The sequence below is a fragment of the Hyla sarda genome, chromosome 6, assembly GCF_029499605.1.
Source record: "Hyla sarda isolate aHylSar1 chromosome 6, aHylSar1.hap1, whole genome shotgun sequence".
Lineage (NCBI taxonomy): Eukaryota > Metazoa > Chordata > Amphibia > Anura > Hylidae > Hyla > Hyla sarda.
Window position 1 is genome coordinate 273,341,931 of NC_079194.1, and position 144,179 is coordinate 273,486,109.

The following is a 144,179-nucleotide window of genomic DNA, read 5'->3' on the forward strand; positions in this document are numbered from 1 at the left end:
GTAGTCCGATAACTTGGCAACATGAAAATAGTATGAGTGTAGGATGGTTTGGGAAAATATGTAATTTTTTCCGTATGCTGCTACAATTTTATAATCTATAATTTTTGGACCAGGAGGTCTGATAATTTATTGACATGAGAACAGTATGAGTTTAGGATGGTTTGGGAAAATATGTGTAGAAGGACGAATGGATGAAGGGATGGCAGCATATGGAAATTATATTGTTTGCTTTTTTCAAAGCAAATGAGGAGTGTAAAATTGGTAAAAAGGCCAATTTTGGAGATAGACAGGAAAAAGGGGAGGAGGAGGCCTACATTTTGAACCTGAAAACCATCATGGGTTTTTTAGTTCAAAATGTGTAATATTAACTTATGCTGCTACCCTTTTATAATCAATAATTATTGTACCAGGTAGTCCGATAACATGACAATGTGAGAACAGTATGAATTTATAATGGTTTGGGGTGTAGAAAGACGAATTGATGATAGGATTGCAGCATATGGCAACTTTACTGTTTGCTTTTTTTCAAAGCAAAAGAGGAGCATATAATTGTTAAAAAGGAGATGGACAGGCAGGCTGAAGGGGAGGAGGTAGACCTGTATTTGGAGCTTAAAAAGTCATATGGGTTTTTGGGTTAAAAATGTGTCATTTTCCCATATGCCCCTTATATATTCCACAATTTTTGGGTCAGGTAGTCCGATAACCTGGCGACATGAGAACAGTATGAATGTAGGATAGTTTGGGAAAATACTGTAGGTGTAGAAGGACAAATGGATGAAAGGATGGCAGCATATGGAAACTGTACTGTTTGTTTTTTTCAAAGCAAAGGTGGAGTGTAAAATCTGAAAAAAGGCCCATTTTGGAGATGGACAGGAATGCTGAAGGGTAAGAGGATTCCTGCATTTTGAACCTGAAAACCATCATGGGTTTTTTGGTTCAAAATGTGTAATTTTTCCTTATGCTGCTACGCTTTTATATTCCATAACTTTTGGGCCAGGTAGTCCGATAACTTGGCAACATGAGAACAGTATGAGTGTAGGATGGTTTGGGAAATAATACTATAGGTGTAGAAGGACAAATGGATGAAAGGATGGCAGCATATGGAAACTGAACTGTTTGCTCTTTTCAAAGCAAAAGAGGAGTGTAAAATTGGTAAAACGGCCAATTTTAGAGATGGACAGGAAGGCTGAAGGGAGCAGGAGGTGGATTTTTTTTATAAACATATTTGGTATCGCCGCGTGCGTACATGTCCGTACTATCTAAATATAATGTTAATTATCCTGTACGGTGAATGGCGTAAACGTAAAAAATAAAAAAAGTCCAAAAATGCAGCTTTTTTTTGTCACATTTTATAAAAAAATTTTTAATAAAAAATCATCTAAAAGTTATATATATGCAAATGTGGTATCGCTAAAAAGTACAGATGACAGCGCAAAAAATGAGCCCTCATACCGCCCTATATATGGAAAAATTAAAAAGTTATAGGTTGCCAAAATAGTGCGATTTTAGATTACTGATTTTGTACAAAAAGTTTTAGATTTTTTTTAAGCGGTAGAAAAATATAAAAGTATCTAGCCATGGGTATCATTTTAATCATATTGACCCACAGAATAAAGAACACATGTAATTTTTACCGTAAATTGTACAGTGTGATAAACAAAACGCTCCAAAATGTGCAAAATTGTGGTTTTCATTTAAACTTCTTCCCTGAAAATTTTTTTGGGGGGGTTCGCCGTACATTTTATGGTAAAATGAGAGGTTTCATTACAAAGTACAATTGGTCACGCAAAAAACAAGCCCTTATATGGGTCTGCAGATGGAAATATAAAGGAGTTATGGATTTTAGAAGGCGAGGAGGAAAATACGAAAACACAAAAATAAAATTGGCCTGGTCCTTAAGGTTAAAATGGGCTTGGTCCTTAAGGGGTTAAAGGAGTACTTTGGTGCAGACTGCTCCTGCTCCATCCTGCCCGGGCTGCAAAAAAAATGAAAATAAACCATCACTCACCTTCCTGGGTTCCCACGGAGTGCCACTACAGCTGATCGGTCCTCCGGCCCATCTTCTTCATACTTCCGTGTGAACGAAGCGTCACATGGCGCTCAGCCTATTATGGGCCGAGGCAGAACATCGCAGCGGCCGGCGATAGGCTGAGCACCATGTGACGCTTTGTTCACACGGAAGCATGAAGAAGATGGACCGGAGGACCGATCAGCTGTAGTGGTGCTCCGTGGGAACCCAGGAAGGTGAGTGATGGTTTATTTCATTTTTTTGCAGCCCGGGCAGGACGGAGGAGGAGTACTCTGCTCCAGAGTACTCCTTTAAGGGGTTAAGGCCAAAATGAGCTGTCGTTAAGGGGTTAAATGTAAGTCAATTTTTTAATTATTTTCTTTCTTTATTGTATGTGGGTGGGGCATCTGTATGGATATGGCTTACATATGGGTGGGTCCTGTGGGGCCCCATGAGTTGTCAGTCCATCCGTGGCACAGCGCTGCTTTTCTCATTAAATTACCCATACAGTCGGAGGTACTCTTTAGGGGAGATTTATCAAAACATGTCCAGAGTAGTGTTGAGCGGCATAGGCCATATTCGAATTCGCGAATATTCGCGAATATATGGACGAATATTCGTCATATTCGCGAATATTCGCATATTCGTAATGTTCTCTTTTTATTTTCGCATATGCGAATATTCGCGTGTGCGAAAATTAACATATGCGAAAATTTGCATATACAAAAATTTACATAAGTTAAAATTCGCATATGCGAAAAGTATCATATGCAAATCTTCGCATATGCGAAAATTTGCACACCAGTCTCACACAGTAGTATTAGAGCCTTCTTACACCACATAAGCTGGAAGCAGAGAGGGATGATCACTGTGATGTGTACTGTGAAAAGAAAAAAAATAAAGAATATTCGTAATTACGAATATATAGCGCTATATTCGCAAATATGCGATATTCGCTAATAAAATTCGAATTGCGAATATTCGCGAGCAACACTAGTCCAGAGGAAAAGTTGTTGAGTTTCCCACAGCAACCAATCAGATCTTTTATTTTATTTTTTGAAAAGGCCTCTGAAAAAATGAAAGAAGTGATCTGATTGGTTGCTATGGGCAACTCAGCAACTTTTCCTCTGGACAGGTTTTGATAAATCTCCCCCGTAACCACCACCACCACATAATCACTAGTGATCAGCGTCATTGCCCATATTTAAATTCACGATATTTCACGAATATATAGACGAATATTCGTCCTATATTCGCATATGTGAATATTCGAGTATTCGAGGAATAAAACAGTGAGGGGGTGGGCAACATTACTATTGGTTGCTAGGGATGTTGTTCTTAAAGGGGTTATCCAGGAAAAAACTTATATATATATATATATATGTATCTATCTCAACTGGCTCCAGAAAGTTAAACAGATTTGTAAATTACTTCTATTAAAAAATCTTAATCCTTTCAGTACTTATGAGCTTCTGAAGTTAAGGTTGCTCTCTGATGACACGTGTCTCGGGAACCGCCCAGTTTAGAAGAGGTGCTATGGGAATTTGCTGCTAAACTGGGCGGTTCCCGAGACACGTGTCATTAGTTAGCACTTAGACAGAAAAGAACAACCTTAACTTCAGAAGCTCATAAGTATTTTTCCTGGAATACCCCTTTAACCTCTTAAGGATGCAGCCCATTTTCAGCTCTAGGACGCAGCCCTTTTTTGCACATTTGACCACTGTCACTTTAAACATTAATAACTCTGGAATGCTTTTAGTTATCATTCTGATTCCGAGATTTTTTTTTTCGTGACATATTCTACTTTAACATAGTGGTAAATTTTTGTGGTAACTTGCATCCTTTCTTGGTGAAAAATCCCCAAATTTGATGAAAAAATTGAAAATGTTGCATTTTTCTAACTTTGAAGCTCTCAGCTTGTAAGGAAAATGGATATTCAAAATTTTTTTTGTTCACATATACAATATGTCTACTTTATGTTTGCATCATAAAGTTGACATGTTTTTACTTTTGGAAGACATCAGAGGGCTTCAAAGTTCAGAAGCAATTTGACAATTTTTCACAAAATTTTCAAACTCGCTATTTTTCATGGACCAGTTCAGGTTTGAAGTGGATTTGAAGGGTCTTCATATTAGAAATACCCCATAAATTACCCCATTATAAAAACTGCACCCCCCAAAGTATTCAAAATGACATTCAGTAAGTGTTTTAACGCTTTAGGTGTTTCACAGGAAAAGCAGCAAAGTGAAGAAGAAAATTCAAAATCTTCATTTTTTGCACTCGCATGTTCTTGTAGACTCAATTTTTGAATTTTTACAAGGGGTAAAAGGATAAAATGTATACTTGAATTTGTAGCCCAATTTCTCTCGAGTAAGCACATACCTCATATGTCTATGTAAATTGTTCGGCGGGCGCAGTAGAGGGCTCAGAAGCAAAGGAGCGACAAGGGGATTTTGGAGAGTACATTTTTCTGAAATGGTTTTTGGGGGGCATGTTGCATTTATGTATGAAGCCCCTATGGTGCCAAAACAGCAAAAAAAAAAAAAACACATGGCATACCACTTTGGAAACTAGACCCCTTGAGGAACGTAACAAGGAATTAAGTGAGCCTTAATACCCCACAGGGGTTTCACGACTTTTGCATATGTAAAAAAAAAATATATTTTTTCACTAAAATGTGTGTTTCCCCAGAAATTTCACATTTGTGCAAGGGTTAATAGCAGAAAATACCCCCCAAAATGTGTAACCCCATCTCTTCTGAGTATGGAGGTACCCCATAAGTTGACCTGAAGTGCACTACGGGCGAACTACAATGCTCAGAAGAGAAGGAGTCATATTTGGCTTTTTGAGAGCAAATTTTGCTCGGGGGGCATGTCGCATTTAGGAAGCCCCTATGGTGCCAGGACAGCAAAAAAAAAAAAAAAAAACATGGCATACCATTTTGGAAACTAGACCCCTTGAGGAACGTAACAAGGGATAAAGTGAACCTTAATACCCCACAGGTGTTTCACGACTTTTGCATATGTAAAAAAATAAATATTTTTTTTTACCAAAAATGCTTGGTTTAGCAAAAATTTTACATTTTTAAAAAAGGTAATAGCAGAAAATACCCCCAAAAATTTGAAGCCCAATTTCTCCCGATTCAGAAAACAAATACCCCCCAAAATGTGTAACCCCATCTCTTCTGAGTATGGAGGTACCCCATAAGTTGACCTGAAGTGCACTACGGGCGAACTACAATGCTCAGAAGAGAAGGAGTCATATTTGGCTTTTTGAGAGCAAATTTTGCTCTGGGGGCATGCCGCATTTATGAAGCCCCTATGGTGCCAGGACAGCAAAAAAAAAAAACCCACATGGCAAACAATTTTGGAAACTAGACCCCTTGAGGAACGTAACAAGGGATAAAGTGAACCTTAACACCCCCCAGGTGTTTCACGACTTTTGCTTATGTAAAAAAAATAATTTTTTTTACACTAAAATGCTTGTTTTCCCCCCAAATTAAAATTTTTTTACAAGGGATAATAGCAGAAAATTCCCCCCAAAATTTGTAACCCCATCTCTTCTGAGTATGGAAATACCCCATAAGTGGACGTGAAGTGCACTGGGGGCGAACTACAATGCTCAGAAGAGAAGGAGCATCATTGAGCTTTTGGAGAGAGAATTTGGCCATGTGCATTTACAAAGCCCCCCGTGGTGCCAGAACAGTGGACCCCCCACATGTGACCCCATTTTTAAAACTACACCCCTCACGGAATGTAATAAGGGGTGCAGTGAGAGTTTACACCCCACTGGCATTTGACGGATCTTTGGAACAGTGGGCTGTGCAAATTAAAAATTTTATTTGTCAATTTCACAGACCACTGTTTCAAAGATCTGTCAGACACCTGTGGGGTGTAAATGCTCACTATACCCCTTGTTACATTCCGTGAGGGGTGTAGTTTCCAAAATAGGGTCACATGTGGGTATTTCTTGTTTTGCGCTTATGTCAGAACCGCTGTAAAATCAGCCACCCCTGTGCAAATCACCAATTTAGACCTCAAATGTACTTGGTGCACTCTCCCTTCTGAGCCTTGTTGTGCGCCCGCAGAGCACTTTGCGCCCACTATCTCCGTACTCAGGAAAAATTGTGTTACCAATTTTGGGGGGCTTTTTTTCTTTTACCGCTTGTGAAATTTAAAAGTATGGGGCAACACCAGCATGTTAGTGTACAAAAATGTTTTTTTTTACACTAACATGCTGGTGTAGACCCCAACTTTACCTTTTCATAAGGGGTAAAAGGAGTAAAAGCCCCCCAAAATTTGTTAGGCAATTTCTCCCGAGTACGGCGATACCCCATATGTGGCCCTAAACTGTTGCCTTGAAATAAGACAGGGCTCCAAAGTGAGAGAGTGCCATGCGCATTTGAGGCCTAAATTAGGGATTTGCATAGGGGTGGACATAGGGGTATTCTAAGCCAGTGATTCCCAAACAGGGTGCCTTCAGCTGTTGCAAAACTCCCAGCATGCTTGGACAGTCAATGGCTGTCCGGAAATGCTGGGAGTTTTTGTTTTGCAACAGCTGGAGGCTCCGTTTTGGAAACACTGCCGTAGGATACGTTTTTCATTTTTATTGGGGGGGGGGGGGGGGCAGTGTATGTGTGTATATGTAGTGCTTTACTCTTTATTTTGTGTTAGTGTAGTGTAGTGTAGTGTTTTTAGGCCACATTCACACTGGCGGCGGATTACACTGAGTCTCCCGCTAGGAGTTTGAGCTGCGGCGGAAAATTTGCCACAGCTCAAGCTTGAAGCTGGGAACTCACTGTAATCTGCCGCCAGTGTGAATGTAACCTGTACATTCACATGGGAGGGGGGGGGGGGCAAAACTACAACTCCCAGCATGCACTGACAGAACGTGCATGCTGGGAGTTGTAGTTTTGCAACAGCTGGAGGCACACTGGTTGGAAAATACTGAGTTAGGTAATAGAACCTATTACCTAACTCGGTATTTCCCAAACAGTGTGCCTCCAGCTGTTGCAGAACTACAACTCTCAGCATGTACTGATTGCCAAAGGGAATGCTGGAAGATGTAGTTATGCAACAGCTGGAGGCACGCAAGTACAACTCCCAGCATGCTGAGACAGCCTTTTGCTGTTCCTGAATGCTGGGAGTTGAAGTTTTGCAAGATTTAAAGGGATTCAGGCTTGAGATCACTGACAGTAGTCCCTAAACTGTAGCCCTCCAGATGTTGCAAAACTACAAAGCTCAGCATGCTAACTGCTGTCTGGGCATGCTGGGAGTTGTAGTTTTGTAACATCTGGAGGGCTACAGTTTAGAGACTACTGTCAGTGATCTCTAGCCTGAACCCCTCTAAATCTTGCAAAACTACAACTCCCGGCATGCCAACACAGCAAACAGCTGTCAAGGCATGGTGGGAGTTGTAGTTTTGCAACATCTGGAGGGCCACAGTTTAGAGACCACTCTCCAAACTGTCACCCTGCAGATGTTGCTAGGCAACAGACTCCCGTACACGCTGCCGCCATACTCGCCTCCACCGCCGCCATGATCACAGCCGCCGCCATCTGGAGCTCCGCCGCCGGGTAAGTGACCACCGCCGCCGCCACTACTACACGGTTCCCCCCGCTGTGCCCGGACACCGATGGGTGGGCATAGCGGGGGAACCGAACTTTAACCCCCCCCGTCCGCTATTGGTCGGTCGCTCCGCCGATCAATAGCAGGGATAGGAGGGGGTGGCACCCCTGCCACCTCACTCCTATCTCTTCAGGGGGATCGAGGGTGACACTCCCGATCCCCCTTATTGTATCGCGGCGCCGCCGTTAGTGGGCAGGGGGAGTGCGCTCCCCCTGCAAACACCATAGATGCCGTGATCGGAGCTGATCACGGCATCTATGGGGTTAATGCTGCCGGGACCGGCGCGATCGCGGCCCCGGCAGCTGCGGTGGGACTCCGGCTGTGATTGACAGCCGAGTCCCGCCGGCGATCTCCTGCGCTGCCCGCGGCAGAGCAGGAGATCGCTTGGACGTATGCATACGTCCATTTGCGCGAACGTGTAGTTCGCCTGGACGTATGCATACGTCCAATAGCGGGAAGGGGGTTAACCTCTGACAAGTGTATTTGCATCATTCTAATTGGCCCACAAGTGAAAAGAAGGAATATGCAAATATTCACATGTGCAAAAAAAAAAGTCAATATTCATCATTTCGAATATATAGCGAATATATTCGCAAATTCGCGATAAAAATTCGAAATGCGAATATTCGCGCCCAACACTATATATGAATTTTTCAACTCAGACAAGCCGTTTGACTGAGTTGAAAAATTCATAACTTAGTTATGTCCACCCCTCATTTAGGTCCTTTATTTAGATTTTTGTTCAACACTATACATATCATCATTACCATCACACCTATAAAGTTTCATTGGTTTCCAACATCTCCTCCCGGCTGTTATTTTCAGTTCATGACTATATAAAGCTGTAGCGCCCCCCTTTGATGATAGGTAGAGATGAGGTTGCAGTAATGCCCCAATATTTGTGTTATCCTCCATGTATCCCTCCTCATAGAGGAGTCCGTGCTGTGCTCTTCCTATAGTTGTAGTGTTATGAGGCGGCCCGTCCCGTTAGCAGATGACAGACACGGGCGGGTGAGGTATTCCCGGCCTCTCCCCTCCTCACTCACCGCTCTCTACGGGACTTGAACCGATTCCAAATTATAATGCGCTCCCTCCCGCCCCTTGTTGCAGTGCAGTAAGGGGCCGGTCCTGGGCTGGGCCTGCAGCTGTTCCGCTGTCCTCAGCACTGGTACCAGGACAGACAGAGCCGCGGGCAGGGCCGAGCACTCTGAGGAGAAGCGCTTTGTGACAAGGTGAGGGCTGGGTGGGGGGGCGCTGTATGGCGGGGTCGTATAGAGGCCATAGGACTGCAGTACGGGGCCCGGTTATCTGCGGATGCTATGGGGAGTCTACTCAGTTCTGGCGGCCGGGGAGTGGTCGGGACGGGCCGAATGCATTGTAGATGTCTCTCCTCCAGATCAGGGGAAACTTTCCAGAACTGTTGGAAGTGATGGACGCCTTGTACTACCTACCGCACGTGTGCACAGGGGTCTAGGATATGAGATGCTGGAAAATGCAGATGCAATATATGTACAGCAGTGGTCTTCAATCTGTGCACCTCCAGATGTTGCAAAACTACAACTCCCAGCATGCCCGGACAGCCAACGGCTGTCCGGGCATGCTGGGAGTTGTAGTTTTGCAAGAGCTGGCGTTCCACAGTTTGACACTAGGGAGTTTTACATTGGGAAACTGATTTATATTCACACTGAGGAAGAGGAGAGTAGAAAATGGGGATACTAGACGAGCGCTACTGCTAGAATAAAAAGGATGCGGAACGCCAATAAAGCACAGGACAGTTTATTGTGGTTTAGAACAACCGGACAACGCGTTTCGGCACCAGCATGTGCCTTCTTCAGGTCCATAAAATAAATGATTTCGGCGTCCTGAAGCCTATGGTGTGCTGTGGTGGCGTGGCTGTGTGGATCGCGGCGTCCTGGATTTTATGTGAGCACTGGTGGGAGTAACCGGAAATGCGCGATGTGCAACTTCCGGTCTGGCGTGCGGCAGCTGATCGAGCTGCGCGATCAGACTCAGGACTCTGATCGCGCAGCTCAATCAGCTGCCGCACGCCGGACCGGAAGTTGCACATCGCGCACTTCCGGCTACTCCCACCAGTGCTCACATAAAAGCCAGGACGCCGCGATCCACACAGCCACGCCACCACAGCACACCATAGGCTTCAGGACGCTGAAATCATTTATTTTATGGACCTGAAGAAGGCACATGCTGGTGCCGAAACGCGTTGTCCGTTTGTTGTAAACCACAATAAGCTGCCCTGTGCTTTATTGGCGTTCCGCATCCTTTTTATTCTAGCAGTAGCGCTTGTCTAGTATCCCCATTTTCTACTCTCCTCTTCCTGGTTGTAATATTTCCGTACCCCCTCGCGGTCACGGACAGGGGGTCTCGAGCAGCACAACTGCCGTTATTATTTTCCACTTTGCACTCGCCAGGTGAGGTGCTGTCCCTGTTGATAACCTCGGCGGGACATCACACCACCCAGAGTGCAGTGGTTCTTGACAAGTTTACCACGCCCCCATCATCCACGAGAGAGCGCCCCAACCTTTTTTACTGCTCCTTCATATTCACACTGAGGAATTGGCGCAGAATTCCGCGGTGTGGACCCCTAACATTAGTGTCAGTGGGTCTTCCGCGGACCCCTTCACGCTGTGGAATTACAGCGTTGGAGAATGCCGCCGCTGAAATTGATCCGCGCAGAGACTGAGCATGTGTATTCTTTGCGCCGAATTCCGCCGCCAATAGTGAGTGCCGTCAGATGGAAGCTCCGCGAGCAGAGACTCCTTTCGAATTACTCAGTGTGACTATACCGTTATGGTGCCAATACATATAGGGCAGAGTTGACACCACGATTAGAGATGAGCGAACTTACAGTAAATTCGATTCGTCACGAACTTCTCGGCTTGGCAGTTGATGACTTTTCCTGCATAAATTAGTTCAGCTTTCAGGTGCTCCCGTGGGCTGGAAAAGGTGGATACAGTCCTAGGAGACTCTTTCCTAGGAATGTATCCACCTTTTCCAGCCCACCGGAGCACCTGAAGGCTGAACTAATTTACGCAGGAAAAGTCATCAACTGCCGAGCCGAGAAGTTCGTGACGAATCAAATTTACTGTAAGTTCGCTCATCTCTAACCACGATCTATGCCTACAAGGCACCGATACGTCGGGATGCACAGATAGGCACGAGCCCCCCAATTCATTCCAGTGGCTCGAGCGTAGTCAGCTAGTGACTACATTCAAGTAAGTTTCTGAAGGTATCGAAGTTTCGTCTCCGACTGAAAAGTTCTGCAAACCAGGCTAGTGTGGCGCAAATTTCTGTGGCACATGCCGGCAGCTGTGGAGAACGAGATGCCTGCGTGTACCACAGCGGGACCCAGCTGTACCTATCACCTTGAAGGTTCCAAGCGCAGTCTAAAAGTGACCAGTCGTGAGCATGGTCGACCTCGCTTTTGAGTCCTACGGAAAAGCAGTATACGCTCACCATCGTGGCCAACATAGTCACTTTTAGACTACTTTCGGCACGTTCAAATAAACAGGTCCGGCAGGGGTCTTGCTGTGGCATACACTGGCATCCCATTCTCCTGGTCTGCCGAGGTGTACCACAGAAATTTGCATAGAGATTAGAAAAGGAAAAAAGAGGACGTTTAATCCATTGGTGCCCAAGATTTCTGGTCCTGCTAATAGAAACGGTGTTCCAGCTGCCCGCTCTGGATGCGGAGCATGGATGCGCTGCGAGCCTGGACTGTGTGGAGCAGCAGCGGGCAGCTGGAACACAGATTCTATTAGCAGGACCAGAAATCTTGGGCGCCAACAGATAAAACATCCTCTTTTTTTCCTTTTCTAATCTACATTACTGCACCGTGACCTGGAGGTCACGGTGAAGGACGTCTAGGCTGCCGCCCACATCTTTGGACTGCAGGCACACTGAGTTGTTGTGAATAAAGTAGAAACTGATCCAGCACTTGGATAAAAAGTTGCAGCTTTATTTTGGTCCGAATCCGACAAACTTTCCACGGTAAAACGGACACCCTCCCTTGTCATACGGGTTTCAAGCGCATGCGCGCTCTTCCTCAGTGATGTCATGGGTCTGTTGGGCAAGGACTTAAATCGTACCGGCACAGGAGAAAGGTAAATATACCTAATCACACCGCCCTAGGTCTCTGTGCTTGCACCACAAGAACACATGACACAACAGAGACTTAGTATACAAATACAAGTTTTAAAAAGGAGGTTTCTTTTCTAAAAACAACACTGAGCACAACTTTACACGGTAAGGTGCAACTTCACGTGCACACGTTACCCCACCTAATAATACTCCACTAGGAGCGCACCTTGTTTCTTTTTTCCATATTTTCAATAGAAATTTGCGTAGAAAGTAGCTTCAGTCTGAGACAAAACTCGGATCCGCTAGGAAAATGACCCAAACGTAGTCGCCAACTGATTACACTCGGGCCATTGAAATGAATTGGGTCCGTACCTGTCTGAGCATGGATGGATATGTCTGCGTGTCATTTTTACATTGTCCTAATGTATCTGTGCCTCAGGGTCACAAAACATGGTGTGAATAAGTCTTGTGACTGGGTTCACACCGTATTTGGAATATGTACAGACGCTGGGAAAATTCCCAACAGTGGGGGGGGTGGGGGGGGGGGGGGGGAAATGTACTGTTGTTTGCAGAGTGTCCAACATGCTGACTGCATTGTGCGGGTAGTATTATTATTATTATATATATATTTTGTGTAATTCACTATTATAGCTCAGTTTGTTAATAGATTTTGGCTTCTAATACCCTGTGTTTTTGTTTTTTGCTCCTTGCCTTCTAAAATCCTTTTATAACTCTTTTATATTTCCATAAACAGACCCATGTGAGGGCTTGTTTTTTGCGTGACCAATTGTTCTTTTTAATGACATCACTCATTGTACCATAAAATGTACGGCAAACCCCAAAAATAATTTTTTGTGTGAGGAAATTTAAATGAAAACCGCAATTTTGAAAATTTTGGAGGGTTTCGTTTTCACGCTGTACACTTAACTGTGCAAATAACATGTCTTCTTTTTTATGTGGGTCAATACAATTAAAGTGATTGCTATGACAACATACCGTATTTGTCGGCGTATAACATGAATTTTTTATGCTAAAATTTTTAGCCTAAAGTCTATCTGCGTGTTATACACCGATAAGCCGCTGCAGTTCAATGATTTAAAGCGGGCGCTTTAAATCAATGAACTGAAGTGGCTTTTGCAAGTCCAGAGACCTGCCGTCGCTACCCGCTTCTCTGCCCTTGCCTATCCTGGGGTCCAGAGACCACCGCCGCCACTGCCTCATTGCTTCCCCCATCCCCGGTTTTATAATTAGATGTTCCCGGGGTCCACGCTGCTTCTGGCTCCGGCATCTCGGGCGTTGTTGCTATGCGCTGAGCAATGATGAGTGGCGTCTTCAACGCGACGTCACGGTCAGTGGCCCGGCGCACAGTGACAGCTAAGGAAGCCTCCGGAGCCAGAAGCAGCGCGGACCCCGGGAACAGGTAATTATAAAACCGGGGATGGGGGAGGCAATGGGGCAGTGGTGGCGGCAGTCTCTGGATAGCCAGGGGGAGAGAAGCGGCGGCAGCAGGACTCTAGACCCCAGGAAAGGAAGGGGGAGAGAAGCGGGCAGCGACGAACTCCCTCCCCCTGCCTTTCCTGGGGGCTTCTGCGGGGTCAGAAACAGTCTATCAGGGTATACACATGCACACACACTCACCCTCATTTTACCAAGGATATTTGGGTGAAAAACTTTTTTACCCGATAAATACGGTACTTTTCTATTATTGTACTGCTTTAAAAAAATAATTTTTCTTTTTTATTCTCCAGTGGACAATTTATTTAGAAATCTTAATCCTTCCAGTGCTTATCAGCTGCTGTATGCTCCACAGGAAGTTCTTTTTTTTTAAATTTATTTTCTGTCACACCACAGTGCTCTCTGCTGACACCTCTGTCCATGTCAGGAACTGTCTAGAGCAGGAGCAAATCCCCATAACAAACCTCTCCTGCTCCAGACAGTTCCTCACACGGACAGAGGTGTCGGCAGAGAGAGCTGTGGTCAGACAGAAAAGAACTTCCTCTGTAGTATACAGCAGCTGATAAATTTTTATAAATTTTTTTGGGAATGTTATGTGACCTAACAGCAGCAATTTTGGACTTTTTTTTTTTTGTTTACGCCGTTCACTGTACAGGATCATTAACATTATATTTTGATAGTTCAGGCATTTACACAAGCAGCGATACCAAATATGTTTATTTAAAAAAAAAAAATCATGTTTTTTTTTGTGGTAATATTAGAAAAAGGGGTGATTTACATTTTTATTGGGGAGGGGATTTTTCAAAAATAGTTTTTTTCCTTTTTTATTAATTTTTTTTGCAAAACTACAACTACTGCTGTCTGGGCATGTTGGGAGTAGTAGTTTTGCAACAGCTGAGGTCTACAGTTTGGACCTCTACAATACTAGGCAGCTGGTGTATTAGCGTAAGAAAGGGTAGGAAAATACGAAAGAGCAAAATACGGCACGTGTGACCCAACCCTTAGAGTCTATTCACACGTACAGTATTCTGCGCAGATTTGATGCGCAGGATTTCAAGCTGTGTTCAGTCATTCAGTTAACATTGAAAGGTGTGAATACATAGGGGGAGATTTATCAAAACCCGTGCAGAGGCAAAGTTCCCCAGTTGCCCATAGCAACCAATCAGATCGCTTCTTTCATTTTGCATAAGCCTTGTTAAGAAAGTAAGAAGAAAGCTGATTGGTTGCTATGGGCAACTGGGCAACTTTGCCTCTGCACAGGTTGTGATAAATCTCCCCCACAGAGAGCAGAGTTCACACCCTAATCTGTGTCTCCAAGGCACCAATACATCGGGATGCTCAGACAGGCACGGGTCCGGTCATTGCAATAGCACGTTTGCGTATACGTGACTATGTGAGCACTTTTTATTTAATTTTGTTCTGTGATACGGGACCATTAACATATTATTTAAATATGCTAAACCTTCAAACGACTGACAACCAAAAGTGAGCTACAAAATTGTTTACCTGCCTCCTCGCCGTCTGATCAGTAATCCAGAGCTCTAGTCAGCCATGGCAGGCGGGAGCAATGGAGGACCGATAACACTGTGCTATGGCATTGCATTGAAGAGTGTAGGCATTCAGGCTATTCAGTCGGGCTGTTCGGGACCGCCGCGGTGGCACTTTCCCTTCAGACGTGGCGGTCAGCTTTGATCGCCGCGTCTGAAGGGTTAATACAGGGCATCACCGCGATCGGTGATGTCCTGTATTAGCCGCGGGTCTCGGCCGTTGATGGCCGCAGGGACCGCTGTGATAGGGGTGGGTGTATTCGCCGTATAAGACGCACCGACTTTTCCCCCCCAGTTTTGGGGAAGAAAAAGTGCGTCTTCTACGGCGAAAAATACGGTGTATATATATATATATATATATAGTTAATAAAAGGGATTTAACCCCTTCCCTAATAAAAGTTAGAAACACCCCCCCCCCCCATTCCCATAAAAAAATATGTAAACAAAAATAAACATATGTGGTACTGCTGTGTGCGTAAAATGTCCGAGCTATTTTAAATATAAGGTTAGTTGAACCGCACGGTCAATGGCGTATACATTAAAAAAAGTCCAAAACTGTGCATTTTTGATCACTTCATATACCATAAAAAAATGTATAAAAAGAAATCAAAAAGACCCATCAAAATAAATTTTTTAATAAAAGCTACAGATCACGGCACAAAAAATGAGCCCTCATATGGCCCTGTATGTGGAAAACCGTATGGAACTACAGAATAACGATAAGGTGTCATTTTTACCAAAAAGTGCACTGCGTAGATGGAAGCCCCCAAAATGACAAAATGGCGTTTTTTTTTTTCAAATATTTTTTTTAGCAGCAAAAATGGCAGGTGTAAAATTTGGATCCTTGGTCCGGCGCAGTACAGTAGAAGAAAAGTCTCGGACTTTTCTTCTACTGTACTGCGCCGAACCAAGGATCCAATTTTTATACCTGCCATTTTTGCTGCTATCTCTCACCGGTGAACCAGCCTTCAACCGGAGGATCCAGGCTGCATGCAGATCTGTTTATTATGCCCTACATGGTGTTGTGCCCACAGCGCATCACATTCGGGCAATTCTTTTACTTGTGCCTCTTTTTCTCCTCTTTTCTCGTTTAAATATTTTTTTTTGGCTTCGCTATAGATTTTGTTATGAAATGATTGATGTCATTACAAAGTACAATTGGTGAAGCAAATAAACAAGTCCTCATATAGGTCCTCATGTAGATTTTTAGAAGGGGAGGAGGAAAAAACTAAAGTGCAAAAATGAAAATTGGCCCAGTCCTTAAAGGGATACTCCACTGGAAAACAAATGTTTTCAAATCAACTGGCTCTAGAAAGTTAAATTGATTTGTTAATTACTTTTATTAAAAAAATCTTAATCCTTCCAGTACTTATCAGCTGCTGTATGCTTCACAGGAAGTTGTAATTCTTTCTGGAGTCTGACCACAGTTCTCTCTGCTGACATGTCCATGTCAGGAAATGTCCAGAGTACAAGTAAATCTCCATAGCAAACCTCTCCTGCTCTGGACAGCTGCTGATATGGACAGAGATGTCAGCAGAGAGCACTGTGTTCAGACAGAAAAGAAATTCATAAAGAAATACAGTCATGGCCGTAAATGTTGGCACCCCTGAAATTTTTCTAGAAAATGAAGTGTTTCTCACAGAAAAGGATTGCAGTAACACATATTTTACTATACACATTTATTCCCTTTGTGTGTATTGGAACTAAACAAAAAAAGAAAATTGGACATAATGTCACACCAAAATCCAAAAATGGGCTGGACAAACATTGTTGGCACCCTTAACTTAATATTTGGTTGCACACCCTTTCGAAAAAGTAACTGAAATCAGTTGCTTCCTATAACCATCAATAAGCTTCATACACCTCTCAGCCGGAATGTTGGACCCCTCTTCCTTTGCAAACTTCTCCAGGTCTCTCTTATTGGAAGGCGCCTTTTCCCAACAGCAATTTTAAGATCTCTCCACAGGTGTTCAATGGGATTTAGAGCTGGACTCATTGCTGGCCACTTCAGAACCCTTTGTTTCATCCATTTCTGGGTGCTTTTTGATGTATGTTTGGGGTCATTGCCGTGCATGAAGACCCAAGATCTCCGACGCAAAACAGCTTTCTGACACTGGGCTGTACAGTGCGACCCAAAATCCATTGGTAATCCTCAGATTTCATGATGTCTTGCACACATTTAAGGCACCCAGTGCCAGAGGCGGCAAAACAACTCCAAAACATTGAACCTCCACCATATGTCACTGTAGGTACTGTGTTCTTTTCTTTGTAGGCCTCATTCCATTTTCGGTAAACAGTAGAATGATGTGCTTTACCAAAAAACTTTATCTTGGTCTCATCTGTCCACAAGACGTTTTCCCAGAAGGATTTTGGCTTACTCAAGTTCATTTTGGCAAAATGTAATCTTGCTTTTTTATGTCTCTGTGTCAGCAGTGGGGTCCTCCTGGGTCTCCTGCCATAGCGTTTCATTTCAATCAAATGTCGATGGATAGTTTGCGCTAGGCCTGTACGATATATCGCAATGACAATCATATCGCGATATTTGCCAATTGCGATATGTCGATTTGGCCGTTGCTAAAGTGCGATTTATTTACCTGCTCCCCGGCCACTGCGGCTCCGGTGACGGCGGCATGGGGTCCTGTGGTGGCAGCGAGGATTGGCGCAGCAGAAGCACCTCACTGTGCTCCCCTATCTTCATTGGCGGCGAGGATTGGCCCAGCAATCCACGTGACTGCGCTCTCCTCCTGTGATTAGCCGTGTAAATCAGGTGAGGAGGTTAATCCCACCACGGCCGGCCACCATAAATAAATGGCACAGCCATGCAGCAGGTAAATGAAGCGAGCTCAGGAGCTGAGCTCGCTTCATACTAGCTAATGCTGGACATCACCAATCCGAGTGATGTCCAGCATTAACGCTTTAGGCACCATGATCTAAGTTGATCGCGGCGTTTAAAATGCCGAAATGTCCAAAGTGCCGGTATCTCAGTTGAGCAGATCGGGACACCCGCGGTAAAACGTGTGGGGTCCCAATCAGCTGAGAGCAAGGGCAGAGGTTCTCTACGTGCCTCCAGCTCGTCCGATCGGTGCTCTAATAATGCTGGCAGTGTCATCAGCCAGTAGTAATGGAGCGCCGATAACACTGATCAATGCTGTGCTATGGGCTTCTATGGCACAACATTGTTCAGTGTCTTCAATCATAAGATTGCATCTAATAGTCCCCATGGCAGTGTTTTCCAAACAGTGTGCCTCCAGCTGTTGCAAAACTACTACTCCCAACATGCCTGGACAGTCTTTTGGCTGTCTTTGCATGCTGGGAGTTGTAGTTATGCAACAACTGGAGACACACTGTTCGGAAAACACTGCCCTATGGGGACTAATAAAATTGTTAGAATTTTTTTTTTAAAACAAAAAGGTATTAAATGTTTATAAGCCCCTCCCCTAATAAAAGTTTGAATCGCCCCCTTTTTCCCCATTTTGAAATAAATGAATGTAAACAAAAATAAACATAACCATACGTGGTATTGCTGCGTGCATAAATGTCAGAACTATTAAAATATAACTAAATAAAACTGCACGGTCAGTGGCGTAAACGTAATAAAAAAAGGATTGCAAATTTTTGGTCAGTTCATATACAAGAAAAAAATTACATGTATTAAAAAGTGAACAAAAATCAAAACAATAATGGTACCGATGAAAACGACAGATCAAAGCAGAAAAAAATTGCCTCATACAGCCCGGTATATGGAAAAATAAGAGATATAGGGGTCAGAAGAGGACAATTCTAATCATAAGAAGAAAAAAACAAAAACCCTCCCGACAAACCCCCTCTCGGTCCTTAACCTGTTGGAGACGAAGGGCGTACCTGTACGCCCGTGGCAATGGACCGGGATGACTGCTGATATCTATCAGCAGGCATTCCATGGCAATGCCTAGGGGGGTCCTGAGACTCAATCAATTCAGATCGGCGATTTGCGGCAATTCCGGGCTGATCCTCTGATCACCTGATAGCCCGGAAAATAGGGATGATCGGAGCAGTCAGAGACCGCTCCGATCATCCTGAAGCTGTCACCTCCTCCTATCCCCTGCCATTAGTCAATTAGGCAGTTGGGGTCAGGGGGTTAAAGGGGAAATCCCCGCTCTTCCTGGCTCTGGATGTCGGGGCTGAGTGGGGGGTGGGGGGGGGGAGATATGGTGGCGGGTACCAGATATTGCAGAACTACATGCCCAGCATCCCTGACTGTCTGGGCATTCTGGGAGTTGTAGTTTAGCAACAGCTGGAGGCACACGGGTGAGGAACCACTGAGTTAGGAAACAGACTCTAGCTCAGTGATTCTAACCCATGTGCCTCCAGCTGTTGCAAAACTACAACTCCCAGAATGCACTGACAGACCGTACATGCCGGGAGTTGTAATTTTGCAACAGTTGGAGGCACACGGGTTGCAAAACTACAACTCCAAGCATGTACGCTCTGTCAGTGCATTCTGGGAGTTATAGTTTTGCAACAGCTAAAGGTTTGGGGTGCCCCCCATGTGAATGTACAGGGTACATTCACATGGGCGGGGGTTTACAGTGAGTTTCCTTCTACAAGTTTGAGCTGCGGCAAATATTCCGCCGCAACTCAAACTCGCATCGGAAAACTCACTGTGAACCCCCGCCAGTGCGAATGTACCCTAAAAACACTACACTACCACATAATAAAAACTAAAACACAACATATACATATACAACCCCCCCCCCCCCCCCCCCAATAAAAAAGAAAACTGTCTCCTAAACTGAGCCTCCAGATGTTGCAAAACAACAACTCCCAGTATTGCCGGACAGCCATTGACTGTCCTGGCAGGCTGGGAGTTTTGCAACAGCTGGAGGCACCCTGTTTGGGATACACTGCTGTAGGATTTTGGTGGAGACAAGCCCCATCCTTGTATCTGGATTCGCCCCTTTTGCAATATCCTCATTCAGGCCTCAAATGTGCATGGCGCTCTCTCTTTGGAGCCCTGTCGTATTTTAAGGAAACAGTTTAGGGCCACATTTGGGGTATTTTTTACACTAACATGCTGGTGTTGCCCCATACTTTTTGTTTTCACAAGAAGAAAAAGGAGAAAAAGACCCCCAAAATTGGACGTAAAATGCTCTGTGGACGAACTACATGGCTTAGGAGTGAGAGCGCACTATGTACACTTGAGTCGTAAATTGGTGATTTGCACAGGGGTGGCTGATCGTTACAGCAGTTCTGACATGAATGCAAAGAAAACCACCCACATGTGACCCCATTTTGGAAACTACACCCCTCACGGAACGTAACAAGGGGTATAGTGAGCCTTAATACCCCACAGGTCTTTGACAAATGTTCGTTAAAGTTGGACATGAAAATAAAAAATGTGTTTTGGTTTTTTCCCCCCCGAAATGCTGGTGTTACCCCAAATTTTTCATTTTCACAAGGGGTAATAGGAGGAAAGCCTCCCAAAATTTGTAACCACAATTTTTTCTGAGTATGGAAATACCCCATATGTGGATGTAAAGTGCTCTGCGGGCGAACTACAATGCTCAGAGTGAGCGCCATTGGGCTTTTGAAGAGAGAATTAGGCCATGTGTGTTTACAAAGCCCTCATGGTGCCAGAACATTGGACCCCCCCACATGTGACCCCATTTTGGAAACTACAACCTTCACGGAATATAATGGGGTACAGTGAGCATTTACGCCCCATAGGTGTCTGACAGATTTTTTTACAAAATAAAATTTTTCATTTGCACAGCCTACTGTTCCAAAGATCTGTCAAATGCCAGTGGGGTGTAAATGCTCACTGCCTCCCTTATTCAATTCTGTGAGGGGTGTAGTTTCCAAAATGGGGTCACATGTGGGGGGTGGATTCATTATTCTGGCACCACGGGGGCTTTGGAAATGCACAAGGCCCCCGACTTCCATTCCAACCGAATTCTCTCTCCAAAAGCCCAATGGTGCTCCTTCTCTTCTGAGCATTGTAGTTCGCCCGCAGAGCACTTTACATCCACATATGGGGTATTTCCAAACTCTGAACAAATGGGGTTACAAATTTTTGGGAGATTTTTCCTATTACAGCTTGTGAAAATGAAAAATTTGGGGTAACACCAGCATTTTATTGAAAACTTTGTCTCAATTTAACAAAAGTTCGTCAATCACCTTTGGGGTGTTAAGGCTCACTGTACCCCTTTTTACGTTCCTTGAGGGGTGTAGTTTGCCCAAAAAATAGTATGCCATGTGTTTTTTTTTTTTTTTAAATACTGTCCTGGCATCATGGGGGCTTCCTAAATGGAACATGCCCCACAAAAACCATTTCAGCAAAATTCGCTCTCCAAAAGCCCAATGTCGCTCCTTCCCTTCTGAGCCCTCTAGTGCACCCACAGAGCACTTTACAACCACGTATGAGGTATTTCCTTACTCGAGAGAAATGGGGTTACAAATTTTTGGGGGCATTTTCTCCTATTACTCCTTGTGAAAATGAAAAGTTTGGGGTAGCACCAGCATTTTAGTGTTAAAAATAAAATTTTTCATTTTCACGTCCCAATTTAACGAAGGCTCGTCAATCACCTGTGGGGTGTTAAGGCTCACTATACCCCTTGTTATGTTCCAAAATAGTGTGCAGTTTCCAAAATAGTGTGCCATGTGTTTTGTTTTTTTACTGTTCTGGCATCATGGGAGCTTCCTAAATGGGACATTCCCCCCAAAAAAACATTTCAGCAAAATTCGCTCTCCAAAATGACATTGTCGCTTCTTCCCTTCTGAGCCCTCTAGTGCACCCACAGAGCACTTTACATCCACATAAGAGGTATTTCCTTACTTGAGAGAAAATGAATTACAAGTTTTGGTGGGCCGTTTTACCTTTTACCCCTTGTAAAAATGAAAAAAATGGGGCTACAATAACATTTTAGTCTAAAAAATTGAGATTTAGATTTTTCTCCTACATTTTGCTTCTATTCCTGTGAAACACCTAAAGGGTTAACAGACATTTTGAATGTCATTTTGAATACTTTGAGGGGTGCAGTTTTCATAAGGGGGTCCATTATAGGGGATTTCCAGCATAAACACCCTCAAATTCAATTCTAAACTCAATATATAATTTATTTGGAATGTCCATTTTCCTTACAAGCAGAGAGCTTAAAAGTTAGAAAAATGCTAAATTTTCTAATTTTTTCAGAAATGTTTGAATTTTTCATCAAGAAACGATGCAAGTATCAACGTAAATTTACCACTAACGTAAAGTATAATATGTCATGAAAAAACTTTCTCGGAATCAAATTTATAAGTAAAAGCTTCCCAGAGTTATTAATACATAAAGTGATAGAGGTCAGATTTGCAAAAAATGCTCCCTTCCTTAGGGTTATAATGGGCTCCGTCCCCAAGAGGTCAAGGGAATACACACACCTTCCCTGTGGCTGGGCTGCACAATAGAGCAACACAACAATGCCAGAGAGGGTGGAGACTACACTATACCAGGCCAGGAGAGTGTGCGGAGTACACTATACAAGGCCAGGAGAGTGTGTGGACTACATTATACCAGGCTAGGAGAGTGTGCAGACTACACTATACCAGTAGAGTACGCGGACTACACTATACCAGGCCAGGCACATGAAATGCGAAGGAGGAATTAAGCTAATTTCTCCCCATTTCATATCCAATCCCCTCTATTTTATGTTCAGTCAATGAACATGAAATTGGGCGAGGTGGCTTTATGAAATAGAGGGAGTGGACAGAGGGATTTCACCATTTGTATTACATCGCAATCGCATATGGAAATAGCAATATTTACCTCCATAATAGCACATTTTTCCCATATCGTGCAGCCCTAGTTTGCCCTGACATTGATGCTCCCTGAACCTGCAGTTCAGTTTGAATATCTTTGGAACTTGTTTGGGGCTGCTTATCCACCATCCGGATTATCCTGCATTGACACCTTTCATCAATTTTTCTCTTCAATCCATGCCCAGGGAGATTATCTACAGTGCCATGGGTTGCTAACTTCTTGATGATGTTGCGTACTGTGGACAAAGGCAAATTTAGATCTCTGGAGATGGACTTGTAACCTTGAGATTGTTGATATTTTTCCACATTTTTGGTTCTCAAGTCCTCAGACAGTTCTCTTCTCCTCTTTCTGTTGTCCATTCTTAGTGTGGCACACGCAGACACACAATGCAAAGACTAGCTGAACTTCTGTCCTTTTTATTGTAATGTCCGTTTATTTGTTTTTTTCTGTTTAGGTGTGTATTCACACACTAGTTTGTTCAGAGCAGTTTATTATTCTATCTGGATAGGGAATAGTTAAAGGAGTAGTCCAGTAGTGAACAAGTGGTGAACAACTTATCCCCTATCCTAAGGATAGGGGATAAGTTGCAGATCACGGGGGTCCGACCGCTGGGGCCCCCCGCGATCTCCTGTACGGGGCCCCAGCATCCCGCGTGAAGGGGGCGTGTCGACCCCCGCACGAAGCGGCGGCCGACACGCCCCCTCAATACAACTCTATGGCAGAGCCGGAGAGCTGCCTTCGGCAATCTCCGGCTCTGCCATAGCGATGTATTGAGGGGGCGTGTCAGCCGCCGCTTTGTGCGGGGGTCGACACCCGATATCTGGCCAGAGAGCCTGCCCCCGTACAGAGAGATCGCAGGGGGCCCCAGTGGTCGGACCCCCTGCGATCTCAAACTTATCCCCTATCCTTAGGATAGGGGATAAGTTTTTCACCACTGGACTACCCCTTCAATGCTCTGAACAAATGAGAATTCGGGTAGAGTTATTTAGCCAGAGTTCTCCTGCATTCTGGTGCTGGTTATTGAGTGCAATACTACTGTTTGTGCTATATTCTGACTACGTCTGCTTGAGCATTTACCTTATATTTATCTTGTCATTTTTTCTGGGGTTTTAGCCATGGTTAGATAGCATAATTTTGTCCAGCCCATTTTTGGAGTTTGGTGTGACATTATGTACAATTAGTTTTTTTTCTCCCTTTTTTGGTTTAGTTCCATTACACACAAAGAGAATAATCATGTGTATAGCAAAACATGTGTTACTGCAATCCTTTTCTTTGATAAATACTTAATTTTCTAGAAAAATTTCAGGGGTGCCAACATTTACGGCCATGACTATATATAACAGTGCTCTTCCATATTCTCTGTGCGGTTGCTTCTTCATTCACTAGAGGCAGAGAGCGCTTACTCTCTGCCTCCAGCCCAGGTGCACGGAGGAGTCATTGGAAGATCTCGTTATATTGTTTTCTATGTAAATAAACCAACACTGCTATGTACTTATGTACTGTTGTACACATCAAAATTGAATCCCTTAAGGATGCAGGGTTTTTCCGTTTTTACATTTTAATTTTTTCCTCATCACCTTCTAAAAATCATAACTCTTTCGAGTTATGCACCTAAAATTCCATATTATGGCTTATTTTACCCAAAAATCCACGGTGAAGCGGAAAAAAAAATTTGTTGTGTGACATTAAAGGAAAACTGCCATTCCGTAGTTTTTTGGGGCTTCCGATCCTACGCAGTGCATTTTTCGGGAAAAATGACACCTTATCTTTATTCTGTAGGTCTATACAATTAAAATGATACCCTACTTATATAGGTTTGATTTTGTATTACTCCTGAAAAAAATCATAACTACCGTATTTATCGGCGTATAACACGCACTTTTTAGTCTATGTGCGTTTTATACGCCGATACACGCCCAGGAAAGGCAGGGGGAGAGAGGCCGTCGCTGCCCGCTTCTCTCCCCCTGCCTTTCCTGGGGTCTAGAGCCCTGCTGCCGGCCCTTCTCTCCCCCTGGCTATCGGCGCCGCTGCCCGTTCTGTCCCCCTGACTATCGGTGCCGGCGCCCCATTGCCGGCGACGATAGCCAGGGGGAGAGAAGCGGCGCTGACAGCCAGGGGGAGAGAAGGGGCAGCAGCACCCATTGCCGGCGCCGCTGCCCCGTTGCCTCCCCCCATCCCCGGTGGCATAATTACCTGTTGCCGGGGTCGGGTCCGCGCTGCTGCAGGCCTCCGGCGTGCGTCCCCTGCGTCGTTGCTATGCGCTGCATGGCGCGGCGCATGACGTCAGTGCGTCTCGCCGTGCATAGCAACGACGCAGGGGACGCACGCCGGAGGCCTGCAGCAGCAGCGATACCACATATGTTTATTTTATTTACACAGTTTTAATTTTTTTAAATGGGAAAAGGGAGGTGATTCTTACTTTTAATAGGGAAGGGGTTAAATGATCTTTAACTTTTTTTCACACTTTTTTTTGCAGTGTTATAGCCCCCCTCCCCCCAGTGGCTATTACACTGCACACACTGATCTGCTACACAGATCATTGCCGTGCATTAGCACGGCAAAGATCAGTGTTATCGGCCGTCGATTGCTCAAGCCTGGATTTCAGGCTTGGAGCAATCAATCACCGATCGGACACAACGGAGGCAGATAAGAGACCCTTTTGCTGCGTCCTAGTTGATTGGGACCTCGCGATTTCACCGCGAAGATTGCGATCAGCCCGACTGAGCTCACTGGAAGCTTTTACTTTTTATTTTAGATGCGGCGATCAACTTTGAACGCCGCGTCTAAAGGGTTAATGGCGCGCGGCACAACGATCAGTGCCACAGGCTATTAGCCCAGGTTCCTGGCTTTCATTAGCCGCCGGGACCGACCCGGTATGACGCGGGGTCACAGCGGGGTCGTACAGGTACGCCCTGCACCCTTAAGAGGTTAAGGGAGCATGTATACCATTTTACTGTATAGGAAAGTGTAAAATTACCCTTTTTAGAAGGTTTTTGACCTCTTTGTAGGTTATTACAGTTTACACAGCTTGTGAAGAATATTATTGCCATCTGTGGGTTTAACAATTCTGATTTCAATTGATCAACTCCTCTGTAAATTTAAAGTATAAGAAAATTAAACCTGCTTTTCCAAAACCACCAATGTAAAATGGGGTCTGCACACGCTCCATGCATTCTCTATGGGAGCAACAGAGATACCTGAGCGTTGTATTTAGGCTACATTTTGCGATGATGTTTTTGAGTTAGTAGTTTACATTTTTGGACTCTTTTTTTTTAATATGATAGTGGTTTGCTGAAATCATATTAATTTGTTTAATCCACATACAGGAATAATATGACAGGGAATGATAGAATTTTTGGCATGAATCCACCTTCTTAGGCCATGTTAAAGTGGCAGATATTGCAAGCAGAAGTTCTGCTCTGATATTTTGTTGCAGCAGAGTCCCATTGTTTTCAGTACGATTTTGCTGCACCGTGCACTAGGTGGAATCTCCGCGGTAGAAATGTTTCTGCCGCAAAAATCATGATTTTGTTGTCCACTTAACCTCTTCAGGACATAGGGCGTATGGATACGCCCTGCATCCCGAGTCCTTAAGGACCGAGGGCGTATCCATACGCCCGTGGGAATTCCGTCCCCCACCGCTAGCCGGTTGGGGACCGGAGCCGGATGCCTGCTGAAATCGTTCAGCAGGCATCCCGGCATATCGCCCAGGGGGGTCATTATGCCCCCCCATGTCGGCGATCACAATTCAGTCCAGCGATCTGCGGCGATTCCGGGTCAATCGGGTCTCCAGTGACCCGATGACCCGGAATCACTGGCTGTTCGGGGCCGTCTCTGACGGCCCCGAACAGCCAGAGCCTGCAGGGGTGAGGTGGCACTGGATTACCGGCCGACCAATCAGGGCGCCTGCTGCGGGTGTCACTCCCGCACCCGCTCCGCCCCTCTTCTGGAGGACGTGAACGGGTGCGGGAAGACGACCCCGGGTGCTGGGGACCCCGATCCCTGGCGCCCCTGTTGGGATCGGGGCCCCAGGAGCAGCTGCGGCGGCGAGGGACTGATCTGCAGCGTCTGGATCGTTGGAGGTGAGTGACAGCCTCCTGCTGTTGCTTAGCAACAGCTCCCAGCATGCAAAAAGGGCATGCTGGGAGCTGTAGTTATGCAACAGCAGGAGGCAGACCACCACAACTCCCAGCATTCCCTTATGGGCATGCTGGGACTTATGGTTTTGCAACAGCTGGAGGCACATTTTTTCTATGGAAAAGTGTACGTTCAGCTGTTGTATAACTACAACTCCCAGCTTGCACAAACAGCTAAAGTGCATGCTGGGAGTTGTAGTGGTGAATCTGCTGGTTGCATAACTACAACTCCCAGCATGCCCGTTGGCTGTCGGTGACTGCTGAGAGTTGTAGTTTTGCAACAGCTGAAGGCACACTGGTTGTGAAACTCAGAGTTTTTTTTTACCTAACTCAGTGTTTCACGACCGGTGTGCCTCCAGCTGTTGCAAACTACAACTCTCAGCAGTCACCGTACACCATGCACCGTACATGCTGGGAGTTGTAGTTTTGCAACAGCTGGAGGCACACTGGTTGTGAAACACTGAGTTAGGTCACAAACTCAGTGATACATAACCAGTGTGCCTACAGTTGTTGCAAAACTGCAACTCTCAGCAGTCACCGACAGCCAACGGGCATGCTGGGAGTTGTAGTTATGCAACAGCTGGATGTCCCCCCCAATGTGAACGTACAGGGTACACTCACATGGGCGGAGGATTACAGTAAGTATCTGGCTGCAAATTTGAGCTGCCGCAAACTTTCTGCTGCAGCTCAAATTGCCAGCGAGAAACTACTGTGAACCCCCGCCCGTGCGACTGTACCCTAAAAACACTACACTACACTAACACAAAAAATAAAATAAAAAGTAAAAAACACTACATATACACATACCCCTACACAGCCCCCTTCCCCTCCCCAATAAAAATGAAAAACGTCTGGTACGCCACTGTTTCCAGAACGGAGCCTCCAGCTGTTGCAAAACAACTCCCAGTATTGTCGGACAGCCGTTAACTGTCCAGGCATGCTGGGAGTTTTGCAACAGCTGGAGGCACCCTGTTTGGGAATCACTGGCGTAGAATACCCCTATGTCCACCCCTATGCAATCCCTAATTTATTAACCCTTTAGAAGCGGCGGTCAAAGCTGACCGCCGCTTCTAAAGCGAAAGTGAAAGTATCCCGGCTAGTCAGTCGGGCTGTTCCGTCCCGAACAGCTTGCAGGACACCGGGAGGGCCCTTACCTGCCTCCTCGGTGTCCGATCGACGAATGACTGCTCTGTGCCTGAGATCCAGGCAGGAGCAGTCAAGCGCCGATAACGCTGATCACAGGCGTGTTAATACACGCCAGTGATCAGCATAGGAGATCAATGTGTGCAGTGTTATAGGTCCCTATGCCTATTTAAGGATCAGGCCAATTTATTTATTTTTTTGCAGGACCAGTTGTACTTTGCAATGACACCTCATTTTCCATAGGGCGTATCCATACGCCCGTGGGAATTCCGGCCCCCACCGCTAGCCGGTTGGGGACCGGAGCCGGATGCTTGCTGAAATCGTTCAGCAGGCATCCCGGCATATCGCCCAGGGGGGTCATTATGCCCCCCCATGTCGGCGATCGCCGCAGATCGCTGGACAATTCAGTCCAGCGATCTGTGGCGATTCCGGGTCAATCGGGTCTCCAGTGACCCGATGACCCGGAATCACTGGCTGTTCGGGGCCGTCTCTGACGGCCCCGAACAGCCAGAGCCTGCAGGGGTGAGGTGGCACTGGTGCCACCTCACGATCGCCCTGATTCGTCGGCCGGATTACCGGCCGACCAATCAGGGCGCCTGCTGCGGGTGTCACTCCCGCACCCGCTCCGCCCCTCTTCTGGAGGACGTGAGCGGGTGCGGGAAGACGACCCCGGGTGCTGGGGACCCCGATCCCCGGCGCCCCTGTTGGGATCGGGGCCCCAGGAGCAGCTGCGGCGGCGAGGGACTGACCTGCAGCGTCTGGATCGTTGGAGGTGAGTGACAGCCTCCTGCTGTTGCTTAGCAACAGCTCCCAGCATGCAAAAAGGGCATGCTGGGAGCTGTAGTTATGCAACAGCAGGAGGCAGACCACCACAACTCCCAGCATTCCCTTATGGGCATGCTGGGACTTATGGTTTTGCAACAGCTGGAGGCACATTTTTTCTATGGAAAAGTGTACGTTCAGCTGTTGTATAACTACAACTCCCAGCTTGCACAAACAGCTAAAGTGCATGCTGGGAGTTGTAGTGGTGCATCTGCTGGTTGCATAACTACAACTCCCAGCATGCCCGTTGGCTGTCGGTGACTGCTGAGAGTTGTAGTTTTGCAACAGCTGAAGGCACACTGGTTGTGAAACTCAGAGTTTTTTTTTACCTAACTCAGTGTTTCACGACCGGTGTGCCTCCAGCTGTTGCAAACTACAACTCTCAGCAGTCACCGTACACCATGCACCGTACATGCTGGGAGTTGTAGTTTTGCAACAGCTGGAGGCACACTGGTTGTGAAACACTGAGTTAGGTCACAAACTCAGTGATACATAACCAGTGTGCCTACAGTTGTTGCAAAACTGCAACTCTCAGCAGTCACCGACAGCCAACGGGCATGCTGGGAGTTGTAGTTATGCAACAGCTGGATGTCCCCCCCAATGTGAACGTACAGGGTACACTCACATGGGCGGAGGATTACAGTAAGTATCTGGCTGCAAATTTGAGCTGCCGCAAACTTTCTGCTGCAGCTCAAATTGCCAGCGAGAAACTACTGTGAACCCCCGCCCGTGCGACTGTACCCTAAAAACACTACACTACACTAACACAAAAAATAAAATAAAAAGTAAAAAACACTACATATACACATACCCCTACACAGCCCCCCTCCCCTCCCCAATAAAAATGAAAAACGTCTGGTACGCCACTGTTTCCAGAACGGAGCCTCCAGCTGTTGCAAAACAACTCCCAGTATTGTCGGACAGCCGTTAACTGTCCAGGCATGCTGGGAGTTTTGCAATAGCTGGAGGCACCCTGTTTGGGAATCACTGGCGTAGAATACCCCTATGTCCACCCCTATGCAATCCCTAATTTAGGCCTCAAATGCGCATGGCGCTCTCACTTTGGAGCCCTGTCGTATTTCAAGGCAACAGTTTAGGGTCACATATGGGGTATCGCCGTAGAGAAATTGTGTTACAAATTTTGGGGGGTATTTTCTGCTTTTACCCTTTTTAAAAATGTAAAATTTTTGGGAAAACAAGCATTTTAGGTAAAAAAAAAAAATTTTTTTTACATATGCAAAAGTCGTGAAACACCTGTGGGGTATAAAGGTTCACTTAACCCCTTGTTACGTTCCCCGAGGGGTCTAATTTCCAAAATGGTATGCCATGTGGGTTTTTTTTTGCTGTCCTGGCACCATAGGGGCTTCCTAAATGCGGCATGCCCCCAGAGAAAAATTTGCGTTCAAAAAGCCAAATGTGACTCCTTCTCTTCCGAGACCTGTAGTGCGCCAGCAGAGCACTTTTCACCCCCATATGGGGTGTTTTCTGAATCGGGAGAAATTGGGCTTCAAATTTTTAGGGGTATTTTCTGCTATTACCCTTTTTAAAAATAAAAATTTTTTGGGAAAACAAGCATTTTAGGTAAAAATGTTTTTTTTTTTCTTACATTTGCAAAAGTCGTGAAACACCTGTGGGGTATTAAGGTTCACTTTATCCCATGTTACATTCCCCGACGGGTCTAGTTTCCAAAATGGTATGCCATGTGTTTTTTTTTTGCTGTTCTGGCACCATAAGGGCTTCCTAAAGGTAACATGCCCCCCAAAAACCATTTCAGAAAAACGTACTCTCCAAAATCCCCTTGTCGCTCCTTCCCTTCTGAGCCCTCTACTGCGCCCGCCGAACACTTTACATATATATATGAGGTATGTCCTTACTCGAGAGAAATTGGGCTACAAATACAAGTAAAAATTGTGTCCTTTTACCCCTTGTAAAAATTCAAAAATTGGGTCTACAAGAACATGTGAGTGTAAAAAATGAAGATTGTGAATTTTCTCCTTCACTTTGCTGCTATTCGTGTGAAACACCTAAAGGGTTAAAACGCTGACTGAATGTCATTTTGAATACTTTGGGGGGTGTAGTTTTTATAATGAGGTCATTTATGGGGTATTTCTAATATGAAGACCCTTCAAATCCACTTCAAACCTGAACTGGTCCCTGAAAAATACTGAGTTTGAAAATTTTGTGAAAAATCGGAAAATTGCTGCTGACCGTTGAAGCCCTCTGGTGTCTTCCAAAAGTAAAAACACGTCAATTTTATGATGCAAACATAAAGTAGACATATTGTATATGTGAACCAAAAAAAAATGTATTCGTAATATCCATTTTCCTTACAAGCAGAGAGCTTCAAAGTTAGACAAATGCAAAATTTTCAAATTTTTCATCAAATTTACGGATTTTTCACCAAGAAAGGATGCAAGTATCGACAAAAATTTACCACTATGTTAAAGTAGAATATGTCACGAAAAAACAATCTCGGAATCAGAATGATAACTAAAAGCATTCCAGAGTTATTAATGTTTAAAGTGACAGATGTGCAAAAAACGCTCCGGTCCTTAAGGCCAAAATGGGCTCCGTCCTGAAGGGGTTAAAGGAGATGTCCGGCGCAGACTTTTCTATTCCGTCCTGCCCAGGCTGCAAAATAAAAAGACAAAACAAACTTTCACTTACCTCCATATGTTCTCCCGGAGCTCCGCAACAGCTGATCGGTCAGCCGGGCTGTCTGCTTCCTACTTCCTTTAGCCCGGTACGTCACACATATATGAATATATTAGTGAGGGGGGAGTAGCCGACTCTGGGCTGGGAGGCCGGCAGAGCCCGCAATGACGCATGGGAGGTATGAGTCACCGGGCTAAATTGCCGGCAGAGCGCTCGGAATAAGCGGTCGAGCATCATCAAATGCAGGTGAAGGACCCAGCTTCCGGTCGGCAGAAAAATGCAGGAGAAATGCAAGTATATTAGAATGCTATATAACTTTGCTTGATGCTTCTTTTGCCCCAGAAAAGATTTGCATCGGAGTACTCCTTTAAGCTTCCATTGAATAATGGGAACTTCTAAATGGGACCACTTCAAAAAGTTTTAATAGTAGTGCATTGATCTGTATAAGGAAAAAAAAAAAGGTTTAACAAAAGTTTTTAAAAAACATACATTAAAGCAAAACTGACAGGCTATTCATCCGCACTAAACCCAATATACTGGATTATAGTGTGGGGGAAGGGCATTACAATGAGGAGTCATTTACGTAAAGTTTTGAAGTATTGCATGATTTTTTTACGGATATGGATAATTTTACCTTCTAACTTTTTTGTTTTTGTTTCGGAGAATATTTTATGGAAAATGAGGTGTCATTGCAAAGTACAACTGATCCTGCAAAAAAATAAATAAATTGGCCTGATCCTTAAATAGGCATAGGGACCTATAACACTGCACACACTGATCTCCTATGCTGATCACTGGCGTGTATTAACACGCCTGTGATCAGCGTTATCGGCACTTGACTGCTCCTGCCTGGATCTCAGGCACAGAGCAGTCATTCGTCGATCGGACACCGAGGAGGCAGGTAAGGGCCCTCCCGGTGTCCTGCAAGCTGTTCGGGACGGAACAGCCCGACTGACTAGCTGGGATACTTTCACTTTCGCTTTAGAAGCGGCGGTCAGCTTTGACCGCCGCTTCTAAAGGGTTAATACCGCATATTGCCGCACATTAATACCGCACGCAGCGCGACCCCGCTTCATATCGCGGGAGCCGGCGCAGGATGTAAATATACGTCCTGCGTCGTTAAGGGGTTAATTAAACCGCACGGTCAATGGCGTACGTGCAAAAAAATTCCAAAGTCATAAAAAGCGTATTTTTGGTCACTTTTTATACCATTAAAAAATTAATAAAAAGTGATCAAAAAGTCCGATCAAAACAAAAATCGTACCGATAAAAACTTCAGATCACTGCGCAAAAAATGAGTCCTCATACCGCCCTGTACGTGGAAAAATAAAAAAGTTATAGGGGTCAGAAGATGACATTTTTAAACGTATAAATTTTCCTGCATGTAGTTATGATTTTTTCCAGAAGTGCGACAAAATCAAACCTATATAAGTAGGGTATCATTTTAACCGTATGGACCTACAGAATAATGATAAGGTGTAATTTTTACCGAAATATGCACTGCGTAGAAACGGAAGCCCCCAAAAGTTACAAAATGGCATTTTTTCTTCGATTTTGTCGCACAAAAAAATTTTTTTTCGTTTCGCCGTGAATTTTTGGGTAAAATGAATAATGTCACTGCAAAGTAGAATTGGTGACGCAAAAAATAAGCCGTAATATGGATTTTTTGGTGGAAAATTGAAAGGGTTATGATTTTTAAAAGAAAAGGAGGAAAAAACGAAAGTGCAAAAACTGAAAAACCCTGAGTCCTTAAGGAGTTAAAGCCTTTTTTGTCAGGCTGGGGGTGATAAGAGCCTGAATTGTCATCACAGCCCAGTTGCCATGACTACTTCAGCAAGCCACATGCCCAGTGCCCACTTGAACCTTATTTACCTACTTAAAGGGGTTATCCAGGAAAAAACTTTTTTTTTTATATATCAACTGGCTCCAGAAAGTTAAACAGATTTGTAAATTACTTCTATTAAAAAATCTTAATCCTTTCAGTACTTATGAGCTTCTGAAGTTTAGGTTGTTCTTTTCTGTCTAAGTAATCGCTGATGACACGTGTCTCGGGAACCGCCCAGTTTAGAAGAGGTTTGCTATGGGGATTTGCTTCTAAACTGGACGGTTCCCGAGACATGTGTCATCAGAGAGCACTTAGACAGAAAAGAACAACCTTAACTTCAGAAGCTCATAAGTACTGAAAGGATTAAGATTTTTTTAATAGAAGTAATTTACAAATCTGTTTAACTTTCTGGAACCAGTTGATATTTAAATTTTTTTTTTTCCTGGAATACCCCTTTAATGTTGCAGTTATAAAAGTAGTTTTCTCCACATTTATACATGTGCCAGCAGACATCCAGGCACTGTATGCACATGATATTAACCTCTATTACCGTGTCGCCACTCGTTATATAGAAGTGGTCTTAAACTATGGCCCTCCAGATGTTGCAAAACTTCAACTCACAGCATGCCTGGACAGCCAACGGCTGTCCGGGCATGCTGGGAGTTGAAGTTTTACAACATCTGGAGGGCCACAGTTTTAGACTACTGTTATATAGGGTAAAATATAGGGGAATCTGACAGCTCCATAACAGATAGAGAGCTGTACATCCTGGTAGATAGGTGGGAGGAGGGATAGTCTCAGTTTAACACTTTAGTTGCTAACAAAAGCTTTCATAACTTTAGAAACGGTGATTAGCAAAAGTTAAATACTTGGTAAGTTGTACCCCTCTAGCACCTATCTGCCGGAATCTTTAGCTCTGTACGTGATACTGTGCTGACAAGAGTCCCTTTAGTGGGTCTAAAATATGTAATCTTTCCGTTATAGTTTTACTCCGTTTCATTCCTGGATTGGCGTACAAAAGCTTCTGTGTGAAAGTGGTCTTAACTATGATATTATTTTCCGTCATCCTATTTTTATCTCCCCACCCTTCCTCCCCCTCTTGTGAACAAAAATAAACTACTCCCTTTTATGTCACACCCCTCCTGCTACAACAGCTGAACCGTGGAGAAAACAGAGGTGTGTCTGACATACTGGATTTCTCCTGGAATGTTTGTTCGAGGAGATTGTACTTGTATTTTGTTTATTTATTTATTTTATATAGCGCCTACAGATTCCGCAGCGCTTACAATTATGGGGTACAAACAAAGACAAATATCAGACATAAAATTACACAATAACTATTCAAACAAGAGGTGTGGGGATATATTGAGGATATATTGAGGATATATTGAGGATATGTTGGGGATATGTTGAGGATATGTTGGGGGTATGTTGGGGATATGTTGAGGATATGTCAGGGATATGTCGGGGATATGTCGAGGATATGTCGAGGATATGTTGAGGATATGTTGGGGATATGTTGGGGATATGTTGGGGATATGTTGAGGATATGTTGGGGATATGTTGAGGATATGTTGGGGATATGTTGGGGATATGTTGGGGATATGTTGAGGGTATGTTGGGGATATGTTGGGGATATGTTGAGGATATGTTGGGGATATGTTGAGGCCAATTAGAGACTGTTATAGTCCTGTCTGAAGAGATGTGTTTTTAGGCCACGTTTGAAACTATGGATGTTGTTGTTGAGCCTGAGGGATTGACGGATAGCATTCCAGAGAACCGGTGCAGCACGAGTGAAGTCTTGGAGACGGGAGTGAGAAGTTCGGATTATAGAAGATGTTAGTGTGAGATCATTAGCAGATCGGAGAGAACGTGTAGGATGGTAGACGGAGATGACAGAGGAGATGTAGGGAGGTGCAGCATTGTGGAGAGCTTTGTGTGTGAGACTGAGGATTTTGTACTGTATTCTGGACTAAATTGGTAACCAGTGTAGTGACTGGCACAGGGAGGAGGCGTCGGTGTAGCGGCTGGAGAGGAAGATGAGTCTGGCTGCGGCATTAAGGATGAACTGAAGAGGAGAGAGTTTGGAGAAAGGAAGGCCTATTAGTAAAGAGTTACAGTAGTCGAGGCGGGAGTGAATCAAAGAAATAATGAGAGTTTTAGCAGTTTCAGTAGTGAGAAACGGGCGGATTCTTGAAATGTTTTTGAGATGCAGGTGACAAGAACGTGAAAGAGACTGAATATGGGGAGTGAAAGACAGATCAGAGTCAAGTATAACTCCAATTGCAAAAAACACAATCTCCCAGAGGTTCCGGGGTAAATATAACAACACAATATCCCCATACTAAGATACCCCCACTATTACTTATATTATAACTTTATTAGGCTCCATAGAGCATAAAACCCATTGTGTGCAAACTAATTAAAAGCACAGAGTGTGTCCGATATTGTGCTACTGCACTATTGTTATAATGTCTGGAGTGGCTAGCATCAATCCCCCTATTTGTATATGACACGCTGTATCTTTTACTGTATCACCGCGGCGGTCATAAGGTGGAGAGATACGTTTCCAGTAATGATTTATACTGTGAGTATTATCGGAATTGCATTCTGCTATTTAAAAGCATAATCATAGCCTGTCCAACGTTTCACCAATGGACTCGGCTTTGTCAAGGACTCATAGGTTAATGAGTCCTTGACAAAGCCGAGTCCATCGGTGAAACGTTGGACAGGCTATAATTATGCTTTTAAATAGCAGAATGCAATTCCGATAATACTCACAGTATAACTCATTACTGGAAACGCATCTCTCCACCTTATGACCGCCGCGGTGATACAGTAAAAGATACAACGTGTCATATACAAATAGGGGGATTGATGCCAGCCACTCCAGACATTATAACAATAGTGCAGTAGCACAATATCGGACACACTCTGTGCTTTTAATTAGTTTGCACACAATGGGTTTTATGCTCTATGGAGCCTAATAAAGTTATAATATAAGTAATAGTGGGGGTATCTTAGTTTGGGGATATTAGTCTGAGGATTTATCCCTCAGTTGTGTTGTTAAGTATAACTCCAAGACAGTGAGCCTGCTGCCAGTTATGGTAGTACTACATACCGAGATGGAAATGTCAGGGTTAGGTACAGTATCAGTTGATGGAGAAAAGACAAGAAGTTCTGTTTAAGAAAGATTTAGTTTCAGATATAAAGCGGACATGATGTCTAAGACTGCAGATAGACAGTCACTGGTATTCTGCAGGAGTGCAGGGGTGATGTTGGCGGAGGAGGTATAGAGTTGGGTGTCATCAGCGTAGAGGTGGTACTGGAAACCAAATCTACTGATTGTTTTTCCAATGGGGGATGTGTAGAGTGAAAAGAGTAGAGGACCCAGGACTGATCCCTGGGGAACCCTGACAGCAAGGGGAAGAGGAGAAGAAGTAGAGCCAGAAAATGAGATGCTAAAGAAGCGGCCAGAGAGATAGGAGGAAAACCAGGAGAGAGCAGAGTCCTTGAGACCGATGGAGCGGAGACTACTGAGGAGGAGTTGGTGATCCACAGTGTCAAAAGCCACATGTTGTTCTAATATATTTCTGATATCATCTCGCATTTGGATAAAATAGTTGAGAAAAACTGTGACATAATTTCATCCAAATGTTCTAGTATTAAATCTGTGTATTTATTTGTTTCAGGAGTTGCCGTGATGGGGGAAATGACAGCCACCTCAGGTGAGTCCAGGCTTGTCTGCTTATTCTCAGGCTGGTTTTATATGAATATACAGGTGAAACTCGAAAAATTAGAATATCTTGCAAAGTTCATTTATTTCAGTAACGCAACTTAAAAGGTGTAACTAATATGAGGGAGGCTAATTACATACAAAGCAAGATAGTTTAAGCCGTGATTTGTCATAATTGTGATGATTATGGCTTACAGCTCATGAAAACCCCAAAGCCCCCCCACCTTTCCTTTTAAAGGGGTACTCCCGTGGAAAACTTTTTTTTTTTTTTAAATCAACTGGTGCCAGAAAGTTAAACAGATTTGTAAATCACTTCTATTAAAAAATCTTAATCCTTCCAGTACTTTTTAGGGGCAGTATACTAAAGAGAAATCCAAAAAAGAAATGCATTTCCTATGATGTCATGACCACAGTGCTCTCTGCTGACCTCTGCTGTTCATTTTAGGAACTGTCCAGAGCAGCATATATTTGCTTATGGGGATTTTCTCCTACTCTGGACAGTTCCTAAAATGGTCAGCAGAGGTCAGCAGAGAGCACTGTGGTCATGACATCAGAGGAAATGGATTTCTCTTTAGTATACAGCCCCTAAAAAGTACTGGAAGGATTAAGATTTTTTAATAGAAGTGATTTACAAATCTGTTTAACTTTCTGGCACCAGTTGATTTAAAAAAAATAAAGTTTTCCACGGGAGTATCCCTTTAAGTTGCATTAATGAAATACAATGGACTTTTGCACGATATTCTAATTTTTGGAGTATCACCTGTACAATGGTATACGCAAACAATGCAAAGATTTTTATGCAAAAAACTGACAATTTTTTTTCAAATATTCAAACTGGAAATACTTTCCAATAAAAACAGTATGTTAAAGGGATATTCCGTCCAAAGACATCTTATTCCCTATCCAAAGGATAGGGGATAAGATGTCTGATGTCGGGGGGGCCGCTGCTGGAACACTCCACGATCTCTGTGCAGCACCCTGCATCTATGCGTGGCTGCTGCTCCAGTCTCTGAAACCTCACGCCAAACCCCCTCATGACATCACGCCACACCCCCTCTATTCATGTCTATGGGAGGGGGCATGACGTCTCCAGTCCCAGAAACACAGAGGTTTCTAAGACCGGAGCAGCAGCCCCGCATAGAATGCAAGTGCTGCACGGAGATTGCGCGGGGTCCCATCGACGGGCCCCCCGCGATCAGTTATATTATCCCCTATCTTTTGGATAGGGGATAAGATGTCTTTGGCCGGAATACCCCTTTAACATAGACAAAGACTTTCTTTAGACACACTTTTTGCCTTTTCAAGTCATGTGATCGTGTGATTTAACAGGGCACTCCAGTGGAAATCAACTGGTGCCAGAAAGTTAAACAGATTTGTAAATTACTTCTATTTAAAACTCTTAATCCTTCCAGTACTTAATTGATGCTGTATACTACAGAATAAGTTGTATTTCTTTCTGGAATTCTTTTCAGTCTGACCACAGTGCTCCCTGCGGAAATCTCTGTCCATGTCAGGAACTGTCCAGAGCAGGAACATATCCCCATAGCAAACCTCTCCTGCTCTGGATAGTTCCTGACATGGACAGAGGTGTCAGCAGAGAGCACTTTGGTAAGACAGAAAAGAACTATACAATTTCCACTGGAGCTTACAGCAGCTGATTAGTACTGGAAGGATTAAGATTTTTGTATAATAGTAATTTAGAAATCTGTTTAACTTTCTGGCACCAATTGATTGGATTTTTTTTTTCCACCGGAGTACCCTTAAGGACTCAGCCCATTTTGGCCTTAAGGACTCAGACAATTTAATTTTTACGTTTTCATTTTTTCCTCCTCGCCTTCTAAAAATCATAACTCTTTTATATTTTCATCCACAGACTAGTATGAGGGCTTGTTTTTTGCGCGACCAGTTGTCCTTTGTAATGACATAACTCATTATATCATAAAATGTATGGCGCAACCAAAAAACACTATTTTTGTGGGGAAATTAAAACGAAAAACGCAATTTTGCTAATTTTGGAAGGTTTTGTTTTCACGCCGTACAATTTATGGTAAAAATGACGTGTGTTCTTTATTCTGAGGGTCAATACGATTAAAATGATACCCATTATTATATACTTTTATATTATTGTTGCGCTTAAAAAAAAATCACAAACTTTTTAACCAAATTAGTACGTTTATAATCCCTTTATTTTGATGACCTATAACTTTTTTATTTTTCCGTATAAGCGGCGGTATGGGGGCTCATTTTTTGCGCCATGATCTGTACTTTTTTTTGATACCACATTTGCATATAAAAAACTTTTAATAAATTTTTTATAATTTTTTTTTTAATAAAATGTATTAAAAAAGTAGGAATTTTGGACTTTTTTAATTTTTTTTCGTTCACGCCGTTCACCGTACGGGATCATTAACATTTTATTTTAATAGTTCGGACATTTACACACGCGGCGATACCAAATATGTCTATAAAAAATGTTTTTTACGCTTTTTGGGGGTAAAATAGGAAAAAACGGACGTTTTACTTTTTTATTGGGGGAGGGGATTTTTCACTTTTTTTAACTTTAACTTTTACATTTTTTTACATTTTTTTTTACACTTGAATAGTCCCCATAGGGGACTATTCATAGCAATACCATGATTGCTAATACTGATCTGTTCTATGTATAGGACATAGAACAGATCAGTATTATCGGTCATCTCCTGCTCTGGTCTGCTCGATCACAGACCAGAGCAGGAGACGCCGGGAGTCGCACGGAGGAAGGTGAGGGGACCTCCGTGCGGCGTTATGAATGATCGGATCCCCGCAGCAGCGCTGCGGGCGATCCGATCGTTCATTTTAATCGCGAACTGCCGCAGATGCCGGGATCTGCATTGATCCCGGCACCTGAGGGGTTAATGGCGGACGCCCGCGAGATCGCGGGCGTCGGCCATTGCCGGCGGGTCCCTGGCTGCGATCAGCAGCCGGGATCAGCCGCGCATGACACGGGCATCGCTCCGATGCCCGCGGTTATGCTTAGAACGTAAATGTACGTCCTGGTGCGTTAAGTACCACCTCACCAGGACGTACATTTACGTCCTGCGTCCTTAAGGGGTTAAATGTGTCCCTCCAGACTTGACTGTCCCATCCTGTGTAATGCAATACTGCAGCTCTTCAGCAGCTCAGCCCAGCCTCCTGGAATACAATTCTTCTTTTATAGCATCTCCAAGTACCATTGGCTTTATAAAAGGTAGCTGTCATGTAATTGCAACATTATCTGTCAGCAGTTGCAGATTTTACAAGGCAATCATGTAAGAAGTCCCTTGTAAAATGTTACAGCTTTAAGGCAGCAGATCCTGTGTGTGTGTGTGTGTGAATACACCCTTATAAAATATTTCTTGCTTTATTTTACATAGTAACATAGTTCATAAGGTCGAATAAAGACAAACACCCATCAGGTAAAACCTATATCACTATTGTGTACCTACTGTGTTGATCCAGAGGAAGGCAAACATTTGAGGTTGATGCCAATTTCCCCATACTGGAAGTAAAATTCCTTCCCAACTCCAAATATGGCTCCAAATATCTAAATAGATCCCTGGATCATTATCCTGTCCCTATAAATCTATTATCCATTTACTGTACTATTATTACTCTCCAGAAATGTAAAGAACCCCCTGTCTGGTGTAGAAACCTTCTTTTCTCTAAACATATAGGATGCCCCCTTGTTATAGATACAGTCCTGGGTATAAATAGATCATGGGAGAGATCTCTGTACTGTCCCCTGATATATTTATACATAGTTATTAGGTCTCCCCCTAAGCCTTCTTTTTTCGAAACTAAATAACCCTAATTTTGATAATCTTTCTGGGTACTGTAGTCCTCCCATTCCCCGTATTACCCTGGTTGCCCGTCTTTGAACCCTCTCCAGCTCCACTATATCTTTCTTGTACACTGGTGCCCAGTACTGTACACAGTATTCTATGTGTGGTCTGACTGGTGATTTGTACAGTGGAAGATGATTTTGTTGTCGTGGGCATCTATGCCCCTATTGATATTTCCAGTTTATGCTATATTGATGTTTCTCACCTTTGACAAGTTGCCCAATTAACTTGTAATTTTCTATGAGGCGTGAATGCTAAGTGTTGTAACTGCAGTGGAACAGTAGAGTAGTTGCCCATGGCAACCAATCAGATTGCTTGTTTTGTTTTCACAGGTCTTTTAACCCCTTAGGGACTCAGCCCATTTTCACCTTAAGTACTCAAAGCAATTTTCGTTTTTGCACTTGTTTTCCTCCTCATCTTCTAAAAATCATCACTCATTCAATTTTGCACCTACAGACCCATATAAGGGCTTGTTTTTTTGCATCACCAATTGTATTTTATATTGACATTACTTATCTTAAAACATAATCTGCAGCGAAACAAAAAAAAAATATTTTTTTTGGGGGGGGGGGAATGAAAAAAAATGCAATTTTGCAACTTTTTAAGGCTTCTGTTTCTACTCTGCACTTTTCAGTAAAAATGACACCTTATCTTTATTCTGTAGGTCCATACAGTTACAGGAATATCCAATTTATGTAGATTTTATTTATTTTACTACTTTTGAAAAAATTATAACTACATGCACCAAAATTAGTATGTTTAAAATTGGAAAATTCTGACCCCTATAACTTTTTTTTTTTCCGCGTACGGGGCTATTTGAGAACTAATTTTTTGTGCCGTGGTCTGTAGTTTTTACCGGTACCATTTGTGTTTTGATGGGACTTTTTGATCACTTTTTATTAATATTTTTATGGTATATGAAGTGACCAAAAATTCTAAGTTTTGGACTTTGGTATCTTGTATGCCATCGACTGTGCAGTTTAGCTAACCTTATATTTTAATAGTTTGGACATTTATGCAGGCGGCGGTACCACATTTGATTATTTTTTTTTAAATTACATTATTTTATTTAAAAAATAGGAAAAGGGGGGTGATTCAAACTTTTATTAGGGTAGACTTATTCACATTTATTGTCTTATTTTTTTTACCACCCTTTTATTTTTTTTAGCCCCCTTTACCATACAATCTTTTGATTGCATACACCGATCAATGCTATGCAATAGCATAGCATGGATCAGTGTTACCGGCGCTCTGCTGCTCCAGCCTGTTGAGCAGGCATGGAGCAGTAGATCGCCGATCGGATAACGAGGAAGCAGGTGAGGATCCTCCTGTCATCCAGTAAGCTGATCGGGACATCGCGATTCTGTCGCGATAGTCTCGATCAGCTCTGCTGAGCTGCCGGGATAGTTTGACTTTCACTTTAGACGCTGCAATCAACTTTTATTGTGGCGTCTAAAGGGTTAATGCCGGGCATTAAACCGATCAGCAGTGCCCGGCCTTTAGCAACCGGGGCCAACGGGGCTTAACCCGTTCTCCGCTTGTGAGTTTAAATCCTGTTAGCGGGACTCAGGACGTACAGGTACACCCTGAGTCCTTAAGGCCTCAGGAACGGGGGTGTACCTGTATGCCCTGCGTCCTTAACTGGTTTCATTTACACCTTAGGGACTCGGACCTTTTTTGCAAATCTGACCACTGTCACTTTATGCATTAATAACTCTGGGATGCTTTTACTTTTCATTCTGATTCCGAGACAGTTTTTTCACCACATAGTTAATCACTGTAGTAAACAAAGAAAGAAAAGTACAGAGCACTCACACTGCGACTCTTGCAAGGGGGCTTGCGGCTGGATGATGGTTTCAGTCCCGGTCTTCCATAGAGGGGAGGCGGTAGGTGTAACGAGGGGAGCCTCAGACGCCTGGCACGGACCGTATCACGCCCACTGGCGCTTCGTCAGGCCTGTATGCGTCATCACGTTCTCCTTAGGTATTTAACCCTCTTTTTTTTCTGCGTGATGAAAACAGGTGAGTAGTAACCAAAACAATTTATTAACCCTTTATATCCTTTTCTTTTTTTTTCACCCATAGTGACAGGTTAAAAGCATGGAAAAAAACGTTATCATGTGAATGATCTGATGAAATTTTGAATCTGATGGAATTATCTATAACTGCTTTCTATATATTTTTACAATAGTGCGCTTAATTCCGTTTTGTCATTCAAACCCAAAGGGCCCATGGCATTAACCCTTAAGATCCATCTTGATTCTTTTGTTAGTAAGGTCTGTTGTTTGTTTTTTCTTTTCATGGGAGATTGCACTTTTTCTATGGCTGCTAATTTTATGGAGCTTATGTTGTTAGCATGTTCGGTTATCATGTCGTTTATCAGTCGTGTTGCACCTTTTTTGGTTGTAAAGGAATTCAAATGTTCCCTTATTCTATGGAATAAGGGACGTATTGTTTTCCCTATGTAGTACTTTCCACAGGGACAAAGCAAACATTACACCACCATTTTTGTTCTGCAGGTTATGAATTTTCACTGTTACTGTGCAACCACTCAAATTAATTCTCTTTAGATTCTTTGTACAGAAGGAACATGATCCACAACTATAATTTCCTGTTATTTCCTTGTCTTCCAGCCAAGTTGTTTTTTGTTGTTGGTTTCTTTCTTTTCTTTTCAGATAATCATTAATTGTTCTATTCCGTTTGTATGTTATGATCGGTTTATTTTCAGTAATATCGGCAATATCCGGATCGCTTTGTAGGATATACCAGTTCGAATATATGGCTCTTCTGATTCTGTCATTTAACAACGTGTTCTTGAAAGAAAAGATTGCTCTATTCTTGCCTTCTTTTTTCTTTTGGTCATTTTGAGACAGTAAGTCTTCCCTTGGAATCTTGGCTATTTTTTCTCTTGTTTCTTTCAAAAATGTTGGGGGGTAATCCCTAGCAACCAATCTTTTATGTAAGTCTTCGGCTTGTTCTTGAAAGATTTTCTCATCTGTATTGATTATTTTTAGCCGGACTAACTGGCTATAGGGGATTCCTGCTTTCACTTTTGCCGGATGAGAGGAATTATAGTGTAAAATTGCATTTTTTGCTGTATCTTTTCTAAAATTGATGTTAAGATATGTAGAGGACATCTTGATAATATGGTCTGGTACATCGGCACAATTCAACAAATTTGTTAGCTATCTGAATGATATAAATTATGTAAACATGTTATTCACATCAGTCTTTGGAGGAGAAAAATTTGAATTTCTGGATGTGAAAATAGAAATAAAAAATGGAGAGATCTGTACAGCGGGTTTTAGAAAAGATACAGCAAAAAAAGCAATTTTACACTATAGTGAAAGCAGGAATCCCCTACAGCCAGTTAGTCCAGCTAAAAAGCATCAATACAGATGAGAAAATCTTTCAAGAACAAGCCTAAGACTTACATAACAGATTGGTTGCTAGGGGTTACTCCCAAAAAATTTTGAAAGAAGCAAGACAAAAAATAGCTAAGATTCCAAGGGAAGACTTACTGTCTCAAAATGACCAAAAGAAAAAAGAAGGCAAGAATAGAGCAATCTTTTCTTTCAAGAACACGTTGTTAAATGACAGAATCAGAAGAGCCATATATTCGAACTGGTATATCTTACAAAGCGATCCGGATATTGCCGATATTACTGAAAATAAACCGATCATAACATACAAACGGAATAGAACAATTAATGATTATCTGAAAAGAAAAGAAAGAAACCAACAACAAAAAACAACTTGGCTGGAAGACAAGGAAATAACAGGAAATTATAGTTGTGGATCATGTTCCTTCTGTACGCAGGATCTAAAGAAAAAGAAAATTAATTTTAGTGGTCACACAGTAACAGTGAAACAATTCATAACCTGCAGAACAAAAATGGTGGTGTATTGTTTGATTTGTCCCTGTGGAAAGGACTACATATGGAAAACAATACGTCCCTTAATCCATAGAATAAGGGAACATATGAGATCCTTTACAACCAAAAAAGGTGCAACACGACTGATAAACCACATGATAACCGAACATGCTAACAACATAAGCTCCATAAAATTTGCAGCCATAGAAAAAGTGCAATCTCCCATGAAAAGAAAAAACAAACAACATACCTTACGGACAAAAGAATCAAGATGGATCTTAAGGGTTAATGCCATGGGCCCTTTGGGTTTGAATGACAAAACGGAATTAAGCGCACTATTGTAAAAATATATAGAAATCAGTTATAGATAATTCCATCAGATTCGAAATTTCATTAGATCATTCACATGATTAATGTTTTTTTTTCATGTTTTTAACCTGTCACTATGGGTGAAAAAGAAGTAAAAGGATATAAAGGGTTAATAAATTGTTTTGGTTACAACTCACCTGTTTTCATCACGCAGAAAAAAAGAGGGCTAAATACCTGGAGAGACCGTGATGACGCATACACGGCCTGCATTTGAGGCTCCCCTCGTTACACCTACCGCCTCCCCGCTATGGAAGACTGAAACCATCATCCAGCCGCAAGCCCCCTTGCAAGAGTCGCAGTGTGAGTGCTCCGTACTTTTCTTTCTTTGTTTACTACAGTGATTAACAGTGTACATGCACACGTAGAGCACCACAAGACATTATAGCTCCCTCCGATTTACGCTCCCAGCCCAGGTGTAATTTGCTCACCTGGGAAGCAGCATACTGTTAGTGAAGGTTCACATTATATGGTACTGGTGCAGTTTCCTTTTTCTATTAGAATTGGACTTTTTCATAACATATTCTACTTTAACATAGAGGTAAATTTACGTCAATACTTGCATAATTTCTTGGTGAAAAATTTTGAACATTTTGCAATTTTGCAAGGAAAATGGACATACCAAATCAATTATATATTGATCTATAATATGTCTACTTTATGTTGGCATCATAAATTTGCCATTTCATTAGTTTTTGAAGACATTATAGGGCTTCAAATTATAGCAGCAATTTTCAAAATTTTCACAAAAAATTCATAATTGGAATTTTTCAGGGACCGGTTCAGTTTTGAAGTAAATTTGAGGGTCTTTGTTAGAAATTCCCCTTAGCAGCAAAGGAGGAAAAAATTCAAAATCTGAATTTTTTACACTAACATGTTCTTGTAGACCCATTTTTTCCCCATTTTTACAAGGGATAAAAGGATAAAAAGTCAACCAAAATTTGTAACCTAATTTCTCTTGAGTATGGAAATACCTCATATGTGGGAGTGCTGTGCGAGCACACTACAGGGCTCATAAGGGAAGGAGCTACAATGGGATTTTGGAGAGCAACTTTTGCTGAAATGTTTTTTGGGGGCATGTCGCATTTAGGAACCCCCATGATGCCAGAACAGCAAAAAAAAAAAAAAAAAAACACACGGCACACTATTTGGGAGACTACACCCCTCAAGGAACGTAAAACAGGGTATAGTGAGCCTTAACACCCTGCAGATGATTATTGAACTTTCGTTTAAGTGGGACGAGGACATGAAAATTTTTATTTTTTTCACTAAAATGCTGGTGTTACCCCAAATTTTTTTTTTTTTAAATATTAGAAATTGTCCACTAAAATTTGTTACCCCATTTCTCTCATGTAAGGAAATATCTCATATGTGGATGTAAAGTGCTTTGTGGGTGCCCTAGAGGGCTCAGAAGGGAAGGAGCGACAATGGGATTTTGGAGAGCAAATTGTTCTGAAATGTTTTTTGGGGGGCATGTCGCATTTAGGAGCCTCCATGGTTCCAGAACAGCAAAAAAAATTAAAAAAAACACACATGGCACTATTTGGGAAACTACACCCCTCAAGGAACGTAACAAGGGGTACAGTGAGCCTTTACACCCCACAGGTGTTTATCACCTTCGACATGAAAATTAACTTTTTTTTTTCACGAAAATGCTTGTGTTACCCCAAATTTTTCACTTTCACTAGGGGTAATAGGAGATAAAGCCCCAAAAAATGTGTATGAGTATGGGAATACCCTATATGTGGATGTAAAGTTCTCTGTGGGCGCACTATAGGGCTCAAGAGAAGGCACGCCATTGGGCTTTTGGAGAGAGTGCCATGTGCGTTTACAAAGCCCCTGTGCTGCCATAACATTGGACCCCCCACATGTGACCCCATTTCGGAAACTACACCCCTCACAGGATGTAATAAGGGGTTCAATCAGCATTTATACCCTACTGGCGTTTGACAGATCTTTTGAACAGTGAGTTCTCATTTTTCATTTTCACGGAACATCGTTCAAAAAAATTTGTCAAACACCTTTGGATTGTAAATGCGCACTGCACCCCTTATTACATTCTGTGAGGGGTGTAGTTTCCAAAATGGGGTCACATGTGGGGGTCCACTGTTCTAGCAGCATGAGGGCTTTGTAAACGCACATGGCCTTCAATTCCAGCCAAATTCTCTCTCCAAAAGCCCAATGGCGCTCCGTTTCTTCTGAGCCCTTTAGTGCGCCCGCAGAGCACTTTACGTCCACATATGGGTATTACCATTTCTTCTGAGTATAGAAAGGGGCTTTTCCTCCTATTACCCCTTGTGAAAAATTTGGGGTAACACCAGCATTTAAGTGAAAAAAAATCTAATTTTTCATTTTCACGTCCAACTTTAACGAAAATTTGTCAAACACCAGTGGGGTGTTAAGTCTCACTATACCCCTAGTTACGTTCCATGAGGGGTGTAGTTTCCAAAATGGGGTCTCATGTGGGTGGGTGTTTGTTTTGGTGTTTTTGTCAGAACCGCTGTAAACAAAAAATGACAATGCTGCCACTATCAGCCACCCCTGTGCAAATCACCAATTTAGGCCTCAAATGTACATGGTGCTCTCTCAATCCTGAGCCCTGGTGTGCGCCCGCAGAGCATTTTATGTCCACATATGAGGTATTTCCATAGTCAGGAGAAATTGTTACAAATTTTGGGGGTCTTTTTTCCCTTTTACCTGTTGTGAAAAGTATGGGGCAGCACCAGCATGTTAGTGTAAAAAATTAAATTTTTTTACACCAACATGCTGGTGTAGACCTCATCTTTACCTTTTCATAAGGGACAAAAGGGAGAAAAAGCCCCCCAGTATTTGTAACACAATTTCTCCCGAGTACGGAAATACTCCATATGTGGCCCTAAACTGTTGCCTTGTAATATGACAGGGCTCCGAAATGAGAGAGCACCATGGGAATTTGAGGCCTAAATTAGGATTTTGCATAGGAGCAGACCTGGATGCAAGCATGGCGCTTGCCTCCATCACCAAAATACGCTACGGTATGGTTTCCCAGACAGGGTGCCTCCAGCTGTTGCAATACTCCCATCATGGCTGGACAGTCAATGGCTGTCCGGCTATACTGGGAGTTGTTGTTTTGCAACAGCTGGAGGCTGTGTTTTGGATACAGTGCCGTAAGAGACGTTTTACATTTTTATGGGGGGGGGGGGGGGTAACTGTGTAAGGGTGTATGTGTATGTAGTGTTTTACTCTTTATTTTGTGTAGTGTAGTGTTTTTAGGGTACATTCACATGGGCGGAAGTTCACAGTGAGTTTCCCGCTGGGAGGTTGAGCTGCAGCGGGAAATTTGCCACAACTCATACTTGAAGCGGGAACTCGCTGTAAACCACCGCCCATGTGAATGTATCCAAACCTCTAGCTGTTGCAAAGCAAACTCTCAGCCTGCACAGACAGCCGAAGGGCATGCTGACCTTTGTCTGGACTGTGCATGCTGGAAGTTGTAATTATGCAACAGCTGCATGCACACTTTTTCATAGAAAAAATTTGCTTCCAGATGTTGCACAACTACAATGCGCAACATGCACAGACAACCAAAGGGCATGCTGGGAGTTGTACTTGTGACTCCATCTGTAACATAACTATAACTCCCAGCATGGGAGTGCATGCTGGGAGTTGTATAATACAACAGCTGGAGGTACACAGCACTCACTCCAGCTGTTGCATAACTACAACTCCCAGCATGCACTTTGGCTGTGCATGACAGGAGTTTTTGCTAAGCAACAGCAGGAGGCACAGCCTAACCTCCTGCTGCTGCTACTCTGCAGTCCCTTGCCGCTGGTCCTGGGTCCCCGATCCCGATGCCGGAGTGGGGCGGGGACAAGCCCAAAGCTGTTGTAAAAACAAACTCTCAGCACTGACAGCCAAAGGGCATGTTGGGAGTTGTAGTTGTGCCTCCAGCTGTTGCATAACTACAACTCCCAGCATGACATATGTCTGTCTGTGCATGCTAGGAGTTGTAGTTATGCAACAGCTGCAGGCACACTTTCATAGAAAAAAATGTGCCTCCAGCTGTTGCATAACTACAACCCCCAGCATGCACAGGCTACCAAGGAGCATGCTGGGAGTTGTAGTTGTGCCTCCATCTGTTTCATAACTACAACTCCCAGCATGCACTTTGGCTGTGCATGCTGGGAGTTGTTGCTAAGCAACAGCAGGAGGCACAGCCTTACCTCCTGCTGCTGCTATTCTGCAGTCCCTCGCTGCCAGTCCTGGGGCCCCGATCCCAAGCCAGTGTGAACTCCCGGCACCTGCTCTCGCCCTCCGGAGTAGGGGCGGAAGGAGTGCCGTTAGTGACACCCCCAGCAGGATTCCTGATTCGTCGGCCATTATCGTTAACAGTGCCACCTCATTCATGCTGGTAAAGGGTGATTGGTGAACATCAATCACCCTTTTTTTTCCAGGTCACCAGAGACGTGGAATCGCCACATATCGCAATCGATCGCGGACATGGGGGTTCTCAGGACCCCCCATGGGTTTGCACGGAGTGCCTGCTGTACACCCTGAGTCTTTAAGGACTCGGGAACGGGGGCCCTGCGCCCCCAAGAGGTTAAAAAATCTAAAGCATCAGATTAGTTGCTTTAGGCAACTGTTCCACTGTTCCTCTGCACAGGGTTTTGATAAATCCCTCACTAATTTTAATTTGGTCATTTTTGATTTTTCAGAAGGAAGTCGTGATACATCTCGTTTTTCCCCAAAAATAAAATGTAAGGGTAGGTTTAATACAATGTTAAGTGTACAAAGTGTTCATCGTGAAAAGAAAATGTTATCATTCTGCCTGTTACCCTTTGACTTTGATATTATAAACGTTGTAATGTGCTTTTCCACTTGTAATTTGCTTTTTCATTTGCTTTTTATTCTAAATTGCGTGATGCCCCATCTGCATGATGTTGTGGACCATCATTCTTCAAAAAAAAAAGTACACAGATACCAGCAGAGAGAATTATCTCCCTCCTTTTTGGAAGAAAATATGCAGATGAATAATTTTTTTATGTTAAAGGGGTATTCCCATCTCCAAATGTTATTCTCTATCTAAATAGATGTCAAGTTAATCTGTGGGGGTCCCACCCCAGTCACAAGTACGGAGGAAAATTGTTACCTCCCAAAAATTGGACACAAGCTGCACATATATATGTGTTCCACACATATATATTTACAGCCATATAAGTCAAGGAAGATAAGTATGCTTTGAGCAGTGCTAGTGTGGCCTCTGACTTGAAAATAAATTCCCTCAGGTTACATAGTTACATAGTTACATAGTTAGTACGGTCGAAAAAAGACATACCGTATATACTCGAGTATAGGCCGAGTTTTTCAGCACGATTTTTCGTGCTGAAAACACCCCCCTCGGCTTATACTCGAGTGAACTCCCCCACCCGCAGTGGTCTTCAACATGCGGACCTCCAGAGGTTTCAAAACTACAACTCCCAGCAAGCCCGGGCAGCCATCGGCTGTCCGGGCTTGCTGGGAGTTGTAGTTTTGAAACCTCCGGAGGTCCGCAGGTTGAAGACCACTGCGGCCTTCAACATCATCCAGCCCCCTCTCACCCCCTTTAGTTCTGAGTACTCACCTCCGCTCGGCGCTGGTCCGGTCCTGCAGGGCTGTCCGGTAAGGAGGTGGTCCGGTGAGGAGGTGGTCCGGGCTGCTATCTTCACCGGGGAGGCCTCTTCTAAGCGCTTCCGGCCCGGCCTCAGAATAGTCACGTTGCCTTGACAACGACGCAGATACGTCGTTGTCAAGGCAACGGCTCTATTCCGGGCCGGAAGCGCGGAGAAGAGGCGCCCCCCAGTGAAGATAGCAGCCCGGACCACCTCCTCACCGGACCACCTCCTTACCGGACAGCCCTGCAGGACCGGACCAGCGCCGAGCGGAGGTGAGTACTCAGAACTAAAGGGGGTGAGAGGGGGCTGGATGATGTTGAAGGCCGCAGTGGTCTTCAACCTGCGGACCTCCGGAGGTTTCAAAACTACAACTCCCAGCAAGCCCGGACAGCCGATGGCTGCCCGGGCTTGCTGGGAGTTGTAGTTTTGAAACCTCTGGAGGTCCGCATGTTGAAGGCCGCAGTGGTCTTCAACCTGCGGACCTCCGGAGGTTTCAAAACTACAACTCCCAGCAAGCCCGGACAGCCGATGGCTGCCCGGGCTTGCTGGGAGTTGTAGTTTTGAAACCTCTGGAGGTCCGCAGGTTGAAGACCACTGAGGGCGAATGATGAGAAGAGGATAATGAAGGGGGGGGGGTGTGGGGATGATGAAGGGGGGTGGGGATGATGAAGGGGGGGGGGTGTGGGATGATTACAAGGGGATGATGAAGGGGGGATGTGTGGGATGATAAGGGGATGTGTGGGATGATGACAAGGGGATGATGAAGGGGGGATGTGTGGGATAAGGGGATGTGTGGGATGATGACAAGGGGATGATGAAGGGGGGATGTGTGGGATAAGGGGATGTGTGGGATGATGACAAGGGGATGATGAAGGGGGGATGTGTGGGATAAGGGGATGTGTGGGATGATGACAAGGGGATGATGAAGGGGGGATGTGTGGGATGATGACAAGGGGATGATGAAGGGGGGATGTGTGGGATGATAAGGGGATGTGTGGGATGATGACAAGGGGATGATGAAGGGGGGATGTGTGGGATGATGACAAGGGGATGATGAGGATGTTAATGACGGGTCTGGATGATGACAGGGGGGGATGAGGTATTTCCCACCCTAGGCTTATACTCGAGTCAATAACTTTTCCTGGGATTTTGGGTTGAAATTAGGGGTCTCGGCTTATACTCGGGTCGGCTTATACTCGAGTATATACGGTATGTCCATCAAGTTCAACCAGGGAATTAAGGGGTAGGGGTGTGGCGGGATATTGGGGAAGGGATGGGATTTTATATTTCTTCATAAGCATTAATGTTATTTTGTTCCAGGAATGTATCTAATCCTGTTTTAAAGCTGTTAATTGTTCCTGCTGTGACCAGTTCCTGAGGTAGACTGTTCCATAAATTCACGGTCCTCACGGTAAAGAAGGCGTGTTGCCCCTTTAGACTAAACCTTTTCTTCTCCAGAAGGAGGGAGTGCCCCCTCGTCCTTTGGGGGGGTTTAACCTGGAACAGTTTTTCTCCATATTTTTTGTATGGGCCATTAATATACTTATATACGTTTATCATATCCCCCCTTAAACGTCTCTTCTCAAGACTAAACAATTGTAACTCCTTTAATTGCTCCTCATAGCTAAGATGATCCATGCCCCATATTAGTTTAGTCGCGCGTCTCTGCACCCTTTCCAACTCCGCAGTGTCCCTTTTATGGACAGGTGCCCAAAACTGAACAGCATATTCCAGGTGAGGCCGTACCAATGCTTTATAAAGGGGGAGTATTATGTCCCTGTCCCTCGAGTCCATGCCTCTTTTGATACATGACAATATCCTGCCGGCTTTGGAAGCAGCAGCCTGACATTGCATGCTATTCTGTAGTCTGTAATCTACAAGTACACCCAGATCCTTCTCTACCAGTGACTCTGCCAGTTTAATCCCCCCTAAGACATACGATGCATGCAGGTTATTAGTACCCAGATGCATAACTTTACATTTATCCACATTGAACCTCATTTGCCAAGTGGATGCCCAGACACTTAGTCTATCCAAGTCATCCTGTAACTTATGCACATCCTCTATAGACTGTACCGTGCTACAAAGCTTGGTGTCATCTGCAAAGATAGAAACAGAGCTGTTAATACCATCCTCTATATCATTGATAAATAAATTAAACAACAGCGGGCCCAGTACTGAACCTTGGGGTACACCACTAATAACCGGGGACCAATCAGAGTACGAATCATTGACCACCACTCTCTGGGTACGATCCATGAGCCAGTGTTCAATCCAGTTACAAACTAAAATTTCCAAACCCAAAGACCTTAACTTACCTGTCAGACGTCTGAGGGACAGTATCAAATGCTTTAGCAAAATCCAGAAACACTATATCCACAGCCATTCCTCTGTCAAGGCTTCTACTCACCTCTTCATGAAAGCAAATTAGATTGGTTTGACAACTTCTATCCTTAGTAAACCCATGCTGGTTATAACTTATAATACAATTATCCCCTATGTATTCCTGTATGTAATCCCTTATAAGTCCTTCAAACAATTTACCCACAATGCACGTTAAACTTACCGGTCTATAGTTTCCTGGGGAAGACCTAGGGCCCTTTTTGAAGATTGGCACCACATTCGCCTTGCGCCAGTCCCTTGGCACAATACCAGACACCAGAGAATCTCTAAATATCATGAACAGGGGTACAGATATTACTGAACTTACCTCTCTAAGAACTCTTGGGTGTAATCCATCTGGCCCTGGAGATTTGCTTACATTTATATCACTTAACTTACCTTGTACCATCTCTACATTAAGCCAGTTCAGTACATTACATGATGTGTTACCAGCACTGACCTGTCCAATGTCAGCTCCTTTTTCCATAGTGTATACAGAACTAAAGAACCCATTCAGTAGCTCCGCTTTCTCTTGATCGCCTGTGACAACCTCCCCATTATCATTATTAAGGGGTCCTACATGCTCTGTCCTTGTTTTTTTTGCATTTATATATCTAAAAAAATATTTAGGATTAGTTTTGCTTTCTTTGGCCACCTGTCTCTCGTTTTGAATTTTTGCTGTTTTTATTACATTTTTACAGATTTTATTAAGCTCTTTGTACTGTTTAAATGTTATCGCTGACCCATCAGATTTGTATTTTTTGAAGGCTATTTTTTTGTTGTTTATTGCTCTTTTAACATCATTTGTCAGCCATGTAGGATTTTGTTTTAATCGTTTATATTTGTTCCCCTTTGGTATATATTTAGCTGTATAGTTATTTAGAGTTGATTTAAAGATGTCCCATTTACCTTCTGTATCAGTATTTGACAACACCTCCCCCCAGGCTATGTCCTGTAGTGCAGCCCTCAGCCCAGGGAAGTTTGCCTTTTTAAAGTTATATGTTTTTGCCTTCCCCGCCTGTCTTTGTTTTCTACATTTTAAGTCAAAAGTAACTATATTGTGGTCGCTATTACCAAGGTTTTCCCGCACAGTTACATTACCAACCAGCTCTGCGTTGTTGGAAATGATCAGATCCAACAAGGCATCACTTCTTGTTGGGTCCTCCACAAACTGGCCCATAAAATTATCCTGCAATAAATTTAGGAATTGATGCCCCTTTGTAGTTTTAGCCAACCCTGGATAAAGGTTACTTTAGTCTTAAGACATTGGGTGTGACCCAGGCTCGGACTGGGACTAAAAATAGGCCCAGGCATTTTAGACTAAGCAGCCCAATTCTTATGTGGGTCCCCCACTGATCACCTGGGTTAAAGTGTCTCTCCAGCTGTTCCAAAGCTCTAACATCTGCCATGTCTGGAGAGCCTCAGGCATTATTGGAGTTGTAGTTTTGTAACAGCTTAAGAGCCAAAGATTGGGGTACAGTTTGACCCATCAGTACTGCAGAACTTGTGCAAAGTGACTACAGTCGTGATGGACACAATGAGGCAGCAAACACTGTGATATTACCTGTGACTACCGGTTTAAGTCTTCTCTGTAGTATTCATCTTTATCTTGTCCAGACACCAGGACTTCTACCAGTTAAATCTTTCCTCTGCAATGCCCAGACATCATGGGCACTATATGTAGACAATCATCATTATAACTCTGCCACACACTGTGCTCCTGAATATAACCCTCCCACACACTATGCCTTGAGAATTATACTACTACCCCTGTACTATCCTGCTCCAGACCCCTCTGTTTCCTCAAACCCTAAGTCCCCCTCCAGACTCCTTTGTCTCCCTCAAATTTCTCTTACCCTACAGACTCCTCTGTCCTCCTCTTCAGACCCCCTATGCCCATCCAGACATGTGTCGTCCTGCTTTTCCAGACCACTATGCCCCCCGCAGACCCCTCTTACCACAAAGAACCGTCTGTACTCCTCCTTCAGACCCCTCTGCCTCCACAGACCCCTCTGTCCTCCATATCCACACACCTAGGCCCCCCTCTCAGAACCCTCTGTCCTCCAGACCCCTAGGCCCCCCTCTCAGACCCCTCTGTCCTCCTCCTCCAACCCCTATGCCCCTCCCATTGTTCCTGATGGCCATTCCGGCCCTGGTGTCACCTGGTTCGGTAGAAAATCCTTCATGTCAGTGCGTTAAAAAAATACTTCAAATAATCCTTTATATAAGATAGGGCCAGAGACCAGAGTATTTTTATATTGGGAAGATTAAATTGACAAAATGCTTTTTATCTGCCAACACTTTCTATGCTTCTAAAATGATGTCACTCCAATCCTTCCCTCTTCCACCTCTCCCTAAAAATTACTTGAAGCCGCTTCTCAAATAATTGATATATATATATATATATATATATCAGGGTATCTCTGCATAATACAGTCCTGTAGTTACTAAAAGCACTCTACACCCTGCCCACATATCTAATGCAAAAAACAATATAACCAATATTACCACCAGTGACCATATAGAGGAAGATGACCATATAGAGGTAGATACCAGTACTACACAGAAAATATAAACCACATGAGTGATTTCATACAGTACAGAAGCATATAGAGGTAGATAACAGTACTACACAGGCTCTGAAGCCTGTATAAGAGATTACAGCACAGTTAAATCAAGTGACGGACAGGTAGTGTCTTCTCTGAGTAGAATCTTCCATGTTCCCTTTTCTTCTCCATTCAGTGCAGACGGCCATTACAACTTTTGCCAAATACGACTCTTCTCTGCAGAGTATTGTGCCCCCATTAGTGTACCATGATATCCTCACTACTAGTGCCCTAACTGTGCCCCTCATTCGCCAAAAATGCTCCCACTGCAATCCCATTCACATATAATGCCTGAACTGTACTCTAAGTAGTGATGCACCCTGTGCTCCATATAATGGCCCAACGGTGCCCTCATATATTAACAATGCTCCCTGTTTACCTCCATAAAATAATGATGCCCCTTTGTGCTTCCATACAACAACATTGCCCCCTGTGCATCTATACAATAATAATGTCCCCTGTGCCTCCATACAATAATTAGGTCCCCTGTGCCCCAGTATATTAATAATGCCCCTCGCTGCCACCTGATATTACTAATGCCCCCCTGTGCCCCCTCATATGGGAATATTGTCACCTGTGCCCCATCATGTATTAATATTGCCCCCTGTGCCCCCTCATATATTTATAATGCCTCCTGTGCCCCTGTATGTTTATAATGCTCCCCAATATACTAATAATGCCCCCAGTGCCTTTTTATATTTTATAATTTCCCCCCCCCGTTCCCCCTTATATATTAATAATGTCTCCCGTGCCCCATCATATATTAATTATGCCCTTCTCTGCCCCCCTCATATATTAACCCTTAGAGGACGCAGGGTGTACAGGTGCGTCATGGGTGCCTGGGACCGGTATATGTACGTCCTGTGTCCCGCCGTTGCTAGTAAGTGAATGCAGTGCGCTCGCATCATAGCCTGTGGGTCTCAAGGACATTCCGCACATTTTACTAATCTGGTGGGCGCTAGGACTGATTGGAAATGCGATGTCTTGTGGAATCCACAGACCCCTAAATCAGAATTTCTTCAGCAGGAACATCTGGCGTGGAAATTTTGCCGTGTCAACAGTGTAGCAGAATCCCTTTGAAATCAATGGAACTTGTCAGCTTACAAATGTATTAAGCATTTAGGTTGTTACTGTTATTCCTATGTTTTTCTTTTTTATCTTATATTCTGTAAGGTTTGTTTTAACCCCTTGGGGATGGAGCCCATTATGACCCTAAGGACGGGTGCATTTTTTTCAAATCTGACCACTATCATTTTATACATTAATAACTCTGGGATGCTTTTACTTATAAATTTGATTCCGAGATTTTTTTTTTCGTGACATATTCTACTTTATGTTAGTGGTAAATTTTCGTCGATACTTGCATCATTTCTTGGTGAAAAATTCCCAAATTTCTGGAAAAATTTGTAAGAAAAAGGGACATGTCAAATAAATTATATATTGATTCACATATATACAACATGTTAACTTTATGTTGGCATCATAAAGTTTACTTGTTTTTACTTTTTGAAGACATCAGAGGGCTTCAAAGTATAGCAGCAATTTTCAAATTTTTCCTGAAAATTTCAAAATCAGAATTTTTCAGCGACCAGTTAAGTTTTGAAGTGAATATGATGGTCTTTATGTTGGAAATCCCCTATAATGGATCCCATTATGAAAACTGCACCCCTCAAAGTATTCAAAATGACATTCAAAAAGTTTGTTAACCCTTTAGGTGTTTCACAGGAATAGCAGCAAAATTGTAGCCCCATTTTTTTTTTCATTTTTACAAGGAGTAAAAGGTAAAAAAAAGGCCCCCCAAAACTTGTAATTGGGACGTGAAAATGAAAAATTAGATTTTTAACACTAAAATGCTGGTGTTACCCCAAACTTTTCATTTTCACAAGTAATAGGAGAAAATACCCCCCAAAATTTGTAACCCCATTTCTCTCGAGTAAGGAAATACCTCATAAGTGGATATACAGTGCTCTGTGGGAGCACTAGAGGACTCAGAAGGGAAGGAGCGACAATGACATTTTGGAGAGCAAATTTTGCTGAAATGGTTTTTGGGGGGCATGTAGCATTTAGGAAGCAACACTGATGTCAGAACAGTAAAAAAAATAAACCCCTCAAGGAATGTAACAAGGGGTAAAGTGAGCCTTAACACCCCACAGGTGATTGATGAACTTTCGTTAAAGTGGGACATAAAAATAAAAAATTTTCAATAAAATGCTGGTGTTACCCCAAATTTTTCATTTTCACAAGTGGTAATAGAAGAAATGGGGTTAAAACATTTTGGGGGCTTTTTCTCCTGAGTATGGAAATACCTCATATGGGGATATAAAGTGCTCTGCGGGCAAACTACAGGGTGGGCCATTTATATGGATACACCTTAATAAAATGGGAATGGTTGGTGATATTAACTTCCTGTTTGTGGTACAATAGTATATGTGAGGGGGGAAACTTTTCAAGATGGGTGGTGACCATGGTGGCCATTTTGAAGTTGGCCATTTTGAATCCAACTTTTGTTTTTTTCAATAGGAAAAGGGTCATGTGACACATGAAAAACAAGAAAAAAAACGATGTGCTTGGTTTTAACGTAACTTTGTTCTTTCATGAGTTATTTACAAGTTTCTGACCACTTATAAAATGTGTTCAATGTGCTGCCCTGTCACGATGCCGGCTGGCAGGTAGTGGATCCTCTGTGCCAGAGAGGGATTGGCGTGGACCGTGCTAGTGGACCGGTTCTAAGCCACTACTGGTTTTCACCAGAGCCCGCCGCAAAGCGGGATGGTCTTGCTGCGGCGGTAGTGACCAGGTCGTATCCACTAGCAACGGCTCACCTCTCTGGCTGCTGAAGATAGGCGCGGTACAAGGGAGTAGGCAAAAGCAAGGTCGGACGTAGCAGAAGGTCGGGGCAGGCAGCAAGGATCGTAGTCAGGGGCAACGGCAGAAGGTCTGGAAACACAGGCAAGGAACACACAAGGAACGCTTTCACTGGCACTAAGGCAACAAGATCCGGCGAGGGAGTGAAGGGGAAGTGAGGTGATATAGGGAAGTGCACAGGTGTAAACACTAATTGGAACCACTGCGCCAATCAGCGGCGCAGTGGCCCTTTAAATCGCAGAGACCCGGCGCGCGCGCGCCCTAGGGAGCGGGGCCGCGCGCGCCGGGACAGAACAGACGGAGAGCGAGTCAGGTAGGGGAGCCGGGGTGCGCATCGCGAGCGGGCGCTACCCGCATCGCGAATCGCATCCCGGCTGGCAGCGGAATCGCAGCGCCCCGGGTCAGAGGACGTGACCGGAGCGCTGCCGCGGGGAGAGTGAAGCGAGCGCTCCGGGGAGGAGCGGGGACCCGGAGCGCTCGGCGTAACAGTACCCCCCCCCTTGGGTCTCCCCCTCTTCTTAGAGCCTGAGAACCTGAGGAGCAGACTTTTGTCTAGGATGTTGTCCTCAGGTTCCCAGGATCTCTCTTCAGGACCACAACCCTCCCAGTCCACTAAAAAAAAATTTTTCCCTCTGACCTTTTTGGCAGCTAAAATTTCTTTGACCGAGAAGATGTCCGAGGAGCCGGAAACAGGAGTGGGAGGAACAGACTTGGGAGAAAAACGGTTGAGGATGAGTGGTTTGAGAAGAGAGACGTGAAAGGCATTAGGGATACGAAGAGAGGGAGGAAGAAGAAGTTTATAAGAGACAGGATTAATTTGACACAAAATTTTGAAAGGACCAAGATAGCGTGGTCCCAACTTGTAGCTAGGGACACGGAAGCGGACATATTTAGCGGAGAGCCATACCTTGTCTCCAGGGGAAAAAACGGGGGGAGCTCTTCTTTTCTTATCCGCGAACTTCTTCATGCGTGAAGAAGCCTGTAAGAGAGAATTTTGGGTCTCTCTCCATATGATGGAAAGGTCACGAGAAATTTCATCCACAGCGGGCAGACCAGAGGGCAAGGGAGTAGGGAGGGGGGGAAGAGGGTGACGGCCGTACACCACGAAAAATGGGGATTTGGAGGAAGACTCAGAGACCCTGAAGTTATACGAGAATTCGGCCCATGGGAGGAGATCTGCCCAGTCATCCTGGCGGGAGGAAACAAAATGTCGCAAATAATCACCCAAGATCTGGTTAATCCTTTCTACTTGTCCATTGGACTGGGGATGATATGCAGAAGAAAAATTTAATTTAATCTTGAGTTGTTTACAGAGAGCCCTCCAGAATTTAGACACGAATTGGACGCCTCTATCCGAGACAATCTGCGTAGGCAATCCGTGAAGACGAAAAATGTGTACAAAAAATTGTTTAGCCAACTGAGGCGCAGAAGGAAGACCCGGAAGAGGGATGAAATGTGCCATTTTGGAGAATCGATCAACGACCACCCAAATAACAGTGTTGCCACGGGAAGGGGGTAAATCAGTAATAAAATCCATACCGATCAGAGACCAAGGCTGTTCGGGGACAGGCAGAGGATGAAGAAAACCAGCGGGCTTCTGGCGAGGAGTCTTATCCCGGGCACAGATAGTGCAGGCTCGCACAAAGTCCACAACATCCGTCTCCAGAGTCGGCCACCAATAGAAGCGGGAGATGAGTTGCACAGATTTCTTGATACCCGCATGACCTGCGAGATGGGAGGAGTGACCCCATTTGAGGATTCCGAGGCGTTGGCGGGGAGAAACAAAGGTCTTTCCTGGAGGAGTCTGCCTGATGGAGGCAGGAGAAGTGGAGATCAGGCAGTCAGGTGGAATGATGTGTTGCGGAGAGAGTTCAACTTCTGAGGCATCCGAGGAACGAGAGAGAGCATCGGCCCTAATGTTCTTATCGGCAGGACGAAAGTGAATCTCAAAATTAAATCGGGCAAAGAACAGAGACCACCGGGCCTGGCGAGGATTCAGCCGTTGGGCAGACTGGAGGTAGGAGAGGTTCTTGTGGTCGGTGTAGATAATAACAGGAGAACTTGATCCCTCCAGCAGATGCCTCCATTCCTCAAGTGCTAATTTAATGGCTAGAAGCTCTCGATCCCCGATGGAGTAGTTCCTCTCCGCTGGAGAGAAGGTCCTAGAGAAAAAACCACAAGTGACAGCATGCCCGGAAGAATTTTTTTGTAGAAGAACAGCTCCAGCTCCCACTGAGGAGGCATCAACCTCCAATAGGAAGGGTTTGGAAGGGTCAGGTCTGGAGAGGACGGGAGCCGAAGAAAAGGCAGACTTGAGTCGTTTAAAGGCGTCTTCTGCTTGAGGAGGCCAGGACTTGGGATCAGCATTTTTTTTGGTTAAAGCCACGATAGGAGCCACAATGGTAGAAAAATGTGGAATAAATTGCCTGTAATAATTGGCGAACCCCAAAAAGCGTTGGATAGCACGGAGTCCGGAGGGGCGTGGCCAATCTAAGACGGCAGAGAGTTTGTCTGGATCCATCTGTAGTCCCTGGCCAGAGACCAAATATCCTAGAAAAGGAAGAGATTGGCATTCAAACAGACATTTCTCAATTTTGGCATAGAGTTGGTTGTCACGAAGTCTCTGAAGAACCATACGGACATGTTGGCGGTGTTCTTCTAGATTGGCAGAAAAAATTAGGATATCGTCCAGATATACAACAACACAGGAGTATAACAGATCACGAAAAATTTCATTGACAAAGTCTTGGAAGACGGCAGGGGCGTTGCACAGTCCAAAGGGCATGACCAGATACTCAAAGTGTCCATCTCTGGTGTTAAATGCCGTTTTCCACTCGTCCCCCTCTCTGATGCGGATGAGGTTATAGGCGCCTCTTAAGTCCAATTTAGTGAAGATGTGGGCACCTTGGAGGCGATCAAAGAGTTCAGAGATGAGGGGTAAGGGGTAGCGGTTCTTAACCGTGATTTTATTAAGACCGCGGTAGTCAATGCAAGGACGTAGGGAGCCATCCTTTTTAGACACAAAGAAAAATCCGGCTCCGGCAGGAGAGGAGGATTTACGGATAAAGCCCTTTTTTAGATTCTCCTGGACGTATTCGGACATGGCAAGAGTCTCTGGGGCAGAGAGAGGATAAATTCTGCCCCGGGGTGGAGTAGTGCCCGGGAGGAGGTCGATAGGGCAATCATAAGGCCTGTGAGGAGGTAGAGTCTCAGCTTGTTTTTTGCAGAAAACATCCGCGAAGTCCATATAGGCCTTAGGGAGACCGGTTACTGGAGGAACCACAGAGTTACGGCAAGGGTTACTGGGAACCGGTTTTAGACAGTTCTTGGAACAAGAGGACCCCCAACTCTTGATCTCCCCAGTGGACCAATCCAGGGTAGGGGAATGAAGTTGAAGCCAGGGAAGTCCAAGGAGAATTTCCGAGGTGCAATTGGGGAGGACCAAAAGTTCAATCCTCTCATGATGAGATCCGATGCTCATAAGAAGGGGCTCCGTGCGGAAACGTATGGTACAGTCCAATCTTTCATTATTTACACAATTGATGTAGAGGGGTCTGGCGAGACTGGTCACCGGGATGTTGAACCTGTTGACGAGAGAGGCCAAAATAAAATTTCCTGCAGATCCAGAGTCCAAGAAGGCCACTGTAGAGAAGGAGAAGGCAGAGGCAGACATCCGCACAGGCACAGTAAGACGTGGAGAAGCTGAGTAGACATCAAGGACTGTCTCACCTTTGTGCGGAGTCAGCGTACGTCTTTCCAGGCGGGGAGGACGGATAGGACAATCTCTCAGGAAGTGTTCGGTACTAGCACAGTACAGGCAGAGGTTCTCCATACGGCGTTGTGTCCTCTCTTGAGGTGTCAGGCGAGACCGGTCGACCTGCATAGCCTCCACGGCGGGAGGCACAGGAACAGATTGCAGGGGACCAGAGGAGAGAGGAGCCGAGGAGAAGAAACGCCTCGTGCGAACAGAGTCCATATCTTGGCGGAGTTCCTGACGCCTTTCGGAAAAACGCATGTCAATGCGAGTGGCTAGGTGAATAAGTTCATGTAGATTAGCAGGAATTTCTCGTGCGGCCAGAACATCTTTAATGTTGCTGGATAGGCCTTTTTTGAAGGTCGCGCAGAGGGCCTCATTATTCCAGGACAATTCTGAAGCAAGAGTACGGAATTGTACGGCATACTCGCCAACGGAAGAATTACCCTGGACCAGGTTCAACAGGGCAGTCTCAGCAGAAGAGGCTCGGGCAGGTTCCTCAAAGACACTTCGGATTTCCGAGAAGAAGGAGTGTACAGAGGCAGTGACGGGGTCATTGCGGTCCCAGAGCGGTGTGGCCCATGACAGGGCTTTTCCGGACAGAAGGCTGACTACGAAAGCCACCTTAGACCTTTCAGTGGGAAACAGGTCCGACATCATCTCCAGATGCAGGGAACATTGGGAAAGAAAGCCACGGCAAAACTTAGAGTCCCCATCAAATTTATCCGGCAAGGATAAGCGTAACCCAGGAGCGGCCACTCGCTGCGGAGGAGGTGCAGGAGCTGGCGGAGGAGATGACTGCTGAAGCTGTGGTAGTAACTGTTGTAGCATAACGGTCAGTTGAGACAGCTGTTGGCCTTGTTGCGCAATCTGTTGTGACTGCTGGGCGACCACCGTGGTGAGGTCAGCGACAACTGGCAGAGGAACTTCAGCGGGATCCATGGCCGGATCTACTGTCACGATGCCGGCTGGCAGGTAGTGGATCCTCTGTGCCAGAGAGGGATTGGCGTGGACCGTGCTAGTGGACCGGTTCTAAGCCACTACTGGTTTTCACCAGAGCCCGCCGCAAAGCGGGATGGTCTTGCTGCGGCGGTAGTGACCAGGTCGTATCCACTAGCAACGGCTCACCTCTCTGGCTGCTGAAGATAGGCGCGGTACAAGGGAGTAGGCAAAAGCAAGGTCGGACGTAGCAGAAGGTCGGGGCAGGCAGCAAGGATCGTAGTCAGGGGCAACGGCAGAAGGTCTGGAAACACAGGCAAGGAACACACAAGGAACGCTTTCACTGGCACTAAGGCAACAAGATCCGGCGAGGGAGTGAAGGGGAAGTGAGGTGATATAGGGAAGTGCACAGGTGAACACACTAATTGGAACCACTGCGCCAATCAGCGGCGCAGTGGCCCTTTAAATCGCAGAGACCCGGCGCGCGCGCGCCCTAGGGAGCGGGGCCGTGCGCGCCGGGACAGAACAGACGGAGAGCGAGTCAGGTAGGGGAGCCGGGGTGCGCATCGCGAGCGGGCGCTACCCGCATCGCGAATCGCATCCCGGCTGGCAGCGGAATCGCAGCGCCCCGGGTCAGAGGACGTGACCGGAGCGCTGCCGCGGGGAGAGTGAAGCGAGCGCTCCGGGGAGGAGCGGGGACCCGGAGCGCTCGGCGTAACATGCCCATTGTGTTGGATTGTCAATGCAACCCTCTTCTCCCACTCTTTACACACTGACTTTTATCTTTGGGGTAATCTGAAGGCAATTGTCTATGCTGTGAAGATACGAGATGTGCAGCACCGGAAACTACGGATACTGGAAGCCGGTACTAGCATTTCTCCTGCGGTGTCGCTATGAGTAACATAGTAACATAGTTCATAAGGTTGAAAAAAGACCAGAGTCCATCACGTTCAACCTCTATCCCTAATGAGTCCCTACTGAGTTAATCCAGAGGAAGGCAACAAACCCTCATACTAGAGGTAAAAAATTCCCTCCCGACTCCAAATATGGCAGTCAGAATAAATCCCTGGATCAACGTTCTGTCCCTATAATTCTAATATACATAACCAGCAATGTTCTTAGTCTCCAAAAATGCATCCAGACCCCTTTTAAATTCTTTTACAGAGTTCCCCATGACCACCTCCTCCGGGAGAGAATTCCACAGGCTCACTGTTCTTACAGTAAAGAACCCCCGTCTGTGCTGGTGTAGAAACCTTCTTTCCTCTAAACATAGAGGATGCCCCCTTGTTATAGATGCAGTCCTGGGTATAAATAGATCATGGGAAAGATCTCTGTACTGTCCCCTGATATATTTATACATAGTTATTAGGTCTCCCCTAAGCCTTCTTTTTTCTAAACTAAATAACCCTAATTCTGATAATCTTTCTGGGTACTGTAGTCCTCCCATTCCCTGTATTACCCTGGTTGCCCGTCTTTGAACCCTCTCCAGCTCCACTATATCTTTCTTGTACACTGGTGCCCAGTACTGTACACAGTATTCTATGTGTGGTCTGACTAGTGATTTGTACAGTGGTAGAATTATTTCCTTGTCGTGGGCATCTATGCCCCTATTGATGCACCCCATGATTTTATTTGCCTTGGCAGCAGCTGCCCGACACTGGTCACTACAGCTAAATTTACTGTTAACTAAAACTCCCAAGTCCTTTTCCACGTCAGTCGTCCCTAGTGTGCTCCCATTTAATACATAATCCCAGGACGGATTTTTCCTCCCCATGTGCATTACCTAACATTTATCAGTGTTCAGCCTCATCTGCCACTTCCCAGCCCAAGCCTCCAACCTATCCAGATCCATTTGTAACAGTGCCCTGTCCTCTATTGTGTTTACCGCTTTACAGAGTTTAGTATCATCTGCAAAGATTGCTACTTTACCATTCAACCCCTCTACAAGGTCATTAATGAATATATTAAACAGGACAGGACCCAATACTGACCCCTGTGGTACCCCACTAGTTACAGTCACCCAATCAGAATAAGTACCATTAATAACCACCCTCTGTTTCCTATCACTGAGCCAGTTACTTACAAACATTCTCCCCCAGCCCCATCCTTCTCATTTTATGCACCAACTGTTTATGTGGAACCGTATCAAATGCTTTGGAAAAATCCAGATATACGACATCCAGCAATTGCCCCTGGTCCAGTCTGGAGATCACCTCCTCATAAAAGGTGATCAGATTAGTTTGACAGGACCGATCCCTCATAAAGCTATGCTAGTACGGGGTCATACATTTATTTGTATCAAGAGATTCCAAAATAATATATTTTCTTTTTCCTGATCCCCGTATATAATTTCTTCTTTATCATTTTTTAAAGGGCCTACACTTTCATTTTTGACCTTTTTGCTATTTATATAGTTAAAAAACATTTTGGGGTTAGTTTTACTCTCTTTGGCAATGAGTCTTTCTGTCTCTATTTTTGCGGCTTTTATCTGTTTTTTACATATTTTACATTTTTTTCTATAGCTTTTTAATGCTTCTTCACTGCCGTCCTCTTTTAGTAGTTTAAGTGCTTTATTTTTGTCATTTATTGCCCCCTTAACATTTTTATTCATCCATATTGGTTTTCTTTTATTTCTAACCCTTTTATTCCCATAAGGTATATACATCTTACAGTGAGAGTTAAAGATATTTTTAAAAGTCTCCCATTTAGTGTCAGTATTCTTGTTTTTGAGGACATTATCCCATTTTATATTGTTAAGAGCTTCTCGGAGTTGGTCAAACTTTGCCTTCCTAAAGTTCATTGTTTTTGTGGCCCCTCGAGAGATTCCCTTATTGAAGAACAAGTTATTATGTATCATATTATGATCACTATTTCCTAGGTGTCCTTCTACTTACACATTAGTTACTCTGTCAGGTCTGTTGGTTAATATTAAGTCTAGTACGGCGCCCCCTCTGGTCGGGCTCTGCACCATTTGGGACAGATAATTGTCTTTAGCTATAGTCAGAAACCGGTTTCTTTTATGAGATTCCCAGGGCTCATTCTCCCAATTTATATCAGGATAGTTAAAGTCGCCCATTAATATCACCTCATTCTGATTCGCTGCCTTGTTTATTTGCCTCATTAATTGCTCTTCTGCTTCTTCCATTATGTTTGGTGGCTTAAAGCAAACCCCTATCAGAATTTTATTATTTTTATCTCCATATATTTCTACCCATAATGACTCCACAATATCATTTCCCTCGCGTATATCCTCCATCAGTGCGGCCTTCAGACTGCACTTTACATAAAGACAGACTCCTCCCCCTTTCCATTTTGTCCGATCTTTCCTGAATAGACTATAACCCTGTATGTTGACCGCCTAGTCACAGGTATCATCCAACCGAGTCTCTGTTATACCCACTATGTCATAATCCTCCTCAGACATCAACCACTCCAGTTCGTCAGTTTTATTGGCATTGACTTCTGGCATTAGTCAACATGCAATTCAATGGCATATGGTTTTTCTTCCTTTGAAGCCTATCCCTATTAACTATTCTAACCCCTCCCTCCACTCCACCCCCAGATACATTAATAAGTCCCCCCATCTCTATCTACACCATCTTCCCCCTCTATGTTATAGGTTCCCTCCCCCCCAGTCCCTAGTTTAAACACTCCTCCACCCTTCTAGTCATCTTCTCCCCAAGCACAGCTGCGCCTTCCCCATTGAGGTGCAGTCCGTCCCAACGGTAGAGCCAGTAACCGACAGCGAAGTCAGCCCAGTTCTCCATGAACCCAAACCACTCCTCATACACCAGCTTCTGAGCCACTTGTTTACCTCCCTAATCTCCCGCTGCCTCTCTGGTGTGGCTCATGGTACAGGTAATATTTCAGAAAATATTACCTTGGAGGTCCTTACCTTAAGCTTGCGGCCTAAGTCCCTGAAATCGTTTTTAAGGACACTCCACCTACCTCTTACTTTGTCATTGGTGCCAATATGTACCATGACTGCTGGGTCCTCTCCAGCCCCACCCAGCAACCTGTCAACCCAATCCGCGATGTGCCGAACTCGAGCGCCAGGAAGACAACACACTGTTCGGCGATCCCGGTCTTTGTGACATATCGCCCTGTCTGTCCCCCTAATAATTGAGTCCCCCACTACGAGTACCTGTCTGGCCTGCCCTGCACTCCTCCCTCCCTCCTTACTGGAGCAGAGTCCTGCTTCAGTACTGCTAGCTCTGTAATGGCATCCCTCTCATCTGCCAACCGGGCAAACTTGTTGGGGTGTGCGAGTTCAGGACAGTGTGTGAAGAGTGGGAGAAGAGGGTTGCATTGACAATCCAACACAATGGGCAGCACATTGAATACATTTTATAAGTGGTCAGTAACTTGTAAATAACTCATGAAAGAATAAAGTTACATTAAAACCAAGCACATCATTGTTTTTCCTGTGAAATTCCCAATGGTTTGATGTGTCACATGACCCTCTTCCTATTGAAAAAACAAAAGTTGGATTCAAAATGTCCGACTTCAAAATGGCCACCATGGTCACCACCCATCTTGAAAAGTTTCCCCCCTCACATATACTAATGCGCCACAAACAGGAAGTTAATTTCGCCAACCATTACCATTTTATTAAGGTGTATCCATATAAATGCCCCACCCTGTAAATAGGAGCAGTATTATAGTAGTTATATTCTTTTATATTGGAGCAGTATTATAGTAGTTATATTCTTGTATACAGGAGCAGTATTATAGTAGTTATATTGTTGTATATAGGGAGCAGTATTATAGTAGTTATATTCTTGTATATAGGGAGCAGTATTATAGTAGTTATATTCTTGTATATAGTAGCAGAATATAGTAGTTATATTCTTGTGTATTGGGAGCAGTATTATAGTAGTCATATTCTTGTTTATAAGAGCAGTATTATAGTAGTTATAGACTTGTATATAGGAAAAGTATTATAGTAGTTATATTCTTATATATAGGAGGCAGTATTATAGTAGTTATATTCTTGTATATAGGAGGCAGTATTATAGTATATATATATTCTTGTATATAGGAGGCAGTATTATAGTACAGGGTGGGCCATTTATACGGATAGAGGGAAACACATCATCATGTAGCAATTTCGCATATCCAGTGGCCTTGAGGTTTCCATTGATGAAGAATGGCCCCCTTAGACTTTTATCTTTGGGGTCATCTGAAGGCAATTGTCAAACCATTTGCGTTTACAAAGCCCCAATGGTGCCAGAACAGTGGACCCCCCACATGGGACCCTATTTTGGAAACTTCAACTCTCACTGAATGTAATAAGGGGTGCAGTGAGCATTTACACCTCCCCACTGGCATTTGATCTTTGTAACAGTAGGCTGTGCAAATGAAAAATAAAATTTTTCATTTTCATGGACAACTGTTCAAAAATCAGTCAGACACCTGTGGGGTGTAAATGCTCACTGTGACCCTTGTTACATTCCTTGAGGGGTGTAGTTTCCAAAATGGGGTCACAGGTCCACTGGCCTTAAATTCCATCCTAATTCTCTCTCCAAAAGCGCAATGGTGCTCCTTCTCTTCTGAGCCCTGTACTGCGCCCGCAGAGCACTTTACATGCACATATGGAGTATTTCCTTACTCAGAAGAAATGGTGTTCCAAATTTTGGGAGGCTTTTTTCCCATTACCCCTTGTGAAAATGAAAAATTTGGGGTAACAGCAGCATTTCAGGAAAAAAAATGTCTTTCTTTTTTTTTCTTCACGTCCAAATATAACGAAAATTTGTCAAAGTCCTGTGGAGTGTTAAGGCTCACTATACCCTTTTTACGTTCCATGAGGGGTGTAGTTTCCAAAATGGGGTCACATGTGTTTTTTTTTTTTTTGCGTTTATGTCACAACTGCTTTAACTCAGCCACCTCTGTGCAAATCACCAATTTAGGCCTCAAATGTACATGGAACTCTCTCACTCCTGAGCCCTGTTGTGCGTCCGCAGAGCATTTTACGCCCACATACTCGAAATAAATTGCATTACAAATTTTGGGGGTCTTTTTCTCCTTTTTACCTCTTGTGAAAATGAAAAGTATGGGGCAACACCAGCATGTAAGTGTAAAAATTTTTTATTTTTTTTTACACTAAAATGCTGGTGTAGCCCCTAACTTTTCCTTTTCATAAGGGGTAAAAGGAGAAACATCCCCCCCAAATTATGTACGGAAATATCCCATATGTGGCACTAAACTGTTGCTTTGAAATGCAACAGGGCTCTGAAGTGAGAGAGCGCCATGCACCTTTGAGGCCTAAATTAGGAATACAATGATGGCACTTGTCTCCACCAAAACCCTACGGCAGTGTTTTCCAAACAGGGTGCCTCCAGCTGTTTTGCAACAGCTGAAGGCTCCGTTTAGGAAACACTGCCGTATCAGACGTTTTTTATTTTTAATGGGGGGGGGGGGGGGGGATGGAACGTGTAAGGGTGTGTATGTAGGGTTTTACTTTTTATTTTGTGTAGGTGTAGCGTAGTGTAGTGATTTTAGGGTACATTCACATAGGCAGGGGTTCACAGTGAGTTTTCCGCTGAGAGTTTGAGCTGGGGAACTGAGTTGAGCCCCTCTAAATTCACATGCGAGGGGGGGGGTGCAAACCTTCAGTTGCTGCAAAACTACAACTCCCAGAATGCACTGACAGACTGTACATGCTGGGAGTTGTAGTTTTGCAACAGCTGTAGGCACACTGGTGTGGAACCACTGAGTTAGGAAACAGACTCTACCTCAGTGATTTCCAACCCGTGTGCCTCCAGCTGTTGGAAAACTACAACTCCCAGCATGTACGGTCTGTCAGTGCATTCTGGGAGTTGTAGTTTTGCAACAGCTGGAGGCAGACGGGTTGGAATCACTAAGTTAGGAAACAGACAGACTCTACCTCAGTTTTTCTTAACCAGTGTGCCTACAGCTGTTGCAAAACTACAACTCCCAGCATGCGCTGACAGCTGAAAGGCATGCTAGGAGTTGTAGTTCTGCAACAACTGGGGAAGAACAGTTTGGAGACCGCTAAGTAGTGGTCTCCAAACTGTAGCCCTCCAGATGTTGGAAAACTAAAACCCCAAGAATGCCCAGACTGTCCAGGCATGCTGGGAGTTGTAGTTCTGCAACATCTGAAGGGCCAGATATTGCAGAACTACACCGCCCAGCATTCCTGACTGTCTGGGCATGCTGGGAATTGTAGTCTTGCAACATCTGGAGGGCTACAGTTTGAAGACCACCGTATAGTGGTCTCCAAACTGTGCCACTTCAGATGTTACAAAACTACAACTCCCAGCATGCCCAGACAGTCACTGCATGCTTAAAGTTTAGCAAAATCTGGAGGGCCACAGTATGGAGACCACTACACAGTAGTCTCCAAATTGTGGCCCTCCAGATGTTGCAAAACTACAACTCCCAGCATGCCCAGGCAGCCTTTGGCCGCCCGATGTCTCCGCCGGCGCTGCTCCGGTAAGCTGGCCATGCTCCTCCCCTCGCCAAACTTGTTTCCCCCGCTCTGCCCGAACTTCAATGGGTGGGTAGAGTGGAGTAAATTAACTTGAAACCCACCACCACACACCAACCCCCTGACTGCCCCCAACTGCCATTGGTCTGTTAGTCCTGACTGACCAATGACAGCTCCGATCACTCGTATTTTCCGATCAGCCATTTGCGGCAAATACCCCACATGGGGGGGGGGGTCTCAGGACCCACCTAGGCATTGCCACGGGATGCCTGCTGATATCAGCAGTCATCCCGGTCCAATCACTGCCCGGCAAGCGGTGGTGATCGGAAATACGGAGGGCGTACAGGTATGCCTTCCGTCCTTAAGTACCAGGACTCAAAGGGCATACCTGTACATCCTCCGTCCCCAACAGGTTAAAAACGTAATAAAAATAATTTGAAACAAAACCAAAGGGACACTGCTAGAGCGGAATGTCTTTGCGGAATATTCAGTGCGGATATTCCACACAAATTCCGAACATATCCTTATTGTCCCTCTAGCATACCGTACGGCACTACTGCACTCTCCTTTATCTTCCTTTCAGAGTCGTAGAACAATGTTAGCACTTTAACATTGCACTCTGCATGCGCCAACGCTGACACTGAGCAGCACTAGATTTATTTATCCAAGGCAAATACGTTCAGAGTACAATAAAGCGTTACACGGGTAGCAATTGTTACAACCAGGGCACAATATATACATAGGGAAACAGGAAAATTGCAAGGAGGTGAATGGAGGTTACCCCATTGCACACTAGATAAATTGAAAATGAATACCAATTGCTATATTAGTGAAGATACTGTGCCACTTTATGTGTGAGACTTTTGAGTCTCTGACGATTTCCTTTATAGATACTTGTTTATAGTTCAATCACATATTGAATTGTGGCAAATTCTGCATTAGAGAGAAATACAGCCTCGCCACCCCCATCGTTTGTAAGTGTTAATGCCTTCCCACAATATTTTGTAACTATACTTTGGGACTGCATTACCACAAGCCAGTAAAGTTATGTGATAACATTCAGCTGTCATCTTGTCAGATAGCACTATGACAGCCGCACAATTGGAACTGTCATACACAGTTATCAAGGAAAGTTCACCAGCACAGGATTAATTGCGCATCTTGTTGACGATCGCTGTGGTTGGCTTGTGTAGACTGACTGGCCAATCACAGCATTTTCGGCTGGGATTACAATCATCTGCAGCCTATTTCTGTCAAAGAGCTTGTTAGAGCCTGCATACTTTGGGGGGGAAAAAAAAGCTCTGTCACTGCTCCCAGATCACACAATCACTGCCTTATATCCTTTTACATTTATCCTATACTAGTAACCTGGGCCTAAGTGTCAAGTCCCAGGAGATAAAACATACATTAGAAGTACTATGCTTCCCCAGATTGCCTATTGGCCAAGTTTTTCAGATCACAATGCCACCTGCCGTCTTACTTATCCACCATGTAGGTAGGTTACTATCATCATATCAAAATTACAGGGTCCTGTGTCTGCTGCTTGTTGTAGGTATGATAAGGCCCTGGGGTCCATTAATTTATGGGGGATATGAATAGACTACCGTATTTTTCGCCCTATAGGACGCACCGGCGTATAAGACGCACCCAGTTTATAGGTGCAAAATCTAAAAAAAAATAAAGATTTTGAACTCAATAGTGGTCTTCAACCTGTGGACCTCCAGATGTTGCAAAACTACAATTCCGGGCATGCTGGGAGTTGTAGTTTTGCAACATCTGGAGGTCCGCAGATTGAAGACCACTGCATAGGAGGTAATACTCACGTGTCCCCGCCGCTCCGGACCCGTCACCACTGCCCTGGATGTCGCTCCATCGCTGTCGCCGTGTCCCCGTCACTCCGGAACGTCTCTGCTGCCGGCCGGGTATCCTCGCTCTCCGTCGCCGACGCACGTACGCGATGACGTGATGACGTGGAAGGAGAGCGCCGGCCATACAGGAGATCCCTGAACGGAGAAGACACCGAGGAGGCAGGTAAGGTCCCTCCCAGTGTCCTGTAAGCACTAACCCGGCTATTCAGTCGGGCTGTTCGGGACCGCCACGGTGAAATCGCGGCGGTCCCGAACAGCCCGACTGAACAGCCGGGTTAGTGTCACTTTCTCTTTGATCGCCGCGTCTGAAGGGTTAATACAGGGCATCACCGTGATCGGTGATGTCCTGTATTAGCCGCGGGTCCCGGCCGTTGATGGCCGCAGGGACCGCCGCGATAGGGGTGTATTCGCCGTATAAGACAAGAAAAAGTGCGTCTTATACGGCGAAAAATACGGTATTGATAATCACCTCTGCCAAACAAATCAATTACATATCCTCCATGGCTCTGCTCTTGGTTCTCCCGGGTCCTATCCTTCCATTAAACACAATCTTCTCAGGCACTTTTTTGAAGTCGTGAAACATATTGAGGTTTATTTACTTACGTGATCCTGACTCTTTTTTTTTTTGGGGGGGGGGGGGATTTTGCACCTAAATTGTGTCGCACATTCCATGCAACACAATTTGCAAAAAAAAAAAACTCCCTCCATTTTAAAAGAAAAAAACAAAAAGGGGGTGTGGCCATGGGAGAAAGAGTGTGTGGTCCCAGCGAAAGTTTTGAAAAATCCCCAAAAATGTGGTGGATTTCAGCTGGGAAAAACCCCACAGATCAGAACAGTTTTTAAAAAAAAAAAACGAAAAAAAAAACATAGGTAAACATTAGTAAATACCTTGGGAAAATACCTGTCGGGAATCAAAACCCACAAAGAAAACCACACTCCACTCATAGTAAGTAAACCCCATTGTGGTGATGGTGGAGATCTCGTGATCAGACTTCTTGCTTGTCATGGGTTTAACAAAAATCACATGATGATACTTCTACCACCCAATTTGCAGCAGTTTGGGCCCCGTGATTGCAGTTCTGCTCTTTCTTAGCTCTGTCCTCCTTGAGTTGCAGTTGCCTTTCCTTCCTGCTTGTATATGGGCTCTCTTGTATGGTGATTGTCCCTTCAAGTTCTGTATTGTTTTTTCTTTCTTTGCTTATGCTCCTTTTGATGTGGCATGTTCAAGGCCATTGATCTGTTTTAGCTTTTTTTTTTTTTTTTTACACCCTAATAAATGTAACGATTAAGAAGACTAATCTGCACATAGATCAATTCATCTTTTGTAACCTAAACGCATTCTGTACCAGAGGCTAAAATGTGTAACTTACAAATGCAGTTGAACTACCTATATTTTGTTGCCGCCTAATGAAAAGCCAGGTATCAAGGATAACTGATCCACTGATACATTATATAACATCTTTCTATACTAAATAGCGTTGAGCAGTACAATGGTGGACATCAGCTTGTTTCGATCACATTGTAGTACACGTACGTCGCTGTGTACTACAAGTAATATCAGGTTTACTTATCAGGTTTTACTGAGAGAATAGTGGATGCATGGGATATCTTTCCTGTAGAATTGGTAGCTGCAAATACAGTGAAGCAGTTTAAGCATGGGATAGGCATTAGGCTATCCATCATATGAATTGGTCCGGGGACTATTTATAGTATTCAAAATATTGGGCAGACTGGATTGGCCAAATGGTTCTTAATTGCCAAAACATTCTATGATTCAATTGACAATTGCCTTAAAAGGGTTTTTTGCCTTCCTCTGAATCAACGAAGTAGGGTTAAGTAGGGTTATAAATTGAACTTGATGGACTAATTTTTAATCTCATGAACTATGTAGCTATCAGCTGTCTGTCCATGTCTGCAGCTTTGAGCATAATACAGAGCTGACAGATTCCTTTAACAGGCAACATCTTGTTTAAAGATTATACCTGCCAAATTTGTACTCCAGTATGCCCAAACAGCCCCTTCAACTCCCAGCCCTGCTGTGTGCATCATATAATGGCCATATGTTGAGTATTGCTATACCCATATGAATTAGAATTACACATTTTGGGTTGGGTGTTTTCAGTGCACAAGCTTGGCACAATATATTGGGCACTTATGTGGCATATCTAAAATGATGGCAATTTTCATTCTGCACCATCCACTGCAATTACAAGAATGTCTAAAGTGGCGCAGTTTGCAAAATTAGGTAGTTTGTAAATAATTACTAAAGTAGTGTGCTGGTATCTTAGGCGTTGTGCAAAAGTCAAATGTCCCTTTTGGACTATTTCTGAGACCTGCTGTGTGCTAAGGCTGGGTTCACACCACGTTTTTGCAATACAGTTCCCGTATCCAGGTTTTTTATGAAAAACTGATTCCTCAAAACTGGACTAAACTGTATGTACAAATTTTTACCCGTATACGGTTTGAAAAAATGATGTCCGGTTGCATCCGTTTTAAGAAAAAAAACGTATACGTTTTTAACTTGTCACTCCATTATAAATAAAGTTTCACTTGTTTGTTTGAAATTCCAAGAACTTTCGGTGTACAAAAACGTATGGTGAAAACCATATGGAACCGTACGCACATATGGTACTGTACAGTTCCCATTGACTCCTATGTTTAAAAAACGTATAAGGTTTCCATACGGGTTTTCACCTGGAGCAAAACTATGGTAGGCTACGGTTTTGGGTTCGGGAAAAAAACTGACAAAACCGTACAGAATGCAAAACAGACACAACCGGATGCATCGTTTGGCATACGGTTTTCAATGGAGAGTTATTGTAAACGGTTTTCAACAAGGTTCCATACGGTTTTCAAATTGAAAACGTATACGGGAACTGAATTGCAAAAACGTGGTGTGAAACCCGGCATAACACAGAAAGATACTTTCCACACAATTAGTGTTGGTGTGCTGATTTCAGGGGAGAATAGTACAGCAGTGGAGATTTCAGAGGACATGATGCCTACAATCAATGACTGTTTTTTGGAGGACAAGTCCATATTGTGTGCCAAGATTTAGCATTAAAGGGTCACTCTCATTCAAATAAATTTTTGCTATTGCACTCCTTATGGTAAATCAAAAATATTTGTAATATACTTTGCTCAAGAGCAAATTTTCCCACATCTTATACACAGACTCAGGACCGAAGTCCAAACACAGGAAGTGCAGCCTGGAGTTGGAGTGCTGAGGGGGGGGGGGGAGGTGTGTCCAGCCTCGTCCAATCATAGCTCCTCTCACACTTAACTGCCATATGCTGTTGGTTGGACACCCCCCCCCCCTCAGCACTCCAGGCTGCATTTCCTGTGTTTGGGCTTCGGTCCTAAGTCTGTGTATGAGATGGGGGAAAATGTGCTCTTGAACTTATAAAAAAAACTTCATATTTTTAACCTAAGTATATTAGAAATCTTTTTTATTTACCATAAGGAGTGCAATAGCAAAAATTAGTTTTAATGAGAGTGTCCATTTAATCTAATGGCATTTAGGGCAGGCTGTTGATGTTGCCCTCTTCATTTTGAACATCTGAATTGGTGTGAGATATGCTTGATAAATTATATTAAAGGGTAAAGGATGTCAGATCTGTAAATAGGAGTAAAATTGATTCCTAGGTATTTTATACTTGTGCTGTCGCCCTTTACAAGAAGAGACGACATTACATGCATATAGATTAACGAGAGTCGCTACTCTTAGACCCTCATCTAGAACCTCATAGGATTGTTCCACAGGACATATCTGCCATAAAAATAGTCATCAACCTTGCCTGTCCTCCAATATGACCTAATATAGGTGATGTGATATTTAAATCAGTGGTATGTTCATCTTAAAGGCTGATCACAATAAAAGTCCAGCAGTCACAGTCCCATGTTGCTTTAAAGGCTCAGACAACTGCTGGTCAAGCTGATCATATCACCCACTGGTCACACATCAATAATGCAGGCACTAGGCTGACTAAAAGATGATGCCAGAAGGAGATGTGGGGTGGTATATGTAAGGTATTTAGTATAATCTAAATAGCAGACAGCCCACAAAATAGGAAGTAGTATGGTGCAATTTGCTACCATCTAAGGCTTTGCAGAATTTTTGCAGATCTTTGGTGTGGCTTTTGCACAAAACATCTGGCATCCAGTAGTGTTTCACATCTGCAGTAAGTCTTATGTTTTACAAATGTTTTCAACAGCTTTCACTTATGTGATGAAAATTATCCTAGTGAAATGGAAGTAATGTAAGCCAACGCTTTTTTAAAAGAAAAACATGAATGCTCTTTTTGTTTTTTGACACTAGATGTCAGTACAACAAGCATTTATACACTGCTCAAAAAAAATAAAGAGAACACTTAAACAACACAAATTAACTCCAAGTCAATCACTTTCACATGCTGTTGTGCAAATGGAACAGACAACAAGTTAATTAAGTTAAGTAAATTATAGGCAATTAGCAAGACACCCCCAATAAAGGAGTGGTTCTGCAGGTGGTGACCACAGACCACTTCTCAGTTCCTATGCTTCCTGGCTAATGTTTTGGTCATTTTTGAATGCTGGCGGTGCTTTCACTCTAGTGGTAGCATGAGACGGAGTCTACAACCCACACAAGTGGCTCAGGTAGTGCAGCTCATCCAGGATTGCACATCAATAGGAGCTGTGGCAAGAAGGTTTGCTGCATCTGTCACGTAGTGTCCAGAGCATGAAGGCGCTACCAGGAGAAAGGCCAGTACATCAGGAGACGTGGAGGAGGCTATAGGAGGGCAACAACCCAGCAGCAGGATCGATACCTCTGCCTTTGTGCAAGGAGGAGCAGGAGGGGCACTGCCAGAGCCCTGAAAAAGACCTCCAGCAGGCCACAAATGTGCATGTGTCCACTCAAACGGTCAGAAACAGACTCCATGAGGGTGGTATGAGGCCCCGACGTCCACAGGTGGGGGTTGTGCTTACAGCCCAACACCGTGCAGGATGTTTGCCAGAGCACACCAAGATTGGCAAATTTGCCACTGGCACCCTGTGCTAACCACAGATGAAAGCAGGTTCACACTGAGCACATGTGACAAACATTACAGAGTCTGGAGATGCCATGGAGAATGTTCTGCTGCCTGCAACATACTCCAGCATGACCAGTTTGACAGTGGGTCAGTAATGGTATAGGGTGGCATTTCTTTAGGGGGGGCAGCACAGCCCTCCATGTGCTTGCCAGAGGTAGCCTGACTGCCAAGGTACCGAGATGAGATCCGCAGACCCTTGTGAGACCATATGCTGGTGCGGTTGGCCCTGGGTTCCTCCTAATGCAAGACAATGCTAGACCTCATGTGGCTGAAGTGTGTCAGCAGTTCCTGCAAGAGGAAGGCATTGACGCTATGGCCTGGCCTGCCTGTTCTCCAGACCTGAGTCCGATTTAAGCACATCTGGGACATCATGTCTTGCTCCATCCACCAACGACAAATTGCACCACAGACTGTCCGCCACCTCATCAGAAGCATGCCCAGGTGTTGTAGGGAAGTCATACACGTGGAGGCCACTCACACTACTGAGCCTCATTTTGACTTGTTTTAACCCCTTAAGGACTGAGCCCTTTTTTGCAATTCTGACCACTTGTCACTTCATGCATTAATAACTCTGGGATGCTTTTACCAATAGTTTTTTCGTGACATATTCTACTTTAACACAGTGGTAAATTTTACTTCCATCTTTTCTTGGAGAAAAATCTCAAAATTTCATGAAAATTTAGAAAATGTTGCATTTTTCTAAACTTGAAACTCTCTGCTTGTAAGGAAAATGAATATTCCAAATAAATTATATATTGATTCACATATACAATATGTCTACTTTATTTTTGCATCATAAAGTTAACATGTTTTTACTTTTGGAAGACATCAGAGAGCTTCAAAGTTCAGCAGCAATTTTCCAGTTTTTCAGGGACCAGTTCAGTTTTGAACTGGATTTGAAGGGTCTTTATATTAGAAATACCCCATAAATGACCCCATTATAACTGCACCCCCCCCCCCCCCCAAGTATTCAAATGACATTCAGAAAGTGTGTTAACCTTTTAGGTGTTTCACAGGAATAGCAGCAAGGTAAAGGAGAAAATTAAAAATCTTCATTTTTTACACTCGCATGTTCTTGTAGACCCAGTTTTTGAAATTTTACAAGGGGTAAAATGAGAAAAAAAAACAAAATTTGTAACCCAGTTTCTCTTGAGTAAGGAAATACCTCATGTGTATGTCAAGTGCTCTGTGGGTGCACTAAAGGCCTCAGAAGGGAAGGAGCGACAATGGGATTTTGGAGAGTGAGCTTTTCTAAAATGGCTTTTTGGGGGGCATGTCCCATTTAGGAAGCCCCTATGGTGCCAGAACAGCAAAAAAAAAAAAAAAACAATATGGCATACCATTTTGGAAACTACACCCCTCAAAGAACATAACAAGGGGTCCGGTGAGCCTTAACACCCCACAGGTGTTTGACGACTTTTCGTTAAAGTTGGGTGTGTAAATAAAAAAAAATTTCACTAAAATACTGGTTTTCCCCTAAATTTAACATTTTTACATGGGGTTATAATGCCCCCAAAAATTTGTAACCCCATCTCTTCTGGAAATACCCCATGTGTGGACGTCAAGAGCACTGCAGGCGCACTACAATGCTCAGAAGAGAAGGAGTCACATTTGGCTTTTGGAAAGCAAATTTTGCTGAAATGTTTTTTGGGGGGCATGTCGCATTTAGGAAACCCCTATGGTGCCAGAACAGCAAAAACACATGGCCTACTATTCTGGAAATTACACCCCTCAAGGAATGTAACAAGGGATACAGTGAGCCTTAACACCCCACAGGTGCTTGACACATTTTCGCTAAAGTGAACATTTTTATTTTTTTCACTAAAATGCTGGTTTTACCCCAAATTTTTCATTTTCACAAGGGGTAATTGGAGAAAAAGCCTCCCAAAATTTGTAACCCCATTTGTAACCCCATATGTGGATGTAAAGTTCTCTGTGGGCGAACTACAATGCTCAGAAGAGATGGAGCGCCATTGAGCTTTTGTGAGAGAATTTGGTTGGAATAGAAGTGGGAGGCCATGTGCGTTTACAAAGCCCCCCGTAGTGCCAAAACAGTTGACCCCCCCCCCACATGTAACCCTATTTTGGAAACTACACCCCTCACAGAATTTAAGTGTAGTGAACATTTACACCCCACTGGCGTTTGACAGATCTTTGGAACAGTGGGCTATGCAAATGAAAATAAAATTTTTCATTTTCACGGACCACTGTTCCAAAAATCTGTCAGACACCTGTGGGGTGTAAATGCTCACTGTACCCCTTATTACAATACGTGAGGGGTGTAGTTTCCAAAATGGGGTCACATGGGGGGGGGCACTATGGGGGCTTTGTAAACACACATGGCCTTCAATTTCGGACACATTCTCTCTCTCCAGAAACCCAATGGCGCTCCTTCTCTTCTGAGCATTGTAGTTCGCCCGAAGAGCACTTTACATCCACATATCGGGTATGTTTTTACTCAGAGGAAATGGGGCTACACATTTTGGGGGGCTTTTTTTCTATTCTCCCTTGTGAAAATAAAAAATGTAGGGTAACACCAGCATTTTAGTGAAAAATTTTTTTTTTCATTTTCACATCCAACTTTAACTCGGAAATTTGTCAAACACCTGTGGGGTGTTAAGGCTCACTTTACCCCTTGTTACATTCCGTGAGGGGTGTAGTTTCCAAAATGGGGTCACATCTGGGTATTTATTGTTTTGTGTTTATGTCAGAACCTCTGTAAAATCAGCCACCCCTGTGCAAATGACCAATTTAGATCTCAAATGTACATGGCAGGTTCTCACTTCTGAGCCATGTTGTTCACCCGCAGAGCACTTTACGCCCACATATGGGAGTTCTGTACTCAGGAGAAATTGCATTACAAATTTTGGGGGTCTTTTTTTCTTTTTACCGCTTGTGAAAATTAAAATAATGGGGCAACACCAGCATATTAGTGTAAAAATATTTTTTTTTACACTAACATGCTGGTGTAGACCCCAACTTTGCCTTTTCATAAGGGGTAAAAGGAGAAAAAGCCCCTCAAAATTTGTAATGCAATTTCTTCCGAGTGCAGAGGTACCCCATATGTGGCCCTAAACTATTTCCTTCAAATAGGGCTCCGAAGTGAGATAGCGTCATGCGCATTTGAAGCCTAAATTGGGGATTTGAGCCTGTAGTGTGGTTTTCAACTTTGATTTTGAGTGTGACTCCATATCCAGACCTCCATGGGTTGATACATTTGTTTTCCATTGATAATTTTTGTGTTATTTTGTTGTCAGCACATTCAACTATGTAAAGACGAAAGTATTTCATACAATTACTTCATTCATTCAGATCTAGGATGTGTTATCTTAGTGTTCCCTTTATATTTTTGAGCAGTGTACATGATCTAGAAAACAAACATTACTAGTCCTGAAAAATCCACCAGGCTGACTTATTATGTAACTACAGGTGCCGCAAACCATGATATGACATTTCTTACGAAAATGTCTGCATTGAAAACAGAAAACGAACCATAATGCTGTGATTTTGCATTTACTTAAAGGACCTGAAGAGGACGTATTCCCTGACAGGCTTGTGAACCTTTCTCCTCAGTGGGAAGGTCATCACAATGTTAGAATTTGGGGCTTAGAAAAACCATGCGCCTGATAAGGGACTAAGATGTAAAATTATCAGAACATTTTATTTTTCCTATTTTAAATAGATACTTAAAAAAAAAAATATTAAAAAAAGAGCAGTTTTATAAGTTTTATTAGCCCGCAGAATGCTGTATATATATGGCGGATGACACGATACTTTTGCGCATTCTGCCGTATAATTATGGCATTCTTTAAAAATTCACTCCTGTGGCACTGCATGGGTTAATCAGCTGGACTCCCGGTGGCGGGAGACCACTTCCCCCTGACATCCTGTGACCTCTTGATCGGCAGGCATTGCGGCGTGATCACCGGTTGCACGGAGGTCCCTGCGGGTGCGTGGAAGTCCCGGCGGTGGCAGCAGCGACAGAGCGGGAAAGTCCTCACCCTCTAGTAGTTGCAAAACTACAACTCACAGCATGCGCCGACAGTTTGAGCATGCTGGGAGTTGTAGTTTTGCAACATCTGGAGGACCACAGTTTGTTTCACAATGTTTTTATTGAATTTTATAAACATAAGAAATGTAACATATAACATATTATGACATCAGATGTGTCAGAGTTTACATATGAACATGCATAACAACCTTGACTGGTGGAGCATAATTGTTCATCCAAACAGTGTTACGCATATTCACAAAGGATCTATCAGGTCCAAAGGGACCTTAATTGAAATTTGAGAGCAAGAAAATAACAATAAGAAGGAAAACAATAAAACAATAAAATAGTGAGTCTCCATAACTTCTACAAAATCAATCAAAATTGCTGAATCAGGCAGTTGTCTGGTATTTGGTAGAATTCAGAATCGAGGTGTCACAAGGGTCAGCCGTCTTATACACTCGAAGAACCGCTCTTTTGTGTGTAGTAAGCCGGAGGACCACAGTTTGGAGACCACTGTGTAGTGGTTTCTACACTGTGGCCATCCATATGTTGGAAACTAAAACTCCCGGCATGCCCAGACTGTCTGGGCATGCTGAGAGTTGTAGTTTTGCAACATCTGGAGGACCTCATTTTGGAGATCACTGTGTAGTGGCCTCTAAACTGTGGCCATCCATATGTTGAAAAACTACAACTCCCAGCATGCCCGTGCCACCAGCAACTGTTCTGCTCTGTGTGTCCGGACTGTACCCCATGTGCAGACTGCGCTGATTTCTAATCAGCATTTTTTGGGGGGTACAGGAATTTTTGGTGGGGAGCTGGCGGTCTGGCCACACAGTGCAGAGCAGTCACTGATGGCACGGACCACAAACACCCACAAAAAGCCCCAAAAAAACCTGCACCCAAAAAGTGTTGATCAGTAACAATTCACTGATCAGCAAGCAGCGCAGTCTGTACACTGGGTACGATCCGGCCACACAGCGCAGAACAGTCACTAAATACCCCAAAGGTGTTTGTGTTTCGTGTCTGACGCATATAGGTGACCCCATCTGGACCCCAGTCCGGATGGTAATGAGCCACTGATTTCTGGGTTTGTTGACCACCCAGAATTCCAAAGTGACCCCTAAATCCTCACTGAAATGGACTTTACATTTGTTTTTTCGGTGAGGACTTTCTCAAACAACCTTTTGCACCCAAATGCACCCTGATGCTTTCTTGTGCACAGGGCAGAATTTCCAGTAATTTAATACAGCGAGAAAAGCCATGGGAACACTGCAGCACAAAACGGCGTAGGTCATCTGTCAAGCTAATGCCCAGCTCCTTTTCCCAGGAATGTAGATATAAGGGGTGTGTAATGTTACCATCCTGGACAAGATGATTATAGAATAACAATAATTTTTATTTGCTACAAGTACCATGGACATGGAGCTCATCTAACCACAAAAGGGACTTGGCAATAGAGAACTGTTTAAAAAAAATTTAGACACATCTGTCTTGCATCGTGGGCATAGAGAGGAGCAGAGGGGTGAGGTCGCATCGGCATCAGAGACTGTATCACTGCAGTACTGGGTGAAGTGTGATTTGGAAGAAAATCTGCTAGGGCGATAGAGGAAACCAAGGACCATAACGGGCTAGTGTGTTTCCTTTGTGTTTTTAGTGCCTGAGGAATAAGTGAGGCTGGAGCAATAGAGGGCAAAAGCCCCCCAAAATAAGTAACACAATTTCTCCCGAGTATGGAAATACCCCATATGTGGGCATAAATTGCTCTGGGGGGGAACAACAGGGCTCAGGAGTGAGAGAGCATCATGTACATATGAGGCCTAAATTGGGGATTTGCACAGGGGTGTCTGATCGTACCAGAGGTTTTGGCATAAACGCTAAAAAAACAAAACATGTGACCCCATTTTGGAAACTACACGCCTGTAGTAACTACACACATGTAATAAGCTACACACATGTAATAAGGGGTACAGTAAGCATGTACACCCACAGGGGTCTGACCGATTTTTTGAACAGTGGTTCTTGAAAATTAAAAATTTTATTTCCTAAATTTCCTAGCATCCTAAATTCGACATGCCCTCTAAAAACCCAAAAGCCAAATTTTGCTCCATCTATTCTGAGCATTGTAGTCCGCTGGTAGAGCACTTTACGTCCACATATGGGGTATTTCCATACTCAGGGCTTTTTATCCTATTACCCCTTGGGAAAATGAAAAATTTGAGTTAACACCAGCATTTTAGTTAAAAAAATCTAATTTTTCATTTTCATGTCCAACTTGAACGAAAATTCATAAAATGCCTGTGGGATGTCACTGTGCCATGTTGTTGTTTTGTTTGCTGTTCTGTCACCATTGGGGCTTCCTAAATGTGACATGCTCCCCCAAAAACCATTTCAGCAAAATTCTCTCTCGAAAATCCCAAAGTTGCTCCTTTCCTTCTGAGCCCTGTAGTGCACCTGCAGAGCGCTTCACATCCACATATGAGGTATTTCCACACTCGAGGGAAATTGGGTTACAAATTTTTGGGGGCTTTTTCTCCTTATACCCCATGTAAAAATGAAATAAAAAAATGGAGCTACAAGAACATGTAACTGCAAAAAATTGAGATTTTGAGTTTTCTCTTCCACTTTGCTGCTATTCCTGTGAAACTCTTAAAGGGTTAACAAACTTTCTGAATGTCATTTTGAATATTTTGAGGGGGCAGTTTCTGTAATGGGGTCATTTATGGGGGATTTCTCACATCCACTTCAAACAGAAGTGGCCCCTGAAAAATTTGGAAAATTGCTGCAATGCATATTGCTCTTTTTCAAAAGTAGTTTTTCCGAGGATGCTGTCACTGGCCTCTCCCAACTGGACATGTTAAAGGAATGGCTTATTTTTTAGCTAAAAGAAGATCTGCCAAAAGTGGCACCTCCATATTTCCCTTTGAATAGCTGAATAAGACTCTACCAGAACATTGAAGCAGCCGCTCCGGAAACAATTTACCAATGTTGCACACTGACATGGTTCTGGACAGAACTGGACTACCGCCTTTGAACATTTGTAGTGTATAGACAAAACCTGGATAGATAGTCACTCTTTTTATGTTAATAAATTTGTGTTCTGTTCTCTAGATTATGAAACCCATTGGTATCATTTTGCACCATCCTTTTTGAATCACTCTGTACAAATATACAGGGTGGGCCATTTATATGGATACACCTTAATAAAATGGGAATGGTTGGTGATATTAACTTCCTGTTTGTGGGGGGAACCATTGCGGCCATTTTGAATCCAACTTTTGTTTTTTCAATAGGAAGAGGGTCATGCCCATTCTGCAGCACCTGAAACTACGGATACTGGAAGCCTGTGCTAGCATTTCTCCTGCGGTGTTGCTATCAGTGTGTGAAGAGTGGGAGAAGAGGGTTGCATTGACAATCCAACACAATGGGCAGCACATTGAACACATTTTATAAGTGGTCAGAAATTTTTAAATAACTCATGAAAGAATAAAGTTAAAACCAAGCACATCATTGTTTTTCTTGTGAAATTCCCAATAAGTTTGATGTGTCACATGACCCTCTTCCTACAAAAGTTGGATTCAAAATGGCCGACTTCAAAATGGCCGCCATGGTCACCACCCATCTTGAAAAGTTTCCTCCCTCACATATACTAATGTGCCACAAACAGGACGTTAATATCACCAACCATTCCCATTTTATTAAGCTGTATCCATATAAATGGCCCACCCTGTAGATTAAACATTCCTTTTAAAGCATACAGATTGTAATAGTTTTGCATAAATCAGTAGCACATGTGAATACCAGCTACTTTCTATATATTGTATTATGTAAATTTACTGGAGAGGCTAAAAAAAGCATGTGCCTCAAGTGTTGAAGAGAGTACCAACTGTGCTTTGGCCAAGATATTTAGATAAAGTAACCAGAAACTCCATTCAGATCCAGTAAGGATTAAAAGGCATTTACTTTATTCTACTGCAGTGCAAACAGGATACATACAGACATGTGGTATTGCTATATTTGAGTACACAGCAACGGGTTTTGATTGCTCAAAATGCTGTCTTAACCCCTTAAGGACCAAGCATTTTTCTGTTTTTGCATTTTTGTTTTTTCCTCCTTATCTTTTAAAAATCATAACTCTTTTTTGTACATTTTGGGGGCTTCCGTTTCTACACCGTAAATTTTTCGGTAAAAATGACAATTTATCTTTATTCTGTAGGTCTATACGATTAAAATGATACCCTACTTATATAGGTTTGATTTTGTCGTACTTTTGGAAAAAATCATAACTACATGCACGAAAATTAATACATTTAAAATTGTCCTCTTCTGATCCCTATAACTTTTTTTTATTTTTCCGCGCACGGGGTGGTATGACGGCTAAGTTTTTTGTGCCGTGATCTGAAGTTTTAATCAGTACCATTTTTGTTTTGATCTGACTTTTTGATCGCTTTTTATTCCTTTTTTTATGGTATGAAAAGTGACCAAAAATATGCTATTTTGGAATTTGGAATTTTTTTGCGCGTACGCCATTGACCTTGAGGTTTCATTTACGATATATTTTTATAGATCGGACATCTACGCACGTGGCAATATCATTTATGTCTATTTTTATTATGGTTTTATATTTTTTATATGGAATTTGGTAAAAGGGGGGTGATTTAAACTTTTAATATGGAAGAGTTTAATGTGTGTGTTTAAACTTTTTTTAAACTTTTTTTTTTTTTTACACTTTTAGTCCCCTTAGGGGACTTTTAGGAGGAATCATTTGATTCCTCATACACTGTGTGCTCTGCGCTCGATAGATAAAGCCTGGCCCTGACAGGCTCTATCATTCTGAGCATCGGAGCCGCCACAGCAGGAGAGGTAAGCTCTCAGGCTACCTCAGTTGTCGATCCACCCCACTGGACCACCAGGAACTGGATACAGGAACCTTTAGACACCGCTGTCAACTTTGACAGCGGCGATCTAAAGGGTTAATGGCCGGCCGCGGCGATCGCCGCATGTCGGCTATTAACGCCGGCCCCCAGCTACAGGAATCAGCTGGGGGCCGGGCGGTATGACACGGGCTTGAGTCGGGAGCCTGCGTCATACCCCATTAACGGCCATTGGACTAGCATAGATGTCCATGGTCTTTATTGGGTTAATTATGGTTACAATATTGAATGGTCAAAATGCATTTGAGTGTTTACATATGGTGATACCACAAGTCTGAATGAATTCTGTTTGTATCATATTGGAATAAAGTATATGCCTTTTAACCTGTTAAGTACCCAGGGCGTACCTGTACGTCCTGAGTCCGCTCCCGATCTATAACGCGGGGCCACAGCCGGGACCCGTGGCTAATAGCACGCGGCATTGATAGTGGTGCCGCACGCTATTAACCCTTTAGATGCAGCGTTCAAAGTTGAATGGTGCATCTAAAATGAAAGTGAAACCATGCCCGTTAGCTCAGGGAGCTGTTCGGTATAGCCGCGGCGAAATCGCGACATCACGAACAGCTTACAAGACAGCTGGAGGATCCCTTCCTGCCTCCTCGCTGTCCGATTGCCGAATGACTGCTCAGTGCCTGAGATCCAGGCATGAGCAGTCAAGCGGCAGAATCATTGATCACTGGTTTCTTATGAGAAACCCGTGATCAATGTAAAAGATCAGTGTGTGCAGTGTTATAGCCCCCTATGGGAGCTATAACACTGCAAAAAAAAAGTTTAAAAAAAGTGAATAAAGATCATTTAAAGGGATATTCCAGGCCAAAACTTTTTTTATATATCAACTGGCACCGGAAAGTTGAACAGATTTGTAAATTACTTCTATTAAAAAATCTTAATCCTTCCAATAGTTATTAGCTTCTGAAGTTGAGTTGCTGTTTTCTGTCTAACTGCTTTCTGATTACTCACGTCCCAGGAGCTGTGCAGCTCCTATGGGGATATTTTCCCATCATGCACTGCTCCCGGGACGTGACATCATCATTGAGCAGTTAGACAGAAAACTTCAGAAGCTAATAACTATTGGAAGGATTAAGTAATTTACAAATCTGTTTAACTTTCCGGAGCCAGTTGATATATAAAAAAAAGTTTTTGCCTGGAATACCCCTTTAACCCCCTCCCCTATTAAAAGTGTGAATCACCCCCCTTTTCCAAAAAAAAAAAAAAAAAACTGTGTAAAAAAAAATATATATATATACATATGTGGTATCGCCGCGTGCGGAAATGTCCGAATTATAAAAATATATTGTTAATTAAACAGCACGGTCAATGGCGTACGCGCAAAAAAATCCCAAAGTTCAAAATAGTGCATTTTTGGTCACTTTTTATATAATGAAAAATGAATAAAAAGTCAATTAGTCCTATCAATGCAAAAATGGTACCGCTAAAAACTTCAGATCACGGCACAAAAAATAAGCCCTCATACCGCCCCATACGCGGAAAAATAAAAAAAGTTATAGGGGTCAGAAGATGACAATTTTAAACTTATACATTTTCCTGCATGTAGTTTAGATTTTTTCCAGAAGTACGACAAAATCAAACCTACATAAGTAGGATATCATTTTAACCGTATGGACCTACAGAATAAAGAGAAGGTGTCATTTTTACCGAAAAATGTACTGTGTAGAAACGGAAGCCCCAAAAGTTTTTTTTTTACATTTTGTCTCACATTGATTTTTTTTTTAAAGTTTCGCAGTAGATTTTTGGGTAAAATGACGTCAGTCATTACAAAGTAGAATTGCTGGCGCAAAATATAAGCCATCATATGGATTTTTAGGTGAAAAATTTTAAGAGTTATGAATTTTTAAAGGTAAGGAGGGAAAAACGAAAATGCAAAAACGGAAAAACCCTGGGTCCTTAAGGGGTTAAATCTCACTGAATTGGAGTGGAGATTCTAGCTGTTATCGAGGCTGTGGTCAAAGTCAGTGGTTCCTTCTGGAGGTTTGATACATTCCACTTGGGGCAGGGGCTGGATTTGCTACACATGTGAGTTTGATGTAGGGGGGATGAAAAAAAAAAAAGTCCAATAAGGCAAAGAGAAAATAAGGGGGCACTCACCGGTTTCACTGCAGTGTAGTCATCCCCCTGTTTTATGTGACTCTGCACTGAATATATTAAAATGCTCAGCAACAAAACCGGTGAGTGCCGCCTCATTTTCTGTTTGCATTAATTGGACTGTGTACACACTATGGTCTTGAAGCAGAGCACCACGTAAGAGCTTAAGCCTTATGCATGCTGCAAAAAATGTTAAATGTCACATTAGAAGGGATAGCAAGACAGTGAATACCTTTTTTCACCTGCTGTGCCAAATGCCATCTCTCTGTGATTATGATAATGTACTCTCCTGACAGCAATCCCTCACCAGTGTTGGTCCCTACTGGCCCTAGTCTCTTCATGACGCATACAACATGCCCACAGTAATAAGGCAGAATGTATTATGTGTCTAGATGCCAGCTGGTAGTGCTCAGCAATGGGGATCAGCACTGGTGGTTGATTGGAGCAGGTGGGTAAATTTTTTTTTCATCCCACCCTAAAAATACTTTCATTGACTACCTCTTTTGAGTATATGTCTTCATGTTTTTTCCTGCAAGAATAGTATTAGGCATCCTTCTGAAATGTCTAGTTACATAGATATTTTGTGCTTTTCTTTCAGGGTCGAAGCTATTCACTGTGTTGCTCTGGACCGTGCTCAGCATTGCCATGATTATCGTAGGTAAGATTAGTCTGGGACTCAGTTCTGAACGTGCTCTGTCTGAGTGTTGCTTTGGAAGAGGGGCAGTTGAAAGAGAGTTGTAAAACAGAGAGTTTGAAAGCAGGAGCTTGATATCGCTGTGATACTTTCCTTACACTGTAGAGACTTTAACCCCTTAAGGACTCAGGGTTTTTCAGTTTTTGCACTTTCGTTTTTTCCTCCTTACCTTTTAAAAATCATAACCCTTTCAATTTTCCACCTAAAAATCCATATTATGGCTTATTTTTTGCGTCACCAATTCTACTTTGCAGTGACATTAGTCATTTTACCCAAAAATTCACGGCGAAACGGAAAAAAAAATCATTGTGCGACAAAATCGAAGAAAAAAAGCCATTTTGTAACTTTTGGCGGCTTCCGTTTCTACGCATATTTCGGTAAAAATTACACCTTAGCATTATTCTGTAGGTCCATACGGTTAAAATGATACCCTACTTATATAGGTTTGATTTTGTCGTACTTCTGGAAAAAATCATAACTACGTGCAGGAAAATGTATACGTTTAAAAATGTCATCTTCTGACTCCTATAACTTTTTTATTTTTCCACGTACAGGGCGGTATGAGGGCTCATTTTTTGCGCTGTGATCTGAAGTTTTTATCGGTATGATTTTTGTTTTGATCGGACTTTTTAATCACTTTTTATTCATTTTTTCATTTTTTGGTATAAAAAGTGAGCAAAATACGCTTTTTTGAACTTTGGAATTTTTTTACGTGTACGCCATTGACAGTGCGGTTTAATTAACTATATATTTTTATAGTTCTGCCATTTACGCACGCGGCGATACCACATATGTTTATTTTTATTTACACTGTTTTATTTTTTTTATGGGAAAAGGGGGGTGATTCAAACTTTTATTAGGGAAGGGGTTAAATGACCTTTATTAACACTTTTTTTTTACTTTTTTTTTGCAGTGTTCTAGGTCCCATAGGGACCTATAACACTGCACACACTGATCTTTTACACAGATCACTGGCGTGTATTAATATGCCTGTGATCAGTGTTATCGGTGCTTGACTGCTCCTGCCTGGATCTCAGGCACGGAGCAGTCATTCGTAGATCAGACACCGAGGAGGCAGGTAAGGGCCCTCCCGGTGTCCTGTAAGCTGTTCAATTTCACCGCGGCGATCCCAAACAGCCCGACTGACTAGGCGGGATACTTTCACTTTCGCTTTAAAAGCGACGGTCAGCTTTGACCGCCACTTCTAAAGGGTTAATACGATCGGCGATGTGTGGTATTAGCCGCAGGTCCCGGCCATTGACGAGCGCCGGGACCGACGCGATGTGATGCGGGGGCGCAGCGCGACCCCGCTCCATATCGCGGGAGCCGGCGCAGGACGTAAATATACGTCCTGCGTCGTTAAGGGGTTAAAGGACAACTGCAGTGGTAAACATTTATATATGCCCGGGCCTCAAAAATAAACAAAATAAACTCATATATACCTTTCTAAGAGCCCCCGTTGGTCCGGCACAAACTGTCTGTTTTTGGCTGTCAATCTGTGAAATCCCCATAACTAGATGGCCTCCATGTTGGAAAACGCAGTCCGGTGTACATCTCGCACAATGTATGCAATCCTTGAACAGCAGTTTGAGGGTGCATATTGTTGTGCGAGATGTGTGCGAGTTGTTCATTTGGAAGACCAGAACCTAGATCTAGAGGAGCAACTGGCAACACTGAGACGCATTGACAACTTGGAGAAGAGTCTCCTGCTCACTGAGCAAGTACTCTCTGGGGTAGAGGTGGGGGAGGATAGTGGGACAGAGATGCAGGACAGTCATGCAGTTGGCTGGATTACAGTTAGAAAACGAGGTAGAGGGAAAGTGTCAGGGAGGCTAGTCCTGATCTGGCATACCCCAACAAGTTTGCCCGGTTGGCAGATGAGGGGGATACCATTTCAGAGCTAGCTGTACTGCAGCAAGACTCTGCCTCTGACCGCCAGTGGGGTGTCTGCTCCAGTAAGGAGGAGTGCAGGGCAGGCCAGACAGGTACTGGTAGCGGGGGACTCAATAATTAGGGGGACAGACAGGTAGATCTGTCACAAAGACTGGGATCGCCAAACAGTGTGTCTTCCTGGTGCTCGAGTTTGGCACATCGTGGATCGAGTTGACAGGTTGCTGGGTGGGGCTGGAGAGGACCCAGCAGTCATGGTACATATTGGCACCAATGACAAAGTAAGAGGTAGGTGGAGTGTCCTTAAAAATTATTTCAGGGACTTAGGCCGCAAGCTTAAGGCAAGGATCTCCAAGGTAATATTTTCAGAAATATTACCTGTACCAAGAGCCACACCAAAGAGGCAGTGGGAGATTAGGGAGGTAAACAAGTGGCTCAGAAGCTGGTGTAGGAAGGAGGGGTTTGGGTTCATGTAGAACTGGGCCGACTTCGCTGTCGGATACTGGCTCTACTGTAGTGACGGGCTGCACCTCAGTGGGCAGGGTGCAGCTGTGCTTGGGGAGAAGATGGCTAGATGGGTGGAGGAGTGTTTAAACTAGGGACTGGGGGGGAGGGAACCTACAACGTAGAGGGGGAAGATAGTGTAGATAGAGAGGAGGGACTTATAGGAACAATAGGACTTATAGGACTTCATAGGAAAAAATAAATAAAACATGTTGACTAATGCCAGAAGTCTGTCCAATAAAACTGACAAACTGGAGTGTTTGATGTCTGAGGACAAATATGACATAGTGGGTATAACAGAGACTTGGTTGGACGATAGCTGTGACTGGGCCGTAAACATACAGGGTTATAGTCTATTTAGGAAGGATCGGACAAAACGGAAAGGTGGAGGAGTTTTGCTTTATGTAAAATCCAGTCTGAAGGATATACGGGAGGGAAACAATAATGTGGAGTCATTATGGGTAGAAATATATGGAGATAAAAATTAAAAAATTCTGATAGGGACTTTCTATAAACCACCAAACATAATGGAAGAGCCAGAAGATCAATTACTGAGGCAAATAAACAAGGCAGCAAATGATGTGATAATAATGGGGGATTTTAACTATCCTCAGGCCCGTCGCTACAGGACAGGCAAACCAAGCAATTGCTTGGGGCCCCGAGCAGAGCCGGTGCTTGCCCATCCTGTAGCGACATGGCAATTCCCCCCATCACTATTAAAGGGGTACTCCGCCCCAGACATCTTATCCCCTATCCAAAGGATAGGGGATAAGATGTCAGATCGCCGCGGTCCCGCTGCTGGGGAGCCCCGGGATCGCTCTGTGCGTAATGACGGGCGATACAGGGGACGGAGCAGCGTGATGTCATGGCTCCGCCCCTCGTGACATCACGGCCCGTCCCCTTAATGCAAGCCTATGACAGGGGGGCGTGACGACCGCCACGCCCCCTCCCATAGACATATATTGAGGGGGCATGCCGTGACGTCACGAGGGGGCCGAGCCGTGACGTAACGATGCTCCGGCCCCTGTATTGCCCCTCATTACGTGCAGAGCGAACTCGCTCTGTGCAGTAATGACAGCGCGGTGCCGCAGCGGGGATCCCGGGGCTCCCCAGCAGCGGGACCGCGGCGATCTGACATCTTATCCCCTATCCTTTGGATAGGGGATAAGATGCCTAGGGGCGGAGTACCCCTTTAAGGACATCCCTGTGTCCCGAAATATGTTTTCGGGACACAGGGATGCCCCTGTTAACTCTCTACGGCCCCGCATTAAGTTTAGAAACACAGGGGCCGCCGGGAGAGAGCGCACGCCGGGACGTCACTGACATCCTGTGCGTGCGCCCCTAGCAACTGAGGCGCAGAAGACCGGAGCATCGAGAAGGAGAAAGATGTGCGCTGGCCAGCTTGGTATGTGACCAGCGGGACGTCATCTTCGGTGTTCCGACCACCGCTTCTCCGCTCCCGGGAACTAATGCTATGGCCGGACCGGAGAAGCGGTGGTCAGAGCACTGAAGTGGGGCAGTACACAGGCATACAGCCTCCAGCCATACACTGTATATGGCTGGAGGCTGGATGTCTGTGGGGAACACTGCCTACCTAATGTGGGGGAACACTGCCTGCCTAATGTGGGGAGAACTCTAAAGCACCTAATGTGGGGGGAACACTGCCTACCTAATGTGGGGAGAACTCTGCTGCACCTAATGTGGGGGGAACACTGCCTACCTTATGTGGGGGGAACTCTGCTGCACCTAATGTGGGGGGGAACTCTGCTGCACCTAATGTGGGGGAAACTCTGCTGCACCTAATGTGGGGGGAACACTGCTGCACCTAATGTGGGGAGAACTCTGCTGAACCTAATGCCGGTGGAACACTGCCTACCTAATGTGGGGGGACGCTGCTGCACCTAATGTGGGGGGGAACACTGCCTACCTAATGTGGGGAGAACTCTGCTGCACCTAATGTGGGGGAACACTACCTACCTAATGTGGGGAGAACACTGCTGCACCTAATGTGGGGAGAACTCTGCTGCACCTAATGTGGGGAGAACTCCGCTGCACCTAATGTGGGGGGGGGGGAACTCTGCTGCACCTAATGTGGGGGGAACTCTGCTGCATCTAATGTGAGGGGGGGGGACTCTGCTGCACCTAATGTGGGGGGGACGGACTCTGCTGCACCTAATGTGGGGGGGACTCTGCTTCACCTAATGTGGGGGGAATTCTGCTGCACCTAATGTGGGGGGAACTCTGCTGCACCTAATGTGGGGGGAACTCTGCTGCACCTAATGTGGGGGGAACACTGCCTACCCAATGTGGGGGAACTCTGCTGCACCTAATGTGGGGGGAACTCTTCCGACCTAATGTGGGGGGAACACTGCCATCCTAATGTGGGGAGAACTCTGCTGCACCTAATGTGGGGGGAACACTACCTACCTAATGTGGGGGGAACTCTGCTGCACCTAATGTGGGGGGGACACTACCTACCTAATGTGGGTGGAACTCTGCTGCGCCTAATGTGGGGGGAACACTGCCTACTTAATGTGGGGAGAACTCTGCTGCACCTAATGTGGGGAGAACATCTCCTGCTCCTAATGTGGGGGGGACTCTGCTGCACCTAATGTGGGGGGGACTCTGCTTCACCTAATGTGGGGGGAATTCTGCTGCACCTAATGTGGGGGGAACTCTGCTGCACCTAATGTGGGGGGAACTCTGCTGCACCTAATGTGGGGGGAACACTGCCTACCCAATGTGGGGGAACTCTGCTGCACCTAATGTGGGGGGAACTCTTCCGACCTAATGTGGGGGGAACACTGCCATCCTAATGTGGGGAGAACTCTGCTGCACCTAATGTGGGGGGAACACTACCTACCTAATGTGGGGGGAACTCTGCTGCACCTAATGTGGGGGGGACACTACCTACCTAATGTGGGTGGAACTCTGCTGCGCCTAATGTGGGGGGAACACTGCCTACTTAATGTGGGGAGAACTCTGCTGCACCTAATGTGGGGAGAACATCTCCTGCTCCTAATGTGGGGGGGGGGAACTCTGCTGCACCTAATGTGGGGGGAACTCTGCTGCACCTAATGTGGGGGGAACTCTGCTGCACCTAATGTGGGGGGAACACTACCTACCTAATGTGGGGGGAACACTGCCAACCTAATGTGGGGGGAACACTACCTACCTAATGTGGGGGGAACTCTGCTGCACCTAATGTGGGGGGAACACTGCCTACCCAATGTGGGGGGAACTCTGCTGCACCTAATGTGGGGGGAACACTACCTACCTAATGTGGGGGGAACACTACCTACCTAATGTGGGGGGAACTCTGCTGCACCTAATGTGGGGGGAACACTGCCTACCCAATGTGGGGGGAACTCTGCTGCACCTAATGTGGGGGGAACTCTGCCGACCTAATGTGGGGGGAACACTGCCATCCTAATGTGGGGAGAACTCTGCTGCACCTAATGTGGGGGGAACACTACCTACCTAATGTGGGGGGAACTCTGCTGCACCTAATATGGGGGGGAACTCTGCTGCACCTAATGTGGGGGGAACTCTGCTGCACCTAATGTGGGGGGAACACTACCTACCTAATGTGGGTGGAACTCTGCGGCACCTAATGTGGGGGGAACACTGCCTACTTAATGTGAGGAGAACTCTGCTGCACCTAATGTGGGGAGAACTCTGCTGCACCTAATGTGGGGGGGAACTCTGCTGCACCTAATGTGGGGGGGGAACTCTGCTGCACCTAATGTGGGGGGGGGACTCTGCTTCACCTAATGTGGAGGGAATTCTGCTGCACCTAATGTGGGGGGAACTCTGCTGCACCTAATGTGGGGGAACTCTGCTGCACCTAATGTGGGGGGAACACTGCCTACCCAATGTGGGGGGAACTCTACTGCACCTAATGTGGGGGGAACACTGCCAACCTAATGTGGGGGGAACTCTGCTGCACCTAATGTGGGGGGAACACTGCCATCCTAATGTGGGGAGAACTCTGCTGCACCTAATGGGGGGGGGGGGGACACTACCTACCTAATGTGGGGGAACTCTGCTGCACCTAATGTGGGGGGAACTCTGCTACACCTTATGTGGGGGGAACACTACCTACCTAATGTGGGTGGAACTCTGCTGCGCCTAATGTGGGGGGAACTGCCTACTTAATGTGGGGAGAACTCTGCTGCACCTAATGTGGGGAGAACATCTCCTGCACCTAATGTGGGGGGGAACTCTGCTGCACCTAATGTGGGGGAACTCTGCTGCACCTAATGTGGGGGGAACTCTGCTGCACCTAATGTGGGGGGAACTCTGCTGCACCTAATGTGGGGGGAACACTGCCAACCTAATGTGGGGGGAACACTACCTACCTAATGTGGGGGGAACTCTGCTGCACCTAATGTGGGGGGAACACTGCCTACTTAATGTGGGGAGAACTCTGCTGCACCTAATTTGGGGAGAACTCTGCTGCACCTAATGTGGGGAGAACTCTGCTGCACCTAATGTGGGGGGAACTCTGCTGCACCTAATGTGGGTGGTACACTGCCTACTTAATGTGGGGGGAACTCTGCTGCACCTAATGTGGGGGGGAACACTGCCTACCTAATGTGGGGAGAACTCTGCGGCACCTAATGTGGGGGGAACTCTGCTGCACCTAATGTGGGGGAACACTACCTACCTAATGTGGGGAGAACACTGCTGCACCTAATGTGGGGAGAAGTCTGCTGCACCTAATATGGGGGGGGGGAACTCTGCTGCACCTAATATGGGGGGGGGGGGACTCTGCTGCACCTAATGTGGGGGGGGGAACTCTGCTGCACCTAATGTGGGGGGGGGGACTCTGCTGCCCCTAATGTGGGGTGAACTCTGCTGCACCTAATGTGGGGGGAACTCTGCTGCACCTAATGTGGGGGAACACTGCCTACCCAATTTGGGGGGAACTCTACTGCACCTAATGTGGGGGGAACACTGCCAACCTAATGTGGGGGGAACTCTGCTGCACCTAATGTGGGGGGAACTCTGCCGACCTAATGTGGGGAGAACACTGCCAACCTAATGTGGGGAGAACTCTGCTGCACCGTGACGTGCGTGAACATCAAATGGGGGGCCTCCATGTCCATTTTGCTTGGGGCCCCCAAATTCATTCAAACGGCCCTGACTATCCTGATATAAACTAGGAAACTGAGACCTGTGAATCTGATAAAGGAAACAGGTTTCTGACTATAGCTAAAGATAATTATTTGTCCCAAATGGTGCAGGGCCCGACCAGAGGGGGCGCCCTACTAGACTTAATATTAACCAACAGACCTGACAGAGTGAAGTAGAAGGACACCTAAGAAATAGTGATCATAATATAATGCATTATAACTTGTTCTTCTATAAGGGAATCTAGCGAGGGGCCACAAAAACAATGGCTGGCATTTATCATTGTCTTTGGACTGTTTTTTGTGTCTACAAAAGGTGCAAAAAAGGCACAAGCAGGGTTTATTTGTGCCTTTTTTGCACCTTTTGGTTAACACACTTCTGCTGATTTTGAGTTGTAATCCACTGATTTTGGCAATACACACGATATGGAAGGGTTTTATGAACTGCACCTTTTTGTGAAAAGGCGTAAAAAAGGCGCAAACTCACTGAAAAGACTCCAAAACTACACCAGCCAAGATTTAGCTTAGCTTTTTAGTGTATGTGAAGAGAGAAATTTCAGAAAATGTGACCTGCACAAAATTCATCAAATGCTCTGTGACCATTTAATAAATTTGGGGCTCCTACACATTACCAGCACACAAAAAAAAGGTGTAGAAAAATGCTTCACTTACACCTACAATGATAAATGCCGGCCTATGAACTTTAGGAAGGCAAAGTTTGATCAACTCAGAGAAGCCCTTAACAAGATAAAATGGGATGATGTCCTCAAAAACAAGAATACTGACACTAAATGGGAGACTTTTAAAATATCTTAAATTCTCACTGTAAGATGTATATACCTTATGGGAATAAAAGGGTCAGGAATAAAAGAAAAACAATATGGATGAATAAAAATGTTAAGGGGGCAATAAATGACAAAAATAAAGTTTGTAAACTACTTAAACAGGACAGCATTGAAAAAGCATTAAAAAGCTATAGAAAAATGTAAAATATTTAAAAAACAGATAAAAGCCAAAGAGAGTAAAACTAACCCCAAAATGTTCTTTAACTATATAAATAGCCAAAAGTTTAAAAATGAAAGTGTAGGCTGGGATCAGGAAAAAGCAAATATATTAAACAGATTCTTCTCCACTGTATTCACCGAGGAAAATGAAATGCCAGGTGAAATACAGCGAGATAAGGTAGACTCCCCAGTACAGGTCACCTGTCTAACCCAGGAAGAAGTACAGTGCCGCCTACAAAAAATCAAAATAGACAAATAACCAGGTCCAGATGGAATTCACCCCCATGTTCTAAAGGAATGAAGTAATGTAATAGACAGACCTCTATTTTTAATATTCAGGGACTCTATAGTGATAGGGACTGATCCACAGGACTGGTGCATGGCAAATGTGGTGCCAATATTTAAAAAGGGGTCAAAAGGTGACCCCGGTATTATAGACCTGTTAGTTTAACCTCCGTTGTATGTACATTGTGTGAGGGTTTCCTAAGGGATGCTATTTTGGAATATCTTGATAAAAATAAATGTATGACTCCATATCAGCATTACAAAACAGACAAAAAGGAGCGCTCCATGGTGCAATAAATAACATATGTGTCCCTCAGCGCCCTATCATCCACTGGTCTGGAGGTCGTTGGTTTTATATTCCATATCAGCATGGCTTCATGAGGGATCGGTCCTGTCAAACTAACCTGATCAGCTGTTATGAGCAGGTGAGCTCCAGACTGGATCAGGGGCAATTGCTGGATGTCGTATATCTGGATTTTTCCAAAGCATTTGATACGGTGCAACATAAAAGATTGGTGCATAAAATGAGAAGGATGGGGCTGGGGGAGAATTTGTGTAAGTGGGTAAGTAACTGGCTCAATGATAGGAAACAGAGGGTGGTTATTAATGGTACTTATTCTGATTGGGTGACTGTTACTAGTGGGGTACCACAAGGGTCAGTCTTGGGTCCTGTTCTATTTAATATATTCATTAATGACCTTGTAGAGGGGTTGAATAGTAAAGAAGCAATCTTTGCAGATGATACTAAACTCTGTAAAGCGGTAAACACTATAGAGGACAGTGCACTGTTACAAATGGATCTGAATAGGTTCGAGGTTTTGGGCTGGGAAGTGGCAGATGAGGTTCAACACTGATAAATGTAAGGTAATGCACATGGGGAAGAAAAATCCCTACTGGGATTATGTATTAAATGGAAGAACATATATATAACCTGCAAAGAAAGGACCAATATATGTAAAGGGGTCAAACAATAACCCCCCCCCCCCTCCAAAAACGGCAAACCGCCACCAATACTATAAACCTACAAAGGCATCTGCCCAAATTGAATAAATAAGTATCACAAAATTGTAATCATAAAAATGTATGCTTTATTTATACACAGAAATTCATATAACAAACAATGGATATACCCATCCTCCCTTTTTTTTTTTAAACATATACTCATGACATAAGACAATGTTAAAAAATGAAGTAGATGGGGGGAACATCCTGGACAAGAATGATGATATGAAAAAGTATAAGTATATCCACACTCACAGAGGTATATGGCTAACAAAAAAATATATAAAGATATATGTTCATGAATATTGCACTATGCCCATATTAGAAGATATAAACAGTCAGACGAGTATACAAATCTCATATGTTGAGCGATCCTATTGCACTATTCCCTATGTGCAATAACAACAGGGGAATGAGGTTTATGTAGGTGAAAATAATCACTATATCTATAATAAGGTGGCCAGTACATGTGCACATTTGCTACATAAGGTGCAGGGGAAGGTGCAAGATATCATATCACAGCATAAAACGATATTCAAGTATACCATACCAATCAATCTGAGGTGCACCAAGTAAGCTCCAGGATGTCCCCCCACCTCACACTCCAACGCGTTTCGCCAAGCTTCCTCTAGGAGTATATATAAATGGAAGAACACTTGGGACGACTGACATGGAAAAGGACTTAGGAGTCTTAGTTAACAGTAAATTTAGCTGTAGTGACCAGTTTCGGGACGCTGCTGCCAAGGCTAATATAATCATGGGGTGCATCAATAGGGGCATAGATGCCCACGACAAGGAAATAATTCTACCGCTGTACAAATCACTAGTCAGACCACACATAGAATACTGTGTACAGTACTGGACACTAGTGTACAAGAAAGATGTAGTGGAGCTGGAGAGGGTTCAAAGACGGGCAACCAGAGTAATATGGGCAATGGGAGGACTACAGTACCCAGAAAGATTATCAGAATTAGGGTTATTTAGTTTAGAAAAAAGAAGGCTTAGGGGAGACCTAATAACTATATATAAATATATCAGGGGACAGTACAGTACATCTCTCCCATGATCTATTTATACCCAGGACTGTATCTATAACAAGGGGGCATCCTCTATGTTTAGAGGAAAGAAGGTTTCTACACCAGCGCAGACAGGGATTCTTTACTGTAAAAGCAGTGAGACTATGGAACTCTCTGCCAGAGGAGGTGGTCATGGGGAACTCTGTAAAATAGTTCAAAAGGGGTCTGGATGCATTTTTGGAGAGTAAGAACATTGCTGATTACGTATATTAGATCTATAGGGACAGAACGTTGATCCAGGGATTTATTCTGATGCCATATTTGGAGTCGGGAAGGAATTTTTACCTCTAGTATGAGGGTTTTTTGCCTTCCTCTGGATAAACTCAGTAGGGACTCATTAGGGATATAGGTTGAATTTGATGGACTCTGGTCGTTTCTTAACTTTATGAACTATAAACAGGACAGTTGCTTACAGGCATGATATGGGTGTTTTTTTTTCTTGTGTGAATCCAGCCATAGAGATACATCATTATATTATATTGTTATAGATATGAAACATGTTAATTTTAATTATTTAACTTTTTTCTTAAGGATCCATGCATGTTGACAACTGTCCAGTAGAGCCAAAAATCCCAATCTACCTGATAGTGGCTGGAGTATTTCACTTACTGGCATTCCTACTTATCCCACTGAAGATGGTTGCTGAAAAGGTGGCATATTCCATAGAGAGTGTGCTGGGTCTTTTCTCCTTTTGCTGGTTTATTGCAGGTATATGTCATAGAATGTTATATTTCATTTAATAATGGCAAGAAAAATGATTATACTGCATGTAGTTTATAGTGCAAGTCCTGTTTATAGTGCAAGTCCTGTTTATAGTGTAGCTTCATACAGCTTAATGTTAAAAATTTGTATTTTTATTTAAAGAGAAACTGACACCAGGTTAGAAGAATCTATCTATATATTACTACTTTATGGTCCCCAAAGGTCTGTAATGTGAAAATAAAACATTCAGATTGCTTAAGCACAGGTATTACACTTTTTACTTTCCTGACATGGACAGAGCAGAGAGCACTGTGGTCAGACAGAAAAGAACAACTCAACCTCTGTAGTATACAGCAGCTGATAAGTACTGGTGGAAGAATTAAGTTGTTTTTTTTATTGAAGTAATTTACAAATCTGTTTAATTTTGTGGAGCCAGTTTATTTGAAAAAAATAGAGTACCAATTTAATGCATGTGTCTAAATGTTTTTCATGTAGATCTTATAAAATATGCCAAAAAAAAAACCTGCTATGCATTACGCGTGGATTTTTGTTTCACAGTGCAGTTTTGCAGTAGTTCTTGCCATGTAGATTCACCCAAACTGGAAAAAAACATTTTTTTTTTCTTCAGGCCACATCAAAAATGTTTAGAATTTTTTATACTAAATGAAGTACTGCCCCCTCAACACTGCTGCCCTAGCCACAGGCCTGCTGTGGCCTACTGCTCTGGCTGCCCCTTAACAAAAACAGATATGCAAGTACTCTCCTGCAACATTGAGTTACTCTCTTCTGGAATTGTAGATTCTGTAATACAATGCCATATGAAGCACCTTATGAAGAATACCTATAACTATGTAATTGGAATAGTAAGAACTCTGTTTACTGTGCCCTGTGCAAGTATTTAGTATTTAAGAGGGATGCAACTGTATACCAAGAATACGGTTTATATACATTTTCTTATAATTGTTATCCATTTGATAGATCCATAAAAAGGTATACAGTAAACAAGATATGGAAAACAGAACAGATCAACGCGTTTCCGGCTACACTAGCCCTTAGTCAGATTGCACTTTAAAGGTTACTCCCTTTGGTAATCAATTGGTGCCAAAAATTAAACACTTACTTTTATTTAAAAATCTTAACCCTTCCAGTACTTATCAGCTGCTGGATGCTCCACAGGAAGTTCTTTTCTTTTTGAATTTCTTTTCCGTCTGACCACAGTGCTCTCTGGTGACACCTCTGTCCATGTCAGGAACTGCCCAGAGCAGGAGAGGTTTGCTAGGGGGATTTGCTTCTACACTGGATAGTTCCTGACATGGACAGAGGTGGCAGCAGAGAGCACTGTGGCCAGACTGGAAAGAACTTCACAAATTTCTCTGTAGTAATCTGTAGTATATCTGTAATAATACAGCAGCTGATAAGTACTGGAATGATTAAGACTTTTAAATAAAAGTAATGCACAAATCTATTTAATTTTCTGGCACCAGTTGATTTAAAAAAAAATATTGTTTTCCACCGGAGTACCCCTTTAAGGGCTAGTGTAGCCGAAAACATGTTGATCTGTTCCGATTTCCATTTCTTGCCTTTTTACCTTGCACACTGCATGGCCTGTTGATAAAGATTTAAAGAAACACTTATTTTATTCAAATGCTGGGATATTTATTGTTTGTACTACTGGGAAGAACTGTTCTCCTAGTGTTGTGGCCAGGTGGGCTATTTGGTGCTCTACTGTAATGTTGGTTAATGGATTCCTTTTTTTTTTTTTTTTTAATTATCATTATTATTTACATTGTAAAAACATTTTCATCGGATGGAGCCAGAAATATAACAGCACATTTTGCCTTTTTTTTTCCTTAGGAAGTGTCTGGGTGTTTAGAATCTACCAGGATAATCCAAGACGCTGTAATGATCTTGTTTACAAAGTTGCATTTGGAATCCTGATCTTTGAGTATATCTTCTTGGCTTTAGTAGTTGCTGTTGTCTGCTTACTCACATGCTGCGCTGGTCTCCTGGTAAGTAGTAAATTCATGTTTTTTAATCTTCACAAAATCATTATACAGACAGTTCGATGGTCTGGGTTTTTCTTGTCCAAACCATGAGTGGTTGGAAAGTATGAAAACCTTTCCCAAAGAACATAGCACAGATACAAAATATTGCTGTGTAAAAGCACTCTAAGGTGGTTTATTATGGCTATAAAACAACTGCACTTTAGATTTAATATACAGTAGATACTTTGGACCCCATGTGATTTCTGTGACCTGAACATACAGTTATGGCCGTAAATGTTGGCCCCACGAAAAATTTTCTAGAAAGTGAAGTATTTTCAAATCTGTTTAACTTTCTGGCACCAGATGATTTAAAAAAAATAAAAAATTGTTTTTCACCTGAGTACCCCTTTAATAAAATAACACTATCTGAATTTTTTCTAGTAGGATATCCAAACATTTCATATTCACGTCCATAAAAACTATCATTATTTGACCTTCACAATTAATATTGTGAAAAACCCGGAATTGCTGTTATTCCACTTCCCAAATATGGAATAAAAAATGATCAAAAAGATGTATCTGCCTTAAGATTTATAGATAAGGACTGAATGTGACCATTTTCTTCTACTTTTCTTTGTTTCAGGCTACATCTGATATAGAAACTCCCAGCAGAATCCGTTCCCCAGAAGATGAAGAAGCTCTGAAATAAAATATGTCCTGACATTTGGATGACTTAATAACAATAGAGTATATGGGGATGAATATAGGTTCCTAGTCCAGGGGCTTCTTCTCTCATGATCTTGATATTCTCATGATATATACTTACAAGGTGATGTCTGTTGTTTCTGAAGGAAAGATCTATTAAAGTATTGGAATATCATGCTGTCACTTTAATTAAACATTATATAAAGGTAGTGTAAAATAGAAAGTTCCTTAAAAGAAAGTATTTTACTGTAAATGAAGATTAGGAAACAAACGCAAACATTTGCTTTTTTTCTATGGGCAAGTCTAAGTGTTAGTTATCATACATGACTGCGATATGCAATATATATTTTTTAACGCTTTACTTCAACAGTAAATAAAAACATACGTATTACCTTTCTGACGAGACAACAGCTTTAAAGATGTGTCTGCTGTCATACCACAAGTTTTGATTCCCATGATATAACACTACATTGTAGGTACTTGTACTATAATGTGTGGGGTATGATACCTGTTACCAAACTAAACTTTTGATATATTGTTCTTATGTAATTATAAGACACTTTGCTATTTACTTGCTGTTAAAATTCTCATCCTTTATATCTTTTTAAGTGATTGAAAAAACGGCCAACATTTTTTTTAAAGGGATACTCCACTGGAAAACATTTTTTTAAATCAAATGATGCCAGAAAGTTAAACAGATCTGTAAATTAATTCTATTAAAAAATCTTAATCCTTCCAGTACTAATCAGCTGCTGTATACTACAGAGGACACTCTTTTCTTTTTGAACTTCCTCTCTGTCTGACCACAAGTGCTCTCTGCTGACACCTCTGTCCATGTCAGGAACTGTTCAGAGCAGGATAGGTTTGCTATTGGGATTTACTCCTACTCTGGACAGTCCCAAAATGGACAGAGATATCAGCAGAGAGCACTTGTGGTCAGACAGAAAGGAAGTTCAAAAAGAAAAGAACTTCCACTGTAGTAAACAGCAGCAGATAAGTACTGGAAGATTTGGGTGAAGATTTTTAAATAGAAGTAATTTAGAAATGTGATACTTTAACCCTATGTTTAGAGTTATGGCCTCAGTGAAGCACATCTAAACAGGTCATTCACAGAAAGAAAACATAACACACTAAGGAGGTTGTCCATTTTAGAAAGTTAATCGTAATTTTGAGGTAATGGGAGGTACTCTGTCCATGAGCCTTATCTTTAGGCAAGATGGGGGAGCAGCTCAAAATTTGTCTTTCTCATGAGAACCTGTCCTATCCTGCATTACACAGCTTCACATTTAATATGAAGAGACCCTTCATGCTTTAAATCCCCTTCAGTGGAGCTGCAGGGAAATTGAATATTTACTACCACAGATTGCATCTGATCGATGCATGGCCCAGCAGGGTGACACTTTAGGATTATTTTATTGTCAAGAGATCCTCCTAACAATTAGATTGCAAAAACCAACGTATCCAAAACTCATGGGATACCAAGATATTTGAAAACTGCTGACACAGGATGTAGAAACATTGAAGAGGTTGTCCCACCATTAAGACTTAGCAGATATGGTCCCCTTGGGCAAATTACAGGCACTTCTGACGGGTGTAGAACCTAAGACATAGTAGCCTTTGTTAACTTTAACGCCTCTGTGTATAATCTCCAAACCTGGCTAGAATCCCTCTAGGCTGAGAAAAGAGGGAGAGGGTTATCCTGCTCCACACAAAGTATGTTGACTTAGATAATTCATATGTGATGTATGTCCTACTGGCTCTGTTTTTCTCAGCTTCGTTTACATATTGAACATGCTTTCCCTCTTCCCCCCCCCCCCCCCCCCCCCCCACACACACACTCCCTCTCCTAAAGTTTAGAAAGTTTACTTTTTTTTGTTATAACACTAGCTGGACCTGAATCATGCATTGATGGACACCGGACCCTCACTGATTTATTGTTTCTCAGCATTTTAGCTGAGAAACTTAGATAAACTTTTATCTTAGATAAATATTGCCTACAGTCCCTTGCTATCCACAGTACTCTGTATTTGTCTAAAAGCCTGTTATTGTCCCTCCACTATGTGTTACTGACCAATCTCTTGTGTATCTTGCAACTCAATTATTATGTAACTTCAGAATTCTTTTTTTTTTCTCAAAAAGTTATTTTAAAAGAAAAGAAAGACTTAGCAGATGGGTGTATGATCGCTTTGGTGTCTCCAATGAGAATGGAGCAGCAGTTACACGTGAAACCAAAAAGATTAATCATTTGTTAAGACGTCATTTGTTAAACCGCTTAATCTTCATTTGTTGGTTGTTGAAGTACAGTGAAAGCATTGTCAGATTTCCTAAATATACAGTTTGACTCTTATGTACAAGTGTCAAATTTGTCTTGTCCTGCCGTCTGTGAATTTGACAATGCCACACTACACAAAGCTGTTGAATTATTTACTGTGCCACTATTATCAACTTTGTGTGCCCCAGGTTCTGCAAATTGTCTGGCTCTTCTGCTTGTCGATATCAAATGTAATTGGTACACTCAATACTAGGCTCCCGCACTATAGCATTACATTTCTGTAGCTCAGTTATCTTCTGTTTCTTTGGAATCACCAAAAGTAATGCATTTTTCTTTCTCAGCTACTTTTCAGTTCTTTTTGGTATAGTACTATAGTATATAATCAAAATACTGTTCTTTACTCTTTGTTCATTCTTATGTGTTCCTTTTATTTCCATATGTATTTGTAGTGATTTGCAGTTTAAAGGGGTTGTCTGGTGAAATTTTTTATTGTACTACTGTCTGCTTAATAAAACAATAAAAAAAACTTTAACTCACCTTTCTCCACTTTCTCGAAGCCACCAGTATCCGAAAGCCCCGTCTGCTCCACGCAAGGTGCTGCCATAAACCATAAATGCCTAGATGCAAATAAGGCCTTGCCAGCTGTACACTAAACTGGGAATGCATGGAGGACCCCTATTTACTGTGCAGGAGCCAGATTCCGGACAGGAGTTCCTGCAATGCAGGGTGTTTCACATTCAAGAGCAAATGGTTTGCCAGATTTGGTCCACCTCCTGATCCTGAGTTAGGCTGGGCAGAAGGCTACTAAGAGTAGGATAGGAGATAAGTATGTTATTGTGGGGTGTCTGACCACTGGGACCCCTGCTATCAATAAAATGCAACCTCAGCTCTCAGAGAGAGCATGTGTTGTAAGAGGCATGTGCTCCTTTAATTTGTATGGGAGTGACAAAGATGCCCAAGTGTTGCACTCGGGTATCTTCACTCCCACACAAAAATGAATGAAGGGCAGCCTATCTATAGCACATGCTCTCTCTTAGAGACAGGGCCTTGTTCTGGGGATTGTGAGGGGAGTCCAGTGGTCGGACACCCCACAATCAGGTACTTATTCCTTATCCCAGGGTTATCCAACCTTTTTCATCTCAGGGTACCTCTCAGAATAAATTTTCACTGCAGGGTAACTCGCCAAATAATTTTTGACGAAAGACAAAAAAAAATAGCTACAAAGAAGCAATGCACAATACCTATATATGTCTGCTATGTAGATTACAGTACTACATTACAGATTCCAGACACAATTCATGGTCGCAGAACCTGCAATACAAACATTTTATGCCCTGTACTTTTGCTCCCTAAAGGTAGTTCCCCCCTGTAAGGAGCTTGCTCCTGTTTGTAGCTAGAACACTATGTAAGACCTGTTTGCCCCATGTAGGTACAACTCCCCTGTAGAAAGTTTTCCCCCTTTAGTTAGGACCCTCCTGAAGGAAGTTTTTTCCCTGTAGGTAGGACCCCTGTAGGTAGCTTGTCCCCTTTTGTTTAGGACCCCTCTATAAGTAGTTTCCCCCCTCCCTTGTAGATAGGACTGTCCTGTATGCTGATTGCCACTTGTAGGAGCCCATTGTAGAAACTCGTCCAAGATAGGTAGGACTCCCTAGTAGGAAATTTGTCGCAGGTAGGATCCCTTTGTAGGAATATTGTCCCTGGTAGGTACAAACCCCTGTAGGAATATTTTCCCAGGTAGGAAGGACTCCCTTATAGTAATATTGTCCCAGGCAGGTAAGTAGTGCACGTTTCTGTAGACAGGAACTCCGGTGTATGTGGATCCGCTGGACCTGTGTGGCAGATGACTCGGACCGTGCCAGGGAGCGGAGTCTAAGGTGCTGTTGGTCTTCACCAGACCCCGCCGCAAAGCAGGATGGGCTTCCAGCCGCAGGCGACACCCAGGTCGCTACCCCCGGCACGGCTCTACCACACAGGCGGCTGAGGAGATGCCAAGCACAGAAGGGATGAGACAACTCGTAGTCAGGATAGCTGTAGGTCAGGGCAGGCGGCACAGTAGCGTAGTCGAGACGTAACAGAAGTTCAGTAGGCAGGCGGCAGAGAGTCAAGGTCACAAGAGCAGGAGATCTGGTACACGGCAAGGCAATACTATGGAACGCTTTCACTAGGCACAAGGCAACAAAGATCCGGCAGAGAACTGAGGAGGGTGGAGGAATTTGTCAACAAGACACAGGTGGTTACACTAATGAGTGTACTGGCCCTTTAAATCTTAAAGCTCCGGTGCGCGCACGCCTTAAGGGACGGGGACACAAGCGCAGAGAGGCAGAGGCAGGGGAAACACCCGGAGAGTGACGGACTGGGGCTCGCATGTGGGTGCGTCCCGCAATTCGAGTCCCAGTCCCGTCGGCAGCATAAGGTAAGGGGACCATGCGCTCACGGCCAGAGTGTGAGGCCGGAGCGCATAGCGTAACAGTACCCCCCCTTTGGTCTCCCCCTCCTTTTACGAGAGAGGAAACTCCTGAGAAGGAGTAACCCTCCCAGTCAACCAAAAAAAATTGTTTACCTCTCACAGTTTTTGCAGAAGGGATCTGTTTAACTTTGTAGATATCAGATGAGCCAGAGACAGGTGTTGGGAGAGGATTCTTCTGAGAAAACCGGTTTACAACAAGAGGCTTGAGGAGAGAGACGTGGAAGGAATTGGGAATACGTAACGTAGCAGGTAGACGGAGCTTGTAGTAGACAGGTGTTATGCCTAGCGCTCCGGGTCCCCGCTCCTCCCCGGAGCGCTCACGGCGTCTTTCTCCCTGCAGCGCCCCGGTCAGTCCCGCTGACCGGGAGGGCTGCACTGTCATGGCCGTCGGGGATGCGATTCGCACAGCGGGACGCGCCCGCTCGCGAATCGCATCCCAGGTCACTTACCCGTCCCGGTCCCCTGCTGTCATGTGCTGGCGCGCGCGGCTCCGCTCTCTAGGGCGCGCGCGCGCCAGCTCTCTGAGACTTAAAGGGCCAGTGCACCAATGATTGGTGCCTGGCCAATTAGCTTAATTGGCTTCCACCTGCTCCCTGGCTATATCTGATCTCCTCCCATGCACTCCCTTGCCGGATCTTGTTGCCCTTGTGCCTAGTGAAAGCGTTCCCTTGTGTGTTCCTAGCCTGTGTTCCAGACCTCCTGCCGTTGCCCCTGACTACGATCCTTGCTGCCTGCCCCGACCTTCTGCTACGTCCGACCTTGCTTCTGTCTACTCCCTTGTACCACGCCTATCTTCAGCAGTCAGAGAGGTTGAGCCGTTGCTAGTGGATACGACCTGGTCACTACCGCCGCAGCAAGACCATCCCGCTTTGCGGCGGGCTCTGGTGAATACCAGTAGTGACTTAGAACCGATCCACTAGCACGGTCCACGCCAATCCCTCGCTGACACAGCGGATCCACAACCCGTAAGCCGAATCGTGACAACAGGATTGATCTTTTGTAGAATCTGGAAGGGACCAAGTTAGCGGGGACCGAGTTTGTAACTGGATCTTGAAGCGGATGTATTTGGATGAAAGCCACACCATGTCACCAGGAGAGAAGGACAGAGGAGGTCTTCTACCTTTATCCGCTTGCGCCTTCATGCGTGAAGAAGCCTGGGACAATGACTGTCGGGTCTGTTGCCAGATGGTGGAGATGTTACGGACCAGCTCATCAACAGCAGGCACACCGGAGGAGACTGGAAGAGGAGGACAGAGATGGAGTCCTTAGACAACAAAAAAAAGAGAGACGACCTCGTGGACTCGGAATCCTTAAGATTATATGAGAATTCAGCCCAGGGGAGAAGGTCGACCCAATCATCTTAGCGAGCTGAAACTAAATGCCAAAGATAAGTCTCAAGGATTTGATTGACCCTTTCCACCTGACCGTTGGACTGAGGGTGGTAGGCAGAGGAGAAGTCCAGATTGATGTCCAGACAGTTACAGAGTGCTCGCCAGAACTTAGAGACAAACTGCTCACCTCGATCCGAAACGATATGCTGTGGAAGACCATGTAAACGAAAGACATGCGACAAGAAGTACTTCGCCAGCTGCGGAGCAGAAGGAAGACCTGGTAGAGGAATGAAATGAGCCATCTTGGAAAACCGATTTACCACGACCCAGATGACAGTGTTATTATGAGAAGGTGGCAGATCGGGGATTAAATCCATGGCGATATGGGACCAGGGAGTCTCTGGAATGGGTAAAGGCACAGGACCGAACAAAATCAGAAACATCACGTTCAAGATGGGGCCACCAGTAGTGCCGGGAAATAAGAAGTAGGGTCTTGCGTATTCCAGGATGTCCTGCTGTCAAGGAAGAATGACCGCATTTCAAGACCTTGCATCTCAATCTGGTGGGCACAAAGGATTTTCCTGGAGGAACTTGCTGAATCTCTGCATGAGCGGCAGGAATCAAACGGTCAGGAGGAATAATGTGCCTAGGCGTGGAGTCCAATCCAATGACGTCAGAGGACCTGGCGAGTGCGTCAGCCCTGATGTGCTTGTCTGCAGGACGGAAGTGAATGAAGACGTTGAAACAGGAAAAGAACAGTGACCATCTTGCCTGGCGGAGGTTCAAACGCTGAGCAGACTGAAATTAAAGAAGATTCTTATGATCGGAGTATATGCTGACCGGATGAGAAGAACCTTCCAGTAAATGTCGCCATTCCTCCAAAGCTAGCTTAATAGCGAGGAGTTCACGATCTCCAATAGAGTAATTCCTCTCAGCAGGAGAGAAAGTCTTGGTGGAGAACCCACAAGTTACACACTTGCCCTTGGCGTTTTTCTGTGTGAGGACGGCACCCGCTCCAATAGATGAGGCATCAAGCTCCAACGCACAGGGTCTCTCTGGATCAGGTCTTGTAAGCAAGGGACCATAGGCAAACGCAGACTTTAAACGGGAGAAGGCCTCTTCAGCCTCTCGAGGCCAAGACTTAGGATTGGATGCTCTTTTAGTGAGAGCTACAATAGGAGCAACCAAGGATGAAAAATGTGGAATAAACTGACGAGAATAGTTAGCGAATCCCAGAAAGCGTTGAATTGCACGTAGGCCCGAGGGAAGGGGGCAATCGAAAACTGCAGATAACTTATCTAGATCCATCTGCAGGCCCTGATGAGAGACAATGTAGCCAAGAAACAGAAGACTAGACTTTTCGAACAGGCATTTAGACATAGAGATGATTCTTCTGTAGTCTCTGAAGAACCAGACGAACATGAGCACGATGCTCCTCTAAGTTGGAAGAGAAGATCAGGATATCATCAAGGCATACGACAACACAGGTGTAAAGAAGATCGTGGAAGATATAATTAACGAACTCCTGGAAAACGGCTGGAGCATTGCAGAGACCAAAAGGCATAACAAGATACTCAAAATGTCCATCACGAGTATTGAAGGCCGTTCTCCATTCATCTCCCTTGCGGATACGAATGAGGTTATACGCATTGGGTCCAGCTTGGAGAAGACCTTGGCATCACGTAAACGGTCAAAAACTTCTGAGATAAGAGGTAGAGGGTAACAGTTCTTGACCGTGATTTTGTTAAGTCCCCTGTAGCCAATGCATGGACGGAGTGAGCCATCCTTCTTCCCTACAAATGAGAATCCTGCTCCAGCAGGAGAAGAGGACTTACGGATAAATCCCTATTGGAGATTCTCCTGGATATACTCAGCCATGGCTTTGGTCTCAGGAACTTAAAGAAGATATATCCTCCCATGAGGAGGAGTGGTACCAGGCAGAAGATCAATAGGGCAGTCGTAAGGACGATGTGGAGCCAGAGATTCAGCCTGTTTCTTGCAGAAGACATCTGAGAATTCTTGGTAAGGTGGCGGCAGGCCAGATAAAGGTGGAAGACGAGAAACAACTTTACGCAGAACAGTTTGGAGGCAAAAATTTTGACAGGATTGTCCCCAGTGAATAATTTCTCCAGTTCTCCAATCCAATTGCGGGGAATGGCGTTACAGCCAAGGAAGACCAAGAAGAATCTCAGAAGTGCAGTGTGGCAGAACATAGAATTCAATCTTCTCTTTATGCGATACTCCCACTTGCATGACGAGAGATTCAGTACGGAAGTGAACCTTACAGTACAGATTTTGTCCATTTACAGAGGAGATGAACAAGGGCTTGGCAAGCCGAGTAAGAGGAAGATGATACTTGTGGACTAAAGCTGCATCAATAAAGTCACCTGCAGATCCGGAGTCCAAAAATGCTGTAGCACTGAAGGAAGACTTGGCTGAAGCGAAGACTTGTACAGGAATAATTAAGCGTGGAGAGGTAGTATTCACACACAGGGATGCCTCTCCCACATACCCTAGGTTCGGACGAACAGTACAGTCCTTGAGAAAGTGCTCCGGGCTAGCACTGTACAAACACAAATTCTCATTGCTTCGTCGTGACCTCTCCTGCTGCGTAAGACGAGGATGATCTCCTTGTATAACCTCTTCGGCAAGAGGCGCAAGAGACAGAAGAAGAGAACGTTGGGACACAGGTGTCAGGCGGGCAGATTCCCTCTCAAAGCGCAATTCCTCCTGTCTTTCGGTAAAACGCACATCAATGCGTGTGGCCAAGTGGATAAGTTCAGACAAAGAAGATGGAGGATCTCGTGCTGCAAGGGCATCTTTATTCCTGCTTGATAGTCCTTTTTTAAATGTGGCACACAAGGCCTCTTCATTCCAGGCAAGTTCAGAAGCTAGAATGCGGAACTGAACCGCGTAGTCACTAACGGTATAATCTCCTTGACAGAGATTCAGCAACGCCGTGTTTTTATCTGCAAGTCAGGTAAAAGTGTACTTTTATCTACAGTCATGGCCATAAATGTTGGCACCCCGGATTTTTTTCTAGAAGATGACGTTTTTCCTCACAGAAAAGGATTGCAGTAACATATGTTTTGCTATACACATGTTTATTCCCCAAAAAGGGGAGAGAAAAAAGCAAATTGGAAAAGAGAAAAATTGATGAAAGATGTCAACACAGGATAGTCCGGAATGGTGGATAAGCAGCCCCAAACAAATTCAAAAGATATTCAAGCTGTCCTGCAGGCTCAGGGAACAGCAGTGTCAGCGCAAACTATCCGTCGACATTTAAATGAAATTAAACACTATGGCAGGAGACCCAGGAGGACCCCACTGCTGACACAGAGACATAAAAAAGCAAGACTACATTTTGCCAAAATGAACTTGAGTAAGCCGAAATCCTTCTGGGAAAATGTCTTGTGGACAGATGAGACCAAGATAAAGCTTTTTGGTAAAGCACATCATTCTACTGTTTACCAAAAACGGAATGAGGTCTACAAAGAAAAGAACACAGTACCTACAATGAAATATGGTGGAGGTTCAATTATGTTTTGGGGTTGTTTTGCTGCCTCTGGCACTGGGTGCCTTGAATGTGTGCAAGGCATCATGAAATCTGAGGATTACCAATGGTCACATTGTACAGCCCAGTGTCAGAAATCTAGGTTTGCGTCCAAGATCTTGGGTTTTCCAGCAGGACAATGACCCCAAACATACGTCAAATAGCACCCAGAAATGGATGGCAACAAAGCACTGGAGAGTTCTGAAGTGGCCAGCAATGAGTCCAGATCTAAATCCCATTGAACACCTGGGGAGAGATCTTAAAATTGCTCTTGGGAAAAGGCGCCCTTCCAATAAGAGAGACCTGGAGCAGTTTGCAAAGGAAGAGTGGTCCAACATTCCGGCTGAGAGGTGTAAGAAGCTTATTAATGGTTATAGGAAGTGACTGATTTCAGTTATTTTTTCCAAAGGGTGTACAACCAAATATTAAGTTAAGGGTGCCAATAATTTTGGCAAGGCCATATTTGGAGGTAGGTGTGACATTATGTCCAATTTGTTATTTTTCCCACCCCTTTTTGGTTTAGTTCCAATACACACAAAGGGAATAAACATGTGTATATTCAAATTCTAGAAAAATTTCAGGGGTTCCAACATTTACAGCCATGACTGTATGTATTAGGGAGGAACTAGTCACTGGAGAAAGTAATCTATTTCTTTAAGACATGACCAGAAACGGAATACTCAATACTGCTGAAAGAGTTATCTTGTAAATGCTCTTTTAGAATGCATCTTGGGAATATTGTTCCACAAAAATGAATATCTAACCATAAGATGGATAAGACTGTGCAAGTCATCACTTTACTTATGTTTGTATTAGCTTTTTAAAATGTTTTAGGACAGAGGCCAATTTCTAAGCATGCTCTACTATAAATATTTATATTATAACTATGCATATTTTATTCAGGTATCCTCTCCTCTTAAGTGTATAGTATGTTGGGAAGATGCACTAGGCAAATGGTTGGATCATAGTTTTGATTGATTACAGTGCATAAAGAAGAAAACTTTTTCTTGTTATTCCTAGAAGGAGATTTTGAACAAAGCACAAAATATTAAAATGCTATATGAGGAATTTTTTACAGGTTTAAAGCCTTTTTTTGGTTTAGAAAAGTCACAGAAATGTCTCTGTTGCGCAAAATGTGTGTGGTTTTTTGCCAAAGTGATTTTGCCTAAAATGATTATGGTACACACTTTTGTTTTTTCACGCAGTGGTTGTTGATTTTTGAAGTCTTAGTCACAGGTTTGTCATCAATTTGACGGAAATCTACCCAGCCCAGACCTGGCTCATCATTAAGCCCTAGTACACCTGTGTGGATGATCCTTAATTCCTCAGCTTACAGTAACCTACTTTGCTAATCTCCACCATCCTGAGGCCATATCCACTTCTGGAATTTCTGTGCGGAATTCCACAGGAGATTCCGCAGCAGCAGAGTCCCTTTGTACTCAAAGGGTTTCTGCTGTGCTGTGCACACAATGGAATTTCCATGACATTTGTTTCTGCTGCGAACATTACCATTTCTGTGTCTGCCGAAAGAATGAACCTGTCCATTCTTTTTGAGGAATCCACACGGAATGCATTTCCGTCTATGAGATGGCGCACTCCCATGCAGTCCTAGCGCCGCCATGTTTTACCGGCGCCTGCAGTCTGCAGAATGTCCGCACGGAGATTATCCATGCGGACATAATGAAACGTGTAAACATAGCCTAAGGCCGCATTCACTCAGCAGAAATTCTGCACAGAATTCCACTGATTTTTTTCACACGGAATTTAAATGTATTGCCCATTCACTTTAATCGGATTCCACAATGTCATTCACACAGTAGAATTTCTACTGCAGTATGTTTGATGCAAAAATCCGCTTTCCGTGCTCTGGAAAAATATGTCTGGTCTTATAATTTTCCATACTGTGCGGTGTTCGTGCAGAATTTAAACTTAGCTTTAAAAAGGGCCACCTTTTAACTATGCTGTGGAATCATGCAGAAATCATCCGGAAATTCTGCCTCAATTTTGCGTCAATTCTGCAAATGCTGTACAGAAGCGGTGTCCATGCTGATATGGAGTCATACATTTATTTGTATCAAGATATTCCAAAATAGCATCTCTCAGAAAACCCTCAATAATGTTACCCTCAACAGATGTTAAACTCACAGGCCTATAGTTCCCAGGATCCCTTTTTGATAATTGCCACCACATTTGCTATGCACCAATGCTGTGGAACAATCCCAGTTATTATAGAATCTTTAAATATTAGGAATAAGAGTCTGTCTAGAATGGTACTTAAATGGACACTGTCAGAATTAAAAACTTTTTATACGTTTTGTACATTTTCTAAACAAGGAATTGTCGTTAGATTGGCACTTTAGTCACAAGTCAGTTTATGAAATTTTTTATGTGCTTTGTCTGTTTTTGTGAACTATAAATAATGCAATTACTTTGAAGTGGCAGCATGTAGGGATACCAAATGCTTAGCCGAAGAGCATTATACGGTGCAAGCACAGAGTGGGGCTTCAGAGCGCTAAAGTGCAAGGAGTGTAACAACTGCCTATTCTCTATTGCATTACTTACTACAGGGTTCTAAACTCTCACTGGAAGTAATATCAGCACAACATTTAAATGGGCACTGTCAGATACAAAAACTTTTGATATGTTGTAAAGCATTAGGTTTTGCAATTACTTTCATTAGAAAATTATCAGTATTTCATATTGAAAAAGCCAGTCAAACATCTGCCCCCGATGCCTGCTTGGACACATACTAGTCCTGCTGTGTCCATGCGTCATCACCTATGTCATGGACACACTTCCTTGATTGACAGCTTTGAGCACAGGGCTCACAGCTGGACGAAAAATCCTCCCACTGTCAGCTTGTGTCCCGCTACTGTCAGTGAGGACAAGCTGGGAGTTGTAGTTTTGCTAATGCTAGGGGAGATGTGAGAAGACAGTATACTGTGGGAGGGGGCGGAGACCTGCACAGTGAGGCCACACCCCCTCCCTTTGAGAGGAATTCAGACTAGTGAGCTAAATTAAAAGTGTAAAAAAAAATGTTTTTTGTTGTATCTGACGGGTACGCTTTAACCCTTTCCCGACCCATGACATACATGTATGTCATGGGTCGGGCCCGGACCTGTGGCTAATAGCATGCGGCACTGATCGCGGTGCTGTTCGTTATTAACCCTTTAGACGCAGCATTCAAAGTTGAACGCCTCGTCTAAAGTGAAAGTAAACTAATGCCGGTTAGCTCAGGGAGCTGTTCGGGATCGCCGCGATGAAATATAACATTGCAAAATAAAAGTGAAAAAAATAAGTGAATAAAGATCATTTAACCCCTTCCCTAATAAAAGTTTGAATCACCCCCATTTTCCCATAAAAAAAAAACTGTGTAAATAAAAATAAACATATGTGGTATCGCCGCGTGCGGAAATGTCCGAATTATAAAAATATATAGTTAATTAAACCGCGTGGTCAATGGCGTATGCGCAAAAAAAAACAAAGTTCAAAATAGCGTATTTTTGGTCACTTTTTATATAATGAAAAAGTGAATAAAAAGCGATCAAAAAGTCAGATCATTACAAAAATGGTACCACTAAAAACTTCAGATCACGTTGCAAAAAATTAGCCCCTATACCACCCCATATGCGGAAAAATAAAAAAGTTATAGGGGTCAGAAGATGACAATTTTAAACGTATAACTTTTCCTGAGTGTAGTTATGATTTTTTCCAGAAGTCCGACAAAATCACCTATATAAGTAGGGTATCATTTTAATCGTATGGACCTACAGAATAAAGAGTGTCATTTTTACCGAAAAATTTACTACGTAGAAACGGAAGCCCCCAAAAGTAACAAAATTGTGTTTTTTCTTCAATGTTGTCGCAAAATATATATTTTTTTAGTTTCGCTGTAGATTTTTGGGTAAAATGACTGATGTTATTACAGAGTAGAATTGGTGGTGCAAAAAATTAGACATCATATGGATTTTTAGGTGCAAAATTGAAAGAGTTATGGTTTTTTAAAGGTAAGGAGGAAAAACAAAAGTGCAAAAACGGAAAAACCCCAGGTCATGAAGGGGTTGCGGGAGATTTATCAAAACCTGTCCAGAGGGAAAGTGCTGAGTTGCCCATAGCAACCAATCAGATCGCTTCTTTAATTATTCAGAGGCCTATTTAAAAATGAAAGAAGTGATCTGACTGGTTGCTATGGGCAGCTCAGCAACTTTTCCTCAGACCAGGTTTTGATAAATCTCCCCCACACTGTTGTTGAGTTGATGAACTTTGAAATGGGGTTATATGGTTAGGCAGGTGCAAGTATTGGCTGTCATTCAGTTTACATTGAAATCTGCAGCAGAAAATCCTGCGCATCAACTCTGCGCAGAATACTGTATGTGTGAATAGACCATTAAAGGGTTTTCTGGGCAAATATAAATTTTTGTTTGCTGCTTTGTTACTACATTAATCATAGGGGTACTCCGATCCTAGACAGGATAGGGGATAAGATGTCTGATTGTGGGGGCTTGGCCTGGCACCCTGCCATTCTGAACGTTTATATTCAGAACGCTGATTTCAGCTCTGTGATCAGACATCTTATCCCCTATCCTTTAGATAGGAGATAAGATGTCTAGGGGTGGAGTACCCCTTTAACCTCCCTGGCGGTATGATTCTGTCTGGAAATTTGTACCAAAAGCGGTACAATTTTTTTAACTGAATTTCACATCTCCCTCTGCCCATTTCACATCTCCCCTGTCACATTCCCCCTCTCCCTTGTCACATCCCCCGTCACATTCTCCCCCCTCCTTGTCACATTCTCCCCCCTCCTTGTCACATTCTTCCCCCTGTCACATTCCCCCCTTGTCACATTCCCCCCCTGTCACATTCCCCCCCTGTCACATTCCCCCCCTTGTCACATTCCCCCCTGTCACATTCCCCCCCTGTCACATTCCCCCCCTTGTCACATTTCCCCCCCTGTCACATCCCCCCCCTGTCACATTCCCCCCTTGTCACATTCCCCCCCTGTCACATTCCCCCCCTTGTCACATTCCCCCCCCTGACACATTCCCCCCCTTGTCACATTCCCCCCCTTGTCACATTCCCCCCTGTCACATTCTTCCCCCTGTCACATTCCCCCCCTTGTCACATCCCCCCCCCTGACACATTCTTCCCCCTGTCACATTCCCCCCCTTGTCACATTCCCCCCCTTGTCACATTCCCCCCTGTCACATTCCCCCCCCTGTCACATTCCCCCCCTTGTCACATTTCCCCCCCTGTCACATCCCCCCCCCTGTCACATTCCCCCCTTGTCACATTCCCCCCCTGTCACATTCCCCCCCTTGTCACATTCCCCCCCTTGTCACATTCCCCCCCCTGACACATTCCCCCCCTTGTCACATTCCCCCCCTTGTCACATTCCCCCCTGTCACATTCTTCCCCCTGTCACATTCCCCCCCTTGTCACATCCCCCCCCCTGACACATTCTTCCCCCTGTCACATTCCCCCCCTTGTCACATTCCCCCCCTGTCACATTCTTCCCCCTGTCACATTCCCCCCCTTGTCACATTCCCCCCCCTGTCACATCCCCCCCCTGACACATTCCCCCCCTTGTCACATTCCCCCCCCCTGTCACATTCCCCCCCCTGTTACATTCCCCCCTTTGTCACACCCCCCCCCCCCCCCCTTGTCACCTTGTCTTGTCCTGCAGCAAATACACTGGGTTTGCCGGGCAGATTTCTAACCTAGTGTATTTGCTGCAGAACCAGTCCTTTCCCCTTCAGCCAATCACTGGCTTTACACCACTGCGGCCTGTGATTGGCTGAAAGTGAAAGGTCCTAGAAGATGAATAGTGAAGAGGGGACACCCCGGACCGCACGGAGGGGAACGGCATCTTCAGGGACCGGGACTAGGTGAGCAAAAGGTTTTTTTATTTTACTACTTCTTCCTTTTACACTTAGCTCAGTGTTTTTCTAACAGGGGGCCTCCAGCTGTTGTGAAACTACTACTCCCAGCATGCCCGGACAGCCTTTGGCTGTTCGGGCATGCTGAGAGTTGTAGTTTTGCAACAGCTGGAGGCCCCCTGGTAGGGAAACACTGACTTTTAGTATTTTCCTTTACCTGCTCTGGCCGGCCCCCGCAACGCAAGCCGACCCGAGCAGATAATCGCATGTTTTCCCGGGGGGCCGCATCGCTATATCGCATTGCTTTTGCGATATATCGTGCAGCCCAGCCGGGAACTCTGCAATTCTACCCCGAGCGTGACTCGGGGTTACCGATCCTGGCAGGGAAAATTAACCCCGAGTCACGCTCGGGATTACCGCTCAGGAGGTTAACATGTGCATGTTTCCCTCCCTTGCTGCTCCCCCTGTCAGATCTTCCAGTCCCAGCTGCCCTCCCATTCTGCCAGCTTCCAATGACATCCTGCCTTTATATTTTTTAAACAAAAGGAATAACAAAAATATTGGAGAGTGGGCACAACCACTATATTTGTCTCCTTTACTGTCTCTCTCAAGATCACTGAAATAGACTTACTTCAGAGGGAAAGAATCTCTCCCCTCAACTCAGCTCTTCACTTACACCTTCACAGGCTCGTCCACACCAGGCGTTCTGTACCAGGCACTTATGGTTCCAGGACTAAATTTAGTAGTTCTAAAATAGCTTTATTGATCTTTCAGTCATTACAAGTCATACAATAAATTACAATCACACAAAGCATGACAGAACAATACACCACACAGCATGATACACTAACACTCCGCTCAAACCTAAAAAGAGAAAGACACCAAAAAATAACCAAAAATACCATCTCAACACTTACTAATATTACTAATTTTTTAAGAGAACACTTACCAACACTAGCATATCTGCTCTCCACTGCTTTTGTAACCAGATCTGACATTTTGCTCCCAGCTTAACTCTTTTTCTCATTACTTCTATTAAAATCCCATTAATACAGGAGCATTTCTCTATATGGTTTACATATTCATTCTAAAACACATAAATGTATATAGGAACATATAATGACATATATAGAATACATACTAGATCAGCAAAAATCAATAAAAATTGCATGAGTAATCTGCATATTAAATTAAAATCAGCATAAAAATCTTATATTCCACTTACTGTATCCTTCCAACAAGAAAGCACTAGCTGATCAATAAAAGTACTCTGTACAGAATGGCATGCAAGAAAACAATTTCTAATTTTATTTTTGTCTTTATTTTCATTTTAATTTCTTTTTTTTCCTACCTACAGTCATGGCCGTAAATGTTGGCACTAAAATTTTGATTCGGTCTGAATTTATTTGCGGCAAATCTGTATTAAAAACGGCTATTTCTGGCCTACAAAGAGCCTCAATAGGGGTGTAGAACACATTGCCTTGCTGTAACACGCATAGGGTGTGTGCTGGGTTAGTGAGATAATACTGTTGTTCAGTAGGACATGCATATTAGAGGATTCACGATTAGAATCACTGTCGCAGAGCGGCACAATCACAGAGCCTGGAGGTGGCATCAGTATGAGGAGACCATATAGTGGCTGAATGACACAGGTTGGAGGTGGCGGCAGCATGAGTAGACCATATAGTGGCTGAATGACACAGCATGGAGGTCGCAGCAGCATGAGGAGACCATATAGTGGCTGAATGACACAGCCCGGAGTTGGCGGCAGCATGAAGAGACCATATAGTGGCTGAATGACGAAGCCTGTAGTTGGAGGCAGCATGAAGGGACCATATAGTGGCTAAATGACACAGCCTGGAGTTGGCGGCAGCAAGAGCAGACCATATAGTGGCTGAATGACACAGCCTGGAGTTGGTGGCAGCATGAGGAGACCATTTAGTGACTGAATGACACAGCGTGGAGGTGGTGGAAGCATGAGGAGACCTTATAGTGGCTGAATGACCCAGCCTGGAGGTGGCAACAGCCTGATGAGACCATAGGGCCTCACAATTGAAAAGATTGAAGATATTTTTTTAACATTTAAATTGAAGATTTCAAATAGATGAACCTAAAAAGTTTTATTTAATGAGGAGACCACATGACGGAAAAATGACACAGCCTGGAGATGACGGAAGCATGAGGAGACCATATAGTGGCTGAATGACACAGCCAGTATTTGGCGGCAGCATGAAGAGACCATATAGTGTCTAAATGACACAGCCTGGAGTTGGCGGCAGCAAGAGCAGACTGTATAGTGGCTGAATGACACAGCCTGGAGTTGGTGGCAGCATGAGGAGACCATTTAGTGACTGAATGACACAGCGTGGAGGTGGTGGCAGCATGAGGAGACCATATAGTGGCTGAATGACACAGCCTAGTGTTGGCAGAAGCATGAGGAGACCATATAGTGGCTGAATGAGACAGCAAGGCAGTGACGGCAGCATGAGGAGACCATATAGTGGCTGAATGACCCAGCCTGGAGGTGGCAACAGCCTGACGAGACCATAGGCCTCACAATTGAAATGATTAAAGATATTTTTTAACATTTAAATTGCAGATTTCAAATAGATGAACCTAAAATGTTTATTTAATGTGCCAGCAGCATGAGCAGACCATATGGTGGTACAGTGACACAGCCTGGAGGTGGCGAAAGCATGAGGAGACCATATAGTTGCTGAATGACACAGCCTGTAGTTGGTGGCAGCATGAGGAGACCATATAGTGGCTGAATGACAGTCTGGAGTTGGCTGCAGCAACAGCAGATCATATAGTGGCTGAATGACACAGCCTGGAGTTGGCGGCAGCATGAGGAGACCATATAGTGGCTGAATGACACAGCCTGGAGTTGGCGGTAACATGAGGAGACCATATAAAGACTGAATGACACAGCCTAGAGATGGCGGAAGCATCAGGAGACCATATAGTTGCAGAATGAGACAGCCTGGAGGTGACAGCAGCATGAGTAGAACATATGGTGGCAGAATGAGATAGCCTGGAGCTGGCATCAGCATTAGGAGAACATATGGGGGTAGTATGAGACAGCCTGGAGGTGGCATCAGCAGCATCAGGAGTCCTGAAAGTGACCTGCTGACATAGTGGGGCGGTGGGTGGCAGTACCAGTACCCGGTAACGAAGGTGGGTAAAAAAAAAGAAGAACTTGTCATCAGATGTGTGGCATCAGGCAGGTGGCAGAATCAGAATAGTAGCTGAGGCCCGTAGGCAGAAGAAAACAGTCTCTTTTGTAAAAGTGTTAGTGTGCACAAGTTAAGTATTGAGGATATGCATTACATAAATCTTAACTTTTAATAATATTCTTAGGATAAAATATACGTACCCAAAAAATTTTTTAAATCAAACAAAAGGAAAGGTGTGCAAAAAACACCATGTGCCACCTACACCACCAAGTACTTGTGGTCTGATGTGGAGGAATGTCTGTAACTGGGGAGCAGCACCTTAAATATGTTTTGCCCTATTCATATTTGTGAAATGTTGGTGTGGCATCATGGTCAATCTACTCTGATGCATCAGACATTGGTGGGTGGAAATCCTGGCTGATCCATGCCTGATTCATCTTCACAAGGGTCATTTTTCGTGGACAGATGAGTTCTCCTTGGGGTTACTATGGCCCCCGCCGCACTAAACACCCGCTCTGATGGCACACTACTGACTGCAAGGTGTGTTGGCATGGTCATGTCAAGGTATGCCACCACCTGCTGGTTCAGGTCCTGCTCCAGGTCTACCTGCTGCTGCTGAGTTGCTTTGCTATGAGGGTGAAGAAAGATACTCATCAGCGACTGTAGACTCAGGCTGCTGCTGATGGAGCTGGTACTGCTCCTGCCACCCCACCCCTCCCCAGCAGCCATGGCAGTGTAAGGATTAGCGCAGAGGGCCCCCCGAGTCAGACCTGCAAAAGGATGGACGATGGCACAGATAGGCATCAGCCAACTGACTACATAAGATGTCTCTGTAGTAGGTCATTTTGTCCTCCCTCTCAGTGGGTGTAAAAAAGGCCCCCATTTTGTGCCGGTAGCAAGGGTCCAGTAAGGTGGAGAGCCAGAAGTCATCCCGCTGCCGAATGGTGACAATTCGGCTGTCACTACGCAAGCAACTGAGCATGCATTGGGCCATTTGTGCAAGTGACTCAGAGGGACTCCCTGCCACCATCTCCATTACATAATACCCCGGTGTGTCTGGGTCCTCTGTCTCGCCTTCTTTATAACCCTCTAGCTCCTCTGGCTGCTCCTACTCCTCCTCTCCTGGCATATGACTAGAAAAAATGCACATCTCACAAAAACAGTGGCGTAGCTATTGAGGTCGCAAGGGTCGCAATTGGGCCCGTCGCTGCCAGCAATCTTTATGTATTTTTTCAATTACCTGAGCACCGGCCCTTTAAAAATCAGCGCAGGGTCAGGGGCATGATGGAAGGCCAGGGGCTGATGGGAGTAGACATGCTCCACGCAGGTATGCATGCACGCATGCACGCAAGCCAGCTCAAAGACCCTGACGCGTCCCTGCCTCTAACTCTGTGTTATCGACACCAGTAAGAGGCAGGTGCAGCTGCCCGCCCGCCCCACATCGCTGCAGTGAGAAGGTGAGGAGACATGGGATGTTCATTGATGAGGAGTCTGAAGATCGGGTGATTGATGAGGAGACAGAGGGCGGGGGGGGGGGGGGGGAGAGAGCCTGATTGATTGACTGACTGATGAGGAGACTGGGGGTGTGGGGGTTATTCATTGATGAGCCGGGCGAGGGGGGGGTTGATAAGGAGACCATGGATGGTGGGGGTACCTAACAATGCAGAGACTGAGGAGGGGGTGCTGGGGGGATTGACTGAGGATGGGGTGCTGGGGGTGGGGGGGGTTGGACTGGGTGGCGGTGTATGAGGTGATAAGGAGACTGATGATGGGGTGTAGGGGGGGTCTGGGTGGTGGTGTATGAGGGGATGAGGAGACTGAGGATGGGGTACGTGGGGCTTGGTGGAGGTGTCTGAGGTGATGAGGAGACTGAGGATGGGGTATGGGGGGGGCTGGGTGGAGGTGTAGGAGGTGATGAGGAGGCTGAGGATGGGGTATGGGGGGGCTGGGTGGCGGTGTATGAGGTGATGAGGTGACTGAGGATGGGGTACGGGGGGGCTGGGTGGCGGTGTATAAGGTGATGAGGAGACTGAGGATGTGGTACGGGGGGGGCCTGGATGGAAGTGTATGAGGTGATGAGGAGACTGAGGATGGGGTACAGGGGGGGCTTGGTGGTGGTGTATGAGGTGATGAGGAGACTGAGGATAGGGTACAGGGGGGCTGGGTGGCCATGTATGAGGTGATGAGGAGACTGTGGATGGGGTACGTGGGGCTTGGTGGAGGTGTCTGAGGTGATGAGGAGACTGAGGATGGGGTATGGGGGGGGGCTGGGTGGAGGTGTAGGAGGTGATGAGGAGGCTGAGGATGGGGTATGGGGGGGCTGGGTGGCGGTGTATGAGGTGATGAGGTGACTGAGGATGGGGTACGGGGGGGCTGGGTGGCGGTGTATAAGGTGATGAGGAGACTGAGGATGTGGTACGGGGGGGGCCTGGATGGAAGTGTATGAGGTGATGAGGAGACTGAGGATGGGGTACAGGGGGGGCTGGGTGGTGGTGTATGAGGTGATGAGGAGACTGAGGATAGGGTACGGGGGGGCTGGGTGGCCATGTATGAGGTGATGAGGAGACTGTGGATGGGGTGCATGGGGGGGCTGGGTGGTGGTGTATGAGGTGATGAGGAGACAGAGGATGGGGTACGGGGGGGGGCTGGTGTATGAGTTGAGGAGGAGACCGAGGGTGAGGTGCGGGGGGGCTGGGTGTAGGTGTATGAGGTGATGAGGAGACTGAGGATGGGGTACGGAGGGGCTGGATGGCGGTCTATGAGGTGATGAGACTGATGATGGGGTACGGGGGGGCTGGGTGGTGGTGTATGAGGTGATGAGGAGACAGGATGGGGTGCCAGGGGGGCTGGGTGGTGGTGTATGAGGTGATGAGGAGACTGAGGATGGGGTGCAAGGGAGGCTGAGTGGTGGTGCTTGAGGTGATGAGGAGATTGAGGATGGGGTATGGGGGGGCTGGGTGGTTGTGTATGAGGAGACTGAAGATGGGGTGCAGGGGGGGGCTGGGTGGTGGTGTATGAGGTGATGAGGAGACTGAGGATGGTGTGCAGGGGGGGGCTGGGTGGTGTATAAGGTGATGAGGAGACTGAGGATGGGGTGCAAGGGAGGCTGAGTGGTGGTGCTTGAGGAGATTGAGGATGGGGTATGGGGGGGCTGGGTGGTGGTGTATGAGGAGAATGAGGATGGGGTGCAGGGGGGTGGGCTGGGTGGTGGTGTATGAGGTGATGAGGAGACTGAGGATGGGGTGCCAGGGGGGGTCATGGGTGGCAATGTAAGAGGTAATGTCTTGGGTAAAGACTTAGGGGTACTGGGGGGGGGGGGGAGAGACAGAGAAGCCTGGAGGAGGACAGTGCAGGAGTGGGATTCAGCCGGACTAAGAATAAACACTGTGTGACAGTATTATTATTATGGAAACAGTGTGAGGCAGTGTTATATTTGGAGGGCACAGTTTGTGGCAATATTTTACGCAGGGGTTACAATGGATAGCAGTATTATATTCAGGGGGTACGGTGTGTAGCACTTGGTGACTGACTAATAAGGTGACTTCCTCAAAGGGCCTGAGCAAACGGTAGGTGTCACGTATGAGCTGCCACTGGTTGACATTGAAGTTACACAAAGGATTACCCCTATCCACTTGAATCATCAAGAAATCGGTGATGGCTTTTCTCTGTTCGTATCCGTCCAACATATGGAGGCTGGAATTCCAATGGGTGGAAACGTCGCAAATCACATTATGTTGGGGGATACTGTTCTGACGCTGCAGCTCAAGGAGGGTGTGCTTTGCAGTGTACCAGTGGCTGAAGTGCATCCAAAGTTTTCTCCCCATTGTTAGGATGTCTTGCAGATTGGGGATCACTTAAGGAATAGCTTGACAACCAGATTTAACATGTGCGCCATGCAGGGCGCATGCCTCAGGCTTCCTTGTTGCAGCGCAGACAAGATGTTCTTCCCGTTGTTGGCCACCATGGTTCCCATTGCCAGTTTTCCTGAAGTAAGCCATGATTCGATTTCTTGATGAATGACTTTTAGCAGTTCCTCCCCTGTGACTCCGTTCGCCAAGGCAAACCTTGTGAAGAACAGCGTGACACCGCCGAGCCCTGCACACATGGTCTGCTGGAGGGGCACTGAGACTTGTTCGTGCAGTGGAGGCTGAGGACACAGTAGAGGATGAGGAGGCGGAGTCACACACTGTCACAGGACCAACATCCTGAGAGCGTGGAGGCGGAAGCTGCATGACCTGTCCAAGTTGCTGTTGTGGCTGTGCAGAAACCACATTCACCCAGTGGGCCGTGAAGGACATGTATTGTCCCTGACCGTACTTATAACCAGGGCCGGATTAACGTAGGGGCGGATGGAGCTGCCGCTCCAGGCCCCTACATGAAAATAGGCCCAGTGGCCTGCACAGACGGCCCGCATAGGCCGCCCGGCACCCGCGATAAATATGATAACAGAAAAAGAGGGCCGGCCCTGCTTCTTACTTAGGGCCCTGGGTCACTGCAGGCCGCTGCAGCACTTTTTTCTTTTTATAAATAGTTAGCCTCTGGCCCTTTAAGGTGAGTGCAGGGGCCGTGGCCGCAATGCATCTCTGGGAAGAGAGCCGAGGGATGCTCCTCCCCCTCCCCCCACACTCCTCTGTGTGCAGGCTGTAGCCCTATTGGAGCAGGCAGGTGCTTTGCTTCCTGTTCCATTGCTGACTACATCACCCACCCGCGCCGAAGGGGAACAGGAAGACTTCCCCTGCCCACCGCTGCGGCCCCCTATACAACAGGTAATTTTCTGGGAGGAAAAGGTTGAGGGGCAAATTGCTGTTTGGGGGGTCAGTGGGAGTTAAATGGGCAATTTCTTAATGTTTCCTGACCAGGGTGCCTCCAGCAGTTTTAAAAATACAACTCCCAGCATGCCGTTGGCTGTCCAGACATGCTGGGAGTTGTAGTTTTGCAACACTTTATCTATATATCTCCTATCTATCTATCTATCTATCTCTCATATCTATCTATCTCTCATATCTATCTATCTCCTATCTATCTATCTATCTAATTTCTATCTTATATCTCAGTGTTTGCTGACCATGGTGCCTCCAGCTGTTGCAAAACTATAACTCCCAGCATGCCTTTGGCTGCCCAGACATGCTGGGAGTTGTAGTTTTGCAACACTTTATCTATCTATCTCCTATCTATCTCATATCTATCTATCTATCTATCTATCTATATCATATCTATCTATCTATTATCTATCAATTTCTCATATCTATCTATCTATCTCCTATCTATCTACCTATCTATCTATCTATCTATCTATCTCCTATCTATCTATCTCAGTGTTTGCTGACCATGGTGCCTCCAGCTGTTGCAAAACTATAACTCCCAGCATGCCTTTGGCTGTCCAGACATGCTGGGAGTTGTAGTTTTGCAACACTTTATCTATCTATCTCCTATCTATCTATCTATCTCATATATATATATATCTCATATCTATCAATTTCTCATATCTATCTATCTATCTATCTCCTATCTATCTATCTATCTATCTATCTATCTATCTATCTATCTATCTCAGTGTTTGCTGACCATGGTGCCTCCAGCTGTTGCAAAACTATAACTCCCAGCATGCGTTTGGCTTTCCAGGCATGCTGAAAGTTATAGTTTAGCAACAGCTGGAGGCACCTGGGTTAGGAAACACTGATCTATCTATGTATCTAATATCTATATTATATCTGTGTTTCCAATATACCATTGTACCCAGTATACCAGTGTACCCAATATACCAGTGTACCCAATATACCAGTGTACCCAATATACCAGTGTACCCAGTGATACAGTGTACCCAATATACCAGTGTACCCAATATACCAGTGTACCCAGTGATACAGTGTACCCAATATACCAGTATACCCAATATACCAGTGTACCCAATATACCAGTGTACCCAATGATACAGTGTACCCAATATACCAGTGTACCCAGTGATACAGTGTACCCAATATACCAGTGTACCCAGTGATACAGTGTACCCAGTAATACAATGTACCCAATATACCAGTGTACCCAATATACCAGTGTACCCAGTGATACATTGTACTCTTCCCAGGGCACCGGCGGCTCTTCTGCCCCACATAGTGGATAGTCCTGATAGGCAGGGGCATATACTGTCACTGGGGTCCGGGTATATATACTGTCACTGGGGTCCGGGTATATATGCTGTCACTGGGGTCCGGGTATATATACTGTCACTGGGGTCCGGGTATATATACTGTCACTGGGGTCCGGGTATATATACTGTCACTTGGGTCCGGGTATATATACTGTCACTGGGGTCCGGGCATATACTGTCACTGGGGTCCGGGCATATACTGTCACTGGGGTCCGGGTATATACTGTCACTGGGGTCCGGGTATATATACTGTCACTGGGGTCCGGGTATATTCCTCTTTCCTTCCTCATTAAACTAAAGGGCTCTTGTTTTTCTTGTCCTGTGATTTCAAATATATTTTTTTATAGATAATGTGGAAGTTAGTAGGTGGGGGGGGGGGCCTTGAGTTGTATAAGGGGCCCCAACATTTCTGATGGCAGCCCTGGTCTTGTATATAATCACTTATATGGTATACAGACCCTGTGTACAGCTGGTAACTTTTGCTATATGGGCACTGTGTGGGGGAATACTGGTCTGTGTATAGTGGTTTTATTGAGTACAGTATGGCGGTATTATCAAGTTATTGTGTGATTTATATATTTCCTCCTTGTATACTGGTATTCTTGTGTGGTGGTATATATTTCCTCCTTTTATACTGGTATTCTTGTGTGGTGGTATATATTTCCTCCTTGTATACTGGTATTCTTGTGTGGTGGTATATATTTCCTCCTTGTATACTGGTATTCTTGGTCATGGAAAATTATCTTACCTACGTTAACTTGTTATATATTTTCTTTTCTTTTATTTTGTGTGTAGGTTGGGGCATTAGGAGGCATTTGGATGGGATAGGGGCATGGCAGAGATGTGGCCATGGGTGGAGCCTCACAGGGGGCCCTTGCTTTATATGGTCCGAGGGCCCTGAGTGTTGTCAGTCAGCCCCTGCCTGGGTGGTCACATGGGCTGGGTAACCTCCTGACCAGCGTGACTCACGTCACGGTATCGTAGGACGCTCCTTCCCCCTGTCAGAAAGATGATGGTATGTGCTGCTTTCCTGCCTGGCCCACGCCCATCAAAAATCTTTTACTGTGTGACAGCGGCTGAGGTCCCACAGGCGGTCATTGTTCTCTGTTTCTGAAGTCCCCCAAAAAGGTACCACCACCAGTCATGAACTGACTTGCAATTCAGGTACATAGAAAAGCTAGGTGACAATTTCTCACCTAGATTTTCCATGCTCCTGAATGGCATGCTTGCCTATAAAAGCTCAGTTTTTATAGGCAGACATGCCATTCAGGAGCATGGAAAACTAGGTGAGAAATTGTCACCTAGCTTTTCTGTGTACCTGAATGGCAATGGTGCTTATCATAGCTCAGCTATTATAGATAGATTTACCTATAACCTTTCTGTCATATCTGTCTATTCTATGGTAAGCAGATATGCCATTCAGGAGCCCAGAAAAGCTAGGTGACAATTTCTCACCTAGCTTTTTCATTCTCCTGAATGGCATATCTGCTTATAATAGCTCAGTTATTTAAGACAGATTTGACTAAAGGCTATAGGTAAATCCTATAATAACTGAGCTATTATAAGCAGGTATACCATTCAGAAGCATGAAAAATCTAAGCGAGAAATTGTCACCCAGCTTTTCTGTGCTCCTTAGTGCCATTTCTGCTTATATTTTAAGCTAATATAGACAGATTTGCCTATAATTAATAGTAGGTTATCCTTATAGGCTATAAGCAGCAATGGCATTCAGGAGCACAGAAAAGCTAGGTGATAAGTTCTCATATAGCTTTTTTATGCTCCTGAATGGCATATCTACTTATAATAGCACAGCTATTATAGACAGATTGGCCTAGAAGTTATAGACAGGTGTGCTTGACCCCTTCCTGCGAAAAAAAAGTAATAATAAAATTTAATTAACCCTTTCCCTAATAAAAGTTGAATGACCTCCCTTTTCTAATTTTTCAAAGAAACATTTTTTATCCAAAAAAAAAAAAAAGTGATATCGCTGCTTATAATGTTGAGTAATCTGCATGGTCAATGGCCCAATTTGGGTATTGTTGTAATCGTATGGACCTACAAAATAAAGCTAATGGGAGAGACTTATCAAAACCTGTGTAGAGTAGTGGTGCAGGTGCCCATAGCAACCAATCAGATCGCTTCTTTCATTTTTTAAAAAGCCTCTGAAAAATGCGATCTGATTGGTTGCTATGGGCAACTGCACCACTCTTCCTCACAGGTTTTGATAAATCTCCCCCAATGTGGGACTGTTTGCAAAAAGTGCTCTGTGTAGAAAGACCCCAAAATTGCATTTTTATTCAAGTTTGTCCCACAATATTTGTTTGTCATTGCAAAGTATAATTGGTGACGCAAAAAAACAAGCCCTTATATGAGTCTGTAGGTAGAAAAATAAGAGTTATGTATAGAGATGAGCGAATCGGAGCTGACGATCCAGAATTCATTACGAATTTCAGAAAATATACGATTCGCAACGAATGTGAATATCGCTGCGATTCTATCGCACAAATCGCTTCATTAAACTCTATTTACTGCGGTGCAGGCTCCAGGGCATCTAAAATGGCAGATCCACATGTCAGTATATGGGGCAAGGAATGCTGGGAAGGCGGGAAGGGAGGTAGACATGATGACCCTGAATCACATGCAGGATGTAGCCAGTCACCCCTGTGATGTCACAGCCCTATATAATCGGTAGCCATCTTGCGGACAGTCACTTCATTATATTACACTGCACAAGGATCATAGGACGCAGAGCCTGTGTGTGTTACAGCAGAGAAAAGCGCAGTCCTCCTAACATCCTCCTAGTATCATCAGATAAAAGAAGCGATCTGATTGGTTGCTGTGGGCAACTCAGCAACCAGCATATTCATCTATCCTGGTAATTTAATGTGCATAACGTGACGGATGCGCTTTATTTGTGTTAAACAAAATTGCTTTGTGTTGCTTTTTCATTTTATATATTTCGATAAAAAGGCCCATCAAAATCTTCAGCACCAGGCCCATGATCCTCTTAATCCGGCCCTGCTTATAGCTCTACGCTTCGGCGCTGCAGTGCACTTTGGTACACACTGACAGGCTCAAGGACTGGCCCACTTTCTGTTCCACAAAATTGTGCAGGGCTGGTACTACCTTCTTAACAAAGAAATGACGGCTTGAGACTCTCAATCTCGGCTCGGCACAAGCAATCAGTTTTCTGAAGTCCACCACTTGAAAAAGGGAGGGACTGCAGCACCAGCAACTTGGACAGGAGCTCATTCAGGTTCTGCACCGTTGGATGAGTGTGCGAATACTGTTGGTGAAATGAATGACTTAAAGTAGGTGGAGCATCTGGAGCGACAGAAGATGTCTCACAGCTCCCTACAGCTGAGGTGGTGGAGCCTTGGCTGGCTGAAACAGGGAGCGGTGTGCCACTGAGTGATGCAGCAGGCTGGACCACCACATCGGAGCCACGGTTCTCCCAGGCCGCTTTATGGTGGCGCTGCATATGTTGATGCAGGGCCGTGGTGCCAACATTGGGACTCTGCCCACGCTTCATCTTTTGCCGACACATCTTGCATGTGGCCAGGTTAACATCCTCTGGATGCTTAATGTAAAACTGCCACACCGCCGAGAAGCTGATTTTCCCATCAACAGTCCGCACTGATTGACTGCTACTGCCGCCGACTCCAGGAACCCCTGTTCCACTACCTCCTGGGAAGGTAGGCTGCTGCGAAATAGGTGGTCTACCCCAGGCACGTTTGGCTCCAGACTTTCCACTTCTGCCACCATGCTGACTGCTAACCATGCTACCACCTTGCTGGCTCAGCTGGCTCACAGGCAACCTGCAACCCTCTTCTCCTAATGATGAAGAAGCCCCTTCTGCACCCGGGTCTCAATTGCGATCTGCTTCATCATCATCACCATCAACAAGTATCTGCACGTCACTGATGTCCTCCTCAGGTTCCTCAACAGTGTCTGATTCAGGAGCCTGAACGCTCGCAACACCACCTCCCACGCCACTCTCCTCAACACTACTTGCCCACCTAGCGGAGGAAGCGGCGGATGTCTCCTCCACTTCTTGGCTGGGCAGTAGCTGCTGACTGTCCTCTAGTAGATCGTCCTCACTAAATAGTGGCTGAACCCACATTATAAGATACTTCTGTGGGGAACAGCATAGGACAGAAGCAATGGGAGGACAAGGACTGCTCCTGTGCCATGCCAACTGAGGGTTGTGTCTGAGGAACCCACCGACTGTGATGAAGTGAATGACCGTGTTTACCAAGTGATGACGGCAGATGGTTTGCTGGTCAGACACGACCGCTAGCTGATACCAAGAGCTCAGGCCTCTCGCTGCAACTCCTGCTGCCACTCGCCCCTAGTCTGCTGCGACCTCTGCCTGATGAATTTAGGCCTCTGCCACTCCTCTGTGCACGCCCTAGCACTTCTCTGCCTGACATACTTAGTGCGTATGTGAGTGGAGTATTATACGCTCCACTACGCTTAAAACAGTATTTGTCTACAACACCAGCAGGTGTGTACTTTTGGCTGGCCTTTCACAGCATCTAGACGCTTAAGACTTTAACAGAAACAAAATGGTATACCATTTAGATGTACACATGTGGTATGCACTTATGAGGGGAGGACAATGCACTCCAGTACGCTTAAAACAGTACTTATCTATAACACCAGCAGGTGTGTACTTTTGGCTGGTCTTTCACAGTATCTAGGCCCTTACGACTTTAACAGGAACAAAATGGTACACAACTTAGATGTACGTATGTGGTATGCACTTATGAGGGGAGGACAATGCGCTCCAGTACGCTTAAAACTGTATTTGTCTACAACACCAGCAGGTGTGTACTTTTGGCTGGCCTTTCACAGTATCTAGGCCCTTAAAGCGCAACTGTCATGAGGTTTGGGGCATATAACCTAACCACAGTGTGTGTATGGTGTGTAGACTATGTCGCCAGCCTTACTTGTATCCCTCTTATTATGGCTTTTATTATCTCAAAAAACACCTTTATATGCAGTCACTGACAGTCGGATAGGCGTGGCCAGGGGTTCGCTATGCCATGCGGCTGCCACGCCTGTCCCCTGTACATCAGCGCTGGGGCCGCTGTGTAATTGACACACAGGTCCCAGCGCATGCGCCCCTTATCTTTCATATGTGAGCACTGCCAGACATTACTTTACAGAGAGCAAGCGCTCACTTCAACTGTCTGATGCATCTGTGCGCATGAACAGTGCCATTCCTTCTCCTCTTTCTTCTTCTCTGTGCGGGAGACACGCTGACTCTCTGCCTCCAGTATTGCCAGGGCACACGGAGGTGTCAGACAGAGCGCTTGCTTTGTAAAGTAATGTCTGCCAGTGCTCACATATGAAAGATAAGGGGCGCATTCGCTGGGACCTATGTGTCTATCACATAGCGGTCCCATCGCTGGTGTACGGGTTATAGGCGTGGTTGCTACGGGGCATAGCAAACCCTTGGCCTTGCCCATCCGTCAGTGGCTGCATATAAAAGTGTTTTTTTAGATAATAAAAGCCGCAATAAGAGGCATACAAGTAAGGCTGGAGACATATTCTGCACACCATACACACACTGTGGTTAGGTTATATGCTCCAAACCTCATGACAGTTGCGCTTTAAGATTTTAACATGAACAAAATGGTACACCACTTAGATGTACGCACAAGTTACACTTAATAGAGGACAATACGCCTTTAGTGCTCTGCTCACCCTAACTGGCTGGCTACTATTAGCTTTTCAGTTGTTGTACACACCAGTGCTGCAGCACACAGTCGCTGTGTACTACACCCAAAATTGCACTCTCTCTCTTCTAGTGCTTCTAGGCTGGGTTAATTACTGCTGTAAAAAAAAGCTTTTCTGTGCCCCACACTGCTCTCTGTCCCTCACTCTTTGCAATAGAATGCTGATGTGACTGGGAGGTGAATCACTGCTGTAAAAATTATTTTCTGTGCAACACACACTGCCGTCTGTCCCTCTCTCTGTAATCTAGAGAGAGGGAGGAAGGCGCCTCATGTGCGGGATCAGTAGATCTTGTAGGTGGGGGTAGGGGACGGTAATTCCCAAGCCGCTTACCAAAGTTGGTTGTGCGCCCACACACAACAAGGTAAAGAGCAGAAGAGATGTAGAAGAAGGTCCACTGCAGCCCTCCTGGGTAAGAGTAAAATCAAAACGGAATGACCAGGGAGTCAGGAGTTTGTCTGGCGCAGAGAGGAACCATCAGGCAGCCAAGTAAAATCAATGGATCTATTAGATGCAACGCGTTTCGCTGCGCATGCGCAGCTTCATCAGGCAGGATGAAGCTGCGCATGCGCAGCGAAACGCGTTGCATCTAATAAATCCATTGATTTTACTTGGCTGCCTGATGGTTCCTCTCTGCACCAGACAAACTCCTGACTCTCTCTGTAATAGAATGCTGATGTGACTGTCCGCAAGATGGCTGCCGAATATAAAGGGCTATGACATCACAGGGGTGGCTGGCTGCTGATATGCTGGCTGCATGCTGCATGTGATTCAGGGTCATCCTGCCGACCATTGTTCCCGCCTTCCCAGGATTCCTTGTCCCATGTCCTCACATGTGGACCGCGACGAGAGGCACGCCGACGCACCAAACCGAAGGATCCGCCATTTTAGATGCCCGGCCCCTGCAGCCTGGACCGCACTAAATGGAGTTTGATGAAGGAATTTGCGCAATCGAATCACCGCCATATTCACATTTGTTACGAATCTAATTTTTTCTGAAATTCGTAACAAATTGGACATAATGTCACACCAAACTCCAAAAATGGCCTGAACAAAATTATTGGCACCCTTAACTTAATATTTGGTTGTACACCCTTTAGAAAAAAAATAACTGAAATCAGTTTCTTCCTATAACCATCAATAAGCTTCTTACACCTCTCAGCGATGTTGGACCACTCTTCCTTTGCAAACTGCTCCAGGTCTCTCTTATTGGAAGGCGCCTTTTCCCAACAGCAATTTTAAGATATCTCCACAGGTGTTCAATGGGATTTAGATCTGGACTCATTGCTGGCCACTTCAGAGCTCTCCAATGCTTTGTTGCCGTCCATTTCTGGGGGCTTTTTGATGTATGCTTGGGGTCATTGTCCTGCTTGAAGATCCAAGATCTCAGACGCATACCCAACTTTCTGACACTGGGCTGTACAGTGCGACCCAAAATCCGTTGGTAATCCTCAGATTTCATGATGCATTGCACACATTCAAGGCACCCAGTGCCAGAGGAAGCAAAACAACCCCAAAACATCATTGAACCTCCACCAAATTTCACTGTAGTTACTGTGCTCTTTTCTTTGTAGGCCTCATTCCATTTTGGGTAACCAGTAGAATGATGTGCTTTACCAAAAAGCTCTATCTTGGTCTCATCTGTCTTGAACATGTTTTCCCAGAAGGATTGTGGCTTACTCAAGTTCATTTTGGCAAAATGTAGTCCTGCTTTTTATGTCTCTGTGTCAGCAGTGGGGTCCTCCTGGGCCTCCTGCCATAATGTTTCATTTCATTTAAATGTCGACAGATAGTTCACTGATGCTCCCTGAGCCTGCAGGACAGGGTGAATATCTTTGGAACTTGTTTGGCTGCTTATCCACCATCCAGACTATCCTGCGTTGACACCTTTCATCAATTTTTCTCTTCCGTCCACGCCCAGGGAGATTAGCTACAGTGCCATGGGTTGCAAACTTCTTGATAATGTTGCTCCCTGTGGACAAAGGCAAATCTAGATATCTGGAGATGGACTTGAAACCTTGAGATTGTTGTTATGTTTCCATAATTTTGGTTCTCAAGTCCTCAGACAATTATTTTCTCCTCTTTCAGTTGTCCATGCTTAGTGTGGCACACACAGACACATAATGCAAAGAACAAGTGAACTTCTCTCCTTTTTATCTGCTTTCAGGTGTGCTTTTTATAATGCCTACACACATTACTTGCCCCAGGTGAGTTTAAAAGAGCATCACATGCTTGAAACAATCTTATTTTCCCACAATTTTGAAAGGGTGCCAATAATTTTGTCCAAACCATTTTTGGAGTTTGGTGTGACATTGTCCAATTTCTTTTTTTCCTTCCTTTTTTGGTTTAGTTCCAATTCATACAAAGGGAATAAACATCTGTATAGCAAAACATGTGTTACTGCAATCCTTTTCTGTGAGAAATACTTCATTTTCTAGAAAAAAAATTCAAGGGGTGCCATCATTTACGGCCATAACTGTAATTTTATCACTAGCACCACTTTATTTTCTTCCTAAGATATTTTGGCCAATTCTAGTATCACTGTCGCTATATCGTCTGCATAACCTCATTGAGAAAGTTTGGGTACAATTAGGGAGATTCATCAAAACCTGTGCTGAGAAAAAGGTGACCAGTTGCCCATAGCAACCAATCAGATCGCTTCTTTTATTTTTCAGAGGCCTTTTAAAAAAAATAAAAATGAAAGAAATGGTCTGATTGGTTGCTATGGGAAACTGGTCAACTTTTCTTTTGCTCAGGTTTTGATGAATCTCCCCCAATGTATCTAATCTGAAAATTGAGTCCACTGTCCAATTGTTTGCCAAAAGCACTTTCGGTCCTTTGCGTAGCTTTGCGAAAGGGAACCTTGCAGGTGCCATTTGATCCAGAGGCAAAACATTTGGTTTATTGGGGTTCTCTTTCCTTTACGATGGACCGCATTCTCGTGCACAGTTTTTTGGTGAACAAGTTTTGCACTTTTTTCTTGCACTTGGGTGACTTTAGAGCACATACCACGGCTCTTAAAATAAAAGTTGTTTTATTTTGAAAATCAAAGTGGTAAGAACTACTGGACTTAGTCCTGGAATCTTATGTGCCTAGTGTAGAGGAGCCTGTAAAGGTATAAGTGAAGAGTTGACTTGTGTTGAGAGGGGAGATTCCTCGCCTCTCCAGTTAGTTTTTCAGTGACCTTAAGCGTCTATTCACACGTACAGTATTCTGCACATATTTGATGCGCAGGATTTGATGCACAGGATTTTCTGCTGCAGATTTCAATGTAAGCTGATTGACTGGACACCGCTTTAAATCCTGCGCATCAAATCTGCTCAGAATACTGTACGTGTGAATGGACCCTTAGAGAGATAGTAAAGAAGACAGATACTGGCCCTCATTTACTGAACAAAAACCGACTAGTATGTTATTCAAATTTAAATTTATTTTGTCGCATAGTGTCTGCGACATGTCTGCGCCAGTATGCAACATTGTGTGCCAAGAAAATCCGACAAACCCAACATTGCGTTGAGAAAAGCTTAAAAGGGGGCGTGATCTGTTGTAAAGGGGCGTGGTCGTCACACCCTTCCCATAGACTTGTATTGAGGGGGCGGGGCATGACATCACACGGCGGCGGATCTTCCGTCCCCGTGGTCACGATCTTCCGTCCCCGTGGTCGGGATGCAGAACCTCCAGTGCTTCCGGAAGCAGATACAGGTGGGTGCTGCATGCTATATTGCGGGGGTCCCCAGCGGCTGGACCCCCACAATCAGACATCTTATCCCCTATCCTTTGGATAAGATGTCTAGGGGGTGGAGTACCCCTTTAATGCTTACAACTTTGTGCCCCTATCCTATTACTGCATGACTGCACCCCATTGTGAAAAAAAATATATAACATTGTACGGATTAATGGTATGAAACACTGTTGTCCCTGAAGATAAATTCTCCACTGTAGGACACTAGTGTGAACACTATATTGTGCTGTACTATTTTAGCCATGTTTATTTGAAAGCATACAACCCCTATAATATTGGTTTATACATATATGCATTGACGAGATGTGGTGATATAAAAGGCAGACAGGGAAATAAGTAATACAAAGGTACATTTACTTCACTAAACTAACTCTTCATACAGCATAACTCAGAACATGTGTAATGTAGAGCATTAGGTAGTAGTTAATGTCACAAGAATAGTTTTACATCATAATCGGTGTGAAGGAGTTGACAAATATTGATTTTTTGTGTAAACAGTCTATATATAATAAACTCTGTTTCACAAATATGTAAAGCAGGATTAGACTAACTTTCTAAGTAACTACTAGGCACCTACAAAAAATCAAAACAGACAAATCACCAGGTCCAGATGGCATTCACCCCCGTGTTCTAAAGGAATTAAGTAATGTTATAGACAGACCTCAATTTTTAATATTCCGGGACTCTATAGCATCAGGGACTGTTCCCCTGGACTGGCGCATAGCAAATGTGGTACCAATATTTAAAAAGGGAACAAAAGGTGACCCCGGGAATTATAGACCTGTTAGTTTAACCTCCGTTGTATGTAAATTGTTTGAGGGTTTTCTAAGAGATGCTATTTTGGAGTATCTTAAAGGGGTACTCCAGTGCTAAACATCTTATTCCCTATCAAAAGGATTGGGGATAAGATGTTAGATCACAGGGATCCCGCCGCTGGGGACCCCCACAATCATTGGCATGGCACCCCAGTCATCCGTGCACGGATGACTGGTGACTACAGCCGCCACGCCCTCTCCATTCAGGTCTATGGGAGGAGGTGTGATGGCTACATAATAGCCATCACTCCCCCTCCCATAGACATGAATGGAGGGGGTGTGGTGTGACGTCACGAACACAGGAGCTCCACACTCCCGTGCTTCGGACGTCGCTACTGCCGGCCTGGAGATCGCGGGGGTCCCCAGTGGTGGGACCCCCGCGATCTAAAATCTTACCCCCTATCCTTTTGATAGGGGATAAGATGTAATGCACCAGAGTACCCCTTTAATGAAAATAACCTTAAGAACTAGCATGGGTTTATGCAGGATCGGTCCATTCAGACTAATCTGAGTTTTTATGAGGTAGGTCAGTTATAGATTGGTATAACCTACAAAAAAGGACCAATTTATGTAAAGGGGTCCAACAGTCACCCCCCCCCCCCCCCCCCCCCAAAAAAAAAAACCGCAAACCGCTACCAATACTATGAACCTACAAAAGGCATCTGCCCAAATTAAATAAATAAATATCACAAATTGATAATCAGAAAAATATTATGCTTTATTTGTACAGAAAAAATTTATATAACAAACAATGGAAATACCCATCCTCCCTTAAAAAACATATACACAAGACATAAGACAGTATTAAAAAAAATCAAATAGATGGGGGGGAACATCCTGGACAAGAGGCAGTAATATGAAAAAGTATAAGTATATGCACACACACAAAGGTATGGAACTAGCACAGGGATATATAATGATATAAATTCGTAAATATTGCACTATGCACATGAATTGTAGTGCTGTTCCTTATGTGCAAAGCAAAATAATTGGTAATGATCACTACAACTATACTAAAGTGACCAGTGCATGTGCACATATGCAACATAAGGTTCAGAACAAAGTGCAAAATATTATAACATTGCATATAACATTGTTCACATATCTCAAATCATAGACTATGGTAATACTGTTCCTTATGTGCAACAAGACATTTTATAAGTAATAATGATCACTGCAACTGATGTAGTGACCAGTGCATATGCGCATTTACAACATAAGGTGCAAGATATCAAATCATAGCGTATAACACTATTCCAATATACCATACCAATCAGTCTGAGGTGCGAAGGGTATACTCCAGGATGTCCCCCCACCTCACACTCCAACGCGTTTCGCCAAGCCTCCTCTAGGAGTAATGAGGTGGGGGACATGTGGGAGCATTTATAGGGCTGTTAATTAACATTTGGCCAATGTCTAACCTTTATGGTGGCGCCATAGGTATATGGCGCTTCCGTTTCCACGCAGCTCCAGCACACGCCGATGGGACCCGCCCGTCGACTTCCGCATTCAGCTGCAGACAGCGACGTCATGCGCAAGCCGAGAGGTGGTGTCCCGTCGGCGCGAGCCGGGCGCATGGGCACGCAATCGCTCAGCGTCACTCGGCCATATATAGTACTGGCAATTGCCAGGATCCAAGTACAAAACAGAAATCATAATGAAAAGATGAGTACCTGAGTGTGTGGGGGAGTTTACGGTAAAAGTGTGATTGGAAGGATGAGTGCGTGTTATGGTGTAGGGGAAGTGTGACATAATCAATATGTGTGAACATGGATCATAATAATAAAAAAACTACACAGCAAATGTGAACAAGAAAGGTTTTTTTGGGACACTACAGATGTGATAGATCCATGAAAGAAAGAAAATAAGTGTATGTAAATGAGTGACAGGAGAAGTGTATATGTTTAATGGATAAGTATACTAATAGTGATAATACTCAGCAAAATAAAACAATATGTTGTGATGTGTGATATAATATATAAATGTGAATAACATAAATATCCATCCATGTGATGACATCATTAATTAATTATGAGTGTAATGTGATGGCACTATAAAAAAGTATAAAAACGTGACTAATAATCTGCAGAAGTGTGAATGTGACCCAATATATAAGTGAATAATATAGATATTACAGACAATAACAAGTGTGAGAGTGACTAGATGATAGTTGATAAAAAAAATTATTTGAATGAATAGAGTGAAAAAAGGAGAGAAGTCCCCAGTCAAAGATGAAATAAGAGCTCCCATCCACCACAGGAACAATTTTTTTTTTAATATGCAGAAATATGGACAATATATCAGTGGAAATAGATTAGCATCTAACAATGAAAGGCATATAGCAATTAGAAGACGATCCCTGAAGAAGAATCCAGATCATTAAAGAGTAGCTCCCACCATCCTATTTTTTATTTTTTGCTAGCCCGTTTACGCCCCCCCCCCCACCGCTACGGCACTAGCCCGTATGTAATTCAATGTAATTCCTACTGATGGTATGAGTCAGTTTGATGTTCAAATTGTTTGAATTTTATTTTTTCAAAAAAAGTAGAGATTGTTCCGTACCTTGCCATATAAACAGGATGTCATCGATGAAATGCATCCATGTGATCAATTGTCCATCTTCTGAGATATCATAGGTGAGTATGTTTTCTCGTTCACAGTGTCCAAGGAAAAGATTCGCATAAGAAGGTGCGCATTTCGCGCCCATTGCCATGCCTTTTTCTTGCAGGAAGAACCTGTCCTTAAAAGTAAAAAAGTTTTTGTGAAGTACAAACTTCTGTAAGGTCACCAACAGCTGTAAAAGATGGGGATCCAGTCCTCTCATCTGCAAAAAATAACGACTTGCATTTAGCCCATGTGTGTGATCAATGCACGTATATAGAGACTCCACGTCACATGTTACCAAATGCATGTCTTTTTCTAGAGTAATTCCTTCAAGTCTTTGCAATACCTCTGTGGAGTCCCTAATATAGGAGGGCAGGTCACGAACACAGGGTTGTAAATAATAATCCAAAAATTGACAAACAGGTTCACATAACCCGCCCTCCCTGAGTCTTAATGAGAACACTAGTTTCTCATGTTTCTTGTAAACTCATTGCTTCTTGACGTTATTTAATTTATTTCATCTTTTATTTTTAGTCATCTTGGGGGACATCTTGATTATGTGGGTTATGTGGGGGGCCTAGCTTATACATCATTAATTATGTAATTATTAATGTTGCTTACCTTTTATTCTTTTTGTTATTCTTTAGCTTGATATGTCTTGGGTTGCATGCAGCCTTCACCGTCTTGGCCGACTTAATGATCTGGATTCTTCTTCAGGGATCGTCTTCTAATTGCTATATGCCTTTCATTGTTAGATGCTAATCTATTTCCACTGATATATTGTCCATATTTCTGCATATTAAAACAAAAAATTGTTCCTGTGGTGGATGGGAGCTCTTATTTAATCTTTCACTGGGGACTTCTCTTCTTTTTCACTCTATTCATTCAAATAATTTTTTTATCAACTATCATCTAGTCACTCTCACACTTGTTATTGTCTGTAATATCTATATTATTCACTTATATATTGGGTCACATTCACACTTCTTCTGCAGATTATTAGTCATGTTTTTATACTTTTTTATAGTGCCATCACATTACACTCATAATTAATTAATTATGTCATCACATGGATGGATATTTATGTTATTCACATTTATATATTATATCACACATCACACCATATTGTTTTATTTTGCTGAGTATTATCACTATTAGTATACTTATCCATTAAACATATACACTTCTCCTGTCACTCATTTACACACACTTATTTTCTTTCTTTCATGGATCTATCACATCTGTAGTGTCCCAAACAAACCTTTCTTGTTCACATTTGCTGTGTAGTTTTTTTATTATTATGATCCATGTTCACACATATTGATTATGTCACACTTCCCCTACACCATAACACGCACTCATCCTTCCAATCACACTTTTACCGTAAACTCCCCCACACACTCAGGTACTCATCTTTTCATTATGATTTCTGTTTTGTACTTGGATCTTGGCAATTGCCAGTACTATATATGGCCGAGTGACGCTGAGCGATTGCGTGCCCATGCGCCCGGCTCGCACCGACGGGACACCACCTCTCGGCTTGCGCATGACGTCGCTGTCTGCGGCTGAATGCGGAAGTCGACAGGGGGGTCCCATCGGCGTGTGCTGGAGCTGCGTGGAAACGGAAGCGCCATATACCTATGGGGCCACCATAAAGGTTAGACATTGGCCAAATGTTAATTAACAGCCCTATAAATGCTCCCACATGTCCCCCACCTCATTACTCCTTGAGGAAGCTTGGCGAAACGCGTTGGAGTGTGAGGTGGGGGGACATCCTGGAGTATACCCTGCGCACCTCAGACTGATTGGTATGGTATATTGGAATAGTGTTATACGCTATGATTTGATGTCTTGCACCTTATGTTGTAAATGCGCATATGCACTGGTCACTACATCAGTTGCAGTGATCATTATTACTTATAAAATGTCTTGTTGCACATAAGGAACAGTATTACCATAGTCTATGATTTGAGATATGTGAACAATGTTATATGCCATGTTATGATATTTTGCACTTTGTTCTGCACCTTATGTTGCATATGTGCACATGCACTGGTCACTTTAGTATAGTTGTAGTGATTAGAGATGAGCGAGCTTACAGTAAATTCGATTCGTCACGAACTTCTCAGCTCGGCGGTTGCTGACTTTTCCTGCATAAATTAGTTCAGCTTTCCGGTGCTCTGGTGGGCTGAAAAAGGTGGTTGCAGTCCTAGGAAAGAATCTCCTAGGACTGTATCCACCTTTTCCAGCCCACGGGAGCACCTGAAAGCTGAACTAATTTATGCAGGAAAAGTCATCAACCGCCGAGCCGAGAAGTTCGTGATGAATCGAATTTACTGTAAGTTCGCTCATCTCTAGTAGTGATCATTACCAATTATTTTGCTTTGCACATAAGGAACAGCACTACAATTCATGGGCATAGTGCAATATTTATGAATTTATATCTTTATATATCCCCGTGCTAGTTCCATACCTTTGTGTGTGTGCATATACTTATACTTTTTCATATTACTGCCTCTTGTCCAGGATGTCCCCCACCCCCCCCCCCCCCCCCCCATCTATTTGATTTTTTTAATACTGTCTTATGTCTTGTGTATATGTTTTTTAAGGGAGGATGGGTATTTCCATTGTTTGTTATATGAATTTTTTGTGTACAAATAAAGCATAATATTTTTCTGATTATCAATTTGTGATATTTATTTATTTAATTTGGGCAGATGCCTTTTGTAGGTTGTTATAGATTGGACCTTGGTGAAGCTGTGGATGTTGTGTATCTGGGCATTTATTACTGTGCCACACAAAAGGTTAGTACATAAAATGAGGATGCTGGGACTAGGGGAGGATTTATATTTAAATGGGTTAGTAACCGCCTCAGTGACAGGAAGCAGAGGCTGAATACCAATAAAATTTACTTTGGTTGGGTGACAGTTACAAGTGGGGTATCGCAGGGG

General features: G+C 44.2%; 1 protein-coding gene across 1 annotated transcript; it reads left to right on the forward strand.

Moving 5' to 3' along the window:
- The first annotated feature begins 14,654 nt into the window (after positions 1–14,654).
- On the forward strand, positions 14,655–104,366 carry LOC130277069 (transmembrane protein 272-like). Its single transcript, XM_056527347.1, has 7 exons — positions 14,655–14,673; positions 36,786–36,821; positions 49,624–49,665; positions 89,119–89,178; positions 100,642–100,818; positions 102,667–102,821; positions 103,441–104,366. Exons 2-7 carry the CDS (start codon positions 36,797–36,799, stop codon positions 103,504–103,506), a joined length of 525 nt encoding a protein of 174 aa, XP_056383322.1. The 5' UTR covers positions 14,655–14,673; positions 36,786–36,796; the 3' UTR covers positions 103,507–104,366.
- Positions 104,367–144,179: the final 39,813 nt, after the last annotated feature.

Coding starts and splice junctions, on each gene's coding strand:
- LOC130277069 (XM_056527347.1), top strand. CDS start 36,797: ATGGGGGAAATGACAGCCACCTCAG. Junction 49,666..89,118: donor TTTTTCCCCAAAAATAAAAT/GTAAGGGTAGGT, acceptor CTTTTCTTTCAG/GGTCGAAGCTATTCACTGTG. Junction 100,819..102,666: donor CTTTTGCTGGTTTATTGCAG/GTATATGTCATA, acceptor TTTTTTCCTTAG/GAAGTGTCTGGGTGTTTAGA.